General features: G+C 40.8%; 1 protein-coding gene across 1 annotated transcript; it reads left to right on the top strand.

Moving 5' to 3' along the window:
- Positions 1 to 51502: 51502 nt before the first annotated feature.
- On the top strand, positions 51503 to 101032 carry LOC111856541 (matrix metalloproteinase-17-like). Its single transcript, XM_023836580.2, has 10 exons — positions 51503 to 52033; positions 82069 to 82201; positions 82281 to 82416; positions 89185 to 89471; positions 93581 to 93757; positions 94673 to 94772; positions 95390 to 95472; positions 96255 to 96407; positions 99558 to 99815; positions 99909 to 101032. The coding sequence occupies exons 1-10, from the start codon at positions 51950 to 51952 to the stop codon at positions 100229 to 100231; spliced, it is 1734 nt and encodes a 577-aa protein (XP_023692348.1). The 5' UTR covers positions 51503 to 51949; the 3' UTR covers positions 100232 to 101032.
- Positions 101033 to 144179: the final 43147 nt, after the last annotated feature.

Raw genomic sequence — 144179 nt, 5'->3', positions numbered from 1 at the left:
AATTCACTCTTAGCAAATGGGCATTCAACTAGCTCTGACACTGACACAAAACAGTGCCATCTCCACTACAGCACTAACTACGTGTCGTACATGTAGTATTTGCTGGTAACACTGAAAGCTTCAGTTTGCATTGTTAACAAAATATTAGCAAGTTAGGTTCCCCCCATTCCGAAACTCCAGCATCATGCATTGAGCTAAAAGTTACCTGGCATTTGCTATAAAGTAGTGGGTGGTGGTCATGAAAATTGAAAACCAAAATATGACCAGAACAGACTTAGTCCTCCTAAAAGGCTAAAAAATCTCCAGAGTCCTGTAACTGTCATGGTTTCACTGACCAAAACAAACCCACGTTGCATGCTGCGTCTGTGCGCCTGCGCGCCTGCGTCTGCGCGCCTGCGTCTGGAAGACTGTTGCTACCTTTGGTTGATACTGGACAAGTTTCCCAGAGCGTGGTAATTAACCATGGTTTTAATGATAATTCAAATTTAAAGCAATAATGCTAACTGTTGAGAATTTAATTGTGAAACTGGTAACAGTTTCATCCCTAGTACAAAGTAAATACTGATTTGAGGGCTATAGATTAAATAGTAAAATAGAAACATGTCACAGGCCGTAAGGCCATATCTCGCAGGCTGGATGTGGTTTGAGAGTCCTGACCTACACTATCAGTCAAACATTTTTGCACACACTGAAATTTCTTCATTTGTGACTGTGACTCTTTATACTCAACTGGTTGGTTGAAACAAAATCTTGGTTTGGATTTGAACTCTTTGGACCTGAAATCTCCACCTTTGCCATCACCACACAAGCAGTTAAAAGGATGTCAGACATGCACTGTTACATACTTTTTCCATGTTATAAAGCAAAGTTGTTTTATTTGATTTACATTTTCATTTCTATTTATTCAAGAACAAGAATAAAAATAGGCTATTTATGAAATAAATGGAAAAGTGGTAAAAACCTGTGATGAGCAAAAACGTTTGGCTGGTAGTGTTGGTGAATTCATTGTATTTACTTAGTCTGCATATTTGACTACAAAGCCTAAAATACATTGTTAGAAGTGTGTGGTTTCAAAGGTCACAAGAGGTCTTTTATATGCTGACAGCCATTTCAAGCTGGTGAGTTCAAATTTTAAAATATTCACACATTTTACTTCAAGTGAGAACTCTTTGAGGTGGTTCTGTAAACGTTAAAAGCAATTTAGGAGAGCGTTTGTGCAGGCAGATGAATTCATGCTCACCAGCTTTTCTGCATCATTCACAGTAGCATTTTAGGTATATATCTTAGTTGCTAAGTGTGACACTGGGTTCTTTCATTGATCCATCTGCATTGACACTGAAGCCTTCCAGATTTGACTTAAAGTCTGACACTGCGCCTCAGAGATGGCTGGATTAAAGTCCTACAGTCCTTTATGTTCTTTAAACAACTCTCCTGTTTAGAGATTCAAAACATTAAAAAATGTATTAAAATTCATTCATTTAAATGAAGCTAAAGGGTTAGGGTTAGGGTTAGGCTTTCCGCATCCTGTGTTCAACACATAGATCTTCTTGTTACATAAAAGTAATTAGCAGCTATTGCATTGAGTGGGGGCTCATGGTGCCGATTGTGCAAAGTGTTTATGAATCATTCCCCACATGATCTGAGACCAAAGATACTGCAGTGTGTATTCAGTAGAGCTGTTCAGTCAGAGATTGCACAGATTCACACTGACGCCAACATCTTTAAGTGTAACTTCATAAAAAAGCAATTAAATTACAAATACTGTTTCGAACCAATAAGTTGCCCCCTTTGGACTTTATTTTCCTCTGTGTAAGATCTCAGTAATTCATTTTAAAAGTTCAGATATTTTGATCATTTAATGTTTTATTTAAAACAGTGAGTCAGGCAGTGAGTGCATAGTGAGGAAATTGAGGGTGTCGGAGAATTTGTTACCTATTTATGTTCATCATCAGAGATTAAAAAGGTGTGTGAAAGTCTAGCTTTCTTGTTCTTGTCAGTCTGGTGCCTCTATAGGGATTTCCTAATTGAAATAAAACTTGTTTATCATTTATTAGTCATTTATTCCCATAACACTGACCAGGTAGGTGATTAGGTAATAGATGGATTCATTTTTTCACTTCAATAAGGATTTTTTCCTCCAAATAAAAATAATTTATTAATTTTAATAATTGTAATGGTGTGGCTTTGCAAGTTTGTTTCAGTTCTTATAACATAATGTGGCCATTTTAAAACCATCGACGAATGCCTTCCACATTTACAGTAGAACTGTGGTTTAGAACATATGACAAAAAAATCTGTGTCAGGTTAAGCACCAGGAGGGGATCTTAGTGCTGTCCTCTGAAGGAAGGTGCTGTACTGTACTGTACCGTACAAGATGTTATTGCAAGTACCATTTGTCATACATAACCAGTGTGACCATGAACCGTTTAAAATAACTGAATTAATACAGTAATAGATTACAGAGTAAATTCATTTATACAGTGTCAAAGTGGGTAACCTCACAACCCCAATGTTGTGTGTTTGCAGATTTTGAATGTGCTGCAATTAAATGTTTTCACTGGATACTCTGGGTTCCTCTCACAGTATAAAAATGCTGTTAGATAATTATACATAATTTGTTACCTTGGATTACTCTTTTCATTTCTAAGCTGCTGATTCACTTTTCTCTCTGTAAAATCAGTTTTTTTTTTCCCCTCCAAGCCACTTTCGGCATGATAACGGGATCATCCGCTGGATTTAATAACTTCCTTTTAAATTCAGTTCCTGAATTCAAGTCACTTCCTCCTGGTTAAACTTGTCAACTCGAAGTTCCTCCGCTAAGCTGGGATAATCCTGCGACCGTCCTGCAATGAAGCTCTTTGTTTGCTGGAAGATAGTAATGCTTATCTCGGCACAAAAATACACGAAAAGGGTTTTTTTGTGAAACCTCAGGTGATGGGTTGACATGAGGTAATTCAGCCTTCTAATTGGTGGGGGATGGGGGTGATGAGCTTTCAAATAAGTCATTAGTGCAATTTTTGCTGAGCAAAACAATTATCTGAAAGATGTATCTATGCCGCTGCATAGATTGTGTCTGTCTTCAGTCATGTCTTCCTGTCTTGCTTTTTTAGAGAATTCTTCCACTCATGATAACATAAAAGGTGATTGATTGAATGAATCCCTTAAATTACATTTTAACAGTCCAGTTTCAACTGCACACGGTCTACCATATCTGACCTCTATTCTTGTAATACATCCTGGACTTTGGATATACAAAGTCATACTGTGTATGTATTTGAATCCAGTTTACAGCATTTCCTTTCTGTGTTAATGGATTTAAATACCTCGAAGCATTGTTTTCTATGGGCAGCCTAAGACAAAAATGAACATCATTTGGCAAAGTAACAGTGAATTCCAAAGCAGGTCAACAAACATTTGGGCTCTGTAGGTTAGGTCTCCGTGCCCATGACTGTAATCTTGTCTGTTCAATTATCTTGGCTGGCAGAGTAATTTTACTGTTGGGCCCTTGAGCACGACCCTTAACCCCAACTGCCCCAAGGACTGGATGATCCCACTCTCTCAATTGTACTTTGCTTTGGATAAAATTGTTAAATCTTGTATGATCCTAGATTTAAATGACATCCACATGGCTGGTCATGAGTATATATTAAAGGTAATAGTACTTTATTCACCATATGATTACAGGTACAAAGGGATTCTGGGATACACAGGATTTGCAATAACTCAAGTACATCACTAACAGTGTCTAAAGCATATATTGTCCCCTATTTGTTGTACTCAGAATGCGATGAAAATTGTAACATTATGTATTGCATTTATTTCTGGTAGTTGCAGCTTCCTGTTTTGACAGGGGCTTGACTCTTCACTGTATCACCTCTTCACTGTCGTGGGGCAGGACCTTTCAGTGCATTATTAGCACTGCTGCATGTGTTGAGTCCCTGCTGTAATACCATTATGTGGAAATAGTTACTATTCCGCAGAACATGGGCTTCTGTAGATGAGTAATTATAATGTGTTTTTTAAAAAAGTCTGTTGTACTGTAACCTTTCAGGTCAGTCTTTATGAGGGCAACAAGTCCAACATTTGACTGTTTTTGTGGCATATTTATATTCTACCCTTGTTTGCATGAACTTCTTCCCAGTTACTGAATGACAAATATATCTTCCCTTTGATGGGAATCCTATCCAGGCTGTAGCCCGGAGTGTTTCTGTTCTGCTTCTCCTTAGTCTTCCTTAGGATCCGGAGCCCTGTAGCCCTGCATAGGACAAGCAGGTATAGAAAATGGATGGAAGAATGAGCATAAATTCTTGACATCTCTTTTAAATAGCCACCAGTGATAACTATGTGAATGTGGACCCCCCCCCCCCAACCAAAAATAAAATATTCGTACACTATAGCCACAAGGTACCCTTGGGAGGCCTTGGACACTGCTCATGCTGAATAAAGGTGAGAAATCCCTTCCTGTATAAACCATTCCTCCTCTCACACCTCCCTGCTTAAAACAGTAAGACGTCTTACTGACCTACAGTATGGCCAAGGACAATGCAAATGTGTGCTGTTGTGAGGTGCCCCTGTCCTGTATACAACAGTACAATCATAGGGCTAGAGCTTTTTCATCCACCTTCCACCCTACCGCTACCATCCTGAACTATAGTGGAGCAACCTTCGCTGTGAAAGACAGGCCACGCAGATCACATCCGAAATGCCAAATGGCCGTTAATACTGCTAGCAGCTTCTGGCGAGCACCACAATACCAGCATTTTGCTTTGTTGAATGTCATGCTGTGACAGGCCACTACTTTCTATCCCTATTCTCACATGAGTGAGCATCACTGTCGAGTATAAATTGAAGTGTTCAGTGTGGAGGTGTGTACACCGGGACCTCCATCTGTGTGCGTCGCCGGGGGCAAATTGGCCTCTGGCACTCCTCGATTTATGTGGAAGCCCAGTCCTTCTACCGTGAGTGGAAGAAATGATCAGTGACATAGCAGAAGCCCTGAGCAAATCTTTGAGAATAGGACCAGGCCAAGAGCTGTTAAGTTCCCATGGGTCCTACAGGATACATTCATTTTTAATGCCTGCTACTTTGTTCTCCAAAGTGCCTCTGCCCTTGCCCACCACCTTGTGTCCTAGATAGGTCTTGTGCTTTTTCATGAAGGCATGATTTTACACAGTGCAGTTTCATTGCCCCCAAACATGACTACCGTGTGGCAGAGATAAAGATAATTTCCTTGGCTCCCTGAAGTCTTTGGTGTGGCGCTAGATAACTATGGTACCTACTCATGGCCATTTGTGGGTATTCAGTGAGTAGATCCAGGATGATTGACTCCAAAGAATGGCCAGGATGATTGACTGGCCATAGACCCCAAAGACTCACAAATGTGGGGAAGGGGGTATCTCATTCCTTACCAGCTGCTTGTAGGTTGGTCGGAATCTCCATGGTGTGATGTCTTGTACTTATTTGGTTTTCTGTAACCTTCTGTCAGAAAAGTGGAAAATGGCAGGTTACATTTTGATTGGACTGGGCATCTCATGCATCTGTCAATTTATCCTAGACATTGATGCTCATTCATATGGGAACAGGGATAGCAAGTTGTTTCCTGTCACAGCATGGCATCCAACAAAGCAAATGTAGGTGAATAATAAGAGTAATAAGTCCAGACCAAGATTGTGTTTCAACCAACCAGTTGAGTATAAAGAGTGACTGGTTCGTTGAAACAAAATCTCGGTCTGGACTTTTATTCTCTGGACCTGAACGACCTGCCTCTGCAAATCTCATGTCCTTCTTTCCAAGGAGCTTCCCACATGAGGGATGCCAACGCACAGTGTCTGACCCCTCTCAGTAACCTTGGACTGTAACACAGATGTACTGTATGTACATTAACATCAGCAAGAAACATGTACCCACAGCAGACCCTGGGGCAGATGCAAAGTTTGGGAGCTGCCTGCAGAACACCAGCATAAATGAGCACCTTCTCCTCATTGACTAATCCAGGGCTTCCTTCAAAACACTTTTCTCTGTGACCCTCCCGTTCTCAAAGTTTCTTTCACCAAAGCCACCTTCAAAGCTCCGTTTGGTGTTTCTGTTTAGGTCACATGTATCTGGCCAGGTTTGTACTTGAATTTGCACTTGAACTAACTGCACAAAAGAAAAACTCCTTAGAATAAGGGGTGGCCCATCAGTCTCTTAAAATCTGCTACAGTACACAGTTCTGGAAGCATTAATCCATGCAGTTCTCAAAACACCTCTACAATGTTCTGACCAATGACACCAAGTCAGTCCCTATCCTCACAACTGAGCAACAGCAAGCTTGATGAAGCATCTGGACGACCATTCAGCTACTCAGGTGCACAGTCTGAACTGGGCATCTGTTAGCCTCTTTTACCCCAATTATTTTGGGGTTTTCATAGCAATTGGTGGGTGTAGCATTGTTTATGTCAGAGCTCTTGACTTTCTGACATTCACAATAACACTAAGAGTTTATGGGCACAACAGTAGTAATGTAGGGAGGAGTAAATATTTAAAATAGTGAATGTGGTCTCTGCAGGGTCACTATAGTATTAGCATGTTTTTGTATTAGGGTAGCAATCTGCTTACTCCAAGTCAAATCACATCACTGTTATTGTCACCACACTTGGCACCAATACACAGGTGCCATACATGTGAGTGAAATGCTTGTGTGCAAAGCCTCTCGAAGCAGCCGTAGCATGACACAAATTAACATGCAATAAAAATACAAGTAATAAATATATAAAACATAAAATATTTGACAAAAGTACCAATCACAAGACCACTAAGCCTTTCATGTTTATGCTGAAGCACTTTAGGATGCATACTGACAGAGATTTGCCAAAATGACCCATTTATTAAAATGTTGCTGCCCACAAGGCACTTCGTAATAGTTTTTATGTTGCTCTTTCCATTAGTGCTGAGCAATTGATGCACCCCAGCCTACGCAGAGTGCTCTGCAGTGTTTTTCATTAAGTTCCATGTGGTAACTTTCCACTGGCCTGACACTGCATAAAACCATTATTCTCCACGCCCGCAGTTGACTGCTACCAGCCGACGTATGATGAAATTGCATGTGAACGATCCCTGACAACCTTTTTGCAGCAGAATTAGCCATTTGTCTCCTTCCAAATATTATCCGGAGATCATTAATCAGCTTTCCTGGTCTGTTCCTCCCATTTGTCACCTGACATTAAAATCTAAATGAAACGGCTCATGGAAGCATGCACTGTGGAACTTGTGCTCCACTCTTTGGAACGTTTAATTTCTGGGCCTTTTGCCTACGCTTGAGAAGTAAACATTTTAATTGAGACATTTAAAAAGTCAAAGATGCACTGCTTTTGGTCAGTGTGACAGCTTATGGAATTGGGGGCGTGGTTTGGACTACGTGAGGGTTGCGCTCATCACAGCAAATGCGTCAAGTTATTGGGGTATGACAAAGTGGCTAGGTTGGCTTACGAACCTGAACTATGCTTGAGATGCTGCAGGTCTGCTTTCTCTTTGTCTCGGATATTACGCCCAAGGTTTTATAAACCTCCAAAACACTGAATATATCTGTCCTAATGTCACATGGTTCTGTTCGCCATTACAGCCAGAGTGTTTCTCACATCAATCTGAAGGACGGAAAAAAGCTGGCAGAGCAGGATTGTTTGGCTAAACAATTGCTGGTTGAAAATTATATAAAAAGATATATAGAAAAGTACTGGCTATTATAACGTGTAAGGGACTGGCATCTGACCCATGGTGAACACCAGCCTCGTTCCCTGTGCTACCCTGGATAGGTTCCAGGCCCCAATGTGACCCTGACCATGATAAGTGTTTGGAAGATGTATGAAACAGATGGATGGATGGATGGTTAGTGTAACTGGAAGACAGCAAGAATATATCACCGAGCAAATTCTGTCATCAGTGTTCCTGAAAAATGCTGCCATTTTCTCCTTTTCCAGTGGGATTTGCTAGAGCCTGCTAACTGCAATAGCTAGAGCTTGTTTATTTATTGGTCCAAAACTGCATTATTCATATAAGTATTTGACTTTCTGAAAGAATAAATCAATGAAAAAATTTTGATCCTCCACATGCAAAATTTATGCAAATTTGTAGTTTGGAACATTTCACAAATTCAAACAATGACTTATATTAGCAGAATACTGGAATCTGATCACATTTTTCTCTAAATTTTGGTTCTCTGTTTCTCATTAATGAAGGGCTTCTTCCTTGCTTTATGGGACTTCAGTCCTGCTTCTGTCCTAGCAGTGGACTTCACACTTACAATTAATGTTTCCCACTCCTTTTAAAGGTCACTTGAGGTCATCCTACGATTCATGAGAAAATGTCAGATAAGTTAACGGTCATCTCTGGCATTAGAGAGCCGCTTCCACCCTTTACCTGACTGGTTTCTGGTCATTTCCAGTGTCTCCTGCTTGTGTGCTGCTGTTTGAGAAATTTTGAACCTGGAAGCATCCTGCTGCTCAGTGTAGCCTCTGCCAGCAGAACCAGGATTAAACCAGGATTTCAAAATGCATATAAAAATATAGAATGGTCTCTTAATTTTTTCCACGGCTGTATATTTCAGTTATTCTGGATTATTATTATTATTATTATTATTATTATTATTACTTTTAATTCATTATTCATACTAACTTTATTTTTCTACACTTCTCTGCATTCCAATGACTTGTGTATTTTCAAAGTAAAACTTAACTTGAGACGGAAACTCAGAAATGACTGCTGAAGTGAAAATAGAATAACAAAATATATTAATATTCTGATATAATTATGGTTAAAAATTGCCGCATCATTGAGTTTTTAATCAGATGTGTTTCAAAAACTTTGTTCTGACATCAAAAATGTAGGTTGAACGCTATTTGCAAGAGTATGCAAATGAACTATATTTTTTGCAAATTGAAATATGGCCTATGGAAAAATAAACACTTGCGAGAACTTTGAAAAAAGGAACAAAAATGTCATCACACTTCAGGATCCAGGAAAAAAATGCTCTCACTGTTACAGCGATCTGCTTTCCTTGTTGAGTAATGGGCTGACAGGTGAAGCTGGTTTCGCTGTGTTCTGTCAAGACACTGACAGTGTTAACTGTGACCTTAAGGGCAGCTTGCAGCGTGAGCTGCACTTTTCACCAAAAGCCTCCCAGGAAACACTTGGCTGCTGAACCTGGGCGTAAGAAAAAAAACTCTTAACTTGGAATTTTTTAATTTCCACATATCCCATCTTCATCTCCTCCAACACTCTCTCACACACACACACACACACACACACCTCAGAGTTTTTTCGTGGGTTAGAAGTTTTGTTCACGGGTCCAATGGCAATATGACGATTCTGCCAAGCACAGGGTTCAAGCCACTTTCTGATCACTGAGACCTAACCTGCGCGCATAAGCCTGACGGGGGTGTGAAGTATAAGCCTCTCATTAAACTTGGATAATAGGCAACAGCAAAAAGGAAGGATAGACCTGGTCTCCTGCCACTATTTCCCATGAGAGCTGGAATAAGGACGTGATAATGCAGACATTTTTACCTCATCATAAAGACCAAAGATACGTGTGACTACGTAAACAATGGAAATGATCAAATGAGCAATACAAAGGGATATTCATGTATATTAAAAGCAGTTAAATAACTGCAAGCGCTTAATGTGCCATCATTATTCATAAAAATACATACTCATTTGCTCATTATTTTGTTTACCATACTTAGAAGTATACATCTCTCGAGACTTTGTGAGCCGTGTGATTGTTCGATTATTATCGCTCAGCAATACCTATCCCTGAGTCCTGTCTACCAGGAAAAACCGTCATGGGAAAATAGCAACAATGTACTGTACATGTTCAGTTTTGCACATATATGTTGCTTCTGGAGTTAAATGAAATATTTAATGTGTTGCAACAACAACAAGAACAACAACAGTGTTAATAATCCATGCAACATCCAAATGCTTTACTGGGGCAGTAGGCTTGGAGCTGATTTAATTTTTTCTGCTAGTTTTAATGAATTGCAGATGGACGGCATTTTCAGTTTCTGCCTTTTTTGTTTAAAGGTGTCCTGCATGTTCTACATTTAGAAAATTCAGTAACGTTACTTGTTTGACAAGATTTAATGTTCTCGTTGATGTACGAGCCTTCAGCTTGTTCCGACTGCTCAGACAAAGTGAAACTCCTCCAGGAAGGTGTTTGAATGCTCAACGTGTCAACATTAATTCAACACAGTATTACCCGCTGACAAAAATGACCCTGGACAGGTAGGGTGCCTGCCTGGAAATCACTCTGGACAGGGAGAGAGGTTTGCTTAGAACTGATCAGTTGACCTTTGTAAAATGTAATATTAGTGTTAATAATTCATAGAAAAAAAAATAACCCACACGACCAAAAATATCAAAGTCATAGCACTGATTGAACAATTAAGTGCCATTGGAGGAAATGAATTTAATAGCCTCTGATTGATATAGGTGATTTAATTTCTAGGCCTGTAACTTAGGGTATATTTAATCAGCCTATCAAAATCATACCTGCTATTTTCCACAAGTTGAACCTATATGCTGTCTTTATATTTCTGTCTTTCTCGCATTAGTTACAGCAGGTTCTGCTGCTCCTGTTTGTGTTTTCATGTCCGTCATTTTTCTGTACCCATAATAGCCCTTGTCCAGTGTGACCTCTCTCCAACGTATGACACACCCCGAGCCGTGACTCAATTGCTTTCGAGATGATGGTACGGTTCTGTGGCTGAGCAATGCTTCTTTTAGGGTGTCACTCATGATTTTCCTTAAAGACTAATTGAGTGTTGATTTCCTTATGTAAGTGTCCACTCTCTGTACTTTCCTGCCACTCTGCTTCCTGGAGCAGCTCTTCCTCTATGTATCTGCTATCTATGCATATGTCTCTACGCATCTGGATTGTAGGTCAGCAAGTGAGGGTGTCAAACATGAAAAGAAACTATTATTAGAAACTTCATTCGCACAAGACCTGAAACACATGAAATCACATTAAGCTTCCATAATAGCTACCTAATAAATTGTTATATAATTTGCATCAATAATGTGCAGAAGTTTTACCTTTTTTACTTTATTATAGCCTTGCTTTAGAATAATTGTATGATGTTCTATGTGAGGTGTTGTGCTACTTAATATGAACACATTCATATTCTCTCTCAAACTGTCCTCCCTATTCTATCCATGCCAAGGCCAAACAACACCCATTTGCTCACTATTCACATCAGCATCTGTCTCTGAAATGACAAGGCAGCTTTTAAGTGTCTTCAGCCAAAAGCAATTACCACCCAGTGTGACTGAGCTACTCTGCAATGAAAATTTGTCCTTGATTCATCTCATGCACTTAAGTTGTGGGAATCCGTGTTTTTGAACATTGATCTTTGATAGCAGAATTTACATTTACATTGTTCTCTTTTTTTCTCAAGGACACAAAAGGCTAATACGTGTAATACCTTTGCCATGAAGGCTGTTAATCTTATTGATTCACTGAATGTGCACAACATTCTTATTTAGGTACATGTTACATTAGTCATTGGTACACATCCTCAGTTTCTTATTGGAAATACTCAGTTGCATTGTAATTCTAAATTATTTTGTTATTCAGGGTACATAGCTCATAATAATCTGGAATGAACTTCTGTTTTCACTGCTGAATTTTACTAGCATCTTTTATTTTGTCCCTTTAAACCCTTGATTGGCTAATTTCAATTGACATTATTAAGTTTCGGATTAATACAGATAATAGGCAATGTAATCTTTTCTTCTATTGGAATTACGGATTCCAATTGTTCTTGTGTTTCTTGTGAATGCCCCATTCTGCTGATATTACTGTACAGAGGACTACATAGCAATGTATTGAGTTAATACATTGAATTAACCTAATGGCTTCAGCTTCAATCTGAACTTGTACTAGATAAAGGTAAGATTGAAAATGTAGTCCTGAAAATGTTCTAAACCTTCCTGTGGTGTTCGGGTCGGCACCGACCCGTTTTTAAGTTTAAAATGCATAAAAGCACCAAATCAATTTGTGTACTGCATCAAGGCTTTTTGACGCTGTCAGGAATCTCTATTTAAACAAAATAAATTAAAACAAAATCAAGGCAAGGCATGCCCAGACATGTAAGGCAAGATAAGACCAATTCAGTTTATTTATATTCTCTTGAGGTTCATTTTACCATTATTTTTTTTATTGAAAACGAGAAGTATGCTGTCAAAAGAAAGGCCCAGAAAGCCACACCAAAAATATTAAAACCAATCTTTTCATGGATAAGGAAGCTTAACAAGGTAACCAAGAGGTACGAAACAAATTGGATGATACATAATTGTTTTGAGGGTATTTTATGGCTGATTTAAGACACGGGTCGGCATAACATAATAGATAGGAACAGAAAGCTAACACAGGACGAAGGTTAAGTTTGTATGGTAGCACTTTACTTAAGGCTGTCATCTATAATGCATTATAGATGCCTTCATAATGCATTATAATGGTCGGTATAAGAATTAATAAAGCATTATAGCATCTCCTATTTACAATCATAAGGCATTATTATGTTTATTATTACTTCATAAGCTCCAATGAAGCTATTGTGCATCTATATATACGTAGTGCTATATATACCTATATACACTCACCTAAAGGATTATTAGGAACACCATACTAATACGGTGTTTGACCCCCTTTCGCCTTCAGAACTGCCTTAATTCTACGTGGCATTGATTCAACAAGGTGCTGAAAGCATTCTTTAGAAATGTTGGCCCATATTGATAGGATAGCATCTTGCAGTTGATGGAGATTTGTGGGATGCACATCCAGGGCACGAAGCTCCCGTTCCACCACATTCCAAAGATGCTCTATTGGGTTGAGATCTGGTGACTGTGGGGGCCATTGTAGTACAGTGAACTCATTGTCATGTTCAAGAAACCAATTTGAAATGATTCGAGCTTTGTGACATGGTGCATTATCCTGCTGGAAGTAGCCATCAGAGGGTGAGTACATGGTGGTCATAAAGGGATGGACATGGTCAGAAACAATGCTCAGGTAGGCTGTGGCATTTAAACGATGCCCAATTGGCACTAAGGGGCCTAAAGTGTGCCAAGAAAACATCCCCCACACCATTACACCACCACCACCAGCCTGCACAGTGGTAACAAGGCATGATGGATCCATGTTTTCATTCTGTTTACGCCAAATTCTGACTCTACCATTTGAATGTCTCAACAGAAATCGAGACTCATCAGACCAGGCAACATTTTTACAGTCTTCAACTGTCCAATTTTGGTGAGCTCGTGCAAATTGTAGCCTCTTTTTCCTATTTGCAGTGGAGATGAGTGGTACCCGGTGGGGTCTTCTGCTGTTGTAGCCCATCCGCCTCAAGGTTGTGCGTGTTGTGGCTTCACAAATGCTTTGCTGCATACCTCGGTTGTAACGAGTGGTTATTTTAGTCAAAGTTGCTCTTCTATCAGCTTGAATCAGTCGGCCCATTCTCCTCTGACCTCTAGCATCAACAAGGCATTTTCGCCCACAGGACTGCCGCATACTGGATGTTTTTCCCTTTGCACACCATTCTTTGTAAACCCTAGAAATGGTTGTGTGTGAAAATCCCAGTAACTGAGCAGATTGTGAAATACTCAGACCGGCCCGTCTGGCACCAACAACCATGCCACGCTCAAAATTGCTTAAATCACCTTTCTTTCCATTCTGACATTCAGTTTGGAGTTCAGGAGATTGTCTTGACCAGGACCACACCCCTAAATGCATTGAAGCAACTGCCATGTGATTGGTTGATTAGATAATTGCATTAATGAGAAATTGAACAGGTGTTCCTAATAATCCTTTAGGTGAGTGTATACCTTCATAAATCAGTGTAGCTGTTTGTATAAGAATTAGTGATGCTTTTGTACTGTTCAGATATATGGATAAATGTGTGTTTGAAATTGCAAGCTGTAGAATAACAATAGGTCAGTAGAAAGTTCACCTTTAAAACGAGCTTCAGTAGCTAAGTCAGTGATGAAAATATTCAAATGAAGCATAATTAATCATGCACAGATTTAACCAATGAAAGAGAAGATCAAAGCAATGAATCAGGTTATATGAAGGTAAATAACTGATTTAGTTAAGATTTAGCTGTTAGCCATAAGGCAAAGAGTCTAGTGATGGAAAAGTGGGGGGGGGGGGCAAATTAGATTGCTACACTGCAAAATGAATTTCTACTGAAAAGTTAATCAGGCAAAGAGTGTGACAGAAAGGTCATTTCCTCAATAGCAGGAAATGTCACCGCTTGACCGGAGCTGATTCACAGCATGTGTTTGTTGTAATTTGTTTGTTCAGTAAAACCACCCACATCCTTCCACACATCCAGTTTAAAACCATCGACAAGACGTAGAAAGACAGAAAAAAAAAAATCTAATGAATCATTTCTGTTTGGTCGTAACCTGGCATTTACTGCTAATCCATTTTAATTTCTTAAAATAAAATCCTGATTAGAAGGGCATATTTGTGTATACATGTTTTAACAAAAGACAAAATAGATCCAAATAAACACAATTTTCCAACTAAAAGAAGAACCCCAAGCAATGCAACATTTTAATCACCTTAAGGGCTTGAATTGAAGGCAACTGGACTTTTTTTTTTATTTCTTGAAGATGTTTCACCTCTCACCGAAAGGTTCAGATCTGAAGAAGCTTTTCGGATGCGAGGTGAAACGTCTTCAAGAAATTGAAAAAAAAAAGTTCAGTTGCCTTTAGTTCAAGCCCTTAATTTTATCATGTCCTGAATGACTAAGAACCTACACAGAGACGTTTCTAATCCAAATGATTTCCTGTGCAGGAATCTCTTGTGATTTCTAATTGTAATTTACTACAGTTTCATGCTGGTTAAATGTCATTAATATGAATTAGTAGCTGTGAAAACATTGCAAGGTCATTCAAGGCTGACATCCACTCGTTTATATTAACCCATGGATAAATAGGCTATAAGTAAATAAAATGTTGCTGAAACCAATCAAAATATTTTTGAATGTAAATTTAATTTAGCTGCTTATCCAAAACTATTATTGATAGAAAGCCACTTAAGCCTATTTATGTGGTTGGATGTTTCACTAATGTGGTTTTAGGAATTTAGTTTCTTAGAAATCATGGTTCTGTATTCTTACACAAGCTGCCATAGGAGCTGATTTGTTAGACTGGTCACATGATCAGTACCAGCACTTCAGTCACACCCCACTGGACCAGATCCATCAAGCAGGTGATAATGGAAGTAATGAGAACTCGGACTTGGTTTAAAAGTTCAGCTTTCTGTGCTGCTATACCACCCAGAGCACGTATCTACAGCCAGGCACTCTACCAAAACTACCATAATGGGATCTGACTTCTGTTAACCTGAAATGATCTGTGGATGTTTCCCGAAAAGAAATTGCCTCTCTCCTGAAAGTGGCTTCATTTTTACTCCTCCGTTCTGCTTTGTTTCTCCAGCAAGCATGAATTTTTAGCACCAGGTGCTAATGGTTTCTCACCCCTAAAGCACATGTGGTGTAATATCACGTTTGATGTTTCATAGATATCATATATAGAGAGAGTTTTTCAACAGAAGCCCAGGTGAAGTTCAGCACTCTGCATCTGTAGACTCTCATTTGCTGCTGGACAATAGGAAGGTTCTAGCAAAGTGCTGCTGATTTAAACCATCTCTGAACTGGTCCTTGTTAATCAGATCAAATCCTCTACTACCATCTTTCTTAAGAAACATACGCAATGTGAGCCATTTATTTCTGGAAACACGTTTCCATGTTATATTTATGGTTAAAATGTTTTTATGGTTAAAAATCCATCCTGTGCAGTGCATTCCCTGTCTTCTGCCCTGTCATCCCTGCCGTTGACTCCCAGCACTGTCCTGCGGCCCTATACTGGATAAGCAGTGTGAAGATTGATGGCTTGATGGATGGATGGTTTGATGAATGGATGGATAGCTGGATGGATGGATGAATGAATTTATTTTAAATCTGTCCAATAGCTGTAGGCTATATGCGTTGCAGAGGATTTTATGTGACATGAGGAATTTGACGCTAATGTCAGCGCTGCTGGCGGGTGGTAGAGACAGCTTACTGTCAGCCTGACAGGCAGCAGATGTGACTGACTGTCACACGCTTGACGTATTTCTCCATACCTCAGTTCTGTTCGCCACCTATTTTCTCAGTCCCCCCCTCTCTGTGTCTGTAGCAGGATAATTCTCCTGATCCTCACATTTTCATAACTGGTGCCCGGTTCTCTGTTTTACAGAAGCCTGTCTTTCTCCGTACCCATGATGAGTCCAGTTTGAGGTACAAGGAAGTGGAGAACCTTTTATTCCAGAACCTCTTACATCTTTGCTGCATGTTAGCCTTTGAATTACTTCATATCTATGCTGCTGGAAAAACAGGGCTTTCAATGTGCAGAACCTATTCATGGGCTTGCTATAATAATAATATGAACAAATATATCCATTTGCCCATCCATTCATCCATCCCACTTATCCAATATACATAATAAGGGATATTATACAAACATCAATTCACCTCATCATGTGTTTTTTGACTGAGGAAGTATCCTATGCAAATACAGGGAAAACATGAGAACACACATGTAGCTGGGGGGCGGGACTAAAACTGACAACCCTGTAGATGTGGGTCCATAGTGCTACTCACTGTAAATGAACACAAACAAGCCCGTAATGACTCCATGGGATGGAGGACCCATATTTGCCCTGCTATGCAAGTACTGATGCGTATAGTATGCAGCTATAGGGAAGGACGACATTATAAAATGTTTAACCTTACATGTTGTTGGAAACCACAAAATGAGGGTGAATTAAGCAAATTGATCGATTGTGAACACCACAGGACCTATAAACTGTGTGCTGCTGACCTTACAGAAGTATAGTAGGAGTATGCAGAAGGAGTATTCATCTTTTAAGCAACGTATTTGCATTCATATTGTAATTCAAACTGTTATAAGGGGATGTTTTTCAAACCAGAAATTACATGCGAGGTCATATCTGAGCTGATAGCTTGGGAAACATAAATGAAAGCTGACATCATGAAAGAATAGCATTCTCATGCTGCTGAAGGGTTATTAGTGTTATAAATACCATATTTTCTGCTCCAATCAGTAACTGAGTTACCAGGATAAAGGCTAGTATATTTTATAAGCACTTTGCACGTCAGGAAGCCATCTGCAGTAATATTGAGTTGCATGTGCATAAGACAAGCACACTTCTTTACTCATTCATAGGTTTGTGCAGTCACATGACCTTTGCAGTATTTAGTGCTCTTGCAGATTATGGCTTGCCATGATCTATTTATCATTGCTATGAAAGGAATGGTCCATTGTATTTCTCGGATAAGTTGCAGCTCTTGCAGAGTTGAGTCTGAATTTACACAGTAAGCTTTGTGTTCTGATCTTTGTCAAGAAAAAAAACAAATCTAAGACTCAGAATTGTTCCCTATTGCAAAAATAGTGCAGTGCAAGGTATGTCTGCCATTTTGTAGTGTGGTTTTGAATTCACAACAACTAATCAGATTCATTATATAGCATATTGTAAAATCCCCACAATGCACTGCAAGTTGTAGTGAACTAAATGATTTTAACCACAGAAGTTTAAATATCTGCAATGTTATCTGGGAGCTGGCAGCATGTTGATTGGAGGCTTTTTCAGACTGTGTACGGAGGCCCAATTAGCATGATGTGCAGCGCGACATCGACTTTCCCTACTAAACTTTAACTCCACTAAACCGTTAATTTACGGCAGCTTTTTAATGGTCTTTGGTGTGATTTTTTTTCAGTTATCATTTATTATGCAACATTCTGACAACTCAGAGGCTGACAACTGGACTCAATCTGATAGCTTCTCCACAAGTTGGATTGTTGCTGTCTAGAAGGCCTCCATCGTAGACGTTTGTGCCCATAACGCTTCCTGCTGTGGCCACATAGGACCAGATTTCCAGTATTTGTACCTTATGAACATTCATTTATCTGCAGCATTGACTACATACTGACTGATAATGGCTCACAGGCAATGATGGGAAACTTATCACTTTTTTTTGGGGGGGGGGGGTGTTGGTGCTAGGCATACATGGATATCATTCAATTCACCATGAAATTAAGCAGCTATGGGACAGATCCAGGCTGACTTCTTTAATATATTCTTCACTGGGGATGTGACAGCCTTTGTTAAACCCTGAATCTGAGAAATGCCAATGCACTCAGGGAACTTACTCAGGAAATGGACTCAGCTTAATTTGAAAGGAGTGAGCAGGCAGCTGACTGCCCTTTATGCAGCGTAGCAGTGTCAGCAAACCGCTATTCAGCACAAGTCCAGCATATCGGGAAGTGGATTTGAGTGCCGAAAGACCCTCGATGGAGCGTTAACACACAGGCACTGTGTATTTAGTGGTGCTGACTTCTAAGAGCCAGATTACTGTAATTCATGACACAGACAAATGAGATTTTAATCATTTCTGACTGTATTGTAAAAATAAATAAATAGACAGGGAGAATGTGGAGCTGAAATCATCTATGGAATTTTAATTAAAATGTTTTTTTAAAGTGTCCTATGGACTAGAAATATCTGAAGTAAATCAGGACCATTCCACGCACACAGAAGAACATGCAAAAAGTACAGCGGTCCTGAAAACGCAGTGCATGTCAGCATTAATGCAACACAAAAACAGATGTGACGCAAAAGCATCAAGACAAGCAAATCTCATTTTAAATGTACTGTATTCTCTTAATGTGGTGCGTTTCCTTAATGCGTTTTCTTAATCTGTTAACGTAACACTTTTCTCAAAGCATAAGTTTTTCTTTTCATGGACAATCTAAATCTAAAACCCATTTAACACGTGGGTAAGTGTTTTCTGACTTTGTAGTCCGTTGATACTAATCAGCTACCATAGATAATGGTGTCAGAGGCACAACATCGAAATTTGAATACTGCCCCCAGTGGCATGGAGCAGTTCTGTTAACTGTTAACATCACATTAAGTGAACACAATACATTAAGAAAAAGAAATGACAGAAGTGTGTGATCCGGGTGAACCTTCACCTCAATTTACTCGATCATGACTGTACTTAAATAAGCCAGCTGGCTGTCATCTGCAGTCAAAAGCAAAGGCATCTTGGCTTCAAATACAACTGGATTTTGTCATATGGATCAAAGGCCTATAAATGTGGATTGATTGATTTTCAGCTGCTTGTCCCCCCCATACCTAGCCTACCTTTCAGTTCCTGAATCACGTGGCCTCTCATTTCTCTCTTTTCCCGTCAATCTAGAAACTGACTGGGTGTTCCAAGCTCAGTCTGCAGTTTTTTGAACTGGCCTTGAATGATAGGCCTCCTTGAGATGGTGTGTGTGTGTGTTTGGGGGGGGGGGGGGGGGGGTTCCCAGAGTGGATAATGTTCAAGATGTTTTCTGTGCGTAATTCCACCTATTGACGCATGCGGCATCGTGTTATGTGTGAATGAGTTCTTCAACTGATATATTTACATTTTTTAATTCACAATACATGGCAAGCAATAAACCTTTTTAGTTCTTCAATTTTGCAGCTTAATAGTAGTTATTTTTATGTTTCATTTCACTACCCAGTGACATTTCATATTACTTTAACGGTTATCTTAATTCTTCTATAGCCTATTAAAGTCAGGGATCAGAATCTGTAAATGGTAAAATAAGAAAATCCCTGGGGTGACAGATCCCTGACAGGGAAAATTTACTTTACTAACAGACAAATGCCAGCATGTAACAGACGTGAGAGATGCCATAACAGATGAAAGCAGAGCAGCTGCATAATGACTTAAGGATTACTAACCACACAGAATATGCATACATATGAAATATCAATTGTATTAGACTGGACTAAAATACCCCCTTACTGTTAATAATTAATCAAAATAAATGACAATGATATGACTATGATAATTAGTAATTGGTGTAAATATAATTGGATCACACATCCTGCCACAACAGAATCTAAGTAATAGTGCATTTCATACATACAATAAGTGGTTATTTCACTAGGTACACCAAGGTAGGACTCACTTTTGCCACCAGAATTACGTCAAGGGTAGATGAGTTGTGCATTCGGAGAAGCCTTTCTGCAACAGCTGCAGCTGACTGGATGTTTTTTTTTTTTTAATTTATTGAACCATTCTCTGTAAACACTGCAGTGTGTGAAAAACCCAGGAACGCGGCTGTTTCCGAGTTGCTGCAACTGACACGTCTGGCATCAACAATCACGCTACATTCAGCATCTCTTGCATCGCACATCATGGCTGCCCTAATGCTTAGCCAAGCAGCAAAGTGAACCCCTTGACCCTGTCTGCATGTATCCCCCCATGGTTTGTTGTTTGGAGGAGCAGACTGCATACCAACGAAAGTGGCCACTGAGACTATATATAATAAAATGTTGAACTGTGAGCTCCTGTCACTTTTACAACATTGTGGGTGGCACATGGTTTAGGGTATACAGTTTGAATGGAGATGCAAGGGAGGCAATGCTGAATACAGAACAAAATCACTAAGGGTGCATCTGCAATTAGTGAGGAGGCATGATCCCCGAAGCATGTCGCAGTCATCGACCGCTTCACTTCCACCTGTGGGTACCCATTATTAATTTGAGGGCCTATGCACCCTTAGGTAGCCTTGTAAACCACGTTCTGAAGGGAGGAAAAAGTATTAAACTTCATTATTTCACTTCAAGTCTTAGGTTTAATAGCTCATGAAAGAAAGTATTCTTAAATAGATGTAAAAATTGTAAATGATTAACTTTCATGACAGTATAATGTTCAGTTATCATCCTGCATGATTCCTAATTTAACTTCTTCAGTTATGTAATAGATAGATAGATAGATAGACAGACAGACAGAATAGATAGATAGATATGCTTCTTATACGAGACACTTGTGTAAGAGCTACCCAGGATCCTTTGCAAAACTAATAATATTTGTATTTGTTTAATGCAACAAAAGAGTAGAGGACCTCACTGACAGAGTTCACCCATCTTATTAATAAATAGCTAATGCAGCATCCTTCCTTATTGCCCTTCAGGCATGCCAGACCATGTCCTGGGTCAGAATATCTTCTTCCTCCTTGCTCACTGAAACTCTCTCAAAACAATATCTGAACTTCAAGAATCCATAAGAACATGAGGGACCTGAAATTGATTATGAGAGACATTTCTCTATTGATAAATGCTTCGGGTCTGTGACAATGGCTTTGTGTGAAACACCATCTCAATAGAAATACGATGCAAGAATGTAATGATACCGTGTGAGTTCTATTATCTCCTGGAACCGATAACGGCTTGGCTTTGCTGTGGCTTTTCTATCACGACTATATGGTATTTCAGATGCATGCAATCAAAGATTCGGGTTGAAAGCTCAAGTGAAAATCATTTATATTAATTTAAAGTTTCTTGGTATTGACTAAATGTCGCATACCCATTCCTTCAGAGAATTTTACAATGGTCATTCAAAATACTTTTCAACTTTTATTATTATTTTTTATTACTGGCAATATACAGTTTTGTTTTATAGTTTATAGGGGGAGTCGTGGCTTTGAGGCTGGGGACCTATGCCAGTAATCAGAAGGTTGCCGGTTCGAATCCAGTGAATCCCAGGAGTGATTTTACACTATTGGACCCTTGGGAACCTGCAATCACTTTGTCCTGGGTATGATGTTACCCTACATCCAGCCCTGCAATCAGGTCCTCCAACTTTCACGGAAAAACTTGAGGGTTCGTGGCAGGATTGGCCCTCCAGTCCCCAGAAGGAACTTCATACTGTTCCGTCCTGTTCCATTGAACTAGTGCGGTGCTGAGGTATCACCTACTGCAAGCTGCATTTGGGTTCTCATCAATGAAGTGGTTTGTCATATGGTGGGTGTTGCATCAGCAAATGCTCCTTACCTGTTTACAGTTCACATTCCATCTTCCACTTTTTTGGATCTTACTTGCTTCTAGTTGTATTTTTTCATTGGAGCTGATGTAATAACATTCAGAAGTAGTTGCATTTCCCACCTTTCTGGTTTCCACACATTACGTTACGTTACATTTGTTAATTTTGCAGATGGTTTTATGGAAAGTGACGTACAATTGAGAACGGAGGGTCAGCCAGTCCCTGAAGCAAAATCAACCCGTCTGTGCTGGAGATTCCAGAATGTGAGGTATTTCTGAGTACAATTTAAGTGTTAGTGATTAGTGTCTTTTGCAGTTGTAGTCCAGCCATTCATGTGTTAATCAATCTTCCAAATAGTTACTTATGGAGGACAGGGTCAGAGAGAACCTGCAACGTCTCCAAGGAAACCCCACACATGAGGCAGGGCGAGGACGTCAATCCATCACACAGCACACTGAAGCTATGGTGCAATGGTTACTGCTTGGACACGCAGATTAGCATAAACACACAGATAGCATCTAAATGAGATGTGTTTCAGCACATGGTTCACAGCCTAGGGCATGGACGGTCCACACCCCATAACGTAGAGGCTGTACACCCAGAAACCAAAGAAGCTTGCTTAGCAGAGACATTAACTTATAAGAAAAATGCATTCTCCCCACGGTGCTGTTATTTATTTTTGAGTTATTTATTGTTATGTATTGTCCTCATTGTCATGTATTTATTGACAATGCAGACTGAAGGAAGCATGCTCTGCATACATTTCCATAAAACTTTGGAACTTCGACCTGTGTCTGGAAAAATAATAAACACTGCAAGACTGCAAATTCACATCAATTTATCAAAAAATAAAAGAGAAAAGAGACATTACAGAAAATGAAATTAAAAGTTGGATTGCCAAGTTTATCAGTGAGATTAAAAAAAATGTACAATACGAATGGTGAGGACTGAGCTGATGATTTGAGTACATTTCGTGTTCACTGCCTCGTCCCTCCCAATAGATAAAGATGGCTGCCACCACAGGACTAATGAAATTTCATGGGGAAGCCTGACATCCAAAGCCTTCAAATGATCCCGAGGAGTCACAAGAACCAGAGGAGCAGACGTGCAATCAGGTCTCTTTGAGCTTTCAAGCACATTCAGTCTGGGAAAGCCTGGTAGCACGTGAAACAATCATGATCTTCGGAACACACTATGAATATGACAATGGAGTGTCAAAGACCAAGCTCCGTAAGTCGTTACGGCACTGTCATGATGGACATTTCATAAAAAACATGGACTTGCTCACCCAGTAAGTAGTTACCAGCACTACTTCAACAGTACATGGGTATAGTGCTCTACTTCAAATTTTCTTTGATTTCATATGAGTAGATAAATTTACAGGATCCTACCTGCCATACACCGCGACAAAAAACAAAAAAAAAAACACAGTTGCAGTGGACAGCAAAGAACCCAGATATACTTTGAAGGAATCAGAGGACAGAATTACAGCATGATGATCTGCTCTAATAATGGAGACCCGCTCAACCACCACATGTCATTTCCCAGGCCTGGACAAACACTCCCATTTTCAGCCCAGTCAGAAAGTGGCATTATTATAACCCAAAAGTGATTCCTGGATTGATCTAAGGTGAGAAAAGTCAGCAAAAATGGGGGAGAAGTGCGACAGCCATCATCATTTCAGTGATACACTCTTAAAACATGTCTGGAGGAATAAAGCAGTAGTGAGTAGAGAAGTAACTGGAAGGGCCGGCTTCTTGACTTACGACTCTGTAGGGTGCTGAAGGGACACAGGAATTCCCCTGCTTGACAGCAATTTTAGGTGTCACAGGTTACCTATATAACTATGTCACTTCTAACCTTAATAACAAAATGCTCCCTCCTGCTTCTATTTCATAAACTGTATTACCAATAAAATAAACAAGATGATGCCAGCGGTCTTAAAAATCACAACAATATGGGAAAATGATTGCTGTCTGGCTGTGTTTTGTTGAAGGATATATGCAAATGTGGATTTCAGCTATTTCTGTACATTTCCATCAACCTCCCAACCATTTATCTAATAAGGATTTACAATGAGCCTGACGCCTATTCCCACGTAACACAGGTCACAAGGCAGGGAACACCCATGATGGGATGCCAGAACATCACTGGGCACACACAAGCACACAGGCAAAATATAATTATAATTAAAGTGGCAAGGAGATCATCAACACTGGTTTCTGTATCCGCATGAATGAGGAAGTCAGGAATGAAAAAGTAATTTCATGGCCGTCTGAAGCACAAGAAAAAGTGAGTCATTGCAACACTAATGGATAATATGAAGGACCTGCACATTAACCCCCTTTTGGCAGATTTCGGAGTCTTTGTCCAGTGGCTGCTGTAATTGAATAAATCACGATTGTAATCTTATTAATTTGAAAGTATCTGAATATTATTTTAACCGACCGACAACCATATTTGTGTAACAGAAGTACACATGTGTTCTATTATTTAATCAATTGTTAAATAAATTTTAAACAGTTTTAACACTAGTCACAGCTTTTAGTTACTGTAATTATAATATAACATTTTTACGAGTGCCCTGCCAATTAATGTGAGGTAACGGGCTTCGAACTGTCTAATTGATTTGACCAACAGCTCATATTAGGTTAATAACAACATTAGTTATAAGAAAATATAAGACACACTCTGAAATCACATTAAATAGTTACTGTATATTTCATAAACTGTACCCTACACTAAGTGTAGCATATTCAGGGGTGTTTGGTTATCTTTTTGAGTTGCATTTTTCAACCTTGAATATTTTTTTTTCCTATTTGACCTACCCAGAGAGCTGTTGACCCATCTCCTCTATTGCATTTTGCAAACATGTGTAACGGTAATCGGTTTTTAGTGTTTCTGTAATACTTTTACTGGTGTCAAGTATTCCGAGACTATTTGCAATGTTTTTGCTGCAGCTTATGCCAGAACTCAGAAGCACTCAGAAGCAGCCATGCTAAGCCTTATATAAAAACGTATCGAGCTCAATTATACCATTTTATTGTAGAAATCAAGCTGTGTTATCATCAAACCATTGACTGTTAATAGAGAACTGTAAACAAGGCTAAGAAGACAAAGTATCTAAGCTTTTAAACCTTTTAAAATGTCAACTTATAAATTTCAATAGTTACTGCTATTAGGTGTGCTGGAGTCAAACTTTTATCTTGATTTTCTTATCCATGTAAGGTTCCAATGAGATGGGAGCCTTTCTTAGAATTGCAGGACACAAAGTCAGGAACACCTTGGACAGGATGCCTGTCTATCGCAGGACATGCGTAGCCGTGTTGGTTCATTAGAGACAACGATTCACCAAACTGCATGTTTTTGGACTGTGGGAGGAAACTTGTGCAGGGACGTGATGATCATGCAAAATACACACACAAAGGGACAGTGGTAGGAGACAAACTCCCAACACCAGAGGAATGAGGAAGCAGGGCTTTCCACTGAACCACTCCCTTACAGTGACATTTCATTTTGATATCCAATAAATGACCCCTACCCCAAAAACTCTGCTCTGGATAAGAGTTTGCCTTTGCAATTCACTGCTTCTTGCCAGTGCAAAAAGGACCCAGGAGAGTCGGCTTTGAGTCTGAAGTTACCATGTCTGCATATTAGTCTTAGTCTCATAGTCTCATAGCCTTGTACAGAGGACAACAACAACTGAATTTGACTAGAAAGACATAACACAAAAGTATTAATTACTAAATCAAATCACCTATGTTGTAATATTTATACAGTGGATACTGTATTAGATCACAGCTACAATTTGAATTTCATAGTCTTGTTTTGGAATCGATAGTTCTATGTTGCTATGCAATTAATATACTGTATAAGTCTGTGATGTCTTTAAAAAAATTCCTGAAAGAAACTAAGGATAATGTGTTTTTTTTTTGTTGTTAATGTGTTTTTTAATCACATTCTTGAAAATTTGCCTGTCATGCCTGGGGTGTAGTACCTGTTGTTGCATCGGGCCAATTTTCATGGCAACAACATCAAAAGAATAAATTACAAATAATATTAATTCTTTAACTCTTTACTACACAGTAGACATGGATGCTTAACATATATCAAGTGAGATTTTCCACATTAATTGTCCCATGAGAAGAGTAGATAAAAAGTTTTAAAAATTCTTTAAATTCTTCCCAATTGCATCACAAAGAGCTGTACACAAATAAACAACCATCAGATTTGTATTGGTCTGCTGTGTGAATAAAATTATATTCAAATTATACATTGTAATATGTCATATATAATGTTCTATAATTCACTTTATGTAGCTAAAATAAAATCATCCTTTGTAATTTTTTTGTTCTCCAGTTACACCAAAACTCTAACCTATCTTTATTTTCATCTTAGTGTGTCTGAAATGTATCTGAAATTCCAATTAATCAGATGAATCCACATAGGGGAACCATTTTTTGGATGTTATATTTTAATGTCAAGTGATTTTGATTAAGTGCATCTGAAAAACAAAATACAGTGGAATGAAAGAGAACACTGTGAATGGAGCTGTCCGGGGAACCTGAAAACTGAGGACACCATAAAACTTATAGCCGCGGGTATTATGCACAGTGAATAATATTACAGAATATGCAGCACAAAATGTTGCCACCGTGGCAAGGTTGCTTAATTAAAAAAATCTGGAATTTATTGACAGCCATATTTCAAAATTCTGCTCTCTCTGTTCAGCTGGTAAATGTAGTTTGTGCACAAGCAACCATACCTAACCATTTTAATGAGCAGCCAAGGGTTGTTTTCAGAGAGATGACAATGTCTGAGAGCTGTGTGTGTATGTGTTTGTGTGTGTGTGTGTGTGTGTTTACTTTTCGTATCTAGCTGTACAGTTTGTTTCGATCCCTAATCCTCAATAGTCTCTCCCTGTCATGGCCGCTGAAAGCCTAGAGCCGCTGCAGCCCTAAATTGGCTTAGGAGTCTCGATGGCCTTGTGTCCAAACAAACGCTCTTTGAATCTTAAAGAACGGGGAAAATGACCTCATCAAAATTTTAATTTCAACTTCTATGAGCTTATTTGCTGTGTTAAAAAACATCCATTGCTATAGACCTTTAACAATCTATAGTGCAGCACTGCACATTTGATTAAAAGACACCGCATAGTATATATAATTCCAGTTTCATTCAGAGTAAAAACCATAACTTCAACCAGGATATTTGTTATGTTTTTTATTGCTGTGGTGCTGTAATCATTCTTCTGTGCTGTGCCATTGTCAGATATTTGTGACTTGTCTTTTCCTAAGAGAACTGGCCATTTATGAATTGTTAATTCTTTCCTGGCAGTGATTAAGCTTTCCCTCTGACCAATCATATTGAGATTATAGCCAGTCCAATTCCCTTTCCTGACATTTTATTTCTTTACATGACAGACTCTCTGCATTCATAACTGCTTCAGTAATATGTATATGCAGATTTCTTGCTTACATGAATATTTTGAACGCTCCAAGAAGACCTCAGATTTTTTTGGTTTCTGTGTTATGCAAGCTAGTACAGTACTCCTGCAAATTTAAAGTTTGACGTGTATAAACATTGGCTAGAGTCGAGACTAATGGTTTTTTTGCAATGCATTCCTGTTGGAGTTGTTTAGTAAAGCTGTTGTTGTCACTTTGCAGTGGCCTTGAAAGGCTACAAAAGATCAAGAAATTTAGTGTGAAAACAAAGTGCTGCTTTGGGAACCTGTTTGGATATTTCCTTTTGTGGCCCACAGAGTCTTTGCATTCTCTGGTATATTTATTGTGTGTGCATGAAAATATTTAGCATACTTGTGGAATAAACCTGAAATGAAAATGCAAATTAATCTGTTTTAAAAAGTGCCAAAAATGTTTGCCCTTTAAGTGACGCGTTCAGCACCACATCAATGGACCCACCTACCTGTGAGAGATGCCAGAAAGACATGGGTGATCACTGCAGATAAGCCCCCCCCCCACCCAAAGAGCACTGCATAAACTCACATCATTGGCAAACTGGCAGTGCAAGCTGGGAATGCTCAAGACTACATGGATGACAGTGTGGATGACAGTCTGCAAGGGACTGCCACGTGCAGACCTTACTGCCAGGTGACTGACCACCCGTACAGGAAACACCCCGCCATTGTGACCAACAGCCATCCCAGGCTGCCTGCAAGCTGCACTCAAAAGCCTCTCTTCCCAACACCAAAGGGACTTAAGCTGTCTCTTCGTCCCCCTCCCCTATATGCATAATTAAACTGCACCCCTATAGTGTTTCCCCCTGTAGCCCAATCTCGATGTGCATTTATAACCACCTCAGAAAAATGCGCAGCGTATTGTGTGTGTGTATCATTCTGCGTGCCTCAAAAAAAACCTAAAATGATCCTGTCATAACGTGTTTTTTTCTAATTTCATTTTTTTCCCTCTAAGAATTGCTCGTAAATAAAAACATCAAGGACGCGGTATCTTATTTTCATTTCTTAGTGGAAGATTAACATTCCCTATGCGACCTTTTCAGTCGCCGTCCCGGCATTTCGTATCCTTCACCCCTCCATTGTCATTCGCCATAATCAGGCTAATAATGCACTCTGCAATGTATAACACAGCTCTCTTTGTAGCAGTGGCATACCCAATAACTGCTTCAGACTCACATTGCAGTTTTCCCATTAACTAAGCCAAGTGGCATAATGTACACTAAATAACAGGTCATAATGAATCAATAGAAAGAAAGAATGAAAGAAAGGTACAGTATAAGGCAAAGTGCAGCTGGCGGGTTGTGGCACGACTCTGCAGGCTGAAAGACCTACACACATGGGTATGACTGATATATTAACCAGCCTACTGCTGTCAAAGGCCCATAGGCGTGTTTCAATGCAAAATGGCGCTTAGCACAAGGTTGTGTTCTACCTAAACTTTGTACATTTTTTTCAAGGACTAACAGGTTGGATTTTTAAAGTGTTATCACTTTTTCCAGGGAATGGGAGAAAGGTCTATTCAGAGATGACAGTGATTACAGATTACAGACTCTTCCAGTAACAGAGTTTAAAAGTTGTTTGTCTCCCCGGACATATCGTGGGTTTGCCAAGGAGGCACGTGAGCAAAGTATCAGTTCTAAGCAGAGAAGCTCACTTATATTTGGGCAGGACAGTAACACTGACAAACGGTTGTTTTGATAAAGGCAGGTTTGGTGTTTCTGTTGCAACGTGGACGAGCAAAGTTCAGGACTACTGCTCCTGCTTAAGCTGAAATGTTCAAGTAAAAAAGCATTTGAGGAGGATCAAAGAAAATAAATTATATTTAATTCCCTCTGTTCTATTAATTATTTTATAAACACATTCATATCCGGCTCGGTGGGGAATTGCCGGCAGTATCAAGAGAAGGCTGTTGAGGTTTTGGTTAGTGAATAATGATGTTCCTGGTGCTGTTTGCTGATCTGAGATAAATGGGCTTGATTTTTCGGCTTTGTTTTGAGTTTGTTATTGGGCAAGTTTTTAATTTTTAGCTAACTGGCTGATGTCCTTCTCCAGAGTGAATACCATGGCCTGTTGAGAGAAATTCTAGTGAAATGTCACAAACCTGAACTGACACCTCTTTGATCACTAGTCCAGATCTTTCACGGCAATACAACAGGCTGGTCCATAATTACTCATTCTCTTCTAGGTCAGGCTTGTTTCTTTATCTTAAGCCTACCCTACTAAACAACCAATTCCCAGGTCTGTTGTGCCTGTCGTGTTTACTGAGCCACTAGGCCGACCACCTCGCCAACTCCTACTCTTACAGAATGCCACATCTTTTCATTTAGATTTCGAGATCGGCTGTGGTATCACTTGAGCATTCGAATGCAGGCCGAGCTCATTGAAAACCCGCAACCTTACTCTGACTGGCATATTCAAATAGCCATGTGAACGGGATATCAACACAACACCGGCATTATGATAAAGTCACACGAGGAACCACCAGTACTGGCATGTTAATGTAAAAAGCTAATCCAAACGATAAGGTGATCTGTGCTCCGGTAATCTGTCATCCCTAAACCAAGGCCTAATCAGTTGCATTATTGCATCTATGCGCCGCTCCTGTTGTGGTCGCAATTTGCAAACCCTATAGATTGTTTGCAAACCCTAGAGACTTGCAAGGTGATTAAACTGTTACATACATGTAAATTAATGTGCAGACTTGTCTCGAAATAGAAATCTCATGCCAGACAGCTGACCAAAGTTGGCAACCCTGAAAATGTTAGACTTGAATTTCATCCACTGAGGACCAGGCAGGAAAATCCATGCTCCATTTTTAAATTGGACCAAGAACACTCTTTTTTTCATGCCCCTGCCTTAAAAAAAAAAGTTTTAAAATGTGAGGTAATTTGTTTTGAGGAAATTACTTTGATTTACACTGGATGCTGTGTGAATGTGTGTATGTGTGTATTTGCAATTGAAAAGTTACAGTTTTGCTACAAGGTCATCATTTTGTGTAAGTGTCCTAATAAAACAGAGATAGGTTATTCTTCCCCCTCTCCTCCTACATACCAAGAACTGCTGCCCATCAGTACTTTAGAAACATTTCAAAAGCATTTATCAAGTGGAATGTGTGGGACCTTTGTGCTTCTAATGAAATGGCAAGCATCAACTACCTAATACATAAAAATTGAAAGAGAGCCAATCTACCTTTTCATTTGAAACCTTAAAATATGTTTTTGTAGCTTTTTGGTTAAACAAATATTATTGGTACACTGTCGTTTAAGGTAAAATAAGTTTTGAATCTTGCCTCCATCTTTTGTTCTGACTTTATCCTTTTAGTCTTGTTGGATTTAAATTAAGTGATCTGCTTCTGTATATAATTTCACCATTAAGAGGGGTTTGTATTTCTTTATATTGACCTTTACAGTAATAAGCATCTTCGTTTGTTGTCAGATGTTTTGAAGAACTGCTTTGTTCTGTTTGCCATTTGATAGTTTGTTTGGGCCGATATACTTTTTTGACGTTGCTGAATTTTTACCAGTATATTAACCAGTGATCCAGGTCCAGATAAAATTGTTTGACCTCATTTTTGTTTGGAAACACTACCTGTTCACCGGTTGGTGGTGTATTTTATGGTTAGTTTTGTAAGTCTGAGAACACTCTGACCCAAGACTCCACTGGGCCACCTCCAACATAACTGCCAAATTGACTCCAATGAGACTGGATTCACAGAATTACTCTGGCATGTCTCTTAGATCCACCACGACTTCCACTGCGTGAGCAGGGGCTCACAGGCTCGCCATCACAGAATCCCTGATCATGAATTCCAACTCTACCTCCCTCCCGGTCCTATTAGCCATTTTCTGGGCCCAGTCCACACAAAATGCTTAGATGTGTGAAACATTGTGACTGCAGGAGGTATACATCTGTGTTTGGACTCAATATGACTAGTACATTGGTCTCAGTCTAAAAACAGTATGTTGTCTCATTATAAACGTATGTTCGCTGTCTGATGAAAGCCGCATATGTCCACTTTTTGACGACTCTGACTTTTTCCTTTGATGGAATATGCCATTCTCTGCAGTCTATTGATAGAGTTTGACATCTAATTCTATCCATCCATCCATTTTCTGAAGCCACTTGTCCTATGTAGGATCGCGGGGGGGTCCAGAGCCTATCCCAAAAAATACAGCCGCAAGACAGGGAACAACCACGGATAGGGCGCCAACCCATCACAGAGCTCACTCACACACTATTCACTCACACATATACACCTACTGGCAATTTGGTAACTCCAATTCATAGCATCTCATAAACCAATGAAAATGTGTTTTATAAAGTTATCTATTTAACTAGTATTTCTGTTTTTTTTTTTTTTTTTTTAATTAAACTGTTCACTGGTGGCTGTGTGAAAACAGGTTTCTGTTTGTGGTACTAAGGGTGTATAATTATATTGTTTTAGGTTTATGTTGCAAAGTAGTTCCTGAGAAATTGAAATAAATGATTTTTGGAGATATGTGTTTTTCATTGGACAGCGACAATATAGAAAGGTAAGCCGATCTTGCCTGCTTGAAGACTCTGATACGTTTATATGCAAAAAAAACCTTGACTCCTTGTTGTTAATTTTTCAATGGGCCATCTGGATGTTTAAGACCGATAAGTGGTTTGAAAATGGCTGGATGGATGTTTACTGTTATATTGCTACAGTATATCCCCTGGGATACTTTTTTGTTTCCTCATACCTGGGCTTTGATGACGTTATTACCCTATTCAATGGGACTCTTTCTCTTGCTCTGTTATTTAAGGGGGAGGGGGGCACAGAATAGTTGGGGTGCCACTCTTCAAACGCATTTCCTACATGGCATTGTTTGTTTTAACATCTGAAATCAGATCTCTGTCACGTTGTGTGCATCGTCTCCTGTCACTATACTTTTCTAAGTCTTGTATTGGCTCGCTTGCTTGCTATTGTTGTATTATGTAGTCAAATAGCCTCTTCAAATAGATCATTGTACATTGCTTTGAATCATAATCGACACGCAATATTTCTGCCCAGCATATTGATTTGATTAATTTGGGCTTTTCTGAAATTACTATTTCTAGCTGATTCATAGGTGGTGATGGTACAGCAATCCAGGATTAGTACATTTTAATTAGCGGACACTTTTGTCCAAACCGATAAACAATTGAGGATCAAAGACCAGGGTCAGTCAGTGTCCCCGGAGCCAGAAACCCACAGAACCACACACATCCCTTACCAGAGCATTAGTGTAAGTGTTCTGGCTACTCACTTGGATTGATTAAAGTGGAGCTGAGAGGCTACGTAATGTAAACTACAGCCTCTCAGCTGTGTCAATCAGGCACACTGAGCAGATGGCATCCCCTGAGCTGAATAGACCAATCACTCTGCCATTGTGTCAATCTGTAGCTGCCTCACAATCCCTGGGCCGAGATCAAGCCGGTTTCATGGTTTCATTTTCACTGGTTGCAGGTTTCATTGTGTCTGCGCATATCGCTTAATCCCATGCAACATCGCAATCTGGAATGAACAAGTTTGTTTACAAGTAAGATATTTTAGAATTAAGCAGAGTAACCCTAAATTATGTATTCATCATGCGTAGGGTATTATTAAATAATAAATGAATTCAAATAATTTGGAGTCAGATGTAATTAAGTTTAATTTGAAGTTCAAGTCACTGTTTCAGAAGCATAGCTGAGATAAGAGCCACTCTGGCTGACAAACTGGATTCAGTCATTAGGCCAGTGTGTGGTTTTTTCCTGACATTTTCCCCTTAGGGTTAAGCCTTATCATCATCTCTGGTACACATTTCAGTGTATAATTGATTAAATTACTCGGGATTTTATATGCATTGAACATGAAATCATTTATTAAAGCTGCTAATTCTGCCACAGTTGTAAGGCTTGTCATGGTGGCACCTTCGGGGTACGCCTGCACTCTGAGTGGCAGGTTGGGGGCTGGAGGGAACTGGCGCCACAGCCAGGACAGCAACCAATTCTGTGACCCCGTCCAGGATAAGTGCCTGGAACATATAGAAGGCAGAAAATCTATTTTATAATTCAGAATGCTATTCATTATGCAGCTCACCCAGGAATTCATGTCTGGTGTTTTTGGCCAGCTGGTCAGCGCTCGGCCACGATCCCACACCCCAAGGCGGGGATCAGGGTACAGACACTGTCCATGTTGCGGGTCTATGAATACACTCACACAAAGGCCTATGAAAGGGAACTGAAGCAGGCAGGAGATATCAGGGAAACAGAATTATTGGTAATTAGACATAGTATCAATTCCTTAAAGAGACTAAAACTGGTTGAACTGGTTATATAATCTACACAAGCACCGGAACAGAACATGCAACCAGTTGAGGGGGCGTGGCTGCTGAGAGCGACAGGGATCCATCCTTACACCTTCAACCTGGTTTTGAATTCCTTGGTATAGGAGAATCTGGTTCACAGCTACCATCTCCAGCCTCCTCGAGATTCCTCTGCCCCATTCTGAATAAAAACTGCTTCTCTGGGGCCAAAGCTCAACCACTCAACCATTCCACCCATTCAGGGCAGCTCCCATTGGTAAGTCCACCTCTTCTAAGCTGTTTCATTTGATTGTATTCCCTATTTTAGTTCATGAGACCTTTAAATCCAAAGTGAGATCTTCTCCATCACTAAGAGTTTGTGTGTTCTACCCTGTGAGTTTCCTTGTCTTTCTGTTTCTCGGGTCTGATTTCTGCTTTCAGACCCCAAGTCTGACCGTTGCATGTTTCCCAACCTACTCCTTCGCCTCTTGTCTTAGATCCCATCTTTACCCTCTCTGGTTTTGGACCCGAACTGTTGTGACTAATTTTTCCGTGTCTGAATAAACCCAGCTCACCGCATCTGATCTGCATTTTAGTCCTTATTCACAAACACAAGCTGAAAACGTATATCTGGCTATGCTCCCATTTTCAGTGATGACTTACTTCATTTCACAGTAAGTTTACTCCATATAGTAGAGAACATAAGCCCAGCAACAGTAACACTATGGCACGGAGGAGCTTATTTACTGTGAATAAGAGTGTAGGTCAGCATCCTTCAAATAAGAAAGTATAAAACAATCATGTAGTCAAGCTCCTTCACACCTTACAGTATAGGATGAGCTACAGGTCCAAAGTGTCTGACGAGGATAAGCAGAATAAGGCTGGATAGACCAACAACAGCAGGATCAAGTTTAAAGTATATAGTATATAGTTTATAGCCTTTCCTGCTTCTACTACTATATATTTTTTGTTTTGTTCACTATGTAAACTATAGGAATAAATTAACAATTTGTAACTTTTTGTATCTCATAAAATGTCCTCAAGTTTATGCTTCAATTCAATCCAGCAGTACTAAAAAAACAACGTAACAGCTATTCTTATCATTTTCATTTTTGGTATTTGCAGGAAATACAATTCATGAATTGTGTTTGGTTACTATGCATTCTTTTCTAAATGTAAATGCGTATAAAATTAGAAAATAAAGACCACATGCCAAACTTAATGTATCTGAATTAATGCATTATTATAGTTAACATTCAGAAATACATTCAATTCAGATGGACAATTTTTGCTACATTATTAAATATACCAGGGTCTTATGCAACCCTTGAGCAATAACAATGAAACCATTTTACCTGAAGGACACTACATTAATGCTTTGTGTAGAAGCACTTTCGCTTATATGCAGATTCACAGAGCAGTTGTTAAGTGTAGCTGTTTATATGAACTTCCACAGCCATAATGCAGGTGCTACTCCCATAATGACCCATATACGACTAAAGGAAATGCATTTTTACAACATGAACAATCAATAACAACGAACACAACCAGTTCAAAACAGAGACCAGGAGATCTCTGCATAGACTTGAAATAAATAAAAATGAAAAATAAGTAAGTAAAAATAAATTCTGTCTAAGATAATTGGTTAGAACACAGACGGGAAAAAATATGTTTTATAATTCATAATTATAAAACATTTGATTAAGTATATGATATGCAATAAAACACCAAGAAGGTCTCCCTCCCACATCCATAAGTGCTACGTGTTCTGCTCCACTCAAACCTGTCAGTGTTCTCCTCTGCGCCACAAGCAATACATCTACATATCCCCTGCCCACAACTTATAACAAGAAATCAATGTTTCTCTGTTTACTGCAAAAGTCATGGCAAACAAGAATTTCATTTATCATCAGCTATATTCAGTACCTGATTTACTATGCAATCTATATTGTCCACCATACAGTGCTTACTGTTTTTGTGTTTAATTCCCTGCTCATAAAATTTGTATTTTTATATAATTTATGTATTTTTAGTATTTTATTTGTCATAACCTGACTGCCTTCTTTACACTGTACCGGGTAGAATGAGCCTGGCCTGTCACGCCCAGCTCCGTACGATCCTCGTGTGTGCCACGCCCCCCTCGTTACCTCGTGTTATTTCCTGATTGTGATCACCTGTGTCCTGTTGTTTCTGGCTAGTTTGGTGTATATTAGTCCGCGTCTCCCACTGTCTCCGAGATCGGTCATTGTCAATTGTCGTGTTGTCATGTCCGATGTCTGCCCGGATCCCTCAGTAAACCCCGGTTTCCCGTCTGACTGGCTCATCTCGCCTGCTTCCCCGGCTCGCCTGCCTTCCGAACGTGACATGGCCACAGTAACATTTCAATTTCTATAACAGCATTTAAAAGTTGTCCGTCTGTCTGCCATGCTGTGCCAAATATGTCTAAGCTCTGCGTGCGTTAGTGCGACTGTCTGTAACTTTAGCACGAAATGGAAACTATAGTTAAAAGGAAAATATAAATGTAAATTTGCTCATTCGTGCTGTGTTTCTTTTGAAGTGATGTGCTTATTGTGTAGGTGCCGTGACGGGCACAGCTAACTCAAACATTAGCTTTTGAAACCACTAATTCGCTAACTCCAAAGTTTAATTTCATAATAGTCAACCGATACACCACTAAAAAATTTTGCGGAGGCAAATTATAACCGCTTACTTTTATTATATGAATTTAACTTCGATTTGGATTCTGGCTCTGAAACCCTTAAAAACATACATACACATGGCTAAAATTTTATTGTTTGGATTCTGTGGAATCTCTGGATTATAGGCAAATAGATTTCTCTTGCTCTTTGTTCGTTTGGCCACAGGTCATTTAAAAACTGCTAAAACTAAATATGGAGTTGGGTCTGTAGTGTGATTTTGTCACCAAGTGAATTGTCATGGGACTGGCCCACCTGATTTGCTGAATGATTGGCTGAAACGACATTGGGGAGATACTTTACCAGTTTATTCCTTACACTGTAAAGAGGGTGGTTTTGGAGGTGTCATTTTTCAAGGGGAATGACAAACACATGTGGTACCCATGTAATCGACAGCACCTTCAAGCCTGCTGTCTGTTGTAAATAAAAAAAGGTTATTGCTTTGCGCTACATCTCTCTATTAGCATTATCGACCTCCATTTCACTGTTTGCTGGGTGCAGTACATACCAGTGCTGTGCACTTGTCTAGGGCCTCAAATAGTCATTAGAACTGGTTAGATGCTAAATTTATTTTAACTGAAACAATATTTCTCATTTCTGCCATAATAAAATAGACTTTTAAATTGGTTTGTGTCTGTGTAATATGTGAATCTGGCAACAGAATCCTTTGTTCAAGGAAAAAAACACAAGGAAATATTTAGACAAAGATATTCTATTCTAGTTGTGTCTCTCCTTTATTTTTGCACATGTATATGATTCTTTAGTTGCAATTGGAATTATTAGTATGATATTTTAATTCCAAAACATGAATGTGTTTATCAGTAATCATGTACGTATTGTACCATATACAGAAGTAGTTTGACATTATTGATGTTGGCTCCAGCCATTGGTCTTCAGGACCCGGGCGTGCATCTATCCCTCTCCTGGTGCCTTTGGGCAGTAGCTGATCATGGGGGGAATGACATTCATACACAGCTCATTCATTTCCTCATCCTTCCAAAAATAAAATGTTACAAGTAAAAAACATCGCATTTCAGCAGACTCCATAGACGAGCTGAGCCTTTGGTGAGCTCTTGGTGTGAGTAAAGAATTTATGATATTACCCAGGGGTCAACTGTCCAGTGTATCCTGAATATGGGCAACTTCCTCTGTTCCTTTGAGACAGCTACAAACTGAACAGGCTTTAAGAAAGGCAAAGACCTAACCATTCTTAAGATTGTTCATAAAGATCCTGTTGCCCCCAAAACTAAACAAAAAGAACATACTGCAGAAGGAACCAGCTTCAAAGAAACATGCAGCACATTCCAAACAAACATGTATATGTCCTCTCTGTTTACCCTGAAGATTATGGAGTGCAGTCAAGAATGAAATTATTGCCTCCGCATTCCTCAGAATGCCTGGGATCGCTTCCAGGGTGAATGATGTCAGACTAATCAATGCGATCTCATTTACTGGGCTACTGTTGCTGCTTGTTATTATTGTTATTATGTATTTTGTGGCCACTCAGGATGTCAATGATGCATTCTGTGGATATCATCAGGCAGCGTTTATAAAGTAGAAGATGAATTTAAGAATACAGTTTGAAAGGCAGCCAGACTGGAGTAAACGAAATAACAACTGAAGTATCTTAAAGTTTCCATTACAGTTCTGGGAAATCTGCAGGCTGGAGTAGCGGGGTACATTATCGTTATAATGTGATTTATTTTGAGTTGATATGGGCAAAGTCTTTAAAAGGTCCACCCATGGAAGCAATAAATGAAATGTTGAGACCAGGGGGGAGTTCTGAGGGCCAACAGTCAGTTTTCCGCTGCACTAAGACTGCAGACACAGCTGATCTCGCTAAATATTAAGGTAGGGGATATGATGACTGTTTGCTTGCAGAGGCTAATATATATGCCTGACTGGAGAAAAATCCAATTGAGTGAAAAAGAAGGGAGAAAAAAATAATGCATTTTTATGTGTTTTCCCTGTGTGTTAAGATACTGTGCTCGATAAACATCTGTAACGGCCGTTGTATTACGTGGAGCTGGTATTGAATGGTGGCGCTTTATTGATTGCTCTTCTGGGAGCTGGCAGACATGGATGGAAACCATTGTGGTTTTCACAGACGCTCCACTTTTGTGTATAAGAAAGACTAGAGTTTAGGGAAGCTGAATAGCATGAAAATAAAGCCACTGGTTATGTTGCACTAGGGAGCATTTCATTAATGGAAATATCTTAAAACAAACACATTAAAACAAATCAAGATATAATACAGGTAGTTTACTTTTTTTGAGAAATCAAGTGGATGTTACATTTTTTGATTATTTCATATTTTTCAGAAGGGGTATCTATGATAGATTCCCGGCACTCTGCAACCATGTAGAAGTTAAGTGTTTAAAAATTTTATTATAAATATGAAACATACAGCAGTTGGTATGATGTAAATCCCAAGCAATCCTTCATTTGGCAACATTGCATAATGTTTGTGACTTGTCTCTCTGGCATATTTTCATACAAAATTTATGATTTCCCAAAAATACGAAAACACAGTGGTCTTGTTTTTTTCCTTATAAATATTAGTGTAGTGACATGTGCAAAAACAAATGAGGCCAAAACACTACCATGCCACCATGCTACATTCAGGCTGAAACATCCATCATTTTCCCGTAATTATTCACCCAGTACAGGGATCGTGGAGAGCCTGGAGCCTATCCCTGGGAAAACCAGGACACGAGTCAGACAGCACCATAGTCAGGATGCCAGTCATGAGGCACTTACTGTGCTCCAATCCAGAGACACTGATTTGCCTAATCGGATGTTTTTGGATTGTGGGACAAAGTGACAGTCCCTGGAGGAAACTGCTGCAAAGAGATTTCTACACCTACAACCCAGAATGTATGAGCCCACACTGCTACCCACTGAGCCACCCTATACATTAGTGTTTTCCAATGAGGTCCTCGAGGTCCAGACAGTCCATGTTTTTGCTGCCTGTCTGGCAGGGAGCTGGGAGGGAGCAAAAATGTGGACTGTCTGACAGGGAGCTGGGAGGGAGCAAAAATGTGGACTGTCTGACAGGGAGCTGGGAGGGAGCAAAAATGTGGGCTGTCTGGCAGGGAGCTGGTAGGGAGCAAAAATGTGGACTGTCTGACAGGTAGTTGGGAGGGAGCAAAAATGTGGGCTGTCTGGCAGGGAGCTGGGAGGGAGCAAAAATGTGGACTGTCTGACAGGGAGCTGGGAGGGAGCAAAAATGTGGACTGCTTGAAGCTTCCTGGGGACTAGATTAGGAAACACTGCTATATACAGTATGAAAGATTTCCATATATTGGCATTTGAATGTACTTGTTTTTCAGCTTTTATTTCCTGTTAGCAGACACTTGTCTATCCATGGTAAAAGCTGCTATGACTGGGATTCAAACTATAGCCTTCCGATCACAATAGTCCAAACACACTGAGCCACACAATTCCCCAATAGAACATTGATTCAACCTAAATTGATGTACAATCGAGAAAGCAGGTTCAGCCAGTCTGTGAAACAATTGGTGGATTAGGGATTTGCTTAAGGGCCCAGCAGAGACAAGTGCTTTTCCAACTTTGGGATTTGAACCAGCAACCTTCTATTAACAGGAACAATGTCCATTCTCACTGAACCACTCACACATGTGCCAGAAAGTCCCATCATGCTTGCTCTGTGTCCTCAATATTTTATTATTCAGACAATGTTCACCTTGCTTACATCCATACTCATCGATCTGGGGACAGTGTGTTTATATTTGTTACATGCATTTAAATGACAGCTATAAGAGTATGAAAAGGTATTGTTTAAGAGTATGAAATGAGATATAACAAAAAAACTGTGCTTTCCCATAACACTTCATCCATCCCTCTGTTTATCCAGTATGCAGCATACATAAACATTCAGTGTAATGATTCATAATTAAAGCAAATAACAAAATGATTTTTTGGTGTATCTATTACATTATATATGTCAATATTCAGAGTGATTATATATTACAGCCTCTTCGGTTTGTTTACAGCAAGCTTTGCTTTGTTTTGAAACAGAAGTTAGGTCGTGGAAAACAGGCCTGGCTTTAACTGCTCTTGGAGGAACGTATTTAATCTGGTCATGTATGCACAAATAAAATATCTAATTATGGTAAAAGGAACTTTGCTCAGCAGGAGTTTAAAGTTACCTCAGTTACATGCATTTAGGCCAGCCTTGCAATTCAGGAGAGTAATTATAGCTCTCCTGCCTCATCTAAAAGCGAGGCTGTTATGTCCGCACGCCCTCTGTCCTCCGTCATCTTTCCATCCTACTGCCATTTCCCAGCCTCCCTGTGAAGAATTTGGATTATGCAGCTAAAAGCTGTGAATCACTTCCAGTATTGATTAATCATTCATCCATATGGGCCAAATAAAATACGTATTGACAATAAAGGCAGTGTTCATATTTACAGTATTTGCACAATGGCAGGGTCAAAATACAGTGGAACCGAAATTTATGCTACACGGCAGTTGTTTTTTAACACTTCTGCTATTGAACAAGTTGTAAGTCACCTTAGGTAAAGGTATCAACTGATCATAGTAATAGTATAATTATAATGACTGTAATAATCACCATTATGAAGATTTCTTCAACTGACCTGTTGCCCTGTGACAACAAGTCATAGTTACACTTCAGGGTAAGCCACTGGCATCTGTGGAGCAAAGGCCACAGTGAAGGTACGAGTAACCTCCTCTCAAATATGTCATATCCATAAACTGTATCCACACTCTCGTATCAGCGAGCCGCAAACTGATTTGCAATTAGATTGGAGATCTGGGATGTTAATGCCCCCAAACTGCGTCAGCAATCACGACTGTCACCTCTTTGATGGTCTTGTGTCTTTTTAATTGTTTTCTGCTTTGGTCAGTGTTTGGATTGACTTTTATTAGATTGTATTATTCCATTTTAATTATACAGATAGATTGTGTTGCTAAAATCTGCCCTTGCTTCTATAAGTCTATCTTTAATTGTAGGTGTTGGCAGCTCAAAAAAGAAAGAAATGGCAAAGTGCTGTGAAACCATGTTGAAATAAAACTGCTTTAACTCTAATCAGTTCTTGGGTTTTAAACTGCCTTTTCCAAATAGAGCTTCTCAATTCCCATGTCTATTTAGGGTTAAAAACCCAATGATGCAGATACATAAATCTAAGTACTGTTTGTTACTCCACTACAAAACATTTTGGAACAGAATATTTATTTCATTTTGATAGCTGAAAGATGAGCAGTTATTTGGAAGTGTTTAACCCATTGATTAGCTGAAAGTCAACCGGCCAAATAATATAATTTGGCCAAATAATATAGCAAAATTAGTTGTTTGGGCTCTCTATTGTCTAACAACTTGGTTTATCTAGCCTATATTCTAGTGCTTCATTTACACTCGTTCAAATTAATTGAAACAAATTGGACAGACAGGCATGTGTGCAGTGGCCTGAGACCAGCCAGTCTGCACAGCCAACAGGGCAACAGGGCAGAGAGTACTGTATGCTGAGTGGATGGAAAGAGGAGGCGCTGTGCCCACGGACTGGCAGGCCTGCTCAGGTGGGGTTAGAGCTGGGTGATATGACTGAGTGGATGGACAGAGGAGGCGCTGTGCCCACAGACTGGCAGGCCTGCTCAAGTGGGGTTAGAGCTGGGTGATATGACTGAGTGGATGGAGAGAAGAGACGCTGTGCCCACAGACTGGCAGGCCTGCTTGAGTGGGGTTAGAGCTGGGTGGTATGACTGAGTGAATGGAGAGAGGAGACGTTGTACCCACGGACTGGCAGGCCTGCTTGAGTGGGGTTAGAGCTGGGTGATATGACTGAGTGAATGGAGAGAAGAGACGCTGTGCCCACAGCCTGGCAGGCCTGCTTGGGTGGGGTTAGAGCTGGGTGATATGACTGAGTGAATGGAGAGAGGAGACGTTGTAACCACGGACTGGCAGGCCTGCTCAGGTGGGGTTAGAGCTGGATGGTATGACTGAGTGAATGGAGAGAAGAGACGCTGTGCCCACAGCCTGGCAGGCCTGCTCGGGTGGGGTTAGAGCTGGGTGATATGACTGAGTGAATGGAGAGAGGAGACGCTGTGCCCACAGACTGGCAGGCCTGCTCGGGTGGGGTTAGAGCTGGGTGATATGACTGAGTGAATGGAGAGAGGAGACGCTGTGCCCACAGACTGGCAGGCCTGCTCGAGTGGGGTTAGAGCTGGGTGGTATGACTGAGTGAATGGAGAGAGGAGACGCTGTGCCCACGGACTGGCAGGCCTGCTTGGGTGGGGTTAGAGCTGGGTGATATGACTGAGTGAATGGAGAGAGGAGACGCTGTGCCCACGGCCTGGCAGGCCTGCTTGGGTGGGGTTAGAGCTGGGTGATATGACTGAGTGAATGGAGAGAGGAGACGCTGTGCCCACGGACTGGCAGGCCTGCTCAGGTGGGGTTAGAGCTGGGTGATATGACTGTGTTTCACTCATCCAACTATGTTTCAATTGAATGCACAGGGGTTCGGGTGCCTCCTCGTGAGGTCGTGGGGTTTCTTCCAGGTTCTCTGGTTTCCCCTTACAGTCCAAAAACATGCTGAGGTCAAATTCTCCATATGCATGAATGGTGTGTGTGATTGTGAAGGATAGGAGCTCCGTTCTGGGTTATTCCTATACAATTTTTATCAATCCACCAGGTCCTAAATCCGGACCCAAGTATGGATTAACGTGACCGTGATGTCCATCTGAATTGTGGCCCTTCTGCATATAACCTGAATAATTTGTTTCAATTCATGTGCACATGTGTGTAGCAACATTGCCTCATAAAAATGTTGCACTGATCAAAGCTACTACAGTATAGCGCAAAACAGCGGCAGAGACCAGACCACATAATACGGTTTCATCATAGCGAAAACCCTCAAAAACACAATGAAATCTGACGCTGGACTGTAATTCACACGCAAGGTAAATAATTACAGAGAACACTGTAAAATGCGAGTAACTGGCACAGATCAGCGGCACATACAGGTAAACACACTTACATAAACCGAAGAGGCAGCACTACTATTTATAACTATATATAGTATATAACAATAATTACACACTGGGCTATTTACATGGCGGGCGAGCATGCCGGGAAATGCTAATAGACTGCGTTATGCAGAGCCGTCTCACCAGCGCTACCGTACTGTGATGACTTCTTATTATTTCACATGCATTAAGACTTCAGGAAACGCATTTCAGCTGAACTGTTGGAGGTAGCACGCACTTTAAATACTGTACTGTATATCTTCTCAGTGTGCGTCGGTGCGGAATGGACAAGGGGGGTTGTGTCAGCACTGGAAAGGTGGGACAGCTCCATTTCACCCTGCCTCTCGACGATCACTGGATGTCGGCGATCCGAAACAGACACACCTGTCATGTTCCAGTCATTTTACACACGGATTTACAGGGACAACCGCTGAGCACATGGTATGAAATAAATACGCTCTATTCGCCTAAGGTGGTATGGTCGCTTACAGAGGCTTGTTAATCTGGGTCTGGAATAAGGCAGCGCATTAGTGGAGCCAGAGCATACAGGTGTTCCGTTTTATTTTCGGACATAAAAAAGGATTTAAGTCTCCTACTGTCCCCAATTCTCTGGTTCTACCAGATTCTCCTGACTGTGTGGCTCTCGACTTCTTGACCTCTTATACCGTTCAGATTCCACAATCCATGAGAACACATGTAGGCCTAAGCCACTTATATGTTAAAAACATCTTGACTGGAAAATACATCGGCGGTCAAAAATGCTTACAAGTTATACATATATTTGCAATTTCTTGTTCAATGTTTATAATAATAATAATAATATTGTCATTATTATTTTTTAATTATTATCATGTTGTTGTTTGTCATATATTATGATTAAGAAAATTAACCTGATCACTGTATTGCAGGATGACAACATTTAGCTTTTGGGTTTTTTTTTTTTCTTTTTCTGCTTCTTTACTTTTTAAATGTTTAATGCACAATTAGTACTTCAGTTCGCTTTGTCCAATAATTAGCAATCAGCTGTGGTACTATTCAGTCTCTGAGAAAAGTTAATTTGTTTCTTTCCCTATTAGCCATTGCAGAATTAACAACAAGAAATGTTGAGGGACAAATGAGAATCTTACGGAGCCCTGCAGGGGTTATGAACAGTCTTTTTATTTATATTTTTTTATATTTAATCGTGCCCAATTCACCTTAATTAACATGTCCACGATGTATTAAATCTAGCTCAATCTCACGAAACTATGCTTTGTGGTCATTTAGTTCACATTCAGACATTTACATTTTCCGGTATTAGCGCATTTAAAATCTTGACGGCTTTGCGGGTACAAATAAACAAAACATATGCACGACTTCATTAATTCGAAACAGAAAATGAGAGCACAAAAAAAACTACATTGTGCTGACATATTAGGGATATCATGCCCCTAAAACAGTTTGTGATACCTCCAGTGCTCGGTACCTTAATCTACTCACTGAGATCTCCAGCATAAGAGAACAAGTCTGTGTATTATGCGTTACAACTGGTTTCCTGTTTCATCCATGTTTTGGTTCTGCCCTGTGAAAAGAAATGCAGGATTATTCCATTTGCATATGCTGCAGACTGGAATTCATACTCTACTGTGGCCATTTACTATGGCAAAAAATAAACCATATTTTAGATATGTAAGACCTCACAGGACCTCACAGTGGGGGAAATGTCACCACAGTCATCTGCTGCTGTAACACTCTCCACTTTAAAAACATGTTGGATATAGGATACACAAGGTGTGGGAACATGATGTTGGTGAATAGTTTAACTACTGAGCTGAATTCCTGTCAGATCCGCCCATGACTGAAGCACGATTCAGTTTCGTCATTGCTGACCTGGGGAGATTCCGTCTGCAAGACCAGACATCAGAGACCGAGCAGGATGGACAGCTGGGTGCCTGAGGATGACATGGAGATGGTGAGCACTGTCCAGGAAGACTGTGCCGAAGAATGCTCCCACAATAGGCAGAGACACAGCAGGCCAATGAGACACAGCAGGCCAATGAGACACAGCAGGCCAATGAGACACAGCAGGCCAATGAGGCACAGCAGGCCTTGTATCCCTACAAGAGCACACAGTTAGGCTAATTTAAAGGTATTGTGTTTAAGGTCTTTTTTCACCTGATGTGCTGAGACAAAATAAAGTGAGTTAGTTTCCAGTGAATCAATCCATCCATCCATCCATTTTCTATATCTGCTTCTACTATGCAGGTTGAAGAGGAGTGAGGCGCCCCTGCTAAATACCACCCTACTCTGCAGCCCCCCCCCCCAGTGAATTCACTTTCGTTTTTATTTATAAAGTAACATTTGCCTAAGAGTGCTTTACATACACATATACAAACTGAAATAACTCGCTGTGCAAGCAGGAAAACCCAAGAGGTAATGGAGACAGAGATAAAAGGAACAAAAATTACTTGTGTTGGGTTTATAGTGACAAAGCACCTCTGGGGGGTCCAAGGTTTCCCTGGCAGCCCCCCCAGTTCCATGAAAACAAAAATATTTTGCCACATTTATTTATTTGCAAGGCAATGACTAAACGACATAACATACGGGATCATACATTTGTGAAAACACAGTAACAAACACGTACTTTGGATGGTAGCTAGACAAGGAGATTGTAGAATCTTGCGCTTGGCAGAATGATGTCACCATTGGGGCCCTGAGCTTAACCCAGATTTCTCCAGTGACTTACTGACCCTGCTTTCTCAATTGTACATTGCTTTGGGTAACAATGTCAGCTAAACCAGGGGATTGGAGAATGGAGTGGGGAAATTTTATTGGCACTCTTAGGGTCAGGAGAACCAGGCAACAAAACAGCGAGGCATGAGAGCTGAGCCATCGCTTCTAGCTGCTCATGCTTCACTGTAATGCAACACAAATACACTGTATAACCCTCTGATCATTAACTAGAGCCTTCAGTTAGTCGGGCATCAAAGGAGAGAGGAAGTGGAGGGCCATCTGCAATACCACTGATCTGGCAGGGACAGCCTTAGCATAGCTGTGGCAAAAGAGAGAGCAGCGGCAAGTCAGCCACATGGAAACAAGCTGAGGTCTTATCAACCCCAGCTGGGGCACCTGGAGGACCATGTATGATGCTGATAGATCCAAAACAATCGGTAATTGCAGGAACATCGCTGAGGATGTGTCCAGAAGCTTCACTAGATGTATTTGGACAGTAACATTCATAAAAATTCACATCACTTACTCCAATTCTCTCTCTCTCTCTCTCTCTCTCTTTCATTTGCACACCAGTCAAAGAAGGAGACCCGTAGACCTGTAGAAGTATCTCCTGTTTCTATTGGATGGGTGAGACGGCTGGGATCCTCTCCTCTCATCAGCCAACAGATGTGCCTCCCGTTGAAGGGAGTGGGTGGTGTATACATATACTGAGCATTATGTCACTCTAGGAGACTCGAAGACTGTAAAGCGAAATGAAGCGGAAAGGCTGGCAGCATGCACATCATAGGAGGCACCAGTCTTCATACACATTCGGATTTGGTACTGTATGGGTGTCAGATGCTGAAGAAAGACCTAAGATTAATTGGCCATTCCAGACCAGGTGAATGCAGGGGAAATTTCAAAAACAAATTTAAAAAATGGCAATCATTACATCTCAGGTTACCCGCAGAGTCTCTAGAGGAGATAAACCCAAATTCAAGATCCATCCATTTTCTGTACCCACTTTTCCTATTCAGGGTCACAGAGGGTCCAGAGCCTATCCTGGAGGCTACGGATGCAAAGCAGGGAACAACCAAAGATGGATCACCAACGCATCACAGAACGCAGTCATAATATCATGCCCCGCTCATCCGATCCTCCCATGTGCCACACCCCCTTGCTACCTCGTGTGGAATCCCCATGTCTACCAGCTGTTTCTTGTTGTTGTTAATTAGTCCTGTGTATATAAGTCTGCGCTCGAGTATGTTTCCCTAGTCTTGTCATTGACGTTACTGTCTGCTATTTTCCTCATGTTCAGTGTTGCTTTTCAAATAAATCCCTCGTTCCCCGATCCTGCAGCTCCATTCCCTGTTTCCCTGGTCTGCGCTTCACCGCAAGGCACGATAGAATGAATACAATTGAAACACAAGGGAACAAAATCTACAAAAACAGTGGAGATGGGATTTGGACATGTGACAAAGGGCAGGCAGCCGCATGGCTCAACACTTTGAGGAACAGGGGAAAACACAAAGGCGGACAGGAGGGACAGGATGACCAGCGATGCCTGCTGGCCAAAACGGGGAAGGGACACGAAGGACTGGGAACAACAGGACCTGACCCTGAAACACACATGCACACCGACAGGCAATTCAGTAACTCCAATTCACCTTAGCATGTCTTTGGACTGTGGAGAGAAACCGATGTACCCAGAGGAAATGTCTTAATGATATGGGGAGAACATGCAAACTCCACACGCATGGAGCCATGGCAGAGACAGAGGTGTGAGACAACAGTGCTAACCACTGCACCACCACAGGTCAAAACCCGATTCACTTTTTTTATTCTTTATCATTAGGTATCAAGGAGTAGTCCAGTAATCCATCACTTCATCTTATCATTACTTCAGAGCTTCACAGCTTTCAATTTGAAAATGAAAAATGTCAGAGGAAGAAAGTAATTTTTAACTATTGTGTGCAAAATAAATTGCGTGTGGTTCACCTCACTTTCCAGGAAAGCATTGTGTTCCAACCCACATAAATGATATGAAATGTCTACACAAGGTCTTAAGGGAGGAAATAATAGACAAAAGAAACAAAACCAATCTGGCAACTGAGTTCATAAGATCATAAGACACATTAGCTGAGTGCACTGCAGGCGACACCTTGTTTTAGCAAAGTGACGATTTATTCTCACAGTGACATTAACTGTCGGCATGCTCTGGAGGATGTGGAAACAGACTGAAATGCTGACACACTTCTTTAGCTTCATTCTGGCTCTGTGGTCCCGGCAGGTGAGCAAAATACCAAATAGTGAGCATTAATTCTCGGCTAGAACAGGGACATGTGCAAAGTGCCTAATCCACAATATTATTGTGTAATACAGCATTACGCTTTGCATGGTAGAAAAATTAGTTAAAGCTTTCCTATCAGGCAGGATCGTGTCCCTGGCAGGATTAGGAACATTAGAATTACTGTAGTTGTGTTTGTCTTTTACATCTCCTAAAGACAGCTCTCTAACATCCATTCTTCTGCATCGGCAATGATCTTTGCTTTTCCCTAATTTAATTTTCATTTTCTTTTATTGCCTGCAATTTACATTTCTTCCAAGCGTTTTTGCACAAATACTGCCTTTCCACATCATGCCTGCTCCTGAAATTGCTGTCTAATGTATTGTAAGCGGCCCTTTTTCTAAATGGAATTATATTAATTTTGGAACAAACAAGTAACCATTACAGCACCAGTGCATTCCACCGACTGCCCTCCATCTTACAGAAATGCGATTGGATCTTAATGCCTACTCACTGACTACTGTAATTGAAGGAGATCCTTGGTTTACATACAAAAAAAGAGCTCAGAGAGGGGTGATTTCATCCAATCTCTGTGCGAAGGTCATGATTTTTTCCAACATTTTGCAAACACGTGCCATCTAATAATAGGCAGCAAAATTCTGAAGTTTATAATGGACCAGAAGGAAAGAATTAATATTTGTTTAGTAGTTCCTATTATCCACAGTGATGTACAACTGAGAAAGCAGGACCAGTACTCCGTATTGCTCATGGTCCCAGTGGTGACATCACGTCGCTGATCATGGCATTTGAACTGACAACCTTCCGATCCTGAGCACGGCATCATAACCCCCCCGAGCCACACACTGTTACTTAGATGCTCCCCCATATACAAAAGAAGCTAAACAGAGAGCCAGCTAAATAGATAATGCAATAAATAAAAACAAGCAATTTCTGCTGAAAAGACGCTCGCCTGGTTATTCCAAGCTTGTCTTCACTACATGCTGCTACATGATTTTTTTCCCCCTACATTTTTATAGGTTACTGCAAAACAACTGATTAACAAGAGGTCAAACAGAGAGTGCTATTCTGTCTTATATCATGTTTGATTTCTACAGATCATTTGCAGCACATTGTCCTCTAGAAATTACACAGACTTCACCATTTAGACACCATAAAGGTGCCCCCCTTCCCCTATAAATAAAATAATCCAGAAGAGTATTATTTATTTATTCTGAATAGTAATATTGTATATGCATTGTTGTTCTTTGAGTCGTAACTGTGATGTTATTGCTGCTATTGTGATGCTGTAGTTGCATTATATTCCCATAACCAAGACATAGCTGGTAGAGTGAGGAACCTAATTATAAGAGGCAGCCACTGGGAGAGACAGAGTTTGAATAGAACTGTTGTACTATTCAGGGAGATGGAGGAGTCTGGGAAAGCAGGAGCAGGATACATGATACGAGAAACTTGTAAACACCGGCAGGGGGAGTGAAGGCCCTCAGCATGAAGCCCTAAGGATGGATCAAGAGAGCCCAGTGCTGGGGTGGAGCAGGGGAGAGAGAAGGGGAAAGGAATGGAAGGAAAAGGAAGAAAGGAAAAGCAACGGTAACTCGGTAAGGACAGGAAAGGAAAGGGAAGGAAATGAAAGGAAGGGAAAGCATTAAAGGAAAAGGAAGAAAGGAAAGGACAGGAAAGGAAAGCAGAGTAAAGGGAAGGAAATGAAAGGAAGGGAAGGCAAAGGATAGGACAGGAAAGGAAAGGGAAGGAAATGAAAGGAAGGGAAAGCATTAAAGGAAAAGGAAGAAAGGAAAGGACAGGAAAGGAAAGCAGAGTAAAGGGAAGGAAATGAAAGGAAGGGAAGGCAAAGGATAGGACAGGAAAGGGAAGGAAAGGAAATGAAAGGAAATGATGTGACTGAAGCTGTTGCATAAACATCAGGGGACATGAAAGAAGTGCTCTGAATATCACAAACAGGAACATCCCTTCCTTTGAATACTGAGGGTGAGGGCATTATGGTGCATGGATATAATGCAGCACTTTGGCACAGAGTGGGACACACGCCCCACTCACAGCTTCGAAGTCACATATGTGACACAGAAGGCAGAATGTAGGTAAACAACATGTGAACACACACCCCACAAAGTGCAAGTGTAGCAGTCAGGAGGCATGATATTAAGCAAGTAGAAACCAGCTATATTTCACTGCGGTGCCGCAACATTATAAAAGCGACTCTAAGCATTAACAGACACATTACATAAACCATTTTGGATGCTGCAAATTGCAGCAAATCTGGGTGACATTTCTTTAGACTAATGATTATTATTGCAGTTTGAAGAGCAAGGACAGTCCATGACACGCTATCGGTTTGAAGCACAAGTGAGCTCGGTAAGAAACAGTGGAGTTTTTAAAACTGCCCATGTAAGAAGGCGAGTCTGTCAGCTTTCCCTGATCCCTGAATCAGGACGAAACGGGAAAGAGCAAAATCTAAGCACTCTTCACATCGCGAGTTAAACGAGGAGTCTCTCGTACCGTTTTAAAGTCCGGAACATTCCCAGCTTTTTAAGAACACGTGTGCATGTTTCGATATCATACCTTTGCTGAAATGAACACCATATAATACAGTAATAGGTGCGTCTCACAAATTAAACAGTATCACCGAACATATACTTCTGCATTTTATAACCTTACCGATCAGATGAAAATAAAGGTAAATGGCTTGGTTTTCGTTTTCACACATTTATATTATTTAAAACTGCAATATACAGGTAGATGTATTGTAGAAATACTATGTAAATTGCACTGTTACATTGCCCGTTCGACAGTGAAGGTCAGACGCACAGCAATCGGACAAAAACGTACTGTAAGTGATTAGGAAATGTTTGGTTTGACGGATCAAGTCGGTCATCAGCGGTGCAGTTGGTTCCTCTTATCTGACATCTCTGACACCACAGTATGGCAGGCGGCGAATCAATAATTCAAAAGGGTCCATATTTTAGCTGGACAGAACCTCCAACCCCCCCACAACCACCAGCACCAGCCTCCCCAAAACCCAACCCCCTGCCGTTCCCGGGTATTTAGTAGCTTTTGCAAAGACTAGCTCCCGAAAACGCCGCAGCTAAGTCACAGACTCCGCTCGCCGGCTCCCGTTAAACAGAGAGGGGATTGTTAGAGACCGGACGAGCGCTGGCTTCATTGCGCTCGCCAACTTTCTCATAACCGGACTTATTTAATATGGCCCTTAAAAATGACAGGGTTTAATATCACGCAAGACACTTATAATGAACATGCATTAAACGTTTTTTTTCTTCTTCTTGAGGTGGACTCTTCATTTTAAAGTTAATTGGTTTTCCACCGCATCGCCGAATAAGAAATTCTAAATGTTACACCTGTTCGCCTGGAGCAGAAAGGCAGCTCTTTAATACTGCGCTTAATAGTGACTGTGTATGGACACAATGCAAAAAGTAGCTGGACCCATATGCCGAGGTAGTTTTGAGCGCATGTGGATTGGAGGCGAAATGAAGCCTGAATCTTAGGAAGCGGAGGGTCTGATCGCTTGGATAATCGTACCAGAAATGTTTCTGGTCCCAGTTTTTTGGTTTTTATCCGGGACTATCGCGGCGCCCTCGCTCACGGCAGAGCAGATGAACCTGGGGGTGGTAAGTGAGCCGGGGATAAAACGTAAATCCCCATTTGAGCTTATGTTTACTAAGTGGTATCTTTTATGTACCAAAACCCACATAGGCTACTGTACAAGTTTCTTTAACGCTTATTTGAATTAAAATTCATTTCCAGGGCTGCAACTCTCACGCTCACGCAAGAAATCTTACGGCAAATCTATATTATTACATTCTAAACTTAAAATTGGCTGCATCAAAAGCTTTGGGGTAGTTTGCAAATAATACAAGACTATTTACAAGGTAATTAAACTGTTACATACATGGAATGGAAATGTGTGTGCAGACTCGTCTCGAAAATCTCACGCCTACCAGCTGACCAAAGTTGGCAGTCCGGCATTTCAGACATACTGTATGGACCAGCCTATATGTATACAGTAGGTTAGATTTTGCTTTCGTTTAGGCATTTGATACCGCTTGATTGATGTACTGGAGAATATACAGTAGTATAAGTAATCATTTTTCTTTCTTTTTAAATCATGAATGTTTTTTGTGTATAAACTGCTTAATGTGAAATGCCGTTTGCGCGTTTTAAATTAATTACAATCACAATATATAACGTACGTAGACAAAGCAAAACGATGCTTCTTAAATATTAACTTAATTAGGCTACCTGGCTTGCGTTCTGAATTGAGGATTCAAATTCTGTATTTTAATTGAAGGGACAAGCTAAGGCTTTCCAAACAATGCGTATGTAGGCTACTTAATAAATTTACTCATAACAAATGCTGTTCACGTTGAGTTCGATGCTGTTTGGTACCGTGTGTAGTAACCCATCATCCGCGGAACAGAATCTGCACTTTCCTTGCCGTAGGATCATGAATATAGTCACGTTATTCCCTTAATAGGAGGGGCTTATTAGAAAACTTAGTTGCACGTAAGTTGCTGAAATTCAGCTGTCGGATGAATTACATAATAGTTCCATCCTTCCATCTTGTAATCGCTATTGGTGGGCAGGGTCGCCAGGGGACCTGGATCCTATCCTAGGCAGCATCACAGGCACGTTAACATGGTCAGAGGCTCCTGGGCTGTTTGAAATGTGAGAGGCCTCCGTACTGTTTTCTACGATGGTGTATTTTTCGAGCGGGAGGGGGCAGACTACGGTAAAAGTTGTGGACCAGAGGGTGGGGGGTAGGAGACAGAAAAATGTGTCCGGGGGCAGGGTGCGACGGTAAAATTTGTCGACCTGAGAGGGAGGGGGAATGGCGACGGTAAAAGTTATCGGTTATTTGAAACGTCTTTTTAGCGGAGGCACCTGGTCTTCACCACGGGGAGGTACACTCATTAAAGCGTCCCTGGACAGCATGGGACGTAGGGTTAATCTCAAAACCAAGAATGCAATGACAGTACTTGTGGTCTTGGCAAGACCAGTCTTGCTAACTTGCCTTCCAAGAACGAACTAGGATGCTGCGATCATGGGATTGGCCTCATTTGGTAAGTATGCAACCGAGGTATAATTGATATTTGGGGTGGAGCAAGACCAGCATCTGGGGATTTTTACTATCCTCGTGTACTTGTGTGTTCTTAGTATTGGAACTGGTTTTCGGCAATGGAAGATAACATATAATGGGTACATGAGAACACAAGGATGGTCAAGTACGCATATTGGGATTCACCTATAAAGGCAAGGGTACACTCTGGATGGGATGCCATCCATTGCAGAGAACATAAATTCACAATGATGGCTATTTAGAAGCATCAATGAGCATAAGCACACACAGTTCATATGCTTGTATTATTGTGGGGACTCTCTATCCATTTCTATGGGCATAACCCTAATCTTAAGTATGATAACCTTACCCAGCCTTAACCGTAAGTAACAAAATACAAGATCTTTGGCATTTTTAAATGTCATTCACAGATTTTTACTAAAATGAGGTTTATATAGTAGGAACCTGAAAAGTTGCAAGTTAAAAAGTAACAGGTTTTACATCATTGTAGGGACATTTGGTCCCCACAATGTGGTAATCCCCCCTCCCCCAAGGCATGCATATACAGTATACAGAGTACAGGAGGGCTTCAAACTCACAACCTTTGGTGCCATAGATCCATTGTGCCACCGTATACCTGACAGTTTGACCCTGAAAGTTCTTGCAAGTATTTTCTTGATTTTAACATTTAACATATTGTGATGGACTTTATTTAATTCCAAGATGGCTCACTGCAATTCAGGGTATATAAGCATCCATCCATCTTACAGCTACTTATCCTGGACAAAGTCACAGGTGATTGGATAAGAATTTGTTGGTAACCAATGGCTAGATGTACTGAAGTAAAATAATACTAAACGTTAACATGTATTAATGACTTCTAATTTTTTTAAATGTTGTTATATACTGTCACTGACTCGATTCACTTCTGTCATGCCATACAATCTGTACCTCCTGGCAAAAGCTGTCGGGTTCAGTGTGAAAATCAAAATATTGTTAAAAATAGATAGATTTTAGTTTGTTAGATGTCATGTGTTTTATTTTCTTAATATATTATCTTGCATGGTAACATATGTAATGCACATTCATATATTTGCTTGGCCACATTCTCAAATCATTCCAGTGTTTTCTTTCTACTTCAGACAGTGTCATTCAAGACAAAGGAAACAGTCATATACATCTGTAAAAATATATTAAAACATGTCATTCCCTAGATTTATTTATTTTATTTTTTTCCAATGGGATGGCACACATCATGAGGTTTTAATCTTTTTTTGTCAGATGACAACTGAAATTGCCATAGTCTTCAGCGTGGCTTTGTTGGACCCTTTTTTGCACGTATTTTACCTGTACCATGCATGTGTATGGAGTTTGCATGTTCACCCCGTGTGAGCATGGCTTTTTGCTCCGGCTTTTTGGCGGTCTCCGGTTATCTTCCACTGTCCAGAAACATGTAACTTAAATGCCTTAAATCAGCGGTGTCAAACATTGATCAAAGTTCAATGTTTTGAATATCGACAAAGTAAATATGAAATCCCACAAAAACTCCGCTCCTGTACGGGGTGTGTCATGCCAAATCTCTTCCCCCTGACTCGTATTGCTCAGCTACGTGACCGATGATGCTATCGCGATAATTCAGTTTCAGGGTACCCTATCCGTTTCATGGCACCCCGTATGTTTCAAGGTATCCCACGTTCCAAGTTAAGAACATAAGAACATAAGAACTATACAAACGAGAGGAGGCCATTCGGCCCATCGAGCTTGCTTGGGGAGAACTTAACTAATAGCTCAGAGTTGTTAAAATATTATCTAGCTCTGATTTAAAGGAACCCAAGGATTCAGAAGTGCTTCCTTAAATCCAGTTTGAAATGTTCTCCCACTAATTTCCACCTATGGCCACGAGTTCTTGTATTTGAACTAATGCTGAAGTAACTATTTGGTTGAACAGCATCCAAACCTGTTAGAATCTTATAGACCTGGATCATGTCCCCCCTCAGTCTCCTTTGCTTGAGGCTGAACAGATTTAGCTCAACTAACCTTTCCTCATATGACATTCCTCTAAGACCAGGAATCATTCTTGTGGCCCTACGCTGCACCTTTTCTAAGGCCGCAATGTCTTTTTTAAGATATGGTGACCAAACCTGCACACAATATTCTAGGTGAGGTCTCACCAATGAATTGTATAATCTTAGCATTACCTCCCTTGACTTAAACTCCACACACCTGGAGATATACCCCAACATCCTATTGGCCTTTTTTATTGCTTCCCCGTACTGGCGAGAATGAGACATGGAAGCATCAACATACACACCAAGGTCTTTCTCATAATCAGCTCCCTTTATTTCAGTAGGTCCCATAAAATACCTGTACTTTATATTTCTGCTCCCTGCATGTAGTACCTTACATTTGTCTATGTTAAATTTCATCTGCCAGGTATCGGCCCAGTCACTAATTAAATCAAGATCCCGCTATAGCTGCTGAACTGCTAGTTCAGTATCTGCTACACCACCCACCTTGGTGTCATCTGCAAATTTCACCAGTTTACTGTATATATTGGTGTCTATATCATTTATGTAAATTAGGAACAATAGTGGTCCTAAAATTGAACCCTGCGGTACCCCACTATGAACGCAGGCCCACTGTGACATTGTGCCTGTTTTAACTACTCGCTGCTTCCTATCTGTTAACCAGTTGTCAATCCAGGTCGCTACAGTTCCTAAAATACCTGTCGCTTTGAGTTTAAGTAAGAGCCTCTTGTGGGGGACAACATCAAAAGCCTTTTGGAAATCTAAGTAGATGACATCATAGGCCTTCTTATCATCAATTTCCTGAGTAGTTTCCTCAAAAAACTCCAACAGATTTGTTAAACAGGATCTACCTCTCCTAAATCCATGTTGGCTATCCCTCAAAATGTTATTTGAGTCCAGGTAATCTACCATTTTGTCTTTGATTATAGCCTCCATAACTTTACCAGTTATACAAGTTAGACTGATTGGCCTATAGTTTGACAAATTAAGTTCACCCTTACTGCTGCGGCAATAGTTCACATAAATAAAATACGATTACAAATGTTTCACAAAAGTGTTTTTTATTAATAATTATTAAGAAATAGTTTATATTTAGCTTTGTTTTATTCGATTATTAATGTTTATTTAGCTCTAAAGCTACATCCTTTATTTCGATAGTGATGTGTTTTCTTAACCGGCATGATTTTATTACTTCGAGAAATCCACATATTTACTTCAAATAGCGATTATGTTGAATTCATTATAACTCTATATTTAACTCCTCTAACCATCAAATACGCGGTTATAGCCTAATCAATAAAACATTTTGTCAACTAAATAATTTTATTTAGGGAAGCACATGCATTTCGTGATCGAAAGACAGTCATTTTGTGGACGAGATGCATTTTGTAAACTAAATTAATTATGTGTACAATATGCATTTCTTGAGTGAAAGGAAGTCATTTTGTGGATGAAATGTATCTCATGAATGATACACAGTCATTTCGCGGATTAAACTGATTCTGTGGAATCACGCAATGCTTTTGCAGAACCACGAAATGCATTTCGTCTTTGGCTGAGTCAGAAAGGCACGTAATAAGCGTGTGCCCGTGGGGGAAGTAGTACCACTAATGACCAGAAGATGGAGCGCCGGCTCTGATTCTGCAGACCCGGGTAATTATGATTACCGGTAACTTGAATTAAAAATGTAATAAAAATACAAATAATTCCTATGATCATACTTTTATTGCTGCATGTACTCATTAGTGTCAGTATTTTTATTACATTTTAAATATTTTTAAGCCACTTTGTACACAAAATAAATGTATGCATTTCGTCCACATAAAGACTTTCTTTCATTAATGAAATGCATTTTATACACAAAATGAATTTATTTAGTTGACAAAATGCAAGGTGCTGATATCAGTTCTGTGCAGAAAATTTAACAATTTTTTTATTTCTGTGCACAAAAGAAAGTGAAGTCTTTATGCTTTTGTGGACAAAATGTAACGAGTTTTTCTTTCTGTGAACAAAATGTAGCAAGGCGTTACTTGATTTCGTCATTAACTAATGCCTTTTGTGGTACAGAATGCATTTTGAGCACAAAATTGAGTGCCTGACACTTGGCCATAAATTCTGTTCACTGGAACTATCAAAGATTTTTAAAATTAATATGTATGTATGTATTTATTTTTATTAAGCACTCTGCTAATCTTGCTTCACCAAGCATAACTTTTTTTGTAATTGTTTAGTTGTGTATATGATACCATTGATTATTTGTATAACATTCAGAAGTTTCATAATGCATTCCAGTCCGTTCATTTGATTGTACATGATTTCTGATCAATGCAATTGTTCATTTGACATAGCTCTACTGGGAAAAAAGAAAGACCTACTACTGAAACAAAAAACTTGAAAAAAGCAGTTTAACTGATTAAAACAAATATTAAGGATGTTAATAATATTTTACTAATCTAACAAACACATTTTTTATGTGGCCCACATGAGTTTGGACAAGTTCCAGTGTGGCCCATTCACTAAAATGAGTTTGAACCCCCTGCCTGAAATTTACCGTACAGTATGTCTGACCCTGCAATGCTTGGTTGGGTCCTGCCTTGGCCAAATGCAATGTATCTATTCTATTCTATTCTATTCTATTATATTATATTATATTATATTATATTATATTATATTATATTATATTATATTATATTATATTATATTATATTATATTATATTATATTATATTGTAAACATTACTCGATGAATCATCAGATTAATCTGTAGTTTACTCGGTCATTGATATAATTCATAGTGACAGCCCTGAACAGAACCTGTGTAGATGAACAATAACATACTGTAAACAAGTACAATAAAAATGTATATTATAAACAGTTGTTATGTAAATTCTGTTGAATCTCAGTGGCATTGTGTCTTTTATAAATACTCTGAAGTTCCAAAAATTATATTTACCTAGAAACATTCAGGTAACTCTAGGAATTTCTGGGTTTGATTGCTTCTTCATCACATGCACACACTACCACAAACAAATATTTGTTTACTTGCCTTTTTCAAGAATGTCACATTGGCTCCCTTTTGGTTCCTAATCAGAATCAGAATTCACGTCATTGGCCAGGTACAACTGCATGCACTGTTCTGATTTTGACTCTGGTTATCACTGTTCACACCTCACGCTCTGGGACCAGGGTTAAAGTCTTTGGTTCCCCTGGGTTGTTCCCTGCCTTGCACAGACCCCCCATGATCCTGAATTGGATTAGCAGTTGCAGAAAATGGATGGATCTGAAGTCTGTTTTTCAGGGTTTACTACCAATGTGGCAACATATTCCTCCATTTATAATATTAGGGCAGTTTATATGAATTTACCACAAGTAGACAGAGGATGATCTTTCAATTGCATCTACAGTCTGTGAGACTGAGACAAGATTAAATTCTTAGAGACTACAGAACAAGTGCTTCTTCGTCAGGCACTTAATTCGTAGGGATACTTGGTGATTACTGTGTGTGAGAGCACCAGAGAGACACTGTGCCATCATCTTTGCAGATTCACACTTTGTTCTGTGCCACATCAAATGACATAGACATTGGTAGGTGACACTGAGTACGCAGCAAGAGTGACAGCTGCTGTCAGTCTGCTTGTCCTCACGTTGACTCTAATGATCAGGCAGCATGTGCTTCTGGGACTCAGATCATTTCTGCATTAGTATCCCTTTCATGCCCTGGTTTCTTTTTTTTTAGGGCAATTAAAAGCTGGGTAAAAAGGTCTGTTTTTAGGTTATTGGCCAAAAATCTTTTTTTTTTTTTTTCTTGATTATTACCCCAGCTATGAGTTACTTTACACCAGCTAGGACCGGTTGGCGTTAAAACAGGGGGGAATGAACAGAGGCAACTTCATACTCTTCAAGACACACTGCAATAACGGTCTCATTGAGTGGCATGGAGTCGCATACCAGAACTCCTACTGTGATGAGCAGATATAGACATAAACCTCCTGCAATGTGAGCAGCTCCTTCTTTGAGAAGCTCCACTTTTCTTCGTCCTCATCGGGGGAAATAAGGAAAGATATATTGCATCTGTTGCAGTTGAATGTATTCCCACAGGGATGTACGCCTTATTGGTTTTTCATTATAACATGGGTTCTAGTGTGACAAGGGACATCTTGCAATGCTAGCGCCCACACGTTCCATAAACATTCTTTTGTTTTTCCAATCTTTTTCAATTTTTCAGATCCCAGCTGCTTTTTTCTGCACTGCTTTCTAACGTCCATCCAGATTAAGTGTCGTTTGGGCCTTCTGTGGCCCTCCACTAAGGATTTGTGCATTGGACATCTTATCTTCCAAGTCAAGAATGACAAAGAGATGGATGCAGATGCTGAATGGGTACCAGGGGGATGGTTTAAGTCCATTTGCAGACCAGAATTAGTTGTGTATACTGGATGAGGAATTTATGAAAGAGCCATAACTGCAACATAAATCTGTTTTTTGCAGGACATTTGGTCTCTGATTAATATATATATATTTTTTTTTGACTAGCCTTAACTTGTTATTCACTCTGCTAGATTGTTCTAAATACATTCGTCAGCCAGCACTTTGGTCCAGATTGCTACCCTTAAACACAAAGGCATCACCATCGTGCAGCTCACATGCCGTGAGATGAATAAATACTGATCAGGTGGTTTCTGCGGCATCTATGCACAGAATGGAAATATCGCGAGGTATATAGGTACAATTTTCTTGGCTGCCTTAATTTCCTTCATGTGTTGTCATACATGTCAGGTTAGTGGATCATGTGCAGTTCAGTCCTGCTAACAACCTGGGACAATGTTTGGGGGATCAGGCTGAGGATTTTAGTGAAAGCATTTCATCGTCAGCCACCTGCATGATAGCAGTGTCTCACTAATAACACTGTGAGACACGGCTCTGCTCAGACCATACCAGGAGAGAGCCACATTTACATTAATTCAACTGGCCAGTGTTTATGTCCAAGGCAATGTACAAATACCATCCTCTGTCCCTTTTCTTTTTGTTCCTTCTGTCAAAATGCCTCTGGGTCTGATGCGCAGGGTGCAGGTTAAACATAACAGTGGATTAGAACATTACACAATTACAGCCATTTCACTTCAGCACGTGGGAAATAGACAGGGACATAGGCTACAGTGGGCATAAGGGGATCTGAAACCAAGATGGATGTGTGATCTGGGGTTGAGAGACAAAACACGAGTGCTACATTATTGGCCATTTGGTATAGGGGACCAAAGGAGCCGGTCACCTTATTGGGACATTTAAAGCCCCCATCTTACACAATCGTACAGGGAAAGTCACTGTCTCCTTCAGGTGGTCATACTTACATAAGTGTCCCAATAAGGAGGATAACGAACATAAATCACCCCATAAATCACACAAGGATGGGATTTCTATAGGTTGGGCGAGGGTATGAAAAATGAGATGCTTCTGGACAGGCGATGACAGCTTGCAGGTTGTTATGGTGAATACAGTATAGATGCCTGGATGTCATATTAAGTTTTCACTTTCAGTACAATCATTAAGGAGCCTGAAGCCTATCCCAAGCAGCACAGGGCACCTGCCAAGGGAAACAGCCCAAAACAAGATGCCAGTCAATTAAAGGGCAGGGATGGATGGATGATATGCCAGTCTGTGATTTATGCTGGGGCTTTGAGAACATGCTGTCAGTGAACCTCAGGCTTGAACTCAGGCCAGAACTTTAGCTGCATTGTGTAACTTCCTTGTTCTTCCCCATGATGATGCTTGACACCAAGCATCCAATCAGGAATAATCATAGGAGGCAATAGCAAGCCCCCAATTCAGGCCTGCTGGGTTTCCAAGTGTGGTGGTATGTAAAGGATGTTCAGAGGCAAGCCATGCCTGAAATTGTATGTAATAATAGTATTATGTGATGTATGCGTCTCCAGACTCAATCAGACTGGAAATGTAAAGCTGCGGAAATTTTTTTGTTTCACAGCGCAATTTTTTGCTTCACCCATTTCTCAATTTATGGGTATGCATTTGTGAATGTTATATATATATATATTAGTGCTGTCAAACGATTAATTTTTAAATCAGATTAATCACAGGGTTGCTGTGGATTAATTTAGATTAATCACGATTAAATATTCATTTTTAATCTATATTAATCACAATTCATTTTGCATGAGCAAACAGACTCAAGAAAAAAGGGAATATATGTGCAGTTAACATGTTTATTGAACATCTTGAACACGAGTCGGATACATTCCATCTGCCACAGAAGCACAATACCATGGACCCATATCAAAAAGCAAGATTTTCTGCTTAGCCGGACAACTTGTCGTATTTAAGATTCCTCAGTTTAAATGGTCTTTATCTTCATTCACTTACAATTAGCCCAAACTACCGTAAATCCGATAAATAATCTGACTAATCATGAAATCCAATTCTATCCCGGTTAATTGCCATATTGTTAGCAATATCAGTTGATAACACATTACGCGCGGTGCTTAATGTATAAAACTCCGTAGCAACACGTCCACAGATAAGTTGGATGGTATAGTGTGTGCAACCGATTTAATGAGCCACAAATGAGAAGTAGTGCTTAAACAGTATAAAACTACAACTTTCCCTTCTGTTGATAAAAGGCGCAGCCATCTCAGATTCTGAACTCGGGATCCTCTGTGCTGCTCCGAGATATTTCTCGGATCTCCGAGAAACGGGAGCGCGCATGTTCTCACTTCCGGCTTCAAAACTCCGGAATACGACTCGGAATACGAGTTCCCAGGGCAAATGGAACGCACCAAAACTGGCCGAAATGAGTTGACAGAGACATTTCAGGGATTTCCAGTCATTCTGCGCTGCAGATGGATTAATTGCGTTAAAAATTTTAATCAGATTAATCATGATGATGGATTAATCCGCGTTAACCCGTTAATTTTGACAGCCCTAATATATATATATATTACATATACTGTATATATATAAGGGCTGGTTTCTGGTCATTCCCAGTGTCTCCTGCTTCACTTTATTCTTATGTACTGCTGTCTTAGAAATTTTGAACCTTGAAGCATCCTGCTGCTCAGTGTAGCCTTCTGCCAGCAGAACCAGGATTAAACCAGCATTTAAAAATGCAGATTTGTTTAAAAATATACAGTGGTCTCTTAATTTTCTCCGAGGCTCTATTTATAATCCAATTTGTGTTGGGTGATGTAATCAGTGTAAAGGAGCCTTTCCGAATCACACAAATAGATATAAATATTGTTATAGCATGCTTAAACACTTTATTTTATTTTTTTCATGCAATCTTTACTGAAAGTCATCACTGCTATCCTACAATTTATGATTTCTGTTTATGGATTTAGCATATATCTATTTTGCTTTGTGTTGGTTGTTTGGGAAGACCAGTAATGATACAAAGTATCAACCTGAATGTAATTAATGGAACTGCAGTGAGTAGTAAGAGCTAATGCCTCTCTGATGGTTCATAGCTCATACCTGAAACCAGTAGATCCGTGTAGTCCCAGGGATCTGGCTGTTTGAATGTGATAAGTATCCGAGCTACTTAACAACATCAGTAAAAAGAGTTTTGCTTTTGTAGTGACAAAAACTTCTCGAATCTGACCTTGCCAAGCTTTGTAACAATAGCCTTTCATTTCAATTGTTTTGTGGGTTAGGTACACATTTTTTGTGGTCATCTCTTGTTTGTATTTTTTTTGTTTGTAAAAAGATCACAAAAAGAAGTGAAGAATGTGGATGAAGAAAAAGAACAGATGAAGGACAAACCATTATGCTTGTCAGAAAAATAAGCTTTTGATATGCAGAGCAAAGTCACATCAACCTGGTGAATGCTGTTAAAGGATGTTTTGGGAAATATTTTCCTGGAATGAATTCCAAACAGAAAATCAAAGTCAGGTAACAAAATAATTATGTGTTTGGTTTAATGACTCATCTCAAGCATATCTTCTTTTGTTTTGATTATTTTATGCAACTTCATAGTTGTTACTATTTCTGTCTTTACAATCAATTTAAAATCAGACCAGAGCACAGTGATTCTGCCTAAAATATTTTTTAAAATTAGTAAAATGCTCTTTAAATCAGAAAACCCTGCTGAAAAACACGAATTATGTACCATATGATGACTATTATTGTCATTCATTTATTAGTATTGCGACAGAAGTGACATCTCTAATAATTTAGATTTTTTAGGGGAGAAACTTTGGAGTGATTTCTAAAGATTGTCTTCAATAAAGAGTGTGAATATTAACAACTTGTGTGTTTGAAGGAGGAAGGAGGAACATTCAATATGAAGCTGCAGCTTGTGACCTCATCATGCTGCGGAGATGGTTTCACAGCTGTTTTGACTATTGAGCTTTATGTTGTCAGGCTCACACAGGGTTTGAAAGGCATTCGATAACACTGTGTGAAAACAAGACAGACAGTACTCCTGCCAGTACAGCCTTCAGAGCTCAGGGCATGTGGAACATTCATCCTTTATCATTCATCAGGACCCGATGCAGGGAAACCTTAGGATACCAGGACGGGCTTGGATCAAATGGTACAGACACCTCTGAAAAGGAACGCACTGAATTTACCTCAACTCTTCGTCTTTGGACTATTGGATGAGTCTCATACAGAATGCATGCAAATCATGAGCAGTACATGCAAACCGCACAAGTAGGGCAGAACATTAAGACAGTGCTACATACTGAGACACTTAGCAAATCACCCAGCAAGCGTTAAAACATATAAACGAAATCCAAATTGCATCCTGAAAGTCATTTATATTATGCTTGTTGGATATTGGTGTTGCATTTAAATACACTTCTTCTCATATATATATACTGTACACTCACCTAAAGGATTATTAGGAACACCATACTAATACGGTGTTTGACCCCCTTTCGCCTTCAGAACTGCCTTAATTCTACGTGGCATTGATTCAACAAGATGCTGAAAGCATTCTTTAGAAATGTTGGCCCATATTGATAGGATAGCATCTTGCAGTTGATGGAGATTTGTGGGATGCACATCCAGGGCACGAAGCTCCCGTTCCACCACACCCCAAAGATGCTCTATTGGGTTGAGATCTGGTGACTGTGGGGGCCATTTTAGTACAGTGAACTCATTGTCATGTTCAAGAAACCAATTTGAAATGATTCAAGCTTTGTGACATGGTGCATTATCCTCCTGGAAGTAGCCATCAGAGGATGGGTACATGGTGGTCATAAAGGGATGGACATGGTCAGAAACAATGCTCAAGTAGGCCGTGGCATTTAAACGATGCCCAATTGGCACTAAGGGGCCTAAAGTGTGCCAAGAAATCATCCCCCACACCATTACACCACCACCACCAGCCTGCACAGTGGTAACAAGGCATGATGGATCCATGTTCTCATTCTGTTTACGCCAAATTCTGACTCTACCATTTGAATGTCTCAACAGAAATCGAGACTCATCAGACCAGGCAACATTTTTCCAGTCTTCAACTGTCCAATTTTGGTGAGCTTGTGCAAATTGTAGCCTCTTTTTCCTATTTGTAGTGGAGATGAGTGGTACCCGGTGGGGTCTTCTGCTGTTGTAGCCCATCCGCCTCAAGGTTGTGCGTGTTGTGGCTTCACAAATGCTTTGCTGCATACTGTACCTCGGTTGTAACGAGTGGTTATTTCAGTCAAAGTTGCTCTTCTATCAGCTTGAATCAGTCGGCCCATTCTCCTCTGACCTCTAGCATCAACAAAGCATTTTCGCCCACCGGACTGCTGCATACTGGATGGTTTTCCCTTTGCACACCATTCTTCGTAAACCTTAGAAATGGTTGTACGTGAAAATACCAGTAACTGAGCAGATTGTGAAATACTCAGACCGGCCCGTCTGGCACCAACAACCATGTCACGCTCAAAATTGCTTAAATCACCTTTCTTTCCCATTCTGACATTCAGTTTGGAGTTCAGGAGATTGTCTTGACCTAGACCACACCCCTAAATGCATTGAAGCAACTGCCATGTGATTGGTTGATTAGATAATTGCATTAATGAGAAATTGAACAGGTGTTCCTAATAATCCTTTAGCTGAGTGTATATATACCTGTCAAACGATTACAATTTTTAATCAGATTAATCACAGGGTTGCTGTGGATTAATTTAGATTAATCACAATGAAATATCATTCATTTTTAATCTATATTAATCACAATTCATTTTGCATGAAAAAAGGGAATATATATGCACTTAACATGTGTATTGAACATCTTGAACACGAGTCGGATGCATTCCATCTGCCACAGAAGTGCAATACCATGGACCCATATCAAAAAGCAAGATTTTCTGCTTAGCCGGACAACTTGTCGTATTTAAGGTACCTCAGTTTAAATGGTATTTATGTTCTTTCACTTACAATTAGCCCAAACTACCGTAAATCCGATAAATAATCTGACTAATCATGAAATCCAATTCTAGCCCGGTTAATTGCCATATTGTTAGCAATATCAGTTGATTACACATTACGCACGGTGCTTAATGTATAAAACTCCATAGCAACACGTCCACAGATAAGTTGGACCGTATAGTGTGTGCGACCGATTTCATGAGCCACAAATGAGAAGTAGTGCTTAAACAGTATAAAACTACAACTTTCCCTTCTGTTGATAAAAGGCGCAGCCATCTCAGATTCTGAACTCGGGATCCTCTGTGCTGCTCCGAGATATTTCTCGGATCTCCGAGAAACAGGAGCGCGCATGTTCTCACTTCCGGCTTCAAAACTCCGGAATCCGACTCGGAATACGAGTTCCGAGGGCAAATGGAACGCACTAAGACTGCCCGAAATGGGTTGACAGAGACATTTCAGGGATTTTGCGTTAATTGCAGATTAATCATGATGTTGGATTAATCCTCGTTAACGCGGATTAATCCAACATCATGATTAATCTGCAATTAATCATTCAGTGAAAACCTGTATGCTGCAAACCAGTTAGGCAAATGGAAATAAAACATACTGGAAAACAGCGAGGCCTTTGCTGCACTTGAACTGACCACATTCAACTCTCAACTAAACTGTGACTTCCTGCATCGTTTGGCCTGCTTGTTACTATATACACCAATATACTGTATGGACACAGTCGTTTAGAGAGAGGGAGCAGAACATCACTTATGGGACTTGGGGGGGATCAGGGAGAGAAAGAGGAGAGGGAGGCATTTGAGAGAAAGCAGGGTTGCAGAATGCTCAGTATATCATCATAGTCAATAATACCTCACAACAAGCGAACAGATTAAGACCAGTCCAATACGACTAGCAATTAACACTAAGGGGGAGTTTTCAGAGTTCAGTTTATCTAAATGGGCTAATCTGCTAGAAAATATTCCCTCATTTTTCTAAATAAATGGTGTTTGTCCCATCAGTCTGTCTCACACTCCAATATGAATGACCCCCATTTCCAACTGGAATAAAGTTTATAGTGAGTTTGGAGGTCTTGGAATTGGTCATATAAGATTGGTTCGTTAAGGACTGTTTTTTAAACTGCTAAGGTATACAGGTCAATTACCGTGACCCATTTCATTTGTTTCTTATATTTTTCAGATAGACATACTTTATTGATCCTAAGGGGAAATTCTTCATACTTCATCAAATAAAATTAAGCAAAAACATGTTTTCGGCTCCATGACTTAATTCCTTTGAACTGTGAACAAGTTTTGAAAAACAGCACTGAGAATCTTCTAATTAGCTGTAAAGTCAGAAATAATGACAAACCCGACAGTGTTTTTTTTCCTTGTGAGACCAAATTAATGAGGTATTTAATAATGATATATGAAGCTTATTAACTGGTGGTCATGTTATTCACCTTTCAGTCTGTTCTTTTTATCACTTTAAATTTCCTAATTTGTAATTTCATGTATCATTCAGAGCCAGCAGACAGATTCACACTTGTAGTCTAATCTAAGTTTTAAGAGATGATTACGCTAATCCCATTCTAGCCCTATGCAATATGTATCCAAAACTTAATGAGAGATTTAAAGGCAGAAAAGTAATAATAATAAAAAAGTTAATTAATCCAAGTTAAACTCATGGAATTTAAGAGATTGAGATATACAAAATAAAAATTAAATTTTCTGGTGGACTTTCTTGGATCAAGATTTCATTTGACTGTAATGCTGAAAACAGCAACTATTTATGCAATAACATACTCAAAGTCGTGCTGTTATACTCTGATTTATCACGGCTGTGATTTGGTTGTAGGCACGAGGCCACAGGCCAAGTGCCGAAGATAGTCACAGCCGTGATATACTGCAGTACAATTGCACTACTTCTCATATGGTTTTGCTTTTATACAACAGTTAATCGAGTAGCATTTATAAGTTAACACTAATAAGCCACAACAGATAATACTTTGCTTGATTATTTGGTAACACTTTACATTAACTGCACCTTCATAATGCTTTTATATTACATTAATAACAAACATTATATAATAATAACAAACATTATAATTGTATATTCATGTAATGTTTGTTATTAATGTATATTAAACCTGTTAAGGAATATTAGGATGTTATGGTGTACTTGCATGCTGCTTATGAATGTTCTATGAATGCATTATGAATGCAGTGCACTGAATGTTCTGAGTGCAATTATCCTCTGATAAGAGCACTCACAGAATGCTTCTTGTCCAATCAGATTTTTTGGTCAGAACTAACTGGTATATAACGTTGAACAAGTTCCTTGTACTCACTGTGACTGGACAAGTTACACATGGCTAATAAAACATCCTGAAGGTTGAATAGGTTAATCATTGCTGCCTAGGAACATACAACAAGAAACGCTCCTTCTAGTCATCAGTGAATTATTCGTATTGCAATAAAAGTTACTAAAGTTCAGTAAAAAGATGACCATATACTGGACATTTAACGTTGTGTATAATTGAAAATGACATAGCAGATGAGTGGTTTGAGATTCTGAGGATTATGGAAACCTTTTTTTGTTGTTTGAGGCGAAGCTGTATATCTCTTATGTAATGTGCAAGAGCTTAAACCCAAACTGTTGGCCATTTACACCCAGACCCAAAAGAAACTACTGTTCCCTTTCTTACATTGTACAGCTGTGCTATTTGGTGGCATGTCCTCTAACTGAAAGTGCAATGCCTTAATGCCAATTCATACTTCACTTTTGTGGATGAGGGAGCGTAATGTAAATTTTGCCATCAGGGGTTGGCTGTGGACGACTGCACATGTAGTCCCGATTTGTATGTCTAGCGGAAACCTTGTGCATCAATGGGCATTGACCACCTATGTGCAAGATAATTGATTAGGTATTTCCAGTAGGTGGCAGCGTGGACTTTCACAGATCAGCGGTCAATGACGAAAAAATAGAGGAAGAATACTTGTTGTTGTAGTAGCCAGGGTGAGCAGTTATATGAGGAGGGTCAGAGGTACAGGCAAAAGTAAACTTTCATACTGTCCAGACATTATAACGAGGTATACAGTATTTTTAAAAAGCAGCACTATTCCATCATTTTTAAATCTTGTCGATAAAAATTGCTGGGTAGGGGATGGGGGGTGTGGGGATTTCGTAAGGATTTCAAAATACCGCAGTATGACTTTTTAATGTAATACCGCCCAAGCCATGACTAATAACTTTAATACTGTTTATATTAATTTACCAGTTTCATTACACTGCTTATATTTGTGTGTGTTGCAATACATCTGTCCTGGGTGGATGTAATATCCTGGCTGTATGTAGCGCTGACCGCAGCCGTCCACCTCTGCAGTCAAATGTAGTATGAACACAAGCTGCTTCACTGACATCCATGTCCAGCCTGAAAGTGCATGAAAGCACACGTGGAGAAGTGAAGTACGAGCTGGGCTTTAGACAATGACCCTACCTAAACCTTCAAGACACATTAGTAAGCTTTTTATTATTTCAAAGAATTGCTAGTGTAATTGCATATTAAGCTTATTGTATGTGTACTGCATACAGATGTGTTATAAAGGACTTAAGTAGTCCCTTTCAATGAAATTGCAATCACACACACACACATTCAGATTTAGGTGTCCCTGCATGGTATCAGATAGGACCCCCTTTTGCCTCCAGAACCATGTCAAGGGTTGACAAGTTATGCATTAATCAATGCCTTTTGGCACACGATTGTTTTACCGAGCTTTTATTTTTTGCATTGTGGCCTTCCCCTCACCTTCATCAAGTCTGGCCATTCTCCTCTGACCTCTCTGATTAAAAAGGTGCCTTTGTAACAGAACTGCCCCTGACTGGATGCTTTTCTTTTATTGTACCAATCTCTGTAAACTCCAAACACTGTAGTGTGTAACAATCACAGAAGATGGCTATTTCAGAGATGCTGGAACCACTACATCTGGCACCAGAAATCATTACAGATTTAAAATCACTTAAATCAGGGGTCTTGGCCTTTCGAATTCATAGATGCACAGTAACTCAACCTCTTCACCCTCTTGTCCACATGCTGTATATATTCAGCAGCAGCCACCTGGTTCTCTTTGTTTGATTAGGCTGTATTCCTTAATGAGCAGGTGTACCTAATAAACTGACAACTGAGTGCATATAATTGCCAAGTAAACCATAATTAATTCCATTTTATTTTTTATTCCCTCCACAATAAAAAAACATAATCTTATTCCAATGAGTAATGAAATATAAGTAATTATGGAACATTGAATAAAATGTGACAAGGTTGAAGTTGATGCTTTGTAATTACGTTTTAAACATCTGGAGACTGCTGAATGTTGATCCATATGAACTGCTTTGGATTCAGTTACAAAAGCAATTACAATATATGCACGCAAGTGTAATTTCATGTAAGTGTTTATGCGTGGACATTGATGCAAATCAATTGCCATAGGACTGTGGCAGACTCTACTCTTGTAATTTGGGACATTAGTCCCATAGATGTTCATCTAATGCATCTAAACTTAACAAGATCTAACCAGAGAGTCGCTGGAGAAAGCTGGAGACTGTACACAAGAATTAGCACAACTCTTCATGAAAAGAAACAAGGAGCAAATATTGAACAATATACAGTTTTGTCTGTAGTGGGTCAGTTTAATTTAATTATGAGTGGCAATGGCCCTATTTACAATTTATTCTCATTCGTTTGCTCTTTGTACTATTTTACTAGGATGAATTAGAGCACATTACTACAACTATGATCTTACTCAGCAATTTTTCACCAAGTTTTTCTTTAACTTTTTCAGTAATGGATTGCACCATTTATGCCACCATACATTAATATACAGTAAGATAAGGATTGAGTTAATTGTGCGAAAATTGCGAGTGACTGAAAAAATTCAGGAGGCAAGTTTCTATTGTTAAATATCCATTAGATATAACATTTTGAAGACACTTCAAGCAAGACACAAACCACTACAGCTTGATGACAGCGGCTGCTTACAGCATCGTAGCTCCTCATCCATTTTTCCATCTACGATACCCTTTCTGGGGTGTACTGTTACCAGAAGGAGTGTAATGGCAGTGTATGTCACTTCCTCTCAAATGACATGATACACCTCTCAAATCTCTGGTTTGATTCAGCTGATTGGATAGGGTGTATCCATTTCAGGTGATTGAAGTGTCTTGCTTTTTAAAGAAAATGTAAAAAGTTACAGTATTTATGTTGCTCCTCTGAGATTCTAGGTAAGTTGATCATATGATCTTTACATGAAAAAATATATTACAATTGCGTGTAGTAATTGCAATACGAGAGTTGTATTGATTTTTGGTGGCTGTGTCAGTTTTTGCATGATTTCATTCAAAATTTGAGCCAAATTGGTGGTTTTGAATTGATGCAGCCATATGGACATTTGGACTGGATTTCAGATTCAAATAGGTTTTTTTGTTAGAAACCTACTAGCAGTCTGTTGTCTTTGTAATTCAGTAATGCTGTCAGACAGAATAAAAAACGCTAGAATACTATTTTGACGGGGATCACTGGGGATATAAACGGACATAATCTAAGAGTAATGATGAGTAAGTAGAGAATACTGTGGTGAGGAGTTGTGTTTCACTGAATTCACAGTGAACCGAGTACTCGACCAAAATGTCTCAGGTAGATGTTTCTTTTTTCCCCGCAAACATTCATATAATTACCCCTCCTGTTGTTTTGTAGTGTGGGAGGGTAGAGGGCAGCACGCTCCTGCAGAGCCGCATCCAGAATCTCAGAACTCGCACTGCATAGTATCTCAGTCAGCATATTTGTCCAAAGCCACACACACCTATCAGTTCATGCTTTTACTTTGGAAGTGTCATTCGTCAGTTTTGCTCAGCAGAAATAGAGCATAAAGGGGGAAACGGGAGGCAGACAAGCCTGCCACTCTTCCGTGGGGGTATCTGTGAGAAACACATTTTCCTGACACATCAGCGGCAGGCGCAGGCTGACTGGTCTCTCAGCAGTTTAGCATTTCTTAGTTACACAGGTGTGATATTTACTTTTCCACTAAATGCCATGACAAACTCCTGGCACTTTCTTTTTCCATGTCTTTTTAAACAATATTTATTAACAAAATTATTCAAGGCGGACAATTTGCAACACATTCAGTGCAGACTGAAATTCTACTGCACGCTTCTTTGATTTCACACATCATTTAAAAAAAATCAAACTATGAACTTTATTTATCATCAAGTCATAGCAGTTATTTCCCTATGTATGTTTGCTTTTAATGCTTTTAGTTGTGCTGCACACCAGTTTTTAATGTTTTTATTTATTGAAAAACCAGGTTAGGGATTTAGATATTTAATAATTTAAACTATTATTTTTTAATTAAATTAAATCATTATTAAAACTATAATCAAATTAAAATGGAAAAAGTTTTTTGACAATGAGACACAAACACTCGCTCTGTTCCTCTATGAGATGTTCCCCCTACAAAACCAGTCAATGATCACTGCCTGCCCTTCAGCTAATTACAGAGGATTGATTCCATGCTAAATGTAATGATGCCCTAAGAATTAAGCAAACTCAAGTATCAGCATCCAAACAGAACTATACTGTCTCAAAGCATGAAGAGTGTCTATTGAAATGCTGTCTACTGTCACTGCCGTGTTTTTGTTGCGGTGTGATACCTGTCTGTTCCCCTTTTCAGGAGGAAAGGAAACCAGATACTGCTTCATAAGACATTTGTTCAGTTCTTCTGTGGTTCAGACCCCATTTCCACCACATTTTACCCCAGTCATTCGTTGCTCTGTCATGTGCTTGTTTGTCAGATTGCAATGCTTTTAACTGCTCATATTGCCAATGATTCACAGAAACAACGACAAAAAACAGCTCAGCTTACCTGTCTTCCTGCATAATTCCCCCCCCCCCTTTTTGTAGCAGAACATTCCAGAGCTCAGGCAGTCAAGACAAAAACAAATACGCATATGCTCAGTGTTTAACAAACATAGGAATCCAGTATTTTTCGGGGTTCATTATGAGTTACCGACATTAAGTTTCCACCGACTGCCTTACTGAGAGTACAACGGTGGCCGGAGGTTTCTGCTTTCATGTACAGCTTTGTGTGTTTGTTACGCGAAGGAATACAATAAAGATGAAACTCAGACAAGCATGGAAGGTTTTGTTCACTTTTACGCCAGATTGCACCGCCTCTGTTCTTACGGACAGCCATTTATTGGATGATTAATTGTACCCCAGGAGGTCCGTTGTGATGTACTCATAGCTGTGCTTTGAATGCTAAATTAGATGAATCCATACCAGTCTCTTCCTAGAGCTTCTCCCCTGGCTGGCAATCAAAGTCTCCTGTCAAATCAGATTCAGAACATTGATATTGGCCAATAAGGCCATTAAGGGCTCAGAGCCATGATCCGAATAAACATCGGCTCTGCCCTGAGCTCCTTCTGCTTCCACTAGGCTCACAGCAGCCATTTTGGCGGCCGTTCCATCCATACTATTTCCTGGCTTCAGTTCAGCTGGCCCTGTTAACTTGCTACAGTAAAAACTGCAGCTTGATGTCCTCTCACAAACTGAAGACTGTCGAACAGGCTACAATAGACACACAGCTGTCTCTGTGCTGTCATTTTCCCTCTTCATTTTGCCAAGCCTACTGTCGAACTCTAGGACAGAGCTGTCCCTTTCAAGTAATGCAGCAAGAGGGGTTCATTCTGTGATTTTTTTCTTTCCCATTGTGTCTCACTTTAGTCCTTTGTGCCATGCATGGAGAAGAAGGAGGGGGAGAGAATATCCCAGTTTTTGTGAGAATGGCTAACAGATTGAAGGCTTCTTTATTGGATTTTGGTCCGCGATGTTCTCGTCGTTTATGGCTGCTTATTGTAGGTGGGATTCACCTGGCACATTATAGCGTAAAAGTCTGCTTAAATATTGATGATTATTGTGAGTGTCCAATACTCTGAACAGCATTTGCAGACAACAACTTTAAATGTTTATGCACTTGTAGCCAAAAAAAAAAAAACACTTAATGGCATTCATTGTGATGATGGAGTCTTGAATTCAGAGGAAAGTACATTATACAAAACATTTAATATAAAAGGAAGACAAATGTCCAGTTTTGTCCTGTTAACAGAGTGCTAAGTGTTCTAGCATCTAAAATCAGTATCATGAAAGGTACCAACAGCTATTCTGGTGGTCATCCTGTCATTTGAATTTAAGTGGAATAGAATGATGCTATTGTCCAAAGAGAGAGGGAATTTCCCACAGAAGTATATATAGGTATGGATTGATGTATGGAATAGAGTGCAGGGTGGGATAAAGGATTATAACGGTTCTTATTGAAGTAAAATGCAGCTTCTGCTTTCAGTGTAACAAGTCGCAGTACCACAGAACTGAGGAGGATGGAGGCAAATTCATCAGATAAAGCCTCCCAGCATGTTCATAGAGCTATGCAGTCCGCTCGTGGCTTATCGACTGCACGTGTGCAGCACTGCAGTCAGTGGGAGAGATTGTAAAAATCCCAGAGAAAAGCCGCTAAAGCAGTGCAATTAGGGGAATTTCAGTTCATTTAATGAAATGCCAAGATAAATGTACGGCTGCATGCACAGTGATCCTTCTTGGGTGCAGAGTGTAAATGCATTCTTTTACAAAACCATGGGTCATGAACCATGATGCCCTAATCACTGAGCGCACTCATTTTGACTGAACCTCAGCTCTTGATTACTTTATTTGGATAATTATGTGACAATTACTGCAGGCTATCGCGTAATGTAAGCCATAATCATGTGTGCTAGAAGTCGTCATGGGAGGAAGAGTCAAGCGACGCAGCATGATGCCAGATTCAGCGAAAAACTATGCAGAATCTGGTCTAAACCCAGTAACTTTTTGCCTAACACTGCCAGGTAGAGTGTGACTCTGTTTGTTTTTTAACAATGCATTTGTTTTGTAGCCAAGCTGTGTAGTTACACGACTATCTTGGGTTTTCGAAAAATTACTTTTGCAGTTTCTGTTTCTTTCTGTATTCGCCTGTGAGTTTAATCTCAGTATTTGATGGCTGACTACATAGTCCACATTAATCATACACTGATTCTTTCAGGCACTGAGTTCAGCCCAGTATTAAAAAGTGATAAGGGTAAAGTGTCTCTGTGCTTCCTGTACAGTGGGCATTAGAGAGTTTATACATATACAGACACACACACACAAACACACAAACAGTATGTAGACTATATCTATAGACACATATATAAACACACACAGACGGTATATTGGTGCTTTGGTGCAAATGCCCTTGTTTGCAACCCCCTGACACATGCTAAAATGGCATAACATTTGCATTGGGGAGAAGTATTTGTATGCAGTCTGGTGCTTTTAAAATATGCACAACATTTTCTGTAAGTATCTGCAGTGCTTTGAAGCATTGGAGCGTTAGGCCTGTGACCGTACTACCACAGACACAGACACCTTGGCCCAGAAGACAAGGATGGAATTTGTGAATTTGCCTCAGCCAGGAAACACCAGGTCCAGGGTCCTGTTTAATCTGAGCAGTGAGTTTAGCTCAGGACTTGGTTTTGTTTGATGTTTCATCAAAAACATGGGGTTGGCTACCCTGAGAAAACATGTGCAAGTCTACCGTTAGTCAAAGTTTCAGTTTCCTGTTTGTAGTCTATGTTGTGTTTCCTAGCTCCTTGTTTACAAACGTCTTGTATTCTGGCTGATTCCTGAGTCCTGTTTGCTGGTTCTCATTATCTGATTAAAGTCTGTCCTCTGGCCAATTTCTGTCTGATTCTAATTTATCTCTCCAGGTAGGTTCTCATCCTGGCAGTGGGGGGGGTGGGGGGGGGGGTGTTGGCCAAATTTGGGGCTACACTCATTTCTTCCTTATTCTATGTTGGATATTTCAGCAGATAACATGTTGCATAAAGTTGAGTCAGGAATAACACACATCTCCCCATGTGTTACCCAGCCCTGCAAAAGGAAAGTTCTAATGTAACTGAGCTAAAGCACAGTCCTAGGTGGCTCCCAAACACATGTTTTTGCTCCCTCTCAGCTTCCAGAACATCGGAGCCGAACAATAATAATGAACACAGAATACCTGGTACTGGTGTGCAGGGAGCTGGGAGGGAGCAAAAATGTGGACCATGTTGAGAGACACTGAGCTAGAGGAGAAAGTACCAATAATTTGCCCATTATTTGAGTGACATTAGTGTTGGGCATCTTATATTCCACTAACGTCTGTGCTCCAATAGGTTCTGCTGCAGGGTTTTTCTGTCTGTCAAGAAAGATAAAAAGTTGTTAAATTTTAAAACAAGCAGAATAATGAGAAATGCTGGACTTGACTGGGCTGTCAGGCTCACAGTCAGATGCAGCAGACAGGACAGCATGACAGGAAATTCACTGTATTTGAAAACAACTGGAAAGAACCAAGATGCATGACGGTGTATAATTGTTTTAGTATAACTACACTGTTTAAAGCATGCTTCTGTGACTGGCAACAGTGACTTGCAAGGCTTTGTTTGGGAGCCCCTCCCAGGGGCATTTGTAGGTATTGAAAAGATCAGGTGCTAAGTCAAGTTTGCCTGGGGCTTGTTTTTATATGAAACACATAAGTTATTATCAACACAAATGTAATGATCAAGGAAACTGAGGCATTCAACCATTGGCTATTAAATATCACTAGTATAATTAATCATCAGATTATCAAAATAAAAATTCTTACCTTTAGGACCACAAAGACACAAATTTTATTCTACATTATTATATTACAATATCCAAAATCTCAGATGATATTCCATTCCAGAAGGTCGAAATGGTCATCCCATCCTGGGTTATTCCCTGCCTTGCGCCTCTTGCCTCCGGAAGAGGCTCCGGACCTCCACAACCATGAATACAACAAGCAGGTGCAGTAAATGGATAGATGGATATATGATCATATAAATACCACTTTCAAGTTTCTCTCTCTCTCTCTCTCTCTCTCTCTCTCACACACACACACACACACACACACACACACAAATACCATTTTCTCCAGTGGATCCTGCCTCAGCTGACTACAGCAGCTCATCCTAAACATCACTGCCTGCACTGACTGTGCTGTTTGCGGTCTCTGGACAGCACAAATTTATGTAGATATTAAGACTATATCCAAGAAAACATTTTTTTCCTTTCTTATTCATATATAGCATACAGTATATGCTTGTGTTTTGTTCCTCAAGTGTGCTTTGGCAATACTGTTTCTCATGGTCATGTCAAGGGGTGCTTTCACATCATAAGAAGTTATTTCAGGAACCAGAACCTTTTTTCAGAACCAGAAACTTTTGGTGTGTTCACATCACAGATCTGGGACCCCTTTTTTAGTACCTACTCTAGAGTAGGTGTGTTTCTCAATAACAAAAATGCAAAGATCATACTTGCGGTCTTGGCAAGACCGGTCTTACTATCTTGCCTTTCAAGAACAACTTTGGGGCAGAATGAATCATGGGATTCGTCCCATTCAGCGAGGATGCAGCCAATGTATTCTTGATTGTTGGGCGGGGCAAGAATTGGATTGGAATTGGATTGGAATGAAATATGAATGTGGCGAGTCATATGGAAAAAATAAAAATAAAAAGTTTTGAGTCCCCCCCCCCAAACAAATAACTTTAAACAACTTGTTTATCCTGCATTGATTTGGGGTGGCAGTCTAGTTTTGAATTACAGTATGTGTGAAGTTTAACCTATGAACTTTTCTCCCAAGCTTATTTAGCATAAAGGTCCTAGTTTGGTTCACTTTCACATGAAAGTGGCCAGTAGCTACATAAGTTCCTGGTCCAGACAGCCCAGGAACTTGTAACCAAGGACCAGGTTTCGGTACTTCGATTTAAAAGTCCCTAATACTGCAAGCCTATTTGAACTGAATTGAATACCCATGTCCAGTGATTTACCTTGAGTTTTCTTCTTAAAATAGCCAAGAAGACTATATAGGTTTTTAAAACCAAAGCTTTTCATCTGGGTGCTCACAACTTCCAAGTTTTTTGTGCACTGTGTAGTGTTTGATTACTTCCCCGTTCTTTGGACGTTGCAAGTCAATTTCCATGCTGTTACACAGTCTCTGTGTTGATTTGCTATAACACCTCCTTTTTAAAAATACTTGTGGCTACCTAAGAAACTAATGAACTGATGATCCTCACTACATCTGTAGTGCAAATAATTCCACGGCCATGGCAATTACCAATTCTGCATATGGCTAGAGTCAGCCATGTTCAGTATATATATTGACTTTGACTGAGCCCCCTTATGCCAGTCAGGCTCTATACAGCTGCCTAGTTTCCTATGCCTGGATCCAGCCTTGGTTAAAGATCTTATTTGTGGATTTGAATCTCAGACAACAGTCATGGTCTGATATGACCACGCTACACATTGTTGGATTGCTGTTGATGCCTGTCAAAATTTGCACACCAATGAGTTGATCCCAGAGCTGAGCACACAATGCTTCTACTTATGTGTTGGGCGGGGGGGTGGCACATCTGGCTCTGTCACATTTGTTTTGTCTCCATTATGCCAGCAGGTGTCGTTAGCCATGCTGTTCCCTCTACCTTGTAGGCCACCACATACCTCAAGGGGTTTATTGAGTGGTTTAGAAGCTGATACCTCTGCAGTCATGATTTCAAAGCTGGCCTGCTTCCCTGTTGTTTAATTTATTAGGTTTATTTTATCATTAGCTTTTGGTATCATTTATCTTTATCTTTGCTTTGTGTCCCTGTTTAAAGTCTTCCCTGTCCGTGCCTTGTTGAATTATGTTCTGCTTTGGTTCCTAGTCTCTCCTCAATAGTTTGGTAAGCCCTTAGTACTTAGTACTGCACTACTACAGTAGTGCAAACTTATTACACCTGTTTCTTGTTGCCCCACGCCTGTCCTGATTGGTTGATTTGGTTATGGTCCATACCTGCCCTTTGTTAGCCTTGTTGTCTGTGTGTATTTACAGTAAGTGCCTGTTCTTGTTCTGTTCCTTTTACGGTGGAGCATGATAAAGGAAGGACTATCCATGTTACAGCTCACAGCAAACAGGGGACTTTATGGTTACTTTTAGTTGGTTCTTATTTTTCCTGCGTGGTCCCTTATTTTGTGGTTTCCCCTTTCTGTTCTGTTTAGTTAATTAAGTCCTCTGTTTGCTGTGAGGTGCAGCGTGAATCATCCTTCCTCTATCATGCCACGCCATAACACTTTTGTATGTTTGTAGTAAAGGTGGAATGTGTAGCACAGTTTGTTTTTATCTGTCTGGAAATCATGTCTTGGGGTTAATCGCAAATAGTTTTATTCTTATCTGTTATTTATCATATCTCACACCTCCTTGCAATGATTATTTTCCCATCAGTTATCAGCGGGCATCTCCACAAAGTTCTCATGCTCAATCATTTCTGTCTGAGTGGTCAGGAAAACATCTGTTGCATTTTTTTCTTTCCATCAGCTCATGTTGCTAATTTAATCTTCGTTCTGTGTTAGTTTTCTGTTCCTATCTCTTAAGTTAGACGGCTCGGTGCTCACCCGTATATTAAATCAGCCATAAAATACCCTCAAAACAATTATTTATCATCCAATTTACCTCTTGGTTACCTTGGTAAGCTTCCTTATCCATGAAAAGATTGGTTTTAATATTTTTGGTGTGGCTTTATAGACCTTTCTTTTGACAGCATACCTCTCATTTTCAATACAAAAATAATGGTAAAATAAACCTCGACAATTATATAAATAAACTGAATTGGTCTTATCTTGCCTTACATGTCTGGGCATGCCTCGCCTAGTGATTGTTTTTTGTTTGTTTGTTTAAATAGAGGTTCCAGATGCAGTATACAAATTTATGTGGTGCTTTTATGCTTTTAAACTTACAAACAGTTTGGTACCAACCGTAACACCATAGGAAGGTTAAAGCTGCCAATCTTCTGCTAAACGGTAGTTCTGGTCAAGTCCCCCACTGCTCCAGTTATCTTTCTTAAGATCATCAAGTCATTCCCTAATGGGCCAATAAGACAACTCAAAGGATTTTTCTACATGTAAGTTCAGCTTAGAAGTTTGTGATTTTTGGAAAAATAAAGATCCAAGCATGACTTTTTCCTGTATATGTTACCCATGTAGGGAGTCGGGCAATAAAACACTGGAAATGCCACAGGATATGAGCAGCTTAATCACGGGACCTATAGTTCATCTTATAGGTCTGCAGAATCCTCGTTTGTGTGGTTTCCCAATAACAACAAATCACAAACACAACTTTCTTTAAGCAAGTTGCTCAAGATTATTCTTACCTTTTCTACAGAATATTGTATTTAAGTTATTAGATGTGAATGGATATCAACTGGATCATTTTACAAGAAATCCATAACAGGAGACCAAATAAGAGTCCAAAAATGAATAGAAGATCTTTGAGGTGACAGAGCACTGCTAGTCTGAGGACTTTGAGTAAGGCAGGGGCAGCAATGTGCAGCTCAGCAATTGTTCTGAACGTCAAAGTTAATTAACAACAGGACAGAGTAGATAAGCGATGAAGCGGTGCTGACCTTATATGCTCTACTGTATATCTAACTGGAACAAGCAAACAGGAAAAAGCAAAGCCTTGCATGTAAATATCACTGAGGCGCTTCCTACACTCCCCACTGATACAACTACTCTGCAAATTTCAGGACTCTCATGCAGTGTTTACTGTCATACAGAATCCAACAAACAAACATTTAACTTATTCTGTACATTTCATTTTTTCTTGACTGATGCAAATAATAAAATTCTCCAACAATGACAATGCTATGTAGCAGAATATCTAGTTATAATTAGGTATAATTTGTTTGTCAAACTATCATACAACTTGCTTGCTTTCTGGTCAAGAATGTAAGTATTGCATATTTTGTGGTTTTGCGATCACCATTCATAACGGGGCCCTTTTGCTATATTTCTGTTATGATACAGATTGAACAGAGAAATTAAGAATGCACTCCTCATCTTTAATATGAATCCATGCATTACTAAGGCCAGTTTACAGAGCACAAGGATGAAACGTATACCTAGTAAAGACTGTAGTCCTATGTCATACAAAATCATTTTACAATATGGATCAGTTACTTTTTTAGTAATGTTTATCTGTGAAACTGCACCCTAAACAGTGTTAATCTTATTTTAAATTATGAAATCTTTATTTTAACACTAGTCGCATCCTTTCACAATGTAACTATTGCATATGTGCCCATTGCAGTGTCACAAAACACAACCTCACCCCCCCCCCCCCCAATGCTGGGATAATGTGGTCCCCTTCAATGTCAAACTCCTTCCTATGACACCACTGCTCTCATGGTACCAGAAACAGGAATTCCATCCATCCATGCATCTTCCTGCCATTTATCATGCTCTGGGAGGCATGAAAGCTATTCCAGCCAGCATAGGAGAGCAAAGGCAGGAATACACACAATATCATTTGTTCCACTCTATCATAGATATGCATTTGCATCCAACAAATAAAAAATGAATTAATTTCTTACAGTTTGTATACAAAAGTTCTTAAAAAATTTTAATTATATCAAGGTTCATATGTTTCAGGTGTTAAAATACAAAAAAAATTGTAATTTTATTTTACCAGTAGACCTATGCTAACTTTATGTTAACTGTAAGATGCTGTTCATGTTACGCAATTGATATCACATACTGTATTACATAGACTCATCTGTCACACAGATTATTTAATTCTCTGTGCATCTGTATGTATGGAATTTTCATCAAAAGTCTGAATAATTATGAAGTTTGATTCTATTGCATCTTTGATTTCTGAGTTACATTCTTTCATTTCATCCTGCTTTTTGTGAGTTTAATAATTCTAAAATGGAATAGGGAGAGACTGGTCAAGCATTTGACACATTCTTCTTGAAGCTTAATACACAACAGATTTGTGAATTTGGCCTTGTTCAGTATTGTTTATGTTGCAGGTACCACTAAGTGGGGATTGCAGGCTGTTAGTGTCTATTGTAAACATGGTGGGTTGATTATGTATGTACACAGAAGAGGGATTACAGTATTAAATGTTCAGATCCATGCTGTGAAGTTGTGAGCAGAAATCATATACAGCATTGCAAAGTGAAATTGCAGTATGAGTGTTACCATGTTGTCATAGTCGGTAAAATTTGATTGGTGCAGACTTTTAGCTCTCATCATTATCTTCTTTAATTGACAGGACTGGTTGAGCAAGTTTGGGTACCTCCCACCCCCAGACCCTGTAACAGGACAGCTGCAGACCAAGGATGCTCTGACCAAAGCTATAAAAGCCATGCAGAAGTATGGTGGCCTGAAGGAGACAGGGGAGCTAGGTGAGTATGTCTGTGTATGTGTGTGTTTGTCCACCTGTCCTTCTTCATGACTCTATATCAATGAACATCTCATCTTCAGATGAAGAGACCCTGGTCCTGATGAAGACACCGCGCTGCTCTCTACCTGACCTTTCGCAGTCAGAGTCACCTCTGAGGCGGCGGAGACGCGCACTACCATCTCAGACCAAGTGGAGCAAGAGGCACCTGTCTTGGAGGTATCCTGGAGCACAGTGCACAATTACAGACCAAGGCAGGCCTAAACAACTCACTACATGTTATTGCAGAAAGCAGAAGACATGACACCTGTGTTTGCACATTATGTCTTAATCGGTCAGCACCACATAGGCAACAGCAATATTTACAAAACACATGAAAGCAATTTGGTGCATTTGAGTTTGATGCCCCGATTTCGCCCCAGAGCTCCCTGATCTAAGGCAGCACAAACATTATAGCCAAATGACAATATAATAAAACTTCAATCACCTTTAAAACAGCGGAACCTGGCAAGTCTCAGTGTTGAATCACCTCCAAATAATATCCATCTGCTGGTGGACACTTTAGGCATGAAACACATAGGCTATTGGGTTCCTTGGGTCACTCACCACCTGAGTGTATAAAATCACACACATCATTCTGCTTCAGAGACCATATTCCCCTATCAACCAGCTATTCCACACAGTAATTCTTAAATGAGCAAAATGCTTTGAAGGTCAGAGAATCATGTAAATTCCCCTGTCAGAAGGATGATCATGAATAATGCTACAGCTGCTTCTATCATAGAATACTGATACTTTATTAAATCCCTTTGTGGAAATTCTCTTTACACCTGAGCAGCTGATTCCGGCTCCGGAAGATGTATGAACCTATAGAGCTTAGGTGCAGGCCTAATTTAACACGCCCGATATAGACAATCAGGACCTTCAATAGCATCTCAGTCTTAGAGCCATTGATGTTGAAGCTATGCTCTGATGGGTGGTAGATCTCCAGGAGTAGGAATGAGCACCCTTGGCTTATCCCGTCTCACTCTCCATGAGACACACATACAGGTGAGAGCAAGCCCAGGGTCTGCCCTGGAGCAGGGGGTTAAGCACCTTGCTCAAGTGCCCGATAGACATCTGACTATTCTGCAGAGGCTGGGGATCAAACCAGTGATATTCTGATCACAGGCATGAAAAGCCATGCTTGCAGCATACATAGTTCTTGAAGGCATGTATGTTTGATAGTATTGCTTATATTTTTTTTTGCATGAAAAAAATTACACCAGTCTTGAATTTGGGTTTTGAGGTATAGGTTCAAGCAGATATTAGGAAATTTGATAATTTTAGAATTTATTATTCAAAACATCATTGTTTTTCAATATATACTTGGCAATTTTACTCAGTACACCTAGGTAGTGCCAGGATGTTGGCAGTTTTGCTTCCATAACTGCTTCAAAGTTGGATGAGCTGTGAGCACAGAGAAGGCTTTTACATCTCAAAGTTTTATCAGTCTGTTACATTTGAACTTGAAGCCTTCAAGTCTGGCCATTGGGCTCTGACCTCTCTAATTAATAAGGTTTTTTTTGCTGACAGCTCTGCCATAGACTGGATGTTTTCGTGTATTGCTCTAAGAGGATGTCCTTCAAGAATTGTCAGCTCTGTTGATGCCGGATGTATTGACACTGCTGCTGATGTTCAAATGAGGACAATTCATGCTTTTGAGAGTGCCTCCGCAGTGTGGCATTTCTGCAGATGTAATTTACAAACACAGATAAAATGTCATATAGTATGTATTTCTCAAGCCCAACAACGCAGAATGTTTATAGATGGTGCCCCAAGATTAATCCAACAGGCGAAATGATCCATAAGAATAGAAAAGGAAGTAAAGAAATAACTTACCTGGGCTAATGGGTTGTACAAAAATATGAGGGCTTTAATGATTTTTCCTTCAAGGGCAGAAGGTTTTTATGTATTTAGAACAAACATACATGCATTAGCTTTGCCTCCATGCACCTCATCTCTGTTAAAGGGCTTTCAGTAATATGTGAATTTCACCTGTCTGTATACCCTGTGATGGACTGACATTCAGATGAATGGTAGATGAATGGAAGTATGGACCATACACAATGGTGTTAGGAAGCTGCTCGTCTGTGCAGGTTCCTCATACAGTTACCTCAACCAGTTAGAACCAAATGCTGGTTGGCAAGAAATGTTTTTCTTTCTTTTTTTTTGCAAAATGTATTAAAAGGGCTGAATTCAAACATACCTATGCTGTTTATCCACAAATTCAGTCTTTGTCATTAGATGACCACTTTCTCTTTTGCACTTTTATCTGTGGCACGTCTTGAGAGATTTTTACATAAAATCCTTTTACATAAAGTCAGCGATGTTTAGATTTGGCAAATAGGGAGGCCATAGTGGCTTCTGATTTCAGCCTGGCCTTCATGAAACCCTACTTGAATGGGTTTAATGGTGTATGCAAGGGAATCATAATCGTACAATTCCTCAGTGGAACAGTTTTCACAATAGGGTGCATCTGGTCCTGTAAAATGGCTCAGAGTTCATGGTCCAGCAGTGCACCTATCAGAACTAATAAATCCCACAAGATATGGCTACCTATTCCAACAGACATATATCTGCCCAGATGTAGAAAATGCAGATGTAAAAGGAATCCAGGGTTTATGCTTCCCAAACCAGGTTACGTGCTGTGCATCGACTCTTACGACATGCATTCCTTGTCGAAACCTAGTCACAAAGGTGGTAATTCAGTCCTGTAGTAATTACTGAGACCATATTTTGGTAACTATCTAGCAAAGCACCCATAAATTAACTGCTTAAATAGGTTTAGTTACGTCTATTTTCTAGATAAGACTGGTTTTTATTTTGTTTCAGTGTTTTCTTCAGGGCTGCATTTAGAGTTTCAAATGGCTGTCACATCCAGACATTGGATGACAACCCCCTACTTTACTTGATAGAAAACAATTCAGGGAAGGGGTCTGCGGAGGGGATTGGGGTGGGGGGGGGGGCTCTGTCACATTTCAAATAAGAGAACTGCTACAGTACTTCCCACTACCAAATGTGGATTTGGGGATTTGTATGTAACAAACATTCAAACAGCAATTTGTAAGGCTGCACGTTGTGCTTAACCTAGACAATCTGTGGAACATAAAAAGAAGAATAAAAATCAATCCGACAGCAGACCAATAAATATAGTGAAGTAACTGGTTTCCATTGAGAGTGGTCTGTTTGTATTGAGGTCTTCATCTACGAAGCCGCTGCTCAGAACAGAAGTAAATGAGAGGGACAAAGAAATGTGCATCTTCAGCAGAATATATTCTCCACAAAAGCATGAGAGACAGGAACACTAACTAAATATAATACCAATGGAGCAAGTCTAAGATAGACAGCCTCTCATCATACAGAACATTATCCCATCGAGTAATCTGTGCAGTGTTAAGTACCTATTGGTAGTGTTGTCTTTTAAGTCTATACATCAGGGGTGGCCAATTCTATCCGCAAAGGGCCAATGTGTATGTGAATTTTCACTGCAACTTCCTAATTAGGTTACTAATTAGAAGACTGATTGGCTGAAGAGTCCTCACACCTGGGTTTGAACAGCTGACCTAAAGGTTATCCCAAAAACCTGCATATACACACCGGCCCTTTGTGGATAAGATTGCCCACCCTGCTATACATCTTCCATACAAAAATAAAAATCTCCAGTCTGTTATGCTGACTTTGCACCTCGTGTCTCACTCATCTCATTAGATAGTTTCAAAAGCGAGAACAAGCTTGTAATGCAGCGTTCATTTCTGTTCCAGACAGAATCGATTAAACAGAATTATAGGGTACGGAACGGCTGGCTCTAAAACCTGGCAATAATATGCTTACAGTACATTTATATCATCTGGAAATCATATTTTAGACTTTGTAATGCCATTAAGTCCTTAATTTTTGGTAAATTGATTTAACACATTTTCATACTTTTTAACGAATGGCAGATACTCTGGTCCAGGAGCAGAAAGAATCACAAAGATAAGATAATTAGAAAATTCTCCATCATGCCAATATGCATTATGTAACAATAAGGCAATGATCATGTGTAACTGGGACTTCCCCATAATTTTATCATATTGACTCTGACTTATAATAAATAACTGTAAACTGATGGAAAAAAATACTACTTTATAAATCTAACCAAATGACTTTGCTCAGTTAGGTTATCTTCTTAGTGTGGGACTTTCAGATTACTGACTATGTCAACATTCTTTTGTCACAAATGCGATCATATTCAACATATTTAAAAATTAGATTGCAGGAATGGCATCAGTGTGGGGAATTAATGCGAAATCCTGAACAGAGTAATTAAGAATAATCCTGAAGACTGCATTACTGTTAGTACTTAAGGAAGAACCATAAATGGAAAGTAGAAGTACAGTGGCAAAGTAGAACAACAGTAAGGGCAATGTGACCCTGCCTGGACTGGGGAGACTGGGGCCCTGCCATAGCACTGTGACAATAGGCTGTGACAATCCTGCCACCAACCCCCAAAAAACTGGTCCTCCAACTTGCAGGGCTGGATGCAGTTTAACGTCATACCCAAGATTTGTGGTAGAAAATGGATGTATGGATGGATGGATTGAAGGAAGTACAGTGGTGTGGTGGACAGCCAGGGCTTTGAATCTTTCCTCTCTTCATGGCGGTGGAAAATAGATGTTTACCCTAAAACAGGGGTGGCCAATCTTATCCGCAAAGGGCCAGTATGTGTGCAGGTTTTTGGGGTTAGCTGTAGGTCAGCTGTTCAAACCCAGGTGTGAGGACTCTTCAGCCAATCAGTCCTCTAATTAGTAATCTAATTAGGGAGTTGCAGCGAAAACCCGCATACACACCGGCCCTTTGCGGATAAGATTGGCCACCCCTGCCCTAAACCATGCTGTTTCCTCTGTGTTCCCATAGTCAAAAGGCTTGACAGTAGGTGATTTGGTGTATGTAATCTGCCTATGATTTGTGCATGTCTGTGCCCAGTAAAGTACAGGAATCCAGAGTGCCCCCCCCCCCCCCAATACCCTAAGCCACAATTACATTTTTTTGAGGAAAAACTACTTGTACCTATTTATCAATTTTTAGTCTCATGTAATATAAAAATTTGCAGGCACTACAAAAATAATGTTATATATGTGAGATTAGAAATTCTGTGATGTGGGAATTCAGGGGTATCATTGGAGAGCTTTTTATGGCTTAGTATTGTGAAGGAATATATGGTTAGTGCCAGATGGAGATAAATGTCTTTGATTTTGCATTTTTGGTAACTTGTAGAAGTTATCTGATAGACAGCAATGCATGGCATTTATATATTGAAAGAAACTGAAAGAAATTGAAATGGAAAACCATTGCTTAGATTATGATCCACTGGATAAACACAGACATAACAAAGTTTTAGAGTCTAATGCTGAATGTTTCACGCTATTGTTTTTCCTGCCTATTTACACTGTGATTGCTAAAATGAAATTTGAGAATGAAACTTTAAAATGGCTTTTTTTGCCTCAATTAACAAACCTGCACTGTAGCACATCATTGTGTTTACAGATTCAATTTCCATCTGTTTTGACGGAGCTCGACATCAAACATACATATACAAACCTTTGTAAATAAATATTATGAAAATATAAAGTAATTGTCTTTGTAATAAATGTGTTTTGTTATTTCTAGTAGAACTCCAGCCAATTTTTGAGTGTTTTTCTATCCCTTTATTTATAGGCTTATAATACATAAATAATAAAATAAATATTTTTTCTCAGAAGGGTAGTACGTGGATCATCGCGGACGCGAATATATGCTTTGTTTTCTGTCTAAAATGAATAATATCAATGTTTCATGGATTATTAGGGGTGCGTTTTGGGGGGAAATGCTTACAATAATTGCCTCATTGCACACAGGATTACTCTGGAATACTTTAGTGCAAAGTTGCAACTTGGGCAACTGGATCGAGTAATTTCTATCAATTCCAATTATATGCAATTCATTTATGTGTGCTATGCCCATCCAAAATTACGAGCCTGAGATTAATAGGCGTGAAAATCAACACATTTTGCGTTTGTCGGGTTCTAAGGGTTAATAGCTCTGAAAGTCAGGACCACGGACTTCAAATTTATGCAAGTACCTACAGGGAACCAATAAAGAGAGACGAATGTCATAGTGGTAGGGCTGACAGGGAAGACAAGAAGTTTGGTTTTGCAGAGGTTTCCTGGGAGGCTGTGATCCCTTATCCAGACTGCAATGTCAGCAGGGCATGCAGAGATCTGAGCAGAAAACATGGAGGAAAGGTCAGGTGTAGCTGTGTATCATTGGCAGAGTAGTAAAAGTAACAATGTGACTAGATTATCAACCTTAGAGAAGTATTGTAAAGAAATAAAGAGGAGATAAGCCTTGGGTGATACTGTTGTACATGACTTGGACACTTCTGCGCCCTAAGTCACTTGGAATGATCTGCCTGATAGGTGTGAGTGAGACCATCTCAGAGCAGGTCCCTGTGATGCTAAGTTGAGAGAGGACATTTAGGAAGATTTGATGCTGCACTGTGTTGAAGGCGACAGAAAGGTCTAGTGGAATCAGGACAGCTGTCGGAGATACTGTCACTGTTACTTGGAATAAGCTTCAGACTGCCTGCAGCACTGTATTGGATAACCACTTGGATTATGAATGTATGGGAGGTAGAAGGTTACCCATTTAAAGAGATGAAACAGAACAATTCCTTGTATTAACAGTTATACAGTGATCCCCCGCTATATCGCGGTTCAGCTATCACGCCCCCGCTGTATCGTGGATTTTCACCTATCGCTTTTAAAGCATATGGGAGGGGTATTTTAAGGTGGGGGATCACTGTAATAATATTTTTAGGAATTTATTGGACAGTGTTTAGATGTAGTTAACTGAAACTGCCAGGATGGGTGGAGCTGCTACTTTGCAACAGAATTGTTTACACTCCATCTGGAATCCCCCCTGCAGGATCCGCACTTTCCCAAAGGAGTCTCACCTGCTGGGGAGGGACACAGTGCGAGCCCTGATGTACTATGCCCTGAAGGTGTGGAGCGACATCGCGCCTCTCGACTTCCACGAGGTGGCGGGCAACCAGGCAGACATACAGATCGACTTCACGAAGGCCGACCACAATGATGGGTACCCCTTCGATGGACCCGGAGGCACCGTGGCGCACGCCTTCTATCCAGGGGACCGTGTCACTGCCGGGGACTCCCACTTCGACGATGACGAGGCCTGGACTTTCAGGTCACCAGGTGAGGAATCAGTCTCACTCTACTTTATAAATCTAACCAATCTTATGGCCAATCTCAATCAGCCTGTCCAGTAGTACGTTCTGTATCTACTATTCCGTTTTAGTCTGTATTGTGTTATTTTGGTCTTTTTGTTTACCCAAGTTGTAATGTGCCATTAAATCAACTTAGCAGTCACATTTCCTTAGTCGGCGTTTTGAAAGGTCACTCTTCATAAGTCTCCATCATGGATGTGTATATTTGTCGCTCCATCGCCAAAGCCCTGCTGAAGACAATCAGAAATCTCAGCACCATCATTTGTGATTTACAAGACTCGTCAAGCTGAACAGCATGTGTCATAATGGCAAAGGACATGGGTTCACAATTAAACTGCAAGTTAGTCATGTTGCAGTACAAAAACATACCGTTTCAACTTTTAAAAATGAAACATTTTAAAGTGAAACACTGCAAGATGCACTATTCTTTCATGACGGGGCCTACATCAGGGATATTCAAAATTCATAGAGCCCCAGTCGTTCAACCATCACCCCCAGTAAGGTCCGAACCATGAACATGACATCACACATGACTTTGATTCTGGGGGCTTCATGTCAATCCAAGAAATGGCCATTTTCAAGGTTTTCAACCAAAGTCTACACAAGTATATTTTCAAACACGAACATGACATGTTGCAGTTACGTTCATCGCATTTGCCTGGTATCTCGTTTGCTGCTCTATTACTTTGCACAAAGGCATAGTATCAATTCAAATGGACAAGAGGCTGAAGCTAAATGACCCACAGAGCCCTGCTGAGTTGGCCACTCTTTGTCTTTTCAAAAGTCTTGTAACCTAAAATTCAAACCTTGAATTTATTAGCAACACAAAAAAACACCCAGTGGTCTGGATTTTAATGTCTCTGAGTTCGGATTAGGACCACTGGTTTGTGATCTCTGACCCATATTAAGAATACTCCAAGCTGTTTCAGAGTGAATTATTTTATTGGCGTCAAAAGAGAACAGAAAGATGAATGTTAAAGCAAATGACATGTATTAATGCCATTATTCTGACTTCTCCATTGAAGTGCTTGGACAGATCACTGATGATGGAGGGATTTTCACTGCACTGTGAAGAATCGGTGGAGCTACAGTAGCTCTTTTAGGCTGTCTAGTAATTTCAAGGGAACTACATGTTTATTGTAGTAGCAAACTTGCCTTGAGTAATGAACTTATTTAGTTGTCTGCTAATGCATTCAAATGAAATGCTAATCAAAGCTGAAGCCAGTTTTTAACATACTGTACATGCAGAGAAGCATATTGTGAAAATATTGAAGGGTGACCATTTTGAATGAACAATGATTGCGTAATTGCTGGGGGAGATAAGGATATCTCGGGGGAGGGGGGACAAGCCCATTACTCACCTGTAAGCAATTAATTGTTGATTGAGAGTTAATGGGTTATTGATTAATTATCATTTCCCTATGATAATTTAGGTTGGGTGAATGGCAACAAAGGAGTCAGAGTTTCTTAGGGAGAGTGAGAACATTAAAACTAGGGTCTTTTAATAAACTCATTTAATAAGCTCTCCACGTTTTAAACCTATTTATGACATGAATCTGTTCATTTTCAATATCAAAGTGACATTTTTGCATATTGCAGTAAAGAAATTATAATTTTGGCATCTTTGAGTATTGTGTAACTCCTGCACATATCCATTGCCTTGTCCTGCACATATCCATTGTTTTGAAAGCCTTTCTGCCTGCACTGTGACAAGCTGCTGGCCATTTGACATTTTGCACTGGCACAAAATCTTAGTGAACATGCCCACTTCCTTCTGTCAGATTTGGCCATGACAGGTGGAAGACCATGGGATTTCATGCATAATAATCCACTAGGAAATTCAACTGAAATCAAGGATCCTCAGTTATTTGTCTTTCCAGAACTTGTTTTGTCACATCTCCATGTCACAAAGCCTGCCTTGAATTTTTGAAGGCTCTATCTTCCGCCTGTGCAACAATGTACACAATGTGTCTGAACCTCCAACTGACAGTGTGGGAATATGTGGACTGGTCAAATGAAAATAAAGAAAAAAAAAATGAAGAAAATTGTTTTTCTGTGACTGCAGCATAAATATCTATTCTGATTTTTTTTCAGTATTTTGCATAGCAGTAGCCAGGAATTTTAAATGTAATATAAAGCCAGCTAACTGGCTTTGAGAATCCCAGAATTATTTTGTAGCCTTCTGAACGTGGCAGATTTATTGTCTAATCCAAAAAATGTGAGACCAGGGGCACAGAGGACCCAAACACTGTAAACAAGTAGCCAAAACATTATACAAGAATCAAAGTTGGGATCAGAAGTAAAAGTTGTAAATGAGGGAAAAGCAGGGAAGATAAGCACTTGGTTGTCAGACATGCCAAATGAAACCTGACAATTAATAAATCAGATCTGCTGGGTACATATTAGCAGCAGTTAGAACATGAAACCAGACAGCTGTCAGAATTCAGTGAGCTTGGCTGGGCAAGGGGGCGTTGTCGTTGCGAGCAGTCCGGCTCCTCCTTCCAATCAGATGTCCATATGCTAATATTTCAGGCACATTTAGAGCCAGTCTTAACAAATTTCTCCACAAATGTTCCCAGAAAATAGGGGGTACGAATAACGTTTTTGGCGAATCCATTATTGATGAATATATGGAAGAATGAGGTAGCATTGACTAATCCTTAAGGCATAGTGCAGTACTCATAATGTCCATCCTATGTGGTCTGGAAATCTTCCAATTATCTCCATGGCAAATCCAGACTTGATTTCTAAGCATCATAGGTACAGCTTTGTAAAGATAGTGGCCTTGTCAGTGTGTTCAATAGTGATTGTGATCAGGGTAATAACTACAGATTCTTAATAGTAATGACATTTCGGTTTCTGTATAAACATGGTTTGTCATCCATCTTTTTTCCCCACAAAAAAAAAACTCAGCACAAGTTGGTTATGCAGTGGTAGTTAGTGGCTCTTTGTTTCTCCAACACCTACGAATCTTCATAAAGGCTGAGATACATACTTAGACTTTTTCTTGAGTGGTCTATACACCCAATATAGTCTACGGCTCCCACTAACGACTGTTTTTCGATGGATTCATTTATCGATTGTTTTACCAATTGGTCGATTAATCTAAAGAATTAACTCTTCTTCTCTAATTGACCGTTTAATTTTATTTTGACAACAACAAACTCTATGTCATTGCAGGGCTTTAAATAATGGACTAGTGCCACCGTGGTTACGCCATCGAAACTTTGCACAGTGTACAAACCACCTTTTTGTTTAGTGATATTTTGAACCATCCATAATTACATAGTGGAATTAAAGGGAAACATTTGTTATAATGGATTGAAGAGTTTTAGAAATCATAAAGGTAATTTCTTTAAAATGGGCGTGGTGGTGGTGGGCAATAAAAAAATAAATAAAAATCTTTAAAATAAGAAAAATGAAGTGTTGATTTAAAATACAACCATTTCAATCGTGACCCTAATATAGTCAGACCAAGTTCCTTTGCCTGTCAGTCTATTACTGGACTGTAACGTCTTAGTAACCCGGATCTAGAAAAATTATTAGAAGAAGAGATTAGAGAGAATATTCATTGAAGAACAATGCAGGATGGAAGAAAAGCAATGTTGGCAGGCATGCCTAGGTAACTGAAGGGAGGATGATGGTACTCCTGGAGTAATGCAGATGAGCCCAAAAATGTGAAAAAAAAATTAAGAGAGGGGATCCAGCGAAATATAATTATGAGCTCAGGAGGGAAAATATAACACGAATACACTAGGCAAAGTGAACTATGATGCAAAGCAGGACAAAAAGGACAGATGAGTACTGTCTGCAGTCAGGTAGATAAGCAGGTGAGTAAATGGCAAGACTTAGTAATGTGCCAATTTTAACAAGACTGAGCAGTTACTAGTATTATCATACAAATATATGTGCTTTGTGTACAGTTATGGATAAAGTGGTGCGTAACTGCTTCTGTTTAATTCTATAAAACAAAGTTAGGAAGCACGAACTGAAGGTGGCTGTCAAAAATGGTTTTAATCGTGCTACTTGGCAGCAAAAATGTATGTTACGTTTATCCTCATTGGCTTCCTTTCCCAGACTCCTTCGGGATGGACCTGTTTGCGGTGGCCGTGCATGAGTTTGGACATGCCATCGGCCTGGCTCACGCCTCCGCCATGGCATCTATCATGCGGCCATACTACCAGGGCCCTGTGGGCGACCCGCTCAAGTACAGCCTCCCCTACGAGGATAAAGTCCGCGTCTGGCAGCTTTACGGTAAGAAGACTCTTCCCTCGGCCATCTGTCCGGCGAAAGCAGGCCAGGTGTTTTCCTTCTTCCTTCGTTATCCCTAAATTAGGATCTTCATTCCGATTGGATAATGTTCTTTGTCATCAGTGGGCAGATCAGTCTAATTTATTTTGAATGTCCTGCTTGCCTGCTCCCTTGCCCCTAAATCAGCCACCAAAACAGGCATTATTCTTCATTTATCTTTGTTTATTGAGTAGTGTAATGGGATAAATAATAAGCCTGAAAATCACTTCACCTTCTGTTAAAAGTTTCAATGTTTGTTAAATACCTACCATTCCAGCCTACAAACTACAGGCCTGTGGGTGCCTGTTTCTGTCTAAATAGTACTGGATCAGGTAGATAATTATTTAAGTCAGTATTTAAATACTTGAAGCCAAATGCACTATGGCAGTTACTCAGTGGAACCAGTTATGAGGAAATGGACAATGATATCGTAATCCAATAGAAGAAAATATTATAAATCAAAATATGTTGCCTTTTCAGTCTATTTCCTCTTTTGGTACTGTATGGGTGGCATAGTGGTGCAGTGGTTAGCACTGTTGTCTTCTCCCCGTGTTGTGGTGGGGTTTCCTCTGGGTACTCCGGTTTCCCCCCACAGTCCAAAAACACACTGAGATTAATAGCCCAGTAGGTTACCAAATAGCCCGTAGGCGTGCTTGTGTGAGTGTGCCCTGTGTTGGTTTGGTTAGCTTATATTGTCAAATACTTTTGATCTGAGTCCATCTTTGCTTGGTCATGACATATAAAAACAAGTGATGGATGTAGCTGGTGCACCAGGAAAGTGGAGTTTGTGGCATTAGAGCCCATAGACCCCTCCCACCTCTCAAAATCCCCCATGCTGAATGAAATGGCTATGAAACCGTTTTCCACCTGTTTCTCCAGGGGTGCGGGATTCTGTGTCCCACACCATTCAACCCGAAATCTCCCATGGCACCGATCCCCCTATACTGCTGGACCTCCCGGAAAACCGGTCAACAATACTGTGAGTAAGATGGAGTTGAGTGCAGCTTTTGGCTAGGGTAACCAGATAATCCATGTCTGGGAGGATACTTTGAGCCAGGACATGATTTATAAACTACCATTTCAATAAAAAGGACCTTGATTTCACTTATGCATGAGTTCTTGCTGTATGCTGATTGGTCAGTCTCCTATAATCATGCATCATGCAAATCCCATGATTGGCGTAATGATTTTATCACTTGAGCAAGGCCCTTTACCCAAACTGCTCCAGTGACTGGTTGGCCCTGCTTTTCCAATTGAACAAATTTTTGTATAAAAGCATCAGCTAAATAAATAAATGTGCATTATAAAAAGAAAGATCTGGGGATTTATGTTAAATGCGATATAGCCTTATAATCCGTAGAACAAAATCCCATGGAAGTTGATAAGCAAAACGCTCTTGCTGATTAACTTTTAAAAAGAGGCATTTAAATTGGTGAAAAAAAATCTAAAGGTTAGATTTTAAGGGTTTATTTTATTTGTAGAGACATTTTTAAGGAAAAAAAAATCAAGATCAAGATTAGGAACATTTACACAAACAAGTATTTTGGAGACTGGCATTTGTGGTACTAAGTAGATGTTTCTTTCATCATTTTCCAGGCTGGTTCATGATGCCCCAAAGAGATGTAACACTCATTTTGATGCAATGGCCCAGATCCGTGGCGAGGCCTTCTTCTTTAAAGGTATATTGGGGGGGACAGAATTGATGCTAAAATCAGCCAAGCATTCGAAAACTTTCAATAGAACTTTTCAAAATTTGTCCTTGCAGGCAGGAGGCTGCAGCAGATCCAAACGCTGCTATCTTTTTTTTTCAAATCTTTATTGCACAAGTACAGGTTAACACTAAAACAGGGTACATCAATTTTCAATACATTTTGTTTAACATTCCTTCTCTCCCCCCCTCCCCCTACTCTCTATCTTAATAGTAAACCCGGCTCAGACTCCTAGACAGATTTACTATTTATTAAAAACAATTGTGCATCCACAAGTGCAGAAACACTCACATGTCAGACTTCTTGAAAGCAATTCCCAGTTATTTACCATTCACACCCCTTGCTTCAGTAGAAGCTCCATTTCCCTCCCTAACCACCGTCTCCAGATACGGAAAAATTACAGTCCATACAGCAAAACAAATTACTTGAAAGGCAGTTTGAAAATGAAAGTGTTCCACAGTCATTTTTCTTCCCTCTCTTCTTTGTTTCTTCCTTGGCAATACATGGCAAAACAGAGCGATTAAAACTACACCTCACAAACACAATCATAAGAATGGATGTGGCCAGTTCCACCAAAACACCTAATCCAGTTTGTTCACATAGTTTATCCCACAGACACTTACAGTATGTTCTAGTTCTGAAACATATTTTTACCTGGAAGAATCAGTTCCCTTTTGTTAACTTCCCTTAACAGGAATTAAAGAAGAGTTAAGAATACATGCTCTCTCTGGGTCCATGTTTCCTTCTTTTAGGGATTTATTTCTGGCGTCTAACAAGGGAGAAGCAGCTGGTGTCCCTTCATCCAGTTCATCTCCACCGGTTCTGGAAGGGTCTGCCCGATAGTCTGGACAGCGTGGATGCCGTGTATGAAAGGCCAGGGGACCACAAGATTGTCTTCTTCAAAGGTACCCCTACGATTCTGAGGTCATTGTGTTTCTTGTGTTAAACCCAATTTTGCTTACTCATTGGTCCCTGTGATGCGTCTGTGCTGGGTGAATTTGTTTTATGATATAGATATGTTACCTTCTCTTAGTTGCCAGTACATAAATGAATCCCAAAGTATGCAGATTCATCCAGAGGAAATTTTCAGCTGAAGCTGTAGCTGAAGTATATGTGAAAATAACAACTTATTGTGAAAATCACAAGAAGATACATAATATCCCACACAGATCTGAGCCAGTTAAAACATGCATACATTTAAACCGCATTATATTGCATACTCATTGTGATTGTTCTGAAATTAATTGAATGCTTGTCAGCTTATTAAACATGAGATGAACATACTTTATTACAAATGAGCTGCAGATTTGAGAGTTGTAATTATTATCCTTTTGTTAATAGCTGTCTATTAAAAATGATGGCTTTATGCACTCAACACATAATCTGTGTTTTAATATCTCACTATTTAGCCAGATATTGTATCAAATATTAGCCTAAAACATTTATTCTATAAAGCAACATTATGATTAAAGCAGTGTCTGTCACGCTATAAACCAACATTATGATTAAAGCAGTGCCTGTCACGCTGGAAGGCACCCGGAGCACAGACAGAAGCGCAGGATGCCAGGAGTCGGGGAAAACGCAGGGTTTAATCAAAGTAGAAACAAACGAACAGGCAGCAACGCAAGTTGACAATACAATGACCGGACTGGGGAAACAAACTGAAACGCGGACTAAATACATTGAACTAATGACAGCAGCAGAAAACAGCTGGTAAACACGGGGATTCCACACGAGGTAAATGAGGGGGTGTGGCACACGGAAGGAGCAGACGATCGGTGCAGGACAGGACCCCCCCAAAGGCGCACACTCTGGGCACGCCTAAGGGGAGCAAAGACACGACGGAACCTAGGGAGGTAAAAGCAAGAACATCAATGGGGAACAGGAGGAAACACAGGGGGCACAAAGGGACCAGGTGGGAACAACGGTGGAGCAGGACAAGGAGTAAATACAGGGGGCAAGGAAGCTAAGGGCGAGGGGAAACGGGGAGCTGGAGGGACCCTTGGCGGGCGTAAGGCGGAGGCCATAGGTAGCGAAGAAGAAGACGAAGGGGCTGGCAGAAAAGGAGAGGAGAAAGCCGTAGCTGCTAAACAGAGGCAAAGCCACAGCCAGCTCAGATGCAGGAATGGGTGTGGGACCTGCAGGTGATCGAGGAGTCACAGGCGGGGGACCCACAGGCGATTGGTGTCCTCTCCCTTTCCGGGAGACCGAGAGACGGGAACCCGGCTGAGATCTGCCACGATGAGGTGGCGGTCGGGGTGCTCCACTGGAGGGGTGTAAGGGGACAGTCAGGATGATCCCCGAGGGGTCCCACTCGAGCTCCTCCTACAGCTCCATTAAGGAAAGAGGAGTGGTGGTCAAGCCATCAGGGACCACCTCGGGGACAGGGACTGGAGCCAAGAAAGTGTGGGAGCCGCTGGGCGCGGAGCGTCAGCCGCTGGCACAGGATGTGCTGGGGGCAGAATGTCATCCGCCCGGACTGGGGCCTCGGAGGGTGGCGTGTCAGCCGCCAGGATGGGAGCCTCACAGGGTGCGGGGACCTCGGGCGCCAGAACAGGAACCTTGGGCGCGGCACAGGAACCTCCGGGGGCGCAGCCAGAACGTGCGGCGCAGGAACCTCCAGGGGCGCAGCCAGTATCGACAGCGCAGGAACCTCCGGGGGTGGCGGAGCAGGAACCGCCAGTGTAGGGACCTCAGGGAGTGGCGGAGCAAGTAATGCCAGCGCAGGGACCACGGGGGGGGGGGGGGCGGCGCAGCACAGCAGGAGCAAAGCAAAACCATGGGGAGCAAAGCAAAAACTGGAACCACAGGGAGCAAAGCAGGAACTGGTACCACGGTGGGTGAAGCAGGAACTGGAACCTCGGGAGCAGGAACCATGGGAACTGGAACCTCAGGGGGGAGAGGGGGAACCGCAGGTGCAGGAACTTCGGGGGGTGCTGCAGGAACAGCAAGCACAGGAACTTTGGGGGGGCGCTGCAGGAACCACAGGCGCAGGAACCTCGGGGGCAGGAACTGGAGCAGGAACCTTAGTCGAGGGTTGTGTCTCAGGGGAGGCAGACGCGCCTGCCGAAGAAGCCTAGCTGCTCTGTACTTAAATGGAGCAGCTTCCTTAGGCTCTTCGCCATCGTCTCCATATCATTAGGCAGGGAAGTTGACATGAAGGCAGTTAACTCCTCTTGCAGCCGTTTACGGAGCGGGACATTCCTCTGGGGAGGTTAACGAGGGGGCGTGGCACACGGAAGGAGAGGACGGTCGGGGCAGGAAAGTGTCTCTGTATTGTTAATTATTGTTCACCGAATGATGTATGAGTGTTTAACAAACCAAAAAAATATTCAAAGAATTAAAGTTTTTTTTTAAATTTAATTTCTCACTTAAGACAATAATTCCAATAAAAACATTCAGCCTCTAATATGTATTTTTCTGTTTATCTTTTTTTTTCACGTGATAGGCAGAAATTGAGCACCAGGCCAGAAATATTGTATCTCTAAATATTTTTATGCTTCTAAACATTTTTGTGGTGTTATACAGATTAATTTTGAAGATTTCTAATGTGAGAATTCCATGTAGATTGAGTCCATGTACATTTGGAACAACAGCCTTCTTTCTATGGGTTACAGCTTGTAATTCACGTCTGATGATTGACATTTGTTCCACAGTGATGGGCACAAAGAAATTAACATGTTTATATTGTAAGCAGTACAGTTTTAAGTGAGCACATATGTTCATACCAATCTTTACACTGTTTAGTTCAATATACAAACACAATGTTTGCCGCATTATTAGGCACTAGATGTTTCTTCATATTTGCTGTTATTCATCACGAAGCTACAGCTTGCTAGAGCACGCCTTCTGTCAAGTTTTTCTGGCTAATAACTGATATCCTTTTGAAGAATAAAGATCTCCATTTCCGCAAGTAGTCATTAGGCCAATTTATGCTAAATATCACTGATTATTGAGTCATTATGAAATTCCTAGAAAAATGTTTCTGGTAGTTTGGTGACACTGAATGTTTTGCACTGCAGATTCATTTATTGATACTTGTGTCCCGTCCTCAGGGTTAAACTACTGGGTTTTCAAAGACAACAACGTGGAGGAGGGCTATCCCCGACCAATCAGTGACTTTGGCTTACCGATGGAGGGTGTGGATGCTGCCTTTGTCTGGCCACACAATGACAAGACCTACTTCTTCAAGGGTGACCAATACTGGCGCTATGACGACTACCTGCATCGGATGGACCTCGGCTACCCCAAGGACAGCGTGCTGTGGAAGGGGATCCCAGCACAGCTGGATGATGCGATGCGCTGGTCCGATGGTGCGTGTGGTCCATGCAAATCATAGCATATTAGCGTGATAGCATGTTACCGTTGCCAATAACTCAGGCTCGTTCCATCTGTTTTATCGGCAGGAGCCTCCTACTTCTTCAAGGGGGCAGAGTATTGGCGCGTGCGGGGCAGCGACATGGAGGTAGAGGCTGGCTACCCACGGCCCATCGGCAAAGACTGGCTGCTCTGCGTGGACATGCTGTCGAACTCTCCAACCCTGGAGGCCAATGGCACAGAGACCCACTTGCGTGGGCAGCACCGCGCCAGCCACGCGGGAAGCAATTACGAGGTGTGCTCCTGCACCTCCGACTCGGCCGCCCCACTTTGGCCCCGCGTATCACTCCCTCCGTTCGGGCTTTTGGTTTCCCTCTGGATATTTCCTGTGGCCCTCTCTGCACCACCGTGACCATGTGACACATACATTAATGACACACCAACCTGCAGAACCTCTCCTTTTTTCGGCTCACTTTCATTCCCTGTTCGGCGATTCTGACTCGCATCTCGCCATCGCCTGCAGTGTGGACAGTGGGAATAAGAACGTTTTTGTAACGAGTGTCAGTTGAGGCTTGTTAGTTGGTTAACAGTTGTGTTACTGTACCAATTGAGTCTTGCCGGTGTGTGTAGATAAGGGGGAGATGTGACAGTTTGTGTCCTTTGAGGCTGTCACAGTTATACCCAGGTTAGGCTCAGAAGAACATATACCACTTAATAAGGATTTCTGTCTATTTTCTTTAAACAAAGAATTTTTGATTATGTTATCAGACAAACCAACTTTTATTGTCCATCTTGGGGTAGTGTCTGTATATTTTGTGTTTTCAGTTGTATATTGTGCATAGCCTGTCAGCACTCTTAGTTAAGACATAAAAGTGGTCTAGTTGTTTCTAATTAACACAGGCTTACAGTCATGTCATGACAGGGAAAGTGTGTAATATATTCTCACAATACCTATATAAATGCCTGTCTGCAGTGTCCCAATGCTTGTTAAACTGGTCCAGGTCAGTGGGAGCGTTTGTTATTTCCTGAGAAATTCATCTTGCTTTTTTTATCTTTAACTGTACTGCATATGAATTTGACGCCAATGTTCAATACTGAAAAAACACTGAAGTTGTTCTAAAGGCCTGTTATACGAAATATGTCTATATTTATGAGAAATGAGAGATCACAGGTCAAGTGTTTTTCAAATTTCTGTAATATTTTTGAATACAAAAAAAAGCAACAAGCTGGCGTGCTAAGAGTGCAATGATTTTGTGTTAAAATGGCACAACGCAAAATTAATACATTCCCAAAAGACTACAGAGGATCTTTACTCACAGATATTGGATTATATCATGAAAAGAAGCAGTAAAACTCAGTTGTAGATAACATGAATTATACATTATAACTATGTATTAAACATACCATGCAGTCTGCGATGCATTTAAAATATGATAAAATATTATACCCTTATCATAATGAAAGACATACAAACTTTATGGAATATGTCATTACATTATCACATGGCTCAAGGTGACTATAGGAACACTGTAAGTCTGCTGATATTCAGCAATAGCACATCCATCTGATATGCTCATCCTCGTGAGGTTGGTCCCGATTTGCTAAGTAGTGACTCAAAGGTTCTTATCATCTGAGGACTGGACCTGAATCTGAATCTCTTCTCCTCAGACGCTTTCAAAACTTCACACAGCAGCTACAGCTGAGCTTGAGATCATCAAACTTTACTTTTTAATGTAGTTTAAAGAAGCTAAAGACATCAGAAAGGAATCAAAAGTAAATGTTTTATTAAACGCTGTGCACTGAAACATTTACGTTTTCCATATTTTACATTTAAGAGGCTGGAGAAAAAGAAAATGTGATGCGGGGAATTGGACTGGCGGCACATTTAAAAGAATGTAAATGTCAAACCTCTGGGACTCTGAAATCAATTAAGATGCCTGCATTCAGTCACCTATGGCTCAGGCCTTATTCTGTCACCCAGTGGCTGCCGCCAGAAGGCCCATAACTCTGAAGCATAGCTGGGGTATCAGATTTCCAAGCTGCCATCACACCAGCACCTCCTAGAGACGGTCCTCCTGGATGGTGGTTAATAATCTGGAGTGCGACTGGCCTCCAAGCAGTGAACTAGCATGCAGTTGGGCAGTGACCTGAAGTGTTTAAATTCTGCATAGTGCATTGTCGTTAAAAAACACGACACCTCAGAAAAGCATCCCTTTGTATAGGCATATGCAAATAACACAAAAACTACTATAACACATCATCCTTGCACAATCGTCTCCGAAGGCGGTAAATGGGTTCTTAGCTGCAGAGCACACTGGTCAGTGAGATAAAATAATAGCAAATTTCAGTTCGGGGTTTACATTAAAAACACTTTTACAGTGCTGTGCCCAACCTCCTTCCTGCTATACAGCCTTCTTCCTACACTTTTTATCTGGACACGCTTCATTGCACTTAATTAAGCACCACACGGACATAACGAGCGAGAACAGGCTGCGTCACAGGGGTCCGCCTGTGCTGTGTAAGGAGGAAATTACTCTGCTGCTTCCCCATCATTCCATTTCCTTCTGTTCTTCTCTTCAATTAATTATTTTAATTAAGCCTGTCTGAAAACAACACGGATTTGTGCGTAGATCTGGTGTTAGTGCAGAAAATGTTTATTAGTCTTTGTCGGGAATTTGCTCTACATTCGAGTCAATAGATAGAAAAGAAAATGAGGATTTCTCACCAAATGATTGAAGATCCAAAGAAGGAATCCAATTTTACATTCACATTTATAGTACTTTTGAGGTATCTGATCTGAAACATTTACATAAACCATGTAGCTGTCCACACGGGCTGGATATGGTCTCTGTTGGAATCCTTTTGATTGGCCATGAGAGATAAATACAGCCTTTAAGGAGGGCTGAAGCAAAGGGCTGAAGACGTAACTGAGTGTGAGCAGACCCACGGGCAATGCTCCCGGCTATTCCGCATACTTCGCCAGCTCTCGGTAGTGCTGTTCATTGAGCTGTTGACCTGCTGTGCATGGACTTGTGATCTGAACCCTTTTTACAAATAACATATTGTATGTTACCGTGTGTCCTCTGGGGCCCACAGTCGGCCCATGTTTTTGCTCCCTTCTAGCTCTTGGTAAAAATGTGGACCATCTATGGATCCCCAAGGACTGCATTGAGAAACACTGCTGCAGGTTGTGTACACTAGCCTTCAAGACACGGGTGCAAATTGTTGCTGTTTCCTGGTTAGCCTTTTCGTCTCCAGAAAATTGCTGGCAGATGTAGCTGAAAGTACTGGCACTCTTGTATTTTATTCAAATAATACAAATCATAATTATTCCTAAAAAATACTGAAATAAAAAAAATACATCCATGTATGCTTTTCTTTGCTTGGCAGTGGAACAAAACAAACAAGAAAAAGCTGTGAAATGAATGTAATTATTGTCTGAAGGCTATCATTGATACCGTTTAGAAGTTCTAAGAAATAATTTCATTGTGGGGGGATCCCATCAGTCTGCAAAATTCATCATCCCCTCTCACTTGACACAATATACCACAGTGCAGTGCTTCCCAATCCGGTCCTTGGGGACCCACAGACAGTCCACGTATTTGCTCTAGGAGCTGGAAGGGAGCAAAAATTTGGACTGTTTGGCAGGAAGCCCGTAGGGAGCAAAAACATGGACTGACTGTGGTTCCCTGAGGACTGGACTGGGAAACACTGCCGTAGAGGACCACTGTCACTCCCCGCATGCCAGCACAGCATGATTAAGTGTTGAGTGGGCCCTGCTCTCCCTTGCACTCAGTGTGAGATATTGCTGATCTGGATGTCACTTACTGAACATTTTTCCTGTGTCCTTTGTCTAGCCCTGACCTGCCCTGCTTTCGTGATCTCAGCCCAGCCTCATACCCTCTTCCCCTTGACCTTCCTGCTGTTTTTGCATCCTGTCTCCCATGTAGGATAGATTACACTGCTACCTGAACCTTCTGGTCTGTGACCACAACGAGAAGAACCGCGAGTCAATTTCAGTTCTGTTTGCCTCTTTCTGCAATAAACGGGCCATATACCACAATTAGGTCCTTCAGCTTCATTCGCTACAACCACAAAGTCCAGGGACAATTTTAAATCCCAGCCTTGGGATTAATTCAAGCAGACTGTGCTCTTCATACCCAGATAGCAAAATCTTTCTGGCCCGGATGTGGCCCACATCATGCATAATCATCTGGTCCACATACCGCATGGAATGACGGCGATTGAGCGGACCGCTCTCGGTTGCCGCATCAGGTTAACATCTGGGCCAGAGCAGGGCCTGATGTTAGCCACGAGTGGCCAGGCTCTGTCTGAGATCTGGCCATATTATGGCCCATTACCAGTTTCTGAACCTCACAGATGTTAACCTCGTAAGAGCTACTTTTCAACAGGAACTGTATACACTCCCTGATCAGGCTTCAAATGTGTTTAGAAACAACAAAAGTCCAATGTCTTCAAGGATTTTGAATTTGAGGAAAAAAACAAAAAAAAAAAACGTGGATGTCAGGTGCTGGGTGGGTACTGTCGTTTTGAGGTGGACACACCCTTTACATTTACAGCATTTAGCAGACACTTGTATCCAGAATAACCATTTTCAATTTGGGGTTAAGGGTCTTGCAAATGAATCCAGCTTCGCAGTTGGATAAATGCATGTTTATGGGCCCTTGAGTCATGAAAAATAATGAATGTAGTGAATTACTATATTCTCAAATTACTTTTTGTAGTTTTGCGAACAACATCATTTATTAAACAAACAAATCTGAATTGGCAGAATGAAAAATTAAAAATGAAAATAAACTATTATTTAAGAAATATTCCTTGGAACAACAACCTGTGGAAAACTGTGAATTTACAATATTTTCCTTAAGACTTGAAGGAAGAGTCCGTAAATGGAAAATGTGCCGGTAATTTTCTGGCAGTACATTTTCCGTTTTTTGACTGATTTTTTTTTTTTTACAGTGGATACCTTTGCCAGAAGTGGGCCGGAGCCGCAAGCCATATAACAATTTTTTAATAAAGTATTTAACATGTGGTCCATCTCTGTTTTGTGACATTTGGGCCACATTTGTCTAATCACAAGTGGGCCACTTTTACGATACATCCGTTTGCCGGTGCCGGAACCGGGCCAGCAGTGCCACACATTTGCCCAAAGTGGCCCACATCCGCATGCTATCTGGGTAATTAGTATCACAGGTATCTTCAATCACATAATCACTCACTCTGCCAGTTTAAATGTAACAAAGTAACACACTGTTGTTCTGTTACTGGGTGTATCAGAATACAAGATTACAAAGGTTAAAAAGTAACAGTTAAACATGATCAAAGTAAAGGTTACAACATCTCCCAAAGGGCTTAGTTTTCCTGTGGTCATTGTTAGCAATACTGTATTATTGAGAAGTTTAAGGCCCGTAGGGCTGTAGCCAACATTGCTCAACGTGGCTACAAGGAGAAAACTGAAAAGGAAAACTATGAAACATATTTAACCTGACCGTCAAGCTTAAGGTACAACAGTTTCAAGTTGCACCATTCATCACTCTCTGAATAAAAATACTGTAGGCTGCATGATAGAAGACCTCGGAGACACTGCTTCTAAGAGAGAAACACAGAAAAGACTGACTGGAATCTGCCAACCTGCACGTGACAAGCAACAGTCAGTCCAGGAAAATGTCCTTTGGATAGTCAAAACAAAATCAGAGGCCAGTTGTCAGACAGTCACAGGTCATGGGTCTTCCAAGAGGACAATGACTCAAAACATGCCACAAAATATACCCATGAATGGATGGGAAGACAATAGGAACATTCTGAAGTGGCCTGCTATGAATCCTGATCTAAATCCCACTGAACATCTGTGCAAAGAGCTGAAACTCAGAGTTAAAATGCACCCACCAAAATGAGAGAACTGGAGGGGTTATTGCATATTTAACCTGGCTTTGAGCCATCTCCAAATTCTTTCAATTTTGTCATTGTATGCTGAAATGCAGTGATTCTGAGAGAGCATGTAAAGTTACCACTAATGCATTTTAATAGCTACCCACAAATTCATTATGCAAGTATGAGCATACTGAAAGACATTACCTATTGTATTTGGAATTTGACATTCTGTATGACTGGTGGGGGTAAGATAGCCTCTCTTGTTTTCTTAATGACCTATGAGACATTGCTGTATTGCCATACCTACACTCAGTGGTTAATTTATTATGTACATCTGCTTGTTGATGCAAACATTCTGCTCCTCTAAACTGGGAACCATGGGACTGCAACTGAATATAAACAGCAAGAAGACAGGGTCAAAAGGTTCACTATCTGTTAGGGATATAAAGATACACTCAACTCAAAATTCGATACGATTCACGATTCTGAGTTCACGATACAATTTTCTCACGATTTTTTAACAGAATGAGCTACAGACAAATTTATTCAAAAATATTCCTTAATTTATCTTACTAAACTGTGCAAAATGTGTCCTCTTCTTAACAGTGCAACTGAAATTGAATAAAATACTGTTACTGTAATTAGTGAATGGGCTGATACTTGGCAGATGAAATTTAACACAGATAAATGTAAGGTAATCCATGCATGGAGCAGAAATATACAGTACAGATATTTTATGGGTTCCACTGAAATAAAGGTAGCTGATTACGAGAAAGATCTCGGTATGTATGTTGATGCTTCCATGTCCCCCTCTCGCCAGTGTGGGGAAGCAATAAAAAAGGCGAACAGAATGTTGGGTTATATCTCTAGGTGTGTGGAGTTTAAGTCAAGGGAGGTGATGTTACACTTATCTAATTCCTTGGTAAGACCCCACCTAGAATACTGTGTGCAGGTTTGGTCACCATACCTCAAGAAGGACATTGCTGCCTTAGAAAAGGTGCAACGAAGAGCTACGAGAATGATTCCTGGTCTTAGAGGAATGTCTTATGAGGAGAGGTTAGCGGAACTGAATCTGTTTAGCCTTGAGCAAAGGAGACTAAGGGGGGATATGATTCAGGTCTATAAGATTCTAACGGGTCTGGATGCTGTTCAGCCAAATGACTATTTCAATATTAGTCTAAATATAGAACTCATGGCCATAAGTGGAAATTAGCGGGAGAACATTTTAAAACAAATTTGAGGAAGCATTTCTTTACACAGCGTGTAGTTAGAGTATGGAATAGTCTTCCTGCTAGTGTAGCGGAAGCTAAAACCATGGGTTCCTTTAAATCAGAGCTAGATAAGATTTTAACAACTCTGAGCTATTAGTTAAGTTCTCCCCAAACGAGCTTGATGGGCCGAATGGCCTCCTCTCGTTTGTAAATTTCTTATGTTCTTAAAAAAATCCCAAATTAAAATAAATTTTTAAAAATCTTCAGATGAATAAACGGTAACGCTTTACATTAATTGCACCTTCATAATGCTTTTATATTGCATTCATAAAACGTTCAGTACACCTTCATAATGTATTCATTACCTCATTACCTTTTCAGAAATCATCATGCATGTATATATACCTTTACATCCTAACATACCTTAACAGTTGTAATATATATTAATAACAAACATTATATAATAATACCAAACATTACAATTGTATAATCATGTAATGTTTGTTATTAATGTATATTAAAGCTTTTGAGGGATGTTAGGATGTTAAGGTGTACTTGAATGCTGCTTATGAATGTTCTATGAATGCATTATGAAGTTGCACTGAATGTTATATAAATGCATAATGAATGCATTATGAAGTTGCACATAATATAAAACGTCACCAAATAAACTAAGGCTTCCATATGCAGCTTTTAGTGTGGTTTGCCCTTTTAACTATCTTTCGGCTTTTCTCGCCGTTTTCATTTGTGATTACAGCAAAGCTAAAATGCTGCCACACTGCCGATTTAAGATCGGGGGGTGTGTCCTCAGTTTCAAATTCACGCGCCATCTCGCATTTGGTCAAAACCAAAAACTAATGTACGACGTTGACGTGAATACGCAGTGACATCGAACTGACGTAGTGAAATCAAATGTAATATTACACCAGTTTTTCTGTTAAGTAAAGTACCGTGAAGTACTCCTAAAGTAGCGATTCATTTTACACATCAGCCAGTTTAAATCGTTATACATTTAAATAGATTTTTATCCGATTCGCGATTCATCATTACATGCCTACTAACTGTTCAACTAACAATTTGTATGGATAATATGGCTGGTCTAATTGATTTTAAATGTGGTTTGATGGTTGGTGTCAGATGAGTTGGTTCCAGCATCTCAGAAACAGCCACCCTCCAGCGAATTTCACGTACTACAGCATCTGTAGCGTGCAGAGAATCGTGACATAAACAAAAAACAGACAGTCCATGGTAGTTCTGTTGCTAGAAGCAGAATGGCTCATTAAAGGTAACAGGAAGGCCACAAGTGCAAAAATACCAGCTCAGTAAAACAGTGATGTGCAGAAAGGCAAAGGCTTCTCTCAATGCACAGCATTCAGTATATGGAGGGATAATCATTAGTATTTAACTTTAAAAGTGCATATGCTGGAAATTATACCGTTTCACCATTTAATGTTTTGCACAGCATTGGACTATAAGCCATTTAGTCATTTCAGGTGCTTGAAGAAGACACTTTGAATTGCACACAAATTGGCTTGAAAGCTTGGAAATACTAAAAGGAAAACATTTTGGGCATCTGAACTAATCTCCCACTGAATGAGCAGAGACAAGCTGGGCTGGTGCATACAAGCAAGGGCGGCCCTATCTTTTCAGGTGCCCAAGGCAAACTTTACTTGGGAGACCCCCCGTTCTCACCCAATTAATGATCATCTTGTTTCCTCCACAATGCAGGATCAGTAAAACCTCGGACTGTGAGCATAATTCGTTCCAAAAATTTGCTTGTAATCCAAAGCACTCGTATATCGTATTATGCTCATATTATGTTCCACAACCCAAAAATATTCATATAAAAATCATTAATACAAAATATAAAGTAAAAATAAATAAAACAAATTAACCTGCACTTTACCTTTGAAAAGAATCGTGGATGGTGTGAGGGAGACGAGAGAGGAGAAGAGGAGGGTTATTTTGTAGGACAATCACTGCTATCTGTTGGCTCACTGGAATCTTTTTCTTTTTGTGCGACTTTAACAAGGAACTTATCCAATGACAGCCGCTTTTGCCTCCATTTCAATTTCGCAGAAAGGTGGACATTGCATTGTCGTTAAACAGGTTCTTCGCTTGCACTACTACGCCCTTATTCGGGTGGTGCTTTTCTACTAAATTTTGACTATACGAGTGAGGCACGCTGACTGAGACCGAGTATGGGAGATGATTACCCATAATCCTGCAGTGAGAGAGAGAGAGAAGAACCATCGGCTCAGTTGTGATTACGTGACGCTCGGCAGACAAAGCGTATAAGTAATACTCATATTGCAAGACATCGCTCGTTTATCAAGTTAAAATTAATTTAAAATTTTTGCTCGTCTTTCAAAACATTCACAAACCAATCTGAGGTTTTACTGTAATTCATAAGCCCAAGGTTTCCCTTTTCTGCCTATCGCTAGAGGTGGCCCTGTGTACAAGCTATGGCCTATAACACAACAGCAACGTACAGTAGCATAGGTGCATTAGATTATTGCGGGTTAAGGCCAGTTATTAACAGGGTGATTTCAGAGTGTAATGTACCATTCTGAATATATAATGACTGAACCACAGGGAGGCTTTCCATGTCATAAGTTTTAAAAGCAAGTGACTTTCTTTACTTTCACATTCAAGATTTCTTTATTTGTCACATGCATAGTTATACTGTATAAGTACAGCCTGCATACTGTACCTATTTGCTCTGAAGACTGTGCATAAATATAGAAAATATAGCAGGTATACAGACATATAGATTCCGACAGCTTTCTGTCAGAACCGATACTTACTTCAGGCAGCAATGGAACAAGCAATGTAAAATGGGCGGTCCTAACTAGTGGACTTTCTGACCCCGACCCTAAAACTTAATCAGAAACCACCGGAAAACTGGATGTATGTCCTGGGCATGTGACACAATGCTTTGGCATTTGTGTTGTCCTTAATAGTTTTGTATAGGATTCTATACTGGTAGGCCAACAGAGCGAGAGGCTGTTGGATCCTTGCAGAAGCCAGAAGTTTCCCAGAGAACAGGCTTGTCAAGGGATTGTGATCAATGCCAATGGAGAAAGGGCAGCTATAGAGATATTTATGGAAACGTTTCACAGCGAACATAAGAACATAAGAAATTTACAAACGAGAGGAGGCCATTCAGCCCATCAAGCTCATTTGGGGAGAATTCAACTAATAGGTCAGAGTTGTTAAAATCTTATCTAGCTCTGATTTAAAGCTTGCACTACACTAACAGGAAGACTATTCCGTACTCTAACTACATGCTGTGTAAAGAAGTGCTTTCTCAAATCCATTTTTAAATGTTTTTAATTTCCATGAACATGATGGCCAAGGCTTCCTTGTTTAATCGTGAATAAGCCCTTTCAGCTTTGGCTATTGTGTGTGAGTGGAAAATGCAATAAGCTGTTCAGACTCATCATTTATCACATGCCCCACGTCCACATCAGAGAGTCATCTCTGTCAGAATGGAGATGTACTAGCAGTTTGGCAGACAAAGTAAATACAGACATACAGACTAGAGGAGGTGGGACCAAGACATGATTGGTTGGTCTCGCTTCCTCTAGTTGCTTTGACCCAGCTCTTCTACAATCTGATTGATTATCTTTCTGAACCAATCATTTTTGTTCTGCCCTCAGAACATTCTTGTGTAAGTAAAACTCACTTGAGCACATTCTTGGGGTTTGGAGCTTCCATAATAGCTCTGACCATCTCTGGCACCAGATGCAAACCATGAGTAAGAATTTGGTGAGCCAGGAAAGTCACTCTTGGTGCCTGGAGTGCACACTTACTACACTTCAGACAGAGCTCAGCCTCAGACATCCTCTTCAGCATATGTTCCAAATGATCCAGATGCTCATACTCAGTTTTTCCTGTCACAAGGATGTCATCAAGGTATAGACAACATGCGGAATACCCTACTCTTTGAAATTTTCCTGGACTGGAGGAAACAGCAAAAACCAATCTATTGAACTAAAAGAGTCTTTTGTGTGTGTTAATGGTGACAAACTGCTTTGAATATTCATCCAAGAGCAAATGCTGATAAGCACGGCTCATGTATAATTTTGTGAAACTATTTCCTTCAGTCAGTGTATAAAACAAATCATCAGCCCTTGGAATCAGGTATACCTCAGCAGCTGACACCTGATTGATGGTCATCATGGACTCTCCACAAATGTGCACCGTTTTAATACCCTGCAGCACAATGATAATTGGGACTGAGCATTGTGAAAACTTAATGGGCTCAATTATACCTTGCTGTTGTCCATCCATCCATCCATTTTCTATACCTGCTTGCCTTATTCAGGGTTGGAGGGGGTCCAGAGCCTATCCCAGAAGCTACATGCACAGGGAAGGGAACAACGTAGGAGAGCTGGTGTAATCTTTCTGATTCTTTCTCTACCTTTCATGGTCCTAGGCTTGAAAAACCTGGGATTGGCATTAAGGTCCATGCTGAACTTTATTGTAACACCCTGCACAGTGCCAAGCGCACCCCTGAACACAACAGGATGATTTTTTGAATCACATCCTCTGCACACCTTCTGGATGTAATTTCACCCCAGTTGAGTTTAATTTTCCTGAACCAATCACAGCCTAACAAACTGGGCCCCACCCCATTTACTACCAACAAGCAACCTATTGCCATCTGACTACTGTATGCAATATCCAACTTTCACCATACAAAGGAACCACTTCTCCATTATATCTCCTGCGGTTGAGGATTGACTCCACAAGGGTAGGTGCCTCAGAACCAGTCAATTTCCCATGAATGATCTCACTTATAACAGCTGCTGACTTCCATTTATGCTAATTGTGGCATAACGTGGCTCAGTCATGCTGAACATCATATAGGACAGTCTTCTGTTTTAAGTGATGTGCAGCTGCCAGTGGCTTCACTGAGCGCCTTTGTATTTTTTTGGTTGACTTTAACACACCAGTATTTCCTAAATGTCCCTATTTGTGGCAATTATATCAGAAATTGTCTTTAAATTGACAGGCATTTGTAAAATAGGCTCCCCTGCACCTGTAACATTCCACTATTTCATCTTTTCCATCCTTATTCACATGAGGTGCATCGCTATTGATAAAGCCATTAGCTCTTTGAATGTCCTTTGCATTGTTAGCAGCGGATTCCATACCTTGAGCAATTTCTTACATGTTAGTGTGTCCTCCCCCAGTAACTGGTTCTGAATTGCATCATCAATGATTCTAAACATGAATCCGTCCTACAGAACATTATCCAATGCCATTCCAATCTCCCAGTATTCTGTTCATTCATAGAGGTTGGCAACGAACTCCAGTCTTCTGACAATTACAGCGAAATTTGAATTTTTACGCAGTCATGGATAGTTTCAGATTATGGAGGTTCTGGACATGAACAATCAAATCGTCGTATGGCAAACCTCACGGTGTACGCAGAGTAGATACGTTTCTGAATAGTTTGTAAATCTTAGCACCACAAATGCTTTGAAGAATGGAGTGCTTTATGGCCTCATCTGCAATATCATTTACCAAAAAGAAGTGTCTCAACCTTTCAGTGTACTCTGCCCAATCACTCTGTCAAACTCAGCAGCCGCACCAAACAAAGCCATCAGACTTTTCAGAGTTATTCTAAGGTCTTCTACTCCTGCACAACTTCTTTCATTATAATGAACGTTCATATCTGATGGACATACTTCATCCTCAGTGTGGAAAATGTAGTAATTTGAAGACAAGGCAACAGAAGTTTTAAATGCAAGTGAATTCAGTCACATTCAGGCAGCCATACTTCTTGCAATGTAAAATGGCCGGTCCATCCTAGCTTGTAAACTTTATGAAACATGCCCCTAAAAGAAACAGTGCACAATTATAACACTTCACGTTACATGCCTCTATCTTTCACCCTCTTACCCTGGGCAGGGTTACAGGGAGCTTGGAGCCTATCCATGGCAGCTGAGGAACAATTTATGGATGCTAACACAGGGAGAAAATGCAAACCACACACACACAACCCTCCAACATTGGAAGTGTGAGGGCATAGTACCACTCACTGAGCCACCAAGTCCCCGTAGGGAGGAGTTTCAGAGCTGAAATACTGCGTAGCCTCAGGACAAATGTGAAACAGGAGGAGACATGCAATTTCAAATCATCATAACCCTAACCGAATACGTGACTCTCCTCATGCAGAAATACGCTGTATTCTTAAATTCTCTTTCTAGTAATGCAGAAAAGTTACTGATACCACTGTACCACAAGACTATCCTTATAAAAGCTTTATGAATGCTTTATAATCAGGTTATTAATTACTTGTAGATAATAACTCTTTGTAATTCATTCATAGACAATTATAATCAAGTAATAACACAGCTTTTTTTGTTAGTACCATTTATACAGTAAGTGGTAGAAGGGAGTCTTATTGCAAAGTGGCACCAAGTTACTTAAACTGGCTGCATGTCATTTGTATAATAAAGTCTATTAATTGCAATGGCCCCTTTAAATTTGCCTGACATCACCACGGTATTTGGCATAGGCATCATTTTGTGTATGACACATCAATGTTGAATTATGTACAGTATGCAGCTGGGGGTGGGAATCCCCACAGCCTCCTTGAGAAATCCTCAGGCTGGGTGTGCCTGGGACTCTGTACCCACCTGGCCGTGTGAGAAAAATCAGCAGAATTTTATTTGACATTAAGGACGTGCTCACAAGACTCATTTGCCTAAAATTGAAAAAGCCGACGTATCAACATCCAAAACAATTTCCATGAGCCCTTGCAGAAAGGTCACTGCATATCCTGTGTTTTATTCTGTCAAGCGATCTTAGCCATTTGTAGAAACTGCCGGTCATATACCTTGTTTACTGTTTTCACAATTCATTGATCTGATGTCTTATACTCATTCATCCAAGTATTTTCTGTAACTGCTTGCCCTGTTTGAAGTTCCAGTGGGTCTGGACCTTACCCCATAAGCTACAGGCACACGGCAGGGAACAACCCAGTATGGCGTGCCAACCCATCACAGGGCACACCTCTGGACAATTTGGTAACTCCAATTAACCTCGGCATGGTTTCTGGACTATGGGAGGAAACCAGAATACCCAGAGGAAACCCCACAATGACAGCATACAAACTCCACACACACAAAGCTATGGCTCAAACCCTGAACCCAGAAGTGTGAGACAACAATGCTAAACACTACAGCACCTTTCCACCCTTTCTATCATTTATATAACATTATGCTGACTTTGCCTACTTACTGTACATAGACGTGACAATAATATTTCCTTGCATGTTTCTGCTCTAGTATAAGTCTATGTAGATTAGGTGTTTGCCTTAATGACTGTGGGTTTGTTTCTAGAATACTGAGAAATCCAGTGTTCGATGTATTTACTACCATCGTAAATCTTCATAATACAGTAACTTCCCACTTGCTTTCCAGACTGGAGCAAGTTGTATAATTAAAAAACCAAAGTCTGTATAAAAGGTCAATAATGTAAAACTTGGTGTTAGAAATACTTAGCATGTTATCATTCATTCAGTCATTCATTCATTCCTACATTTGATCATTCATTCATTGTTAACCCTATTCCATAATAGTTCCTGGAAATCGAGAAAAGTGAATCCAAATCGCTAATGACCATCCGAATGTTGACTTGGTTCTGTTCCTGCCTGCAGAGATTCAAAGTGTTCATCAAAACTGAAAAAGGGGGTTGGATGTCAAAATAGGAAATTATTGTATAAATATGCAGTAAGAGCAATAAAAATCATTCTGAAAATGCTTAGCCATCTGAAAAGCAGGTTTTCCGCAGCGAGAAGGAAGGAGGTTGGCCTCCCCTTGAGCAGAAAATAATAACACCTCTTGTGCGTTTCACATTGGTGAGCTGACTGTTGATGGAATCGGCCGATGACTCATTCCGAGGAATATGCTTCTACAAAGAAATCCGTTTGGGGACACAAGCAGGAAAATTATGATCAGTCAACCTAAAAATTACTCCCATCCATTTTCATTAACTGCTAACCAGATGCTGCGTTGTGTATTCCAGGATGGGGTGTTAGTTTGGGTGCACCTCACATGGGGCAGAGTTGGTGACCATGCTTACACGATGGTACTCCGACACAAATTACAGTAAATTTTGAGTGAATGGTTAATTAGAACAGTGTAACTTTAAACTGTGCTGAAGGACAGTCCTACTAACATAGGCACGCTATAGTATGCACTCTAGTTATAGTATGCACTGTAGTGTGCACGCTAATCCAACAGGACAGTATTATAACTCTAGGGTTTTTGCACTGATTTAGATGGACTTCCCCCAAACATAATCGAGTTTAGGCTCTTTTGTTTCACAAATGGAACTGCCACATCCGTGCAGAGGCACACTAACATGGTCAGAGGCCACTGGATTATTTGAGCTGTATAAGGCCTCTAATATTTTTTGGCAATGATAAACTAAAGCTAAAGACAATGATAAAGTAAAGTTGCCAATGATAAAAGTTCTCAACCGGGGGAGGGGGGGATTCACACTTTATTAAACAAGGTTAGTTGAGACCCCTTTTAGTGGAGGCCTGTATTTTAAAGGCTCTGCATGTCTGTGGCTTGAATCTGTAATATTAGCAAGTAGCTAATCTTGAGATAATAGTCACTGAAGAGGCATATCAATAGCAGGGCTCCCCTTTGTGGGGCTTAGCAGCGTTGAGGAGAAGAAAGTAAGTGTTTTTTTTTTTTTTTTTTTTGTAAAATGATCAAAATTATATATAGTCACAAATCACTGCATTGAACGTTCAGCTGTCATTCAAACAGTGTGCAGGAAACCTTGCCTTGAAAGTCCAGTGGTTAAGAACTATGCAAGAAATTCACAGAGGAGTTCAGGTTGCGAGGGTGCATGCTAAAACAAATTGGTTGAGAATTAAGCTGAAAAAAATCAATAACATGTTCAACTGGAGGCTTTTCAAGTTTCTCTGTAAAACAATTTTAACACTGGTCTGTTTTGCAACAGTTCTATTAGATACATATCACCCATTAATTTAAGAGACATTGTCTTGAGCTGTCTGAATATTTTATATAATCTATTCCTTAGGACTGAAAATATGGTTACATCTTATCATGTGAAATGATATGTGGTTTTTCTGATATTATTTATACAGATTCAATTGCCAAAGCTGGCCGTACATCTAACTTTAAAGATATTTTATGGAGGATTTGGGGAAAATAAACGTTGAAAGTTGTTGCTTAAATCGAATCAAAAGATGTTAGCTCTTCTCAGAGATCTTAAGGGAAACCTGAAAAGTATTCAGAACCAATGTGGAAATTCTGCTTAATAAAAGGGCTTGGTAGGGTCTCTGACAGTGATGAAATGTGTGTGTATTTTGCTAGGGAGTACTTCAGCACTGGCTGTCATATACATCTGTTATCATGCTGCTGCACACAACATGTCAATCAGAGTTGAATGATTGTGAATAATGGGCTTTAGGAGGCAGAAGCCATGGCAATAGTCACTGCTGTCATATGTGTCTTTGTGATTCACGTTTTGATAGTAGATATTTGGTTTAGACTGGATTTGATGTTACTGATGAGTCATTTCTCTGGCTTGTTGGGTTCACATTCACAAATCGCCACAGTCACTTATTTCTCAAGCCAAAATCCTGCGGGCATGTGACAAACACTAAAAGCCCAAACAGCTCTGCAGTAGATGGCATGTCGCTGTCCCCTTTGCGATGTGGTGGATCATCAGTCTGACAGCTATGCAATCAGCTCCCCTTCCCAAATCTACCTCCAAGGGCCAAGGCACCTCGGTTTAGCGTCACTGGTAACTAAAGGGCCATTTGGAGTGCAACTTCAAACGTTCCTCCTCCATTTCCAAATCATCAACTGCCTTTTCAAAATCCCCTGGTACTCGTAAACAGATGAGATGGCCTATTTGAGAGTGTTCTAAAGTTTTATTAAAAAAAAAAATGTTACCATTCCAAAAATAATTTTTAAATATCAATTGCCCTGAATTTAATAGTTGTTACAGTGATGACTGACAGACCTAGAGCACTTGACGACAACTTTTGTCAACACTAGTAGGGGGTTGCGTCTTAAAGTAAAATCATGAAATTGCAGGCATCATATTTATAAAATGTCACTGAACAGGGTGGGAGTTTATAACTGCAGATTCACTGCCACCAGGAACATGATCTGAATCCATCACATGTTTGTATAGGTGGATAGTGAGTGCAGTGTGAGGCTGGCCGGTTAATGGAATGTGTTCACAGCAAGAGACATTAGGCTTTTAAAGTGCAACATAGCCGAATGTGTCTATTGGCGCCTCAAACACAGAGCCACAAGGCCTGAATACTAACAGTAACAAAGGATCAAACAGGTGAGTTTCACACTATCACCATTGCACTAAATATTACACATACTGTACCCTACAGTAATTATTGCACCTTTTGACCTTTGCTCCAACATTTATACAACGCCATATCTAGTTAACGTAACATCAATTAACAAACATTTTATTTTAGATAAGGTACCTTCAGTCAAACTTGGTGTTTTCTTTCTTTTATTTGTTTGACCTGAATGGCTCTTATGTTGGCTCTTCGTACAGCATTTTGTGCAGTGCTTGTTGTGTTAAAGTGCTCTATAAATAAAGTGGTATAGTATGGTATGGTATGGTATGGTAATTCAGATTGAGTGCGTGCTCCAGCATCTATAAGATAAGACCACCCATAAAAATGGAAAATGTTCAATAAAACACATACAATCATGTGTGCCTGCTTCATTGTCTGTGCAGATCTGCTGAAAGTGCAAATTAAACTTTGCATGCTGTCCATGCTAAGGTGGGTCACAGAGAGGAACATCTCTCATGCTGCTTTGTGCAAGCTGCATGTCTTCTCACTAAGCACTCAAGGATTTCTTTAATGAACTTCTGTCCTGGCTTATTCTCCTGGTTATATGGCTTGTCTGGCAGTTGAGAATCCTAACATGGCTCATAAGTAACCCCCCTGCCCCCCCCCCCCAAAAAGAAAAATAGACCAGTCTGTTTTTGTCCTCTCTGCATGACTTTTAGATTGAGTGGGTTAAGTGATGCTTTTACGCAAATATTCCTCCTGAACACCCACATCCTGAACATCATTAAGGGTGAATATACATTGTATAGTTGGATAATCACAATACGTGTAAGTGTGTAAGGATCTAAGCGAAAGGATTTGAGGGACTTTGACAAGGGCCACATTGTGATGGTTAGATGACCCCTGAAACGGCAGGTCTTGTGGGGTGGTCCTGGTATGCAGTGGTCAGAACCTTCCCAAAGTGGTCCATGGAAGGCCAACCTGTAACCTGGCAATGGGTCCATGGGCACCCAACGCTCACTGTGTGTGTGGGGAGTGACGGATGGACAAGTGCGTGTGCATCGTTTACTTGGGGAAGAGATGGCACTAGGATGCACTAGGAAGGCAAGCTGAGGGAGGAAGTGTGATGATCTGGGCAATATTCTACTGGGAAACCTTGGGTCCTGGCATTCATGTGGATGTTACTTTGACATGTACCACCTACCTAAACATTGTTGCAGACCAAACACACCCCTTCATGGTAATGGTATTCCCCAATAGTAGTGGCCTCTTTCAGCAGGATAATGCTCCCTGCCACACTACAAAAAAAAATGTTGAGGAATGTTTGAGGCCCCACCTCGTAACTTACAGAACTTAAAGGATCTACTACTAATATCTTGGTGCTGGTTACCACAGGACACCTTCAGAGGTCCATGCCTCAATGGGTCAGAGCTGTTTTGGTGGCAAAAGTGGAACCAATACATTACTAGGCAGGTTTAATGTTACGGCTAATCAGTGTCTATATCTTTCAATGTAGTTCTGAAGCAATGTATCATTGAATAATTGCTTATTTTGTTCACCTTCAAGTGATCTGTGTGTGTGGAGATTTTTTGTTTTCTCTATGTTATACAGTTTTCCTGCAGGTACTTCAGTTTCCTTTTGCAGTCCAAGACATGCTGTTAGGTTAATTAATGTCCAAATTTCCCATAGCATGTGCCTGTTTGTGGGAGTATCTCCAAAGTACTGGAACTCTGTTCAGCATGTCCTTCACCCTCGTGCTACCTGGCAGCCCTTACCAGAATACACAGTTGGAAGATACATGGATAGATTGTTCTATTGTAAAGCCAGGTCTGTAACTTTTTACTCACTTCTTCTGTGCAGCTTTTCAGATATGCTTAAACTACACTACACATGCTGTTTGCATACAATTCATTGATTGCAATGAAAGATCTCCATGGCAACCAAATATAATTTACTTCAGGAGCATACAGTGCAAATTAAAATCCTAATCGTAAAGAAATAATTTTATTCAATGTGTAGTAAATGCACAGCAGGGTCAGGCACAGATTGTAGTTTAGTCATAATGAATCTTAAAGTAGCAATTATTCAGAATTAGGATCGTATTATACTGCCTTGTGATATGCTTTGTAGTACAAGAAGTTGATATTGCATGATATTTCATTAGTAAATATGATTACTTAGTAAAATTAATAATTAATGATTTTATATTAATAAATATATAAGAGATTCAAATTGTGGAAGGGAATTTTGATGATTTATCAGAATACAGAGGAGTTTTCATTTATTTTACAGAAATCCCACCAGGGAGGAATAATTGGTTCATTCTGCCACCATTTATAATTTTACTCAAATCTTTGTAAATGTACAGGCCTCACTCAGCACCAAACTAGTACTCATGTGATCTCACTCATAATTTGCAATTATTTTAGCTAGCATTAATTGTTCAGAATAGCTGCCATTCCTAGGACGGTTCATAGGTTAAAGTTGGATGTTACTTTCTGATTAGAGACGGGAAAAAAACATTTGTTTTTATTTTACAATCCCTGACAAATGTTAGGTCAGCCCACCTCTGAATAACGTTTGGGACAGAAGAGGAGTTTCAGGCGAATGAAGGAGGGGTGATACTTTCTCTATGGTGGCTAGGGCAGGTCAAAACTGATGTGAGCTTCAGCCATGCAAGATATGGTGTATCTCATTTTTGGGAACAGAGCCTGCAAACATCAGTTATCTAGAACAGGGCTACTTAAATCAAAGGCCAACAGAGGTGGACATTTCAGCCTGACTAACTGAATTTGTGTTCAGAATTAGCTGCTTAGAGTAACTCTTTCTAGTGGAAAATCTTGTACATGAAATTTATGTTGTTTTTCTTTAGCATTTTTTAAAATCTGTCAAGCTTTATTTACTGTGGCTGATGTTTTCACTGGAATCCCTACTCACTTGTCATTTGAAATGCTGTCCTCTGTACTTATGAATGGACTTGACAAGTGGGCGGGGAGTGGGCGGGGAGTGGGTGGGGAGTGGGCGGGGAGTGGGTGGGGAGTGGGTGGGCTGACGGCAAGGAGTGGGCGGGGAGTGGGCGGGCTGAGGGCAAGGAGTGGGCGGGGAGTGGGTGGGGAGTGGGCGGGGAGTGGGTGGTTCCCGTGATTAGGCTGAAGACCCGTTCATAAAACTTTTTTTTTTTTTTCCTGTCTATAAATAAACCAAAACCTGGTGAAGGATGTTGAATCCAAAGGGGAAGTTAGATTTATAAATACACTCAGTGACTGCTTTATTAGATACCCATAAGTAGATAGTACTCAATTTTTTTTCTCCAGAGCCATTTCAAATGTATCATTTATTTAGCAGATGCTTTTATTGTAAGCAGCGTACGACGGAAAAAGCAGGATCAACCGGTCCCTGGAGTAATCAGGGTAAGGACCTTACTCAAGGGTCCAGTGGTGAAAACACTCTGGAACCACTTCAACGATTGATGAAATGTGCATTCAGAGATGCGCTGTTGTACAGAGCTGTCATTTTTACACTTCTAGCCTCCTTGATCAAATTTCACCATTCTCCCCTGACCTCACTCATTGACAAAGAGTTTTCCCTGACTGGATGGTTTTTATCGCACCACCCTCTGTAAACTCTTGACAGTGTAGTGCGTGAAATTCCCTGGAGGGCGGCTAATTCTGAGATGAGGGAGCCACCACATCTGGCACCAACAATCCCACCACATTTAAAGTCACATAGTGTACATCTTACCTGTTCAAGTGCCACTCACCAACTCATCCTGTCTGCTGGTTGTATATATGCAGCTATATCCACATGTTTCTGTGTGTGCTTGTCCCACATAGCATGATGAATCTGAACCAGGCCAAATATTGTTCAGAAATTACTGTAGATCTGACACAGTGTCTTCTTGCACAACTCCATCTTGCTCTCCATACTGTAGCTTGGAGGTCAGAACCTCTGGAGCTGGGGGGTTAATGATCTTGCTCAAGGGCCCATGGACATGCACCCATTAATAATCATCACTTTATTAATCCCCTTGGGGAAATTGTCTTTATACCTCCCTCAACTTGCTCTTTTATAAGCAAGCTGTCTGGGCAGCCACCCGTAGTGGTGCCCAGGGAGCTGGGGGTTAAGGGCTTTGCTCAAGGACCCACAGACATGCTGAGGCTGGGTTTGAACCAGCAACCTTCTACTCACAAGCACAGAGACTTAGCCCTCTGAGCCAGTCACCACCCACATGCATTAATAGAGGATCCTGGAGCAGAACTGGTCAGCGGTCAGTCTGGGGCACATTTAACAAACAAGCTTCATTTGCACAAGTACAGATACATTGGAATGTTTCTCTTCATTGACCCAATCATATTTGCCATAGTGTGGGGACCACAGTGCAGGACCAGCTAATGTACATTGCCCTCTGGGCCACATCTGAATTTTCCTTTTGACTCTGGTGCAGATATGGATTTTTATCTCATTTATTACTGTATTTGAATGTTTTTCTGACATTTTTGTCATGTTGTACATATGCACACGATACCTGAAACTGCAGCAACTTCATTTCAAACATTCAAAACACAATGGATTACATAGTATAAGTAACAGAAATTAGTTTCTGTTGGTGTGCTTGGGTGATTAAATATTGACTCTTCTCTGTTGACTTTTTGCGGTCAGGGTTAATTTTCTATTTCATGACAGTTTTGTAATGGCTTTCAATCAATTATTAGTTTATAACAAAAGTCAAAAACACTAACATTGCTAGTACAATGAATGAATATACGTGCATGTGTTCATATTATGAATCTTTTAATTATTTTCCTTTGTGTTGGAAAGTCATTTGGAAACAGTCAGTAGTTACAGTTTATAACCATGTGAAGTGATTGTAACATATGCATAAGTATAACAAACTGTGAGATACTTTCTTTGCCATTGTTTCTGAAACATTCATCATAAAAATGTATTCAGCATGCAGCCACAACATTGACCAGGAAATTATCTTCTGAAATCCCTGCTAATCCTTAATTTAGTACACCACCCATTACTTTACTTGAGTAGGCACAAATAATAAAGCACTATGCTCTTAATTATATATTCATTAACCACAAACTAGGTCATAGTTACATACTGATATCATGTTTGTTCATCTTTAATGAATCATGACACATCTTTTATCTCAAGTAGCTACTATATTTGTTCATTATCTGTACTTAAGTAGTAACTGAGTTACTACTAAGTATCTGTGACTCCTCAAGTATAGTGTTTTTTGTGCCATCCATCCATCCATTTCTCCATACTTGTTTGTCCTATGCAGGTCTGCGAGGGTCCAGAGCCTATTCTGGCAGCATTCAGCACAAGACAGGGAATAACCCAGAACAGGGATCCAACCTATCACTGAGCACACACAACCATCACACCTGCGAACAATTTTCCAACTCCATTTCACCTTAGCATGTTTTTGGATTGTGGTTGGAAACCTGAGAAGCAAAAAGAAACCACAAGACTACCATGAAACTTCAAGATCTTCCATCTTGGGTCTTCTTGTTCATATTTCCTGTCAAAACTGACCATGTCGTTGTCTTTGTGGAGTATTATTATTGAATTTTTATCAAGAACTAACAGCAGCCATAGCTGGATATCTGAACTGCCTTGGATAGTCTCCTTCAGCTGTGTTTTCAGGTCCCAGAAAATCAGTAGTTTCACATCAAAACTGGGTACCGGCAGCATCTTCGGCTGACTATCTCTGTTTTCTCAAAACCACCAGAATATATTTGAATCAAACAAACTAGAAAAGAACACATGGGAACCCAGTCTCATTTTAAACTTGTTCATATTCCCAAAAAGATGTCCTTACAGACAAGGGCGACTCCTGCCAAGCCTGTTAAATGGATAGTGTCAGCTGTATAGGCAGGCTTGGTGGCCGTCCTGTAGGTCATCGGCATATGATATTAAATTGGCAAAACTCATCTTGTTCAGTTTTCATTTGTTTGATGTCCTGTGGTGGTTGCTGTGCGATTAATTGATTAAATAACTGATATTCATCTGTAAGTGAAAACTTCCTATGCTTCAAATGTGTTGTGTCCAGCAAATGTCAGCCACATTTTTTCTGCAGTTTTCATAATTACACAGTTTAATTGCCAGGCTGAGCAATGAAACTGACCTTCTCCTTTGGCGTCCGTTTAATAGACAAGAGTGGCGAATAGCCTCTACAAAAGTTCTTCTGTTTTTTTTTCTTAGCTTATTTTTCAAGGGTCTAAAACTATTGAAAGAATACTACAGCATCAGTACTTAAATACTGAAATCAGTGGCAGCAAGAACAGAGTGCATTGCGCTTGTCATTATTGGCACATGAGGTCAATAATTTCATACCACTGCCTGAGTGAGAAACTGAATAAAGAAGCGTTTTACCTTGGGTCTTTTCAAAAATATAATTCTCCTATCCCAGGTTGAACGTGCCCCCAGCCCTGAGTACAAGCTTTGCAGGTTCTTACCTATTTCCGACCAGCGTCGGCCGTTGAGTCTGGATTCCTCTCCCACGTGAATTACTGACTGACACACAGCATGGCGCTTTCATGTCGGAGGCCTCTGATACTGTCAGTGTTCATGGTAACATACCTCAGTATGATGAGGATATTTAGTGCTTTGAGGTGACCTTGGACTCCTTTTCCCCTTTTAGGCAGTTATATCCTTTGTATTTCAAAGCATAGGTAGACAATGACAGTAGATAGCACTATGATGTATGATATATTCTAGAGAGATAGATAGTGTGCTCTGGATGAATTAAGATGAAGAGGTTTTAAGTGACTGTAAACTCACTTCAGTTTCAGTTTAATCATTAAAAGAAGCTCCGGAGCCTTTTGGCTGTAGCCTTAATAGCCAATAAAAAAGTTCTCCTTCCTCTTAAGCTGTCAAAATAAATAATTATTCTAAAATGAGAAAGAAAACAGTAGCCGATTCCGTTACAGCCGGTGAAAATTGGGGTGAGGGAAAGAAAAAGTTTGTTTTGTTTCTTGCCCCTTTTTTCTTGAGCTGGTCTCTTAGATTTCCTGTCGGATAGCTGTGAGCAGGCCTATACTCACTTTTGCTGGGAATTAGGACAGCCATTTAAAAGCTGCATTCCCAGTAGCATAGAAGAAAAATCACAGCAGCACATTAAAAAAAAATCCATCGATGAGAACAAGAGCCTTGATCTATAATATAGGGCAGATAGGAAGGAAAAAATAAATCTGTGAAAAAGGAAAAAACATATATAGTGCTGATATTGCTTTATACCATTTACCAAAAATATTATAACACGCATAATGTAAGCAAGTATTGCCCCAGTGTATATACAGGAAATTAATGGGCAAACAGTGTGATCAACTTCTCCTGCCTCCTCTCCTGTGACAGCAAGTGGGCATAGTTATGGTTCCATGGCCAGCCAATATGGGCCACTGTCCAAGGTTCTGAAATTCTCCTCCGTAGAGATGGTGCTGAAACCAGTTTATCTGTGATTTTTTTTTTTTTACTTCATGGGTATTGATAAGCCAGTTTCATTTATAATGGGAAGCTGATTTATGAAACAATAATTAAACATGGGTAGAACATGCAAATCCAGGTGTGAGTAGTAACATGCTACATTTACTCTGCTGTGTTTACTCAGGGATGGAGTACTTTTAGCTGTTGTTGAGTAAATCCCTAAAGGAACAAATTATGTTTATTTTCTCACCGCTACATGTTTTTGTTTTGTATATGTCTCAAAAAATCAAGCCATGATGTCATGCACACACCCACATCTCACCAATCAAACGTGTCCCATCACACTCAGAAATGCCAAAATAAACAAACATTACATTAGATCAATGTTGTCATTGTCACTTTGTGAGACCAAATACATATTTGATGCAATACATTTGATGGCAGCCAAAAACAGTTCATATTTTAAAATAAATCTGTGGTAGCATGTTGCGGTAAGTTGCAATTATGTTTTTGTGCACTCCTCTGTAGCTAATGCATCTGTGATGCATACGTGCCAGGTCTCCCAGCTCTCCCAGCTTTCCTGGGTTTCTCCCAACTTTCCGTCTCAATCACTACTTGAGTAAAGTTTTTGGCTATTCTGTCTACCTCTGTGCAAACGCCACGCTCACACAGCCAAAGGCAAGAATCAAATGAAATTATATAAATAGTTCAGTAATCTGAAAGATCCCGTGATGGAATTCGACATTCATATTCTCAACTATATTTTATACACGAGTTTGCATGTCCCCCCCCCCATGTTCGTGGGGTTTTTCTGCAGGCACCCTGAATCCCCCCCGCCCCATAATCTAAAAAAAAAAAAACCCTGTGTGCTGATGAGTAGGTTATCGACGTGACATCACTTTTTTCATTCTCTCTCATTTCTCTTTCAGCTACAAAAATAACTCAAGGCTCCTCCAGACAGGGGCCTCCTAGTGATGTTGGCCTAGGCTCCTCAGCTTATTGCGCAAATGCATTCTCTGTGACGGACTGGCATACCGTCCAGGGTGTCCCCGTGAAGCACTAGTACTGTATACCGTCCAGGGTGTCCCCCATGAGGCATTAGTATACCATCCAGGGTGTCCCCGTGAGGCACTAGTATACCATCCAGGGTGTCCCCTGTGATGCATTAGTATACCATCCAGGGTGTCCCCCGTGAGGCATTAGTTTACCATCCAGGGTGTCCCCTGTGATGCACTAGTATACCATCCAGGGTGTCCCCCGTGATGCATTAGTATACCATCCAGGGTGTCCCCCGTGAGGCATTAGTTTACCATCCAGGGTGTCCCCCGTGATGCATTAGTATACCATCCAGGGTGTCCCCTGTGATGCACTAGTATACCATCCAGGGTGTCCCCCGTGATGCACTAGTATACCATCCAGGCTGTCCCCCGTGAGGCATTAGTATACCATCCAGGGTGTCCCCCGTGAGGCATTAATATACCATCCAGGGTGTCCCCCGTGAGGCATTAGTATACCATCCAGGGTGTCCCCTGTGATGCATAAGTTTACCATCCAGGGTGTCCCCCGTGATGCACTAGTATACCATCCAGGCTGTCCCCCGTGAGGTATTAGTATACCATCCAGGGTGTCCCCCGTGAGGCATTAATATACCATCCAGGGTGTCCCCCGTGAGGCATTAGTATACCATCCAGGGTGTCCCCTACCTTGTGGACAATGCTTTTTGATACGGTTATGACATGGGGTGGGCCCTGTGGTGTGGTGGTAAACACTGCTGCCTCATACCCAAGTATGAGTCTCCACCCTGGTTCTGTGTGAGCATGGAGTTTGCATGTCCTCCCCATGCTTTTTTGGGGTTTCCTCCTACAGTCCAAAAACATGCTAAGATGAACTGGAGTTGCCAAATCCTTCATAGGTGTGCCCTGCATTGGGTTGATGCTCCATCCTGGGTTGTGCCCATAGGCTCTGGACAAATGGGTTATTGATTACTTTTGTTTTTTATGTTACATCTCATGATACCACATTGAATGAAAGGGAATACGCCCTGTGAATGAATAAGCTTTGTTCTGTTTGTCTGCAACCCTAGAACGACAAGACACATTGCAATGTAAATTCTCTAGACTGGAAAGGGTACTAAATTGTATCTGTTAGCCTCAGGTGTCTTTTGGAAAGATGGGCATCTTGTAAAAACCTCTTGCACAGTTCATTTAATTTTATGAACCACTTCTAATGGACATCTCAGAATAAAATCTGGCGACGGCCTGATCAACTTAGATAGCATAAAACAAGCTCAGTCCCCACGTAGCTTTTGAGACATACACCACAGCTCAGTTCCTCTTTTATTCCTGTGCTATAACAAGCATTTTTCTTTAATGGAAAGGATTAAAATCATTTAATTCCCAGCACTTTTAATTTGGCTTAGGCAGAAAGGGATTTTTTGACCCACCTCTTCACTCATATTGTAAAAAATGAAATATTGAAATGTAAATTGGGGAGTAATGAGAATGCAGACTGGGCCATTGTTTGAATTAGCACTGTAATACATCAGATATAAATAAATGTTATTTATTCTGCAATTTTGCACGACATGTTAGAAGCTTTGAGAATCAATACATTTTTTTCTCTTTGAAATGCTTTTTTGTCTTTTTTCTTTTATTTCCTCTTTTTCCTGTGCTAGTCTTGGATGCTGTTTTGCACGATTCTAGCTTTCGTGTTGCATTTTCACAGAGGTCTGGGGCAAAGGAAATATACAATTTTCACAACTGTCTTGAAGAGGTAGGGGCAATGGTGGTCTGTGGCGGAAATGGGGAGTCGTGATTGAAATCTTTAATTTTTAATCACTTGTCAGTCATTTGTTTCAGATAGCATAAATTGATATGCCTTGTATCTCTTATGCCCATATTAATTATTTCTAAGAGGATTTTGAACATTTTAACCTTGCATCATTTTAGAATCCATTGAGCAGCCATTTTAATGATCTGGCAGCTCTTCCAACAATTATTGGAAAAAATGGCTGAATTTCCTCTGCATAAAAGTACAGCCTTTGTGATGTGGAGAGCTGTGCACATACACACATACTCCGCAGCGATGAAAAGGGCCCTGTGCAGCGATGAAGAGGGCCCTTTGCAGCGATGAAGAGGGCCCATTGCAGCGATGAAGAGGGCCCATTGCAGCGATGAAGAGGGCCCTTTGCAGCGATGAAGAGGGCCCTTTGCAGCGACGAAGAGGGCCCATTGCCTTGGGCTGACTGTGTGTCTATGGATTTTAAAGTATGCTACACCTCCTGCATTAAGCTCACATCTTGCCTGTACGTCTCCGTACGTCTCTTGGTTGTGCCCTGTAATAAAGTTCAATTATTTAAGGCTCTTGGTTCTTCTACTGTAACACCAGAAATTTGCTGCTTTTCCAAGAATTAAATTTTGTTGAATCTGAGTCAGCTTCAGAGTTTCTTCTCAGTTTCAGGTCTTGACTTCTCTCAACTTTTAGTTTAGCTGTCGACAAGGGCTTGCTCATAATGTGGTGAGCTTGGAGGTCTAGAAAGGCTGCACTGTTTAGATCAGACGTAGAAAAAGTAAGAGAAAACAATTAGCCTGAAAACATTTGCAGCAAGATCCGAACTGAGCAGCTGCCTGACAGATATGATGGCATCACTGCTGGCTTTTGTAAACTGACCCTTATGAGTTTGATCACAGAGAGTAACTCTACATTTCAAATTATTAACAACCTCTCTGAAATAAGCCATTAATTTGGCCGCATTTCAGTTCTTCATATGCAAAATGAGCTGTGCTTTTTTATTAGATTTTGCTAAGTGGTCCTTTTAATTTTAATTTGGCTTTATCTTGGGGGCTTGTTCATGAGTGAGGGAAGAAGGGAGCAGGAGATGAGCAGGCATCTGTAGTGAAGTTGTGGTGAGCTGAGCCAGAAGGCAAAGCTGTCAGTTTACTGGTTGATCTACGTTCCTCCCGTCATCTATGGTCACGAGCTTTGGGTAGTGACTGAAAGATTGAGGTTGCAGATACAAGCGGCAGAAATCAGTTTCCTTCGCAGGATGTCTGGGCTCAGCCTTAGAAATAGGTGCTGCTCCTCTGCATCAAAAGAGCCAGTTGAGGGGGCTCAGGCATCTATCAAGGACACCTCCTGGAAGCCTCCCTAGGGAGGTGCTTGGGGCATGTCCAACTGGGAGGAGACCCCGGGGCAGACCCAAGACCCACTGAAGAGATATCATTTGGCTGGCCTGGGAACACCTTGGTATTCCCCTGGTGGAGATGGAGGAGGTGGCTGGCGAGAGGGAGGTCTGGGGATCCCTGATCCCAGATAAGCAATGAATGAATGAATGAAGGACCATCTTGGTTTCCAGTGAGCCGTATTCCTAAGGCCACGTGCAAAAACTGTAGCGCAGTGGTCCCCAGCCTTTTTGCCACCACGGACCGGTTTTATTCCGTCAACATTTCCGCAGATGGGGGGGATGAGGGGGGGAAGGGGAGGACGTGTTAAGAGACGTGCAGAGACGTGTAACAATCCCCAACCTTTTTTGCACCATGAACCAATTTCATGTAAAACAATATTTTCACGGACCGGTATAGAAACAACGAAAAACAAAGCGCATAAAAATACAACTTACCATCCCGCTGAATTAGTGGGTGTCCTGAGCTTGTTTCCCTCTTACGAGCCGGCCCCATCTGGGGGCAATGGGAGACAATGTCACCTGAATTGTGTTACTTATGTCCAGTCTACTCCGTAATTTGGTTTTAGTCGCTGTCACTGCAGAAAACGTGTAACGAAGATAATGAGGTGCGCAATATTTAACTAATCACCAAGTGCGTTGCCTTATCGCCACCTATGAGCCACAGATGGAAGTGTTTTCCAAAATAAAACAGCCTCTGTTATCCGTTCGCCGCGGCCCGGCACCAAATTCCTCAGTGGCCTGCTGGTTGGGGACCTCTGCTCTAGTGGAAGTGAAACTGAAGATCTCTTGTTACCTCTAAGCAGAACTGAGTGCACCAGTCACCGTTGAGCAATCTCTAAACATCAGGGAAACTACAAAAAAATCTGGAATGCTTTCTTACAATGCATCACAAGATAAAGTTAGTGCATGAAGAACTGCCATTATAAAATTTGTCTCATAGCTAAGGACCACCCTACTGGGTATGTTTGCTCTGTTCCATTGGGATCTTGCTGACCCATGTGCTGATCATTAACTTTTGCACTGAAGAGATATTGTGGCTGATGTCTTCAAACAGAATCTAATAATAAAAAAAGCTCCTTTGCCTTCTGCTACACATTGAGTTACATTCTGCTGGCAAGCAATTAATTTCTCCCTCAAATGTTCACACAGCAAAGGGCCATGTTACACATAATATGATAATAATCATAGCTATAATTATCACAATTTTTATGGATCTCTTGACTTGGTAGGTAATTAAGAACATTTGTGAAATGAATGCAGTAATGGATAAGATGGGTCCTTCCCATCCGCCTTGCATCATACTAAGTGAAAAGGCTTGTTAGAGAGAGAGATTAAGTAAGCTCTAATTGGATTGCTTCTCGGTCCCTGGCTGTCAGGTGTGTCGCCTGTAGTGACTGCCGACAGTTAATCAGCCAAACCTCAGGGTAACAGCAGCTTCCAGCATATGGCTGCGGATGACTGAAATGTGAGCTGCTGTGGAAACTCAGAACTGGGCCCAAGTGCAGGGTCTTCACTGCTTTGAAAAGAGCAAATCTGAAAATGAGCCAGTGGAAAAAATTAAGTCAGACAGGCAGACAAGGGAATACAAAAGAAATTTCAATAAAGGAGAAGAGCTGGGCTTATAAGTCGGAAGAGAACTTTGAGACAATAAGGGAATGTGAATAAACTGAACGACCACACATATGTGTACATTTAGAGTACATCTGTATTTAGCAGATGCTGCCAAACCAGCTTACAGCCAGGAGTTCAGGGTCAGTCATTCCCTGCAACAACAGGGGTTAAGGGCCATGCTCCCAGTGCACGCTGCTGACTACAGGTTTTGAACCAGTGGCTTCGTGATTACAGACACAGCATCCCAACCTGCTCAGCACCACACACTGCCGGCAACACTTTGCCAGGAGAGGGATTTGAATCGACATCCATTGGTATTCAAGTCCAACGGCGTAACCTGGTAAACATGGTGTTACTTAACTAACACGTGTGGAAACACAGAAATGCTGAGTCATGACTTGCTGCACTTTCACAAAATATATCCTGCCATTGTTGGTTGCACCTTATTGGATTTTATCTATACTGCAGTATCATTTATTACGGCTCATGAGACATAGGGAATTCTCGCCATCCAATTTGTCTCCTCAGACATGCAAGGGTGACCTGGTTTCTATATTCAACTGTTATTTTAGCCCCAAAGAGCGAATAGGATTTCTAAGGATTTCAGCTTTCACAAAAATCTGGGGCTGCCATGAATCCGCCACAAACTCCTGACGTCTCTTTATACCTCTGCAACAAGAGGGTGATATACAACGTGTCACCTACCAGCAGAAACATCCCTCTTTTGTTAGGCTCAGCTAAGGGTAATGGATGTGCTTACCTTGGGCTGTGCCTCTGGGCCTCAGGTTACCGGCCTTGTACCCCTCGATTCATTGTTCTCTCTGCAGACTGGTCTGAGCCACAGGTAACTGACACCCTGTGTTCCTTTGATTTATAATGTAAATACAGATACCCTTCGTTTAATTCATTCGGGTTTTTTTTTTATTATTATTATTATTATTATTATTCATTCTGGATGAACGGCTCTCTTCAAATAGTTTAATCTGTCTTACAGTATAATGGAAGTAGCCTTGTTTGTTTATTTATTTATTAATTACTCTGACTGCATGTCTTAATTTAGTAAAAAAAAAAGTTTCAGTATTTAATTTTAAAAACATGTCAGGAAAATGGTGTTGAGTCCAGTGTGTCTCCTGCCTTTTATGATCCTGAGTATCTAGATGGAACCAAAACTGGACTGATTCTGAGAAAAGAAAATATTTAAAAAAAAACTCTTGTACTTCTTACCATAAAAAAGAAGTATTATTGATGTTGAGTACCAATTAGGGACTATTTTCTGACATGTTACGGCTACAGTTTTTTGGCTTTTCCATCCCACATGATTTGATGCATTTGCACGCTCTCCCCATGTTCGTGTGGGTTTTCGCCGGGGGCTCCAGTTTCCTCCCGCAGTCCAAAAGCGTGCAGGGCACCTTGATTGGCGAGTCTAAATTGGCCCTGTAATTGTGTGAGTGTGTGCGTCCTGTGGTGTGTTGGCGACTGCCCAGGGTCGGTTCCTGCCTGCGGCCATTGTTCCCGGGATAGGCTCCGGTCCCCCCCCGTGACCCGAGTTGGGATTGAGCGGTTAACGGTGATGGATGGATGGATGGATGGATGATTTGATCCTTCCAAAACCTTGCATGTACTATGTCAGTAGCGTGTACAAAAAGTGAGCATGTACAAATTGATTTCCTTCATGCTTTACAAGCAGTGGGTTTATACTGACCAAATGCACACGGTAGGAGAAGCAAGAGGCTAACAGAGGAGACAAAGTACTTTGTTCTTCGTTGAGTATATTTCTGCAGTATATGAATGACTATAAAGACATGGAATCAACTTACAGATCTTTGCCAGAGATTTAGTCAGTGTGTTTTAGGCTATTTAACAAATCAAATGTAAAATGGTTTATAAAAGCTGAAACACCCTCTGAAATCTCTGCAGCTCCAAGGGAGATTGTCTTGGCTTCCATATTCAGTATCCCTATGGCCATGTGCAAATACTCTATTGGAGGTCAAGTGGAAGATTCCCATGTTCACTCTGAGCATAACTGAATGCACCAGCCACCGTTGTCTGATCCATAAACAATTCAACTGTTAGTGTAAGAATGTTTCATAATATACATTCAAGCGTAATGTCAAAAAACTACCTATTTCTACAATTTTGGCCAATCAGAATCTCGGGGTGAGAGACTCAGTGAAACAACTATTCAGATGGTTTCTGGAAGGTAGATCACTCTCATTAGATAAAATGCCTCCCTCCCCCTGAAAAATTAATATTTATTAGGTGGTTAGAAGGGGCTTTATTAGACTAACTTGTCTCCCTTTATTTCCATGTACCAATTCTCACTGGCAACTTTATACCTGCTTGTTAATGCAAACATCCTGCTCCTCCAAATAGTAAATCTTGTGGCTGAAACTGAATTTATGTGGCATGAAGAGTCAAGAGGTTCAGTAACTGTACAACTACGCATTAGAACAGCTAATATGCATGATGGAAATGATTTAAACCTTGGCGTGCTTGTTGGTGCTGGGTGTTAGGCTTCCCCCTGGGATTGTCACACACTGAAGTGTAAGAATGTTGGGATAAACCAAGAACATCCAGCAGTTATGTTGCAGTAAGCAAGCTGTTAATGAGAGAGGTCAGAGAAGAATGGTATGATGCGATTAAGCTAATAAGATGGCTACAACTGCACAATTAACTGCTCAAAACAACAGAGCTTGTTAATGCTTGAAATGGTTCTGGAGACAAAAGGATTTCTTCTTTTTCTTCTTCCTATTATTATTATTATTATGTCATGAACCGTTTTTTCCCTAGTTTTGCCCTGTTTTGACTTTCTTAAAGGGACCTATCCCCCAACTTTTCAGCTCTTATATCCTTGGACTCATCAATCAAAACATACCATATAATATAAAGTATAACTCCATCCAGGTGTATTTATTTTACAGTCCATAACTCTTAAGCATCAATTTTTATACCAACAGGTTTCCCTGTGGTAGCTATTGATTAGATGAAAGTAAAATGGCAGTTGGACGTATGTCAGAGCTATAACCCAAACAACAGTGTGTGATTGATGAAGCTGACCTCTGTGTTGTATTGAAGAAGTGGATTAAGCTGTCTCTGGTACTTCAGGCATGGGCGCACCCTATTATCGATGGCTTCCTGGTCCCAGACACGTAAATCGTGCAAAGCACAGACACACAATAATGAGAAAGAAGGCTGTAGGTAGGCTAGCTGATGAAAGTGGGGAACCCCACCAGCTCGGCACTTTGATTACAGTGAAGTGTAACTGCCCGGGAAAACCTCGACTCCCAGAAATGTTAGCGATTTAGAGTTCAACCAGTACAGAGTTGTGGTGAGCCAGGAAGCAATTATGTATGTTCTTTAATATAATGAAAGCACACAATTTCTGAATAGTGACAGTTGCAACATTTGAGCCAATTGTTTTGCATTTTCGTGAAAAATCTTGCCAAAAGAATGTGTTTTTGCTAGAAAAAAAACAGAAGTAGTCATGCATTTACTCTATATTCCTGAATTGATGTTTTGCTTTCTGGAAAAATATATACAGATTAATATTTTCATTAAGACATCACTGGCTTGCCTCTTTACAGTCATGTGATCTATTAATGCCACTGTTAATATTCTACTAACCTCCACAGTATCGCAAGTACTTAAAATTTCCAAAGTTGTGACACCCCATATGCCAAAATAGTCTTATTATCAGCTCTGATTGGTCCCACCTATTGAGGTGCGCTCTATAAGTCCGTGTCCCCTCACACTGCCAGATATTGTTTATTCCATGTCACTACTGAGCACTCTCTCATCTTATGTCCAGCCCTGACCTGCCCTTCCCTTCCCTTCCAGTCCCGATCCTGCCCCTTTCCCGTCTCCCTCAGTCACTCCTTGTGTTACAGGACCAGCCGGTGTCTCCTGCCCATTTGTAGGACTGACTTCCCCAGCTACTGTGACCCCTACTACGAAACTAGCCTGCTGATTCTACTTCCGTTTTCCTGTTTCCCAAATAAACCCCCTGTTCTCCACACTTAGATAACTTAAATGTGACTTAAATTAATAAACAAAAGAAAAAAAAAACATAAAACTTGACTTTCCCAGGGGGTGGCGTGGTGGTGCAGTGGTTAACAATATTGCTTCACACCTCTGGGACCGGGATTCAAGTCTCTGCCAGGGTTCCGTGTGTCTGGAGTTTTTTAAGTTCTCCCCATTTTATCGTGGGGTTTCCCCTGGGGACTCCGGGTTCCCCCCAACAGTCCAAAGACATGCAGAGGCTAATTAGAGTTGCCAAATTACCAATAGATGTGCATGTGTGAGTGAATGGTGTGTGAGTGAATGGTGTGTGTGTGTGAGTGGTGTGTGAGTGAATGGTGTGTGTGTGAGTGAGTGAGTTATCGTGCCCTGCGATGGGTTGGTGCCCCATCCTCGGCTGTTCGCTGCCTTGTGCCCATAGTGCCCTGCGATGGGTTGGTGCCCCATCCTCGGCTGTTTGCTGCCTTGTGCCCATAGTGCCCTGCGATGGGTTGGTGCCCCATCCTCGGTTGTTCGCTGCCTTGTGCCCATAGTGCCCTGCGATGGGTTGGTGCCCCATCCTCGGCTGTTCGCTGCCTTGTGCCCATAGTGCCCTGCGATGGGTTGGTGCCCCATCCTCGGTTGTTCGCTGCCTTGTGCCCATAGTGCCCTGCGATGGGTTGGTGCCCCATCCTGGGTTGTTCCCTGTCTTGTGCCCATAGTGCCCTGCGATGGGTTGGTGCCCCATCCTGGGTTGTTCCCTGTCTTGTGCCCATAGTGCCCTGCGATGGGTTGGTGCCCCATCCTCGGCTGTTCGCTGCCTTGTGCCCATAGTGCCCTGCGATGGGTTGGTGCCCCATCCTCGGCTGTTCGCTGCCTTGTGCCCATAGTGCCCTGCGATGGGTTGGTGCCCCATCCTCGGCTGTTCGCTGCCTTGTGCCCATAGTGCCCTGCGATGGGTTGGTGCCCCATCCTCGGCTGTTCGCTGCCTTGTGCCCATAGTGCCCTGCGATGGGTTGGTGCCCCATCCTCGGCTGTTCGCTGCCTTGTGCCCATAGTGCCCTGTGATGGGTTGGTGCCCCATCCTCGGCTGTTCGCTGCCTTGTGCCTTGTGATGGGTTGGTGCCCCATCCCCGGTTGTTCGCTGCCTTGTGCCTTGTGATGGGTTGGTGCCCCATCCCCGGTTGTTCGCTGCCTTGTGCCCATGGGCTCCAGACCCCCTGTAACCCTGTATAAGACAAATAGTTTGAAAAAATGAATGGATGATTATCCCAGTACAAGATGAAGGTATTGTATTTATGGTTACTATCAGCTTGTTATGTAAGAGACTTGAGTGGTATTATAATAACACTATTAAGGAATATTGTTCATGGCTGGCATTACAGATGACCATTCCACTTATCATTTTTGAATTAAAGAGCTATAATAAAAATGATAATTTTATAATAACTTTCTAATTATCATAAAAATATTAAGAACAATCATTTTAGAAAAAAATCACACAGCTATTTGATCAAGTGATTGACTTTTTATGAATAATTATCAAAAGTCCTAAGATGGTGTAGTAGTTGATTAAACAAGGTTAGTTGAGGTCCCTTTTTAGTAAAGGATAAAATTTACACAGAGTAAACAGGCACATATAGTACTGCTGATCATGCATTCATTGTATACAGCTACGGTATTTCTGTTTCTAATGTTCCTCCTGAAAGAATCTTACAAGCATTTAAAATGATTAAACCTGCCTACTTCTGAAAATACATTCTTGACAAACAATGTGGGAAACCTTGTGGGACATTTTGGAAGATTATTTTGGAAGCTTAAAATAGTTACAGTAGGTCTTTCTCAGTTGGAAATAGGGTGGAAACATCAAACAAGATTTCTTCTTTTTATGTTGTTGTGAACTGACCATTTGAGGTGCATATATGGTTTACAAGAGGATGTTTTCATTCTCTGCTCAGTTCCCAGAGTATATTATAGTTGCAGTACTAGATGTACTAGGAAAAATGGGAAAAAATAACAATATGAATAATGACAAAACCCTAAATAATATTCACACAACAACCATGCTTATTAACACATTTTAAATGGAAAGTAGTTAAGCATGGAGGGCTCTGCCCACCCGGTTAGAAAATGTTACATAATTCAGTTTTATTTTCTTCTTAAAGTTTGATTTGTTATTCTTCCCCACCACATCATTATGTCAATCGGCAGCTTATCAGACACTGAAACAAATTAAAAGTAGCTTTTAAAATAGCAACATCAGCTTGTATTATAGTATAGTCTGTTATGCAGTGTCTTAGACATACACTGGCAACATTTCTCTTATAGACAAGCTGTGGTCAGTGCATCAGAAATCAGGGTCATAGAAAAGTCCAATCACTTGATCAAATAGCTGTGTGATTTTTCTAATTGTAGGAACCATCCACTGGCCCAATGGCGGAATCTAATTGGACAGCCGAAGGCTTGGATTGAGTGTAGGTCCGTCCGAGCGCTCCTGCAAAGTTACTTACCCTTTTAGGTAAAACCGAATTATATGTGACTCCAATTTAATTAAAGAACTTTTATGGCATTTTAGTCATGACATTTCTGTTATTCAGATTACTCCTGGGCTGAGTCGGTCTTTTTGCCGTAATTCAGCGTGTGCGTGCCAAAGAGGCTGGGCTGGACTTTTACCGTAACTCAACTTGGGTAGTCGCATCGGGTCTTGGAGAAACGGGGTCGAGTCAGAGACTGCAAGAGAGTGTTAGAAATAAACCCAGTCTACAGGAAACATGCAGAGGTTAGCAAAGTCAGACAGCCAAGAAGTAATCAAAACACAGTTTATTCATAATTAATACAAGACACATAAATTTAATCAAATATAACATTAATGTAATTCTAACATGTGGCCACAAGTCCTAAATTATACCATCCAATCAAAAACAATACAATTCCATACCTCAGCTGAGTGGACACAGAGTACCTGCAGAAAATATCTGATTACAGATGTAGATTCATGTAGCACTATGTGGGAGTTCTGTTTACAGTGCTACTCTGGAGCTCTTCCTTAAGTATTCCAAACCGAGTGACAGAATGTACCAAATATTGTGATTGATTATTTTAGGGACTGTTTTTATCTTGTGTGTGTGTCATGGAGAATTGCTAATCTTATCAATTCTGAGACCCTCAGCCAATCAAATTGCTTTAGGAGGAATATTCCTTTGTTCTACCAGGTGATAAGATCCTCCACTTTGGTGGGTTTAGTCTTATTTTCTATATTTCTCTTGTGTGAGAACATGCTGCATTAAGGTTGAGAGTATTGTGCCTGTCGTACTGTGACCATTCAAATGAGACCAAACATGGGTGTATGTGTCCCTAATGTTAGTCTGGGGTAATACCTCCTGTGTTAGTGTGAGTTAGCAAGTGTAGGATGCATCTGTGTCTTGCGGCAGCCAGGCCTTGTCGCTGGAATTTGGCTGCAGGTTTCTGGCCGCCCAGTGGGGGTGAGGTGTCCCTTTTGATGTAGTGATCGGGTGATTTGGGTCCAGTCTTGCTGGAGCAATTGCCTTAGGACACTGGGTTGGAAGATTGGTGGCTTGCCAGAGCTCAGACCGACGGGGCCTGCAAGGCCTGTGGGTTACATATCTAATACTAAAATGATTATTGCAAATATTTTGGTTCTTTGCATGTGTTGAAGGTGTGAATTAAGCACTCTGTCTTTTCCTAAATTTCCTTCAAGTTCCTCTAAAAATCAGTCTTCTTTGATGTGTCAGTTCACAGATTGCAGAACATTACCGGACAATTCTGTGCATTTAAGCTTATGGTATTTGTTTAAAATAATGAAAATTATGTGAGAAAAACTAATCACCAATGTTTCTGCGCACACGGTCCCCCAAAATAAAAGAATCACTTCCCATGTGCAGAATGGGAAATTGACAGTCAATGTTGATGTGGATCAGTGTTGTAACGGCGTGCGGGCCAGCGGGGAAGCTGGTGAGTCGAGCCGTAAATACAGGCAAACGGGGTTTATTAGCATGAAACGAACAACACAGCAACGAACATCAATGACGGATCTCGGGAAACTAACTCAGACGCGGACTAAATACACAGGACAGGCTGAACATAGCAGGCAACAGCTGATTACAATCAGGAATTAACACGAGGTAACAAGGGGGGCGTGGCACACAGGAGGATCGAACGAGCAGGTCATGACAATCAGTAGTAAAGTTTCGATGCAGTCAGGTATCATTCGTTCCCTGAGGGAACAGGAAAATAAACCCCAAGTCCTCTGAAGTTTCCAGTCTATAATTGCTATGATGAATAGTTTCCATGTCATTGTTTCTTAAATGAAAAAAGCAGTTTAATTATTTCTACATCTTATGACCCAAAAGGAAATACTGCATGTCTGTGTTCAGGGAAATTAGACAAAACAGCTCAACAGAATCTTTATAAAATGTCTGCTATGGGTTCCACTCATGATAACAGACATTGTCCATTGTATTAAATAATTTCTTTGCCTTTCACCAAAGTGCTAAAACAGAGACAACATCCTCTACCTAAAACATGCTTTGTTGTAATTTGGCTATTTTAATAGATGCTACAATGGCAGTATAGCAGGACTTGACTTGTCTTTTTGTTTGAACCGCTCAATCTCTTTGTGCTGGCCTGCACAATGACAACAATAAAGGATTGAATTAAATTGATTTTTTTCATAATGAGAAGCCAATTAAGATCCTCTTATAAACGAGGGACTACAACATTTCTGTGAAGAAATTCTGGGTGATCAAGGCTTGACATGCAGCAATTGATTTCAGTTAATTCATTATTTTCCACGCACTGGTGGACTTGGGGGTGGGGGGGGGACCCATGATTGAAAAAACATGGCTAAAGTGCCCTGTGAAAATGCCACTTTTGGTTGACCTTCACATGGGGAAAAAATGATTGAGTTCCATTTAGGGTTCCCCGTTCATGTGCGACAGAATGATCATGTGCCCTACAGAGCAAAAAGAAAAAAAATGTGACAAAGTATATTAATGAATGCCCTTTTAGTGGAGGAAATGTGATGCAGTGCCCTATAAGGTGCCCATACGATGGTCTAAACAGTCTCCATGGGTACCCTTCCAATAGAAAAGGGTGCCATTGTGAAGTGCCCTCTAATACACTTCTGCATGACTATCCTTTCCAGTAGGCATGCAGTGTTCTAACAGGTACTCCTAAGCAGTAGGAAAACATGGTGAAGTGCCCAAATAGGTGGCCTTCCAGTGGATAAAATGTGATACATGCTGTCTAGGGTGTCTGTCCATGTGAGAAATTGTCGTAATGGTTGCCTATCCAGTGGAGAAAATGTGATGCAGTGCTAAATAAGGTGCTGTTACTATTGGGTAAACTTGAAGTGGGGTGCCCTTCCAAGTGAGCATGCATGATGAAGTGCCCTTGTAATGGAGAGAAAATATCTCTAATGGGTGCCCTTCAAATGAAGAAAATTGGTGCTTTTCCATGGCATACAGGAACCGAGCCGTACCATAGCTGTTCTGCGAGACTAGTTACAGTGCAGTTCCAGCTCTCCTCAGTTTCCCACTGGAGGTGGGTCCATTCAGCAAAAGCGTTGCCAGGTTTGGAGAGCGACAGTGATGTAAAACCAAAGAAACGCTTATTTAATGTTCTCACGTGATTTACTATGTGATAATTTCCGCTAGCAAGTCTGTAAGAATCGCCATCTCATGTTTGCATCAAATGCCAATGGAATTAGCATTTTGAATTCATTGCGTTTGGCCAGGAGAGCTGATTAAGCCAGTAAAAGACCGAGGAACTGCTCCTCGGTCAAGGGAGGCATCCTTTCTTGGAGTCCTATCATTCTGTCACACCACGGGGGGAGCACGGAACAGGGAAGTAGGAGATGGAGACGAAAGACTGTGGAACGAAGGATTTATTAGGCAAATGGAAAGGCACACAAGGGAAAACAGGTAATAACTTCAATGACAGGACTCCAGAAAGATTAACAGGGAAACACTTAAATACAGGAACTCAATTAGGCAAGACTAGAAACAGCTGGTAACATAGGGATTCCACATGTGGTTAACGAGGCGTGGCACACAGGAGGAGCGGCACGATCGGGGCATGACAAGTGGCATGTGCCCCCTCAAATTTTTGATATCTATATTTATAAATATATTTATTGTATTTTATTAGTTTTTAATAATATGTATTTACGATCATTTTAGTCAATGAGTCAAATGTATTCTTCTAGTTATGTCGTATAGGTCATACCTCTAAAAGTCAGACACCCTTTCTCCTATAGTATTGGTTTCTTCCAAACTACACAACAGCAGGTACGCACACACTCTGCTGTGCATCGATGCAGCAAGAAATTAACAGTGTGTTGTTGAAGCAGCAGAGCAACAACATCAAACCCTTTTTCAAATGTTTGTGAAAACTAATTGCATTTTTACACAGTTACATTTCTGAAATATAGGCATAGTTTGCTGTGCAAGATAGTTCCACCAAGGAGACCTCAATAGATAGTTGACATGAGTGTTTATTTGGTTAAACAATTTAAATGAGCATGAGAAGAGTGATTTGGCATGGAATTGCGTTATTATTTTCTCTTATTTGGGGGGGGTAGGACCTCCATTCCGTAATTGTGCCCCTCAGAATTCTGGCTTGCATGACACTACATTACAATGTTCACGTGTTCTATAGTTTTTTTTTAAATACGAGGTTGGATATTTATTGGTAATACATTGATACATTGTAATATGCAATGCTAATAATAATACATAGTGTATAGAATAATATGTAGAATGTTCCCTTTTTTCCTTCAGATAATCCATATGCAGAACACCAGTATCAATGTGCATTTCAACCAGTCAGACGGTTTTGACATAACAAGCTGGGTTACGTCACACTTTAGGCCCGGCTAGTAAGCAAAGCCATGTCAACACATGTATGGCTTGGTCCTTGGTGGCAGTGGAAAAGCACCAAATGAGGCTACTTCACCATACATGGAGTACCATTCTACTAACAGAAGGGGGGTGGGTAGTAGTGTGGGGGTGGGGGTGGTGGTGGGGGGGGGGGGGTGCACAGCATGCAATAGGTGACCGTTTTGTTTTTTGCCCCTACCCTTCCAGCAGCCTGAGACCACCACTGATTCCACGACTACTATTAACTTATTCATTTATTGTTCTGAGATCTTTCTTTTTTAACTTACAACAACATGAACGTTTGCATTCTTCCTCACACAAAATGGATAGCTCAGGATTAAGCAGCAGTTAAATAATTTGCTATAATCAACTAGTACAATGGCGACTGCAGTAGCTGCTTAACACAGTTGTGTTTTTGTTTTGGAAGCAGAGATGACATACAACAATGTTGTCTCAAGTGTTTTTTTTCCCCAAGAGTTTTTGGCCTGTCGGTGAGCTGGCCTCAAACACAGATGCATTGTTAGTAACCGGATTAGAACACAGCCATCGTAGGCCAGCTGGAGCTTGTTCTTGCTCAGCATAACAGTAGGTTTTAAGGACATGGTATTTTTAAGTGATGACTTTCAAAACATGCTAAATGTGTGCAAGTTCTGCCTGGCAACCAGTTCTTTCACATCACTTCCCCCTTGAACTTCAGTGGGGTTGGGGCTGTATTTGGTTTTGGCATTATGTGTCTTTTGTGGTTTAGAAAAGGACTGGAAGAGGATGCTAAAATCCTGTAATGACACAAAGGCATGACTATCTTCACAAAGACACCAGGCTTAAGTAATCATGAGCATCCCATTAACAGATATATATGGAAACATGAATCATTTAGTAATATAGTTAAGATGGGCATACTGCTTATTTTGCCTAAAAAGTTTTTTTCTGGTGAATAGCACTAAAATGAAACCTATACAGAACATAACTCATTCTGAAATTTCTATATGGCAGCTGTAATGGAATAAAGAGTATTTTATGAAAGTCAGCTCAAAAGACCCCTTATGAAGAAAAACAATATGGAAACATGTTTTCCCTTGCCGGGACGCGGGTCACTGGGCTCCCTCCCCTGGAGCCAGGCTAGGGTGTGGGGCTCGATGACGAGCACCTGGTAGCCAGGCCTATACCCATAGGGCCTGCTCGGGCACAGCCCGAACAAGGCACGTGGGTCCCCCCTCCAATGGACTCACCACCCATAGGAGGGGCCATAGGGGTCGGGTGCGTTGTGAGCTGGGCAGTGGCCGAAGGCGGAGACCTTGGCGGTCCGATCTTCGGCTGCAGAAGCTAGCTCTAGGGACATGGAATGTCACCTCTCTGATGGAGAAGGAGCCTGAGCTGGTGCACGAGGTTGTGAAGTTCCGGCTAGACATAGTCGGGCTCACCTCGACGCACAGCTTGGGCTCCTTGAAGGGGGTTGGACCCTCTTCCACTCTGGAGTTGACTGCGGGGAGAGGCACCGAGCGGGGGTGGGCTTACTTATTGCCCCCTGGCTGGGCGCCTGTACATTGAGGTTTACCGCAGTGGACGAGAGAGTAGCCTCCCTTCACCTTCGGGTGGGGGGACGGGTTCTGACTGTTGTTTGCGCTTATGCGCCGAGCGGCAGTTCAGAGTACCCACCCTTTTTAGAGTTGGAGAGCACTCATTCTGGGGACTCTCTTGTTCTGCTGGGGGACTTCAATGCTCACGTGGGCAATGACATTGAGACCTGGAGTGGCGTGATTGGGAGGAACGGCCACCCCGATCTGAACCAGAGTGGTGTTCTGTTGTTGGACTTCTGTGCTCGTCACGGATTGTCCATAATGAACACCATGTTCAGGCATAAGGGTGTTCATATGTGCACTTAGCACCAGGACACCCTAGGCCGCAGTTCGATGATCGACTTTGTAGTCGTGTCATCGGACTTGCGGCTGCTTGTCTTGGACATTTGGGTGAAGAGAGGGGCGGAGCTGTCAACTGATCACTACCTGGTGGTGGGTTGGCTCAGCTGGTGGGGGAGGAAGCCGGCCAGGCCTGGCAGGCCCAAGCATATAGTGCGGGTCTGCTGGGAACGTCTGGCGGAATCCCCTGTCAGGAGGAGTTTCAACTCCTACTGTACCTCCGGCAGAACTTCTCCCATGTCCCGGGGGAGGCGGGGGACATTGAGTCCGAATGGGCCATGGTGGAGGCGGCTGACTGGAGCTGTGGCCGTAAGGTGGTCGGTGCCACGAACCCGCTGGTGGACACCAGTGGTGAGGGATGCTGTCAAGCTGAAGAAGGAGTCCTATCAGGCCTTTTTAGCCTGTGGGGCTGTCCTGGTTGACACGCATCTGCAGCATCGCGTGGACATCGGGGGCAGTGCCTCTGGACTGGCAGACCGGGGTGGTGGTCCCCCTCTTTAAGAAGGGGGACCAGAGGGTGTGCTCCAACTATAGGGGGATCACACTCCTCAGCCTCCTTGGTAAGGTTTATTTGGGGGTTCTGGAGAGGAGGGTCCGCCGGATTGTCGAACCTCGGATTCAGGAGGAGCAGTGTGGTTTTCGCCCTGGCCGTGGAACAGTGGACCAGCTCTATACTCTCCGCAGGGTTCTGGAGGGTTCATGGGAGTTTGCCCAACCAGTCTACATGTGTTTTGTGGACTTGGAGAAGGCATTCGACCGTGTCCCTCGGGGAGTCCTGTGGGGGGTGCTCCGGGAGTATGGGGTGCCGGGCTTCCTTTTAAGGGCTGTTCGGTCCCTGTATGACCGGTGCCAGAGTCTGGTCCGCATGGGCGGCAATAAATC

Source organism: Paramormyrops kingsleyae, chromosome 2 (assembly GCF_048594095.1).
Source record: "Paramormyrops kingsleyae isolate MSU_618 chromosome 2, PKINGS_0.4, whole genome shotgun sequence".
In the NCBI taxonomy this organism is placed as follows: Eukaryota; Metazoa; Chordata; class Actinopteri; order Osteoglossiformes; family Mormyridae; genus Paramormyrops; species Paramormyrops kingsleyae.
This window is presented reverse-complemented; position numbering and strand designations above follow the sequence as displayed.

Bases quoted from the DNA above. Each gene is read 5' to 3' on its own strand.
- LOC111856541 (XM_023836580.2), top strand. From the start codon at position 51,950: ATGTTTCTGGTCCCAGTTTTTTGGTTTTTATCCGGGACTATCGCGGCG. The intron at 82,202-82,280 runs GTGAGTATGTCT...TCTCATCTTCAG, and splicing joins GAAGGAGACAGGGGAGCTAG to ATGAAGAGACCCTGGTCCTG. The intron at 99,816-99,908 runs GTGCGTGTGGTC...TTTTATCGGCAG, and splicing joins TGCGATGCGCTGGTCCGATG to GAGCCTCCTACTTCTTCAAG.